Raw genomic sequence first — 129538 nt, 5'->3', positions numbered from 1 at the left:
ATTACGGCTCAGATTGCAAGATGGCTCCGCCGCGCATGCGCGCCCAGCCGGGATTTCTGGGAGTTGTAGTTTCCATCCTCTGCCCACAGCCTAGTAGCGCGTGCGCAGAGGAAGGCGCGCTGCAAAGCGGGCCAAAGAACGGTACAGTCTCCCGCTCCCCTCCAGTCCCAGTTCTCATGGGAGATTCAGCACAAAACCCAGCAGCCAAACAGGATCCTCAGTGCCACACAGAGCCCACCCCCACCCCAGTGCTCCCCCTGCCAAGGCAATGCGCTCTGAAAACAGTGACCCTACTGCTAGGGCCGGCTTTAGGCCGATTCCCCGGAATCGGGCCCCACGCCTTAGGCACCTTTTTAATTTTTTTTACTCAGCCAGCAGCGGTCCGGGTCTTCGGCAGCAGGGGGTCCTTCAGTGCCGCGGACAACCCGGAGCGAGTGAAGGACCCCCCGCCGCCGAAGTGCCGCCGAAGAACCAGACTGCCGCCGGGTATTCGAATCGGGCCCCGCAGTTCCTAAAGCCGGCCCTGCCTGCTGCACCCCCAGCCAATTACCATGTCATGCAGTGCCACCTGCCCTACCTCCCTGCAGCCAGGGCCTCTTACCACCCGCTGTGCCAAGCACCCACAATTCACCTCGTGTCCTCACCCACTGCCAGCCACCAGCTACTGTGTGCCACTTCCCACCTGTCGCCCAGCACCCGGTACATACACATCACCAGCCTCCTGCTACCAGCAGGCCCTGGTACCACTCGACCCACACATCAGTGCCAGCCACACATTCCACCATTGTGCACACCCCCAGCACCAGCCATATTTACCAATGGGCTTCTCATACTACCCAGCATCACATGCAGACAAGAGTTGCCCAACGCTCAATCCTATGTGCTGCTGACCACTATCTACCAACCAAGCCCAACCAGCAGTGGCTCCCTCCTCCCAAGGCTCCAGCCAACGCATCCAACACCCTGCAGCACCTAGATCCACCTGCCATACATAGGCGCCCACTTCCACTGTTCCCGGTGGGTGCTTGACCCCGACCCCACCCCTGACCCCACCCCTGCACTATCCTCGCCCTGCCCCATTCCACCCCTTCCCCCAAGTCCTGCGAGTGCCACATCCCCACTCTTTCCCCCATCCCTTCCTCCTGGAAAGTCCTAAGTGCCACCAAACAGCTGTTTGGTGGCGGGAAGCGCTGGGAGGTAGGCGGAGGAGCGGGGACGCAGCACGCTCGGGAGAGGGAGGACAGGGCAGGGGGAGCTTGGCTGCTGGTGGGTGCAGAGCACCCACTAATTTTTCCCTGTGGATGCTCCAGCCCTAGAGCACCCACGGAGTCGGTGCCTATGCTGTCATGTACTCACCATCTGCTCACACAGCTCCCTGTGCCACTATCCCAAAGCCCTGCATAATACCAGCACCCACTCTACCCAGTACTTCTAGCAGCCAAACAGCTCCTAAGGCTGTGTCTACACTGCCACTTTCAGCACTAAAACTTTAGTCGTTTAGGGGTGTGAAAAAACACCCCCCAAGTGACAAAAGTTTTAGCACTGAAAAGCGCCAGTATAGACAGCACTTTATCGCCGGGAGCTGGGCTCCCATTGCTCGTTCAGGGTGGGGTTTTTTAATCGCTGGGAGAGCACTTCCCCAGCGATAAAGTATGACTACACTGCCCATGTCACGGCCGTGCTGTAACGTAGGCAGTGCAGATATACCCTAAATGTGCTGGTTTGACACTAGTGGAAACAGGAGTGATCCTTTGCAGTGCAAGCTTTCCTCAGACCAACTCCCAACACTGTGCCCCGGTTCCGAACTGGAGAGACCACACCAAGCTAGGCGTGAAAGGAGTTGTTCCAAATGAGCTTACTGCCAACAAGACAGCCAATTAACACCAGTTGTATTATCACTGATTATTTGCATTAAAGAAGCACCTAGAGGTCAGGGCTCCATTGTGCTAGGTGTACAACAAATGTACAACAAAGAGACAGTCCTCATAGACTCATAGACTTTAAGGTCAGAAGGGACCATTATGATCATCTAGTCTGACCTCCTACACAACGCAGGCCACAGAATCTCACCCACCCACTCCTGTAACAAACCCCTAACCTATGCCTGAGTTATTGAAGTCCTCAAATCATGGTTTAAAGACCTCAAGTCCTGCCCCAAGACACTTACAATCTAAGGCCCTGTTTACACTGGCATGTTTCTGTGCAGTAAAGCAGCTTTCTGTGCTGTAACTCCCGAGGTGTACACACTGCCAAGCCACTTAGTGCACAGAAACTGCACCTTTGTAGTGCTTTAAAAAATACCACCCCAACGAGAGGCGTAGAGCTTTCTGCGCCGGGGCTACCGCACCGCGGTGCCAGTGTAGACACCGTGGTCAATTACAGTGCTACAATTAGCCTCTGGGAGTTGTTTCACAATGCCTGTTCTCATCTCTCTGGCCATTGGTTTGAACTCTACTGCCCTGCCCTCAGGTGACCAACCATCATCCCCACTCCATAAATTCCTTTGGAATTTTGAAAGTCCCCTTCTTATTTGCTCGGTGACGCGTGCAGTGGTGTCAGCACATCTTTCCAGGTGGCCATGCCCGTTCCATGCACCAGGCGATCCCCTGCTTATTCATAGATTCATAGATTCATAGATTATAGGACTGGAAGGGACCTCGAGTGGTCATCGAGTCCAGTCCCCTGCCCGCATGGCAGGACCAAATACTGTCTAGACCATCCCTGATAGACATTTATCTAACCTACTCTTAAATATCTCCAGAGACGGAGATTCCACAACCTCCCTAGGCAATTTGTTCCAGTGTTTAACCACCCTGACAGTTAGGAACTTTTTCCTAATGTCCAACCTAGACCTCCCTTGCTGCAGTTTAAACCCATTGTTTCTGGTTCTATCCTTAGAGGCTAAGGTGAACAAGTTCTCTCCCTCCTCCTTATGACACCCTATTAGATACCTGAAAACTGCTATCATGTCCCCTCTCAGTCTTCTCTTTTCCAAACTAAACAAACCCAGTTCTTTCAGCCTTCCTTCATAGGTCATGTTCTCAAGACCTTTAATCATTCTTGTTGCTCTTCTTTGGACCCTTTCCAATTTCTCCACATCTTTTTTAAAATGCGGCGCCCAGAACTGGACACAATACTCCAGCTGAGGCCTAACCAGAGCAGAGTAGAGCGGAAGAAGGACTTCTCGTGTCTTGCTCACAACACACCTGTTAATGCATCCCAGAATCATGTTTGCTTTTTTTGCAACAGCATCACACTGTTGACTCATATTTAGCTTGTGGTCCACTATAACCCCTAGATCCCTTTCTGCCGTACTCCTTCCTAGACAGTCTTTTCCCATTCTGTATGTGTGAAATTGATTTTTCATTCCTAAGTGGAGCACTTTGCATTTGTCTTTGTTAAACTTCATCCTGTTTACCTCAGCCCATTTCTCCAATTTGTCCAGATCATTTTGAATTATGACCCTGTCCTCCAAAGTAGTTGCAATCCCTCCCAGTTAGCTGCTGGACCTCATCAGCATTTGGGGAGAGGAGGCAGTGCTTTCACAGCTGCGCTCCAGCTGTAGGAATTATGATACCTACGGACAGATTTCACGATGCATCACAGAAAGGGGCCATGACCGGGACACATTGCAGCGCAGGGTCAAAGTGAAGGAGCTGCGGAACGCCTACCACAAGGTGTGGGAGGCAAACCGCTGCTCCGGTGCTGCGCCCACGAGCTGCCGGTTCTACAAAGAGCTGGATACGATACTCAGAGGCCACTCCACATCCACTGCGAAGAGCACTGTGGATATTTCGGTGGCTCGTGTGTCAGTTGAGAGTGGACTGAGCCAGGAGGAAGAAATCTTAGAATCATAGAATCATAGAATATCAGAGTTGGAAGGGACCTCAAGAGGTCATCTAGTCCAACCCCCTGCTCAAAGCAGGACCAATTCCCAGCTAAATCATCCCAGCCAGGGCTTTGTCAAGCCGGGCCTTAAAAACCTCCAAGGAAGGAGACTCCACCACCTCCCTAGGTAACGCATTCCAGTGTTTCACCACCCTCCTAGTGAAATAGTTTTTCCTGATATCCAACCTGGACCTCCCCCACTGCAACTTGAGACCATTGCTCCTTGTTCTGTCATCTGCCACCACTGAGAACAGCCGAGCTCCATCCTCTTTGGAACCCCCCTTCAGGTAGTTGAAGGCTGCTATCAAATCCCCCCTCATTCTTCTCTTCTGGAGACTAAACAATCCCAGTTCTCTCAGCCTCTCCTCATAAGTCATGTGCTCCAGACCCCTAATCATTTTTGTTGCCCTCCGCTGGACTCTTTCCAATTTTTCCACATCCTTCTTGTAGTGTGGGGCCCAAAACTGGACACAGTATTCCAGATGAGGCCTCACCAATGTCGAATAAAGGGGAACGATCACGTTCCTCGATCTGCTGGCAATGCCCCTACTTATACAGCCCAAAATGCCGTTAGCCTTCTTGGCAACAAGAGCACACTGTTGACTCATATCCAGCTTCTCGTCCACTGTGACCCCTAGGTCCTTTTCAGCAGAACTGCTACCTAGCCATTCGGTCCCTAGTCTGTAGCAGTGCATGGGATTCTTCCGTCCTAAGTGCAGGACTCTGCACTTGTCCTTGTTGAACCTCATCAGGTTTTTTTCTGCCCAATCCTCTAATTTGTCTAGGTCCCTCTGTATCCGATCCCTACCCTCTAGTGTATCTACCACGCCTCCTAGTTTAGTGTCATCTGCAAACTTGCTGAGAGTGCAGTCCACACCATCCTCCAGATCATTAATAAAGATATTAAACAAAACCGGCCCCAGGACCGACCCTTGGGGCACTCCACTTGAAACCGGCTGCCAACTAGACATGGAGCCATTGATCACTACCCGTTGAGCCCGACGATCTAGCCAGCTTTCTATCCACCTTACAGTCCATTCATCCAGCCCATACTTCTTTAACTTGGTGGCAAGAATACTGTGGGAGACAGTATCAAAAGCTTTGCTAAAGTCAAGAAATAACACATCCACTGCTTTCCCCTCATCCACAGAGCCAGTTATCTCATCATAGAAGGCAATTAGGTTAGTCAGGCACGACTTCCCCTTCGTGAATCCATGCTGACTGTTCCTGATCACTTTCCTCTCCTCTAAATGTTTCATAATTGATTCCTTGAGGACCTGCTCCATGAATCTTGGATGAGGATGTGGACAGGGAGGCGAACCCAGAGGCAGAGGATGACTTGGAGGTCAGAGAGGCATGCAGCCAGGAGCTCTTTTCTACCCCGGAAGAGGCTAGCCAGTCACAGCTGTTGGATCTTGGCGAAGCGCAAACAAGAGAGGAGGCCCCTGGTAAGTGGATTTGATTTTGGGAATCGCTGAAGCAAGTTGTTGGGGGAAGGAGGGTTGCAGAAACCAGGCTTGTCTCCCACCGCATGCCTCGTCTGAGCGGTGGAACAGGCTGTTGATTGACTCCCTCACTTCATGGGAATCTCCCTCAGAGGATTGCCCAGGAAACTCTCATAGAGATACTGAGCAATCCACTGCCACAGGTTCTTCGGCAGAGCTGCTTTGTTTCTTGCCCCATTAACGGTAACTTTCCCGCACCACTGTGCCGTCACGGGGGGGGAGGGAAAGGATCATTGCTGCACACAGGCAAGCTGCACAGGGGCCAAGGCAGAAGCCACAGTCTTGGAGAAGACCCTCCCTTGATTCCCTGCTGAACCTCAGCAGCGAGATATCTTCCATAATGATCACATCCTGTGGAAAGTGTGGGGATAGGAATGATTATCAGGCCCCCCCTACAGTGCTGGCTCTCCCCAAGAGCCACATGCCCAGTGTACAGCAGGATCCGGGAAGACTGATTTACCCTGCCCCTGCGGCTACTCACCACTTTGGGGGTCTTGTGGATCATATGTGCTTGCCTGGGGTCAGCCAGTTAGTGACAGGTATGTGAGTATTGTCTGTGTTTTAAATCACTGAATCAGTGTTCTCTGTGTTGCAAACAATACTGTTTCTGTAATATGTTGCATTTAAACTTCACAGAGATGACCTTGGGAGCCCAGCCTCCCTCTTTGGTACCAATGGCTGAATGGCTGCGCAGAATTAGAGAGCGGCCAAGAAAACTAAGGAGGACCTTCTGTGTGATGTTATGATGCACTCCGCCGCCAAGAAACAGGAATTGAAGGAGCGGTGGGACAGCGAGAAGAGGGACTGAAAGGAGAATGTGGCACGCCAGAATGAAGCCACGGAGCAGCTCTTAAAGGTTATGGAGCACCAAGCAGACACGCTCCAGGCGATACTAGCTCTTCAAACCGAGTAGTTCCGTGTCCGCCCTCCCCTGCAGCCGCTGTCGCAAAACTCTTTCCTATGTGCCCCCCCTGGACACTGCCAACACACTCTTATCAACCTCCTGGCTCCACTCTATACCCGCAGCATTCCTCTCCTTCCCCGTCACAGTCCAGCACTGTGGACTCCCACTACCCACTGCACTCAACACCCATCTGTCTGCAGTTTGGCTCTGCTGAAGTACAGCACCCGCTGCATTGTACTCCAAAGGACAAGGTTGGATATGATCCCTGCATATACACAAATCTTTAGCCATCCTGGGACCCCTCCTCTTCCTGGGATCTTCCCTTCCCCCACCCCATCACTGATGACGTTTTTTTTGGTTTGCCTCTCTTCTCCAGTTGTTTTTTTAATAAAAGAATTGTGTTGGTTTGAAAGCAATCTTTTTTCTATTAATTGAAAGCAAAAAGCACCCTGCGAAACAACATACAATTATGTTAAATCCACATATTGCATCATCTACACCAATCACCTCCTAGCATTACAAGCACTGCACTCCCGAGCATAGCAACAAATATTAGTGGCTTTCAGCTTCAAATTGCTGCCTCAAGGTATCCCTTATCCTTATGGCCCCATGCTGGGTCCCTCTAATAGCCCTAGTCTCTGGCTGTTCAAACTCAACCTCCAGGCGCTGAGCCTCTGCAGTCCAGCCTGAGTGAAGCTTTCACCTTTTCCTTCACAAATATTATGGAACGTACAGCACGTGGCTATAAGTATAAGAATATTGTCATTGGCCAGGTCCAGCTTCCCATAGAGGCATGCAGGCCATCAGGCTTTTAAACGGCCAAAAGCACATTCAATAGTCATTCTGCACTTGCTCAGCCTGTTGTTGAACTGCTCCTTGCTGCTGTCAAGGTGCCCCGTGTATGGCTTCATAAGCCACGGCATTAAGGGGTAGGCAGTGTCTCCCAGGATCACAATGGGCATTTCGACTTCCCCTACAGTGATCTTCTGATCCTGGACGAAAATCCCTGCTTGCAGCTTCCTGAACAAGCCAGTGCTCTGAAAAATGCGTGTGTCATGCATCTTTCTGGACCAGTCTGCATTAATGTCTGTGAAACGCCCACGGTGATCCACAAGCGCCTGGAGAACCATTGAGAAATACCCCTTGTGATTAATGTACTCAGTGGCTAGGTGGTCTGGTGCCAGAATTGGAATATGCGTGCCATCTATCGCCCCTCCGTAGTTAGGGAAGTCCATTTGTGCAAAGCCATCTACAATGTCACGGACGTTGCCCAGAGTCATGTCTTTCAGAGCAGGATGCGATTAATGGCCCTGCAGACTTCCGTCAACACGAGTCCAACGGTTGAGTTTCCCACTCCGAACTGGTTAGCAATCGATCGGTAGCAGTCTGGAGTAGCCAGCTTCCACAGTACAATCTCCATGCGCTTCTCCAACGGCAGGGCAGCTCTCATTTTCCATTCCTTGCATTGCAGGACTGGGGCGAGTTCATCACACAGTCCCATGAATGTGGCTTTCCTCATCTGAAAGTTCTGCAGCCACTGGTCATCATCCCAGACGTGCCTCACAATGTGATCCCACCACTCAGTGCTTGTTTCCTGAGACCACAAGCAATCTCGTGTCATAGCTACTACGCATGGTGAGATTAATGTCACACTCCTCTTGCCTTTGTAGTTTAAGGAATAACTCCACTGCCACTTGTGACGTGTTGGTCAGAGCAAGCAGCATACTGGTCAACAGTTCGGGATCCATTCCTGCAGCCCGAAGAGGCAGGGCGCGCAGTACACAAACTGTTGAAAGATGGCGCCAAATGTGGACGGAAGCACAGGGATTGCTGGGATGCAAGGCAATGCATCACAGAGCATTGGGACAGGATATAGGATGCCCTGAGACCCCCCTCTGCCTTCCCACAACTCTTAGCAGCAGAAGAGAAAGAGGTGCTCTGTGGGATAGCTGCCCAGAATGCACCGCTCCGAATACCGCCGCAAGTGTGAACATGCTATTGCGCAGGCAGCTGACAGTGTGAACACACAACAGCGGTTTCCCTTCAACGCTCTCTGAGCAGCGCTAAAACTCCCGGCGCTGTCACTCTGCCAGTGTAGACATGCCCTAAGTGTAAGACAACAAGCAGATGGATACAGCAGACAAAGGGGAGAGTGCGACCCAGGGATCTCTTGATGCCAAGTGGCAATGGGCACAGGGGATGCACTGGATTCTACAGGGATCCCTAGGTCAGACATATACACAATAATTCACTAAGAGGTCTCTCTCTCTCTCCCCCCAAGAGCTCACTGGTCATCATAATCATTGCAAAATGTGTGTATGGATAATGTTTAAGGATTTAGATAACCGTACTGAAAATTGTTCTTAAAATCTGGGAGGTGAGGCAGGTCATGAGAAGGTGACAAAACTCAGACATGTTTGTTACAGGCAGGAAGTGACAGATGCTTATCTCTGTTTCTGGTCAGGTGTGTATTGGGGGCCTCCTGATGAATGCCTGTTCACCTACTGAACCAAATGCCAATCAAGAGATTGTGAAATCTTCATGAAAGGAAACTTTGGCCTTGCTACACTCGGGACTTCACAGCGCGCGAGTGTAGTCGCGCCGCCAGCGCTGCAAGAGAGCTCTCACAGCGCTGTATGTACCCCACCTCTCCGAGGGGAATAGCTTGCAGCGCTGCTTACACTGGCGCTTTACAGCGCTGTACTCGCGCTCAGGGGGGTGTTTTTTCACACCCCTGAGCGCAGCAAGTTGCAGCGCTGTACATGCCAGTGTAGCCAAGGCCTTATTGGAAGAGAATGGATTGTGGGGGTGTGACGTTATTGATATAATCTGGGACCATATAGATCATTGTTGCAACCAAGGTCCTGTAGTGGCACGCAAATCTTGTACAAAGGGGGTCAAATGGGGTGTCTAAGACAAGGTTATGGTTTACTGATTATGATTATGCTGTCTATATGTGTGTATCAATTTTGTAGTTGAAGTTATGCATATTGGCTCTATACTGTCTGTATTTCAAACTTATGCTATGCTTCTGGGTAACATCCCAGACAAACTGGTGTTAGCTCTGCCTAGCCTGCTTGATGGCCCATTAAGGACCATCAGCTATACAATGAACCCATTGAGAGAAGGCAAATATGCCTTAAGTATCAGGGGGTAGCCCTGTTAGTCTGTATCTACAAAAACAACAAGGAGTCTGGTGGCACCTTAAAGACTAACAGATTTATTTGGGCATAAGCTTTCGTGAGTATAAACCTCACTTCTTCGGATGCATAGAGTGAAAGCTACAGATGCAGGCATTATATACAGACACATGGAGAGCAGGGAGTTACTTCACAAGTGGTGAACCAGTGTTGACAAGGCCAATTCAATCAGGGTGGATGTAGTCCACTCCCAATAATAGATGAGGAGGTGTCAATTCCAGGAGAGGAAAAGCTGCTTCTGTAGTGAGCCAGCCACTCCCAATCCCTATTCAAGCCCAGATTAATGGTGTTGAATTTGCAAATGAATTTTAGTTCTGCTGTTTCTCTATGAAGTCTGTTTCTGAAGTTTTTTTGTTCAATGACAGTGACTTTTAAATCTGTGATAGAATGACCAGGGAGATTGAAGTGTTCACTTACTGGCTTGTGTATGTTACCATTCCTGATGTCCGATTTGTGTCCATTTATTCTTTTGCGGAGGGACTGTCCGGTTTGGCCAATGTACATGGCAGAGGGGCATTGCTGGCACATGATGGCATATATGACATTAGTGGATGTGCAGGTGAATGAGCCCCTGATGGTGTGGCTGATGTGGTTGGGTCCTCTGATGCTGTTGCCAGAGTAGATATGGGGACAGAGTAGGCAACGAGGTTTGCTACAGGGATAGGTTCCTGGGTTGGTGTTTCTGTGGTGTGGTGTGTAGTTGCTGGTGAGTATTTGCTTCAGGTTGGGGGGTTGTCTGTAAGCAAGGACTGGCCTGCCTCCCAAGGTCTGTGAGAGTGAGGGATCATTTTCCAGGATAGGTTGTAGGTCGTGGATAATGCGCTGGAGAGGTTTTAGCTGGGGGCTGTATGTGATGGCCAGTGGTGTTCTGTTATTGTCCTTGTTGGGCCTGTCCTGTAGTAGGTGATTTCTGGGTACCCGTCTTGCTCTGTCAATCTGTTTCCTCACTTCCCCAGGTGGGTATTGTAGTTTTACGAATGCTTGATAAAGATCTTGTAGGTGTTTGTCTCTGTCTGAGGGGTTGGAGCAAATTCGGTTGTATCTTAGGGCTTGGCTGTAGACAATGGATCGTATGATGTGTCTTGGATGGAAGCTGGAGGCATGTAGGTACGTATAGCGGTCAGTAGGTTTCCGGTATAGGGTGGTGTTTATGTGACCATCACTTATTTGTACTGTAGTGTCCAGGAAGTGGATCTCTTGTGTGGACTGGTCCAGGCTGAGGTTGATGGTGGGGTGGAAATTGTTGAAGTCCAGGTGGAATTCTTCAAGGGCCTCCTTTCCGTGGGTCCATATGATGAAGATGTCATCAATGTAGCGCAAGTAGAGGAGGGGCACTAGGGGACGAGAGCTGAGGAAGCGTTGTTCTAAGTCAGCCATAAAAATGTTGGCATACTGTGGGGCCATGCGGGTACCCATAGCAGTGCCACTGACTTGAAGGTATAAGTTGTCCCCAAATCTGAAGTGGTTGTGGGTGAGGACAAAGTCACAAAGCTCAGCCACCAGGCTTGCTGTGGCCTCATCAGGGATACTGTTCCTGACAGCTTGTAGTCCATCCTCATGTGGAATATTGGTATAAAGTGCTTCTACATCCATGGTGGCCAGGATGGTGTTTTCAGGAAGAACGTCAATGCACTGTAGTTTCCTCAGGAAGTCGGTGGTGTCTCGAAGATAGCTGGGAGTGCTGGTAGCATAGGGTCTGAGGAGAGTGTCCAAATAGCCAGATAATCCTGCTGTCAGAGTACCAATGCCTGAGATGATGGGGCGTCCAGGGTTTCCGGGTTTATGGATCTTGGGTAGCAGATAGAATACCCCTGGTCGGGGTTCTGGGGGTGTGTCCATGTAGATTTGTTCCCGTACTGTAGCTGGGAGTTTCTTGAGCAGATGGTGTAGTTTCTTTTGGTATTCCTCAGTAGGATCAGAGGATAGTGGCCTGTAGAATGTGGTCTTGGAGAGTTGCCTGGCAGCCTCCTGTTCATAATCTGACCTGTTCATTATGACTACAGCACCTCCTTTGTCAGCCCCTTTGATGATAATGTCAGAGTTGTTTCTGAGGCTGTGGATGGCATTGCGTTCTGTACGGCTGAGGTTATGGGACAAGTGATGTTGTTTGTCCACAATTTCAGCCTGTGCACGTCTGCGGAAACACTCTATGTAGAGGTCCAGTCTGTCATTTCGACCATCAGGAGGAGTCCACGCAGAGTTCCTCTTCTTGTAGTGTTGGTAGGAAGGTTCCTGTGGGTCAGTGCACTGTTCAGTGGTGCGTTGAAAATATTCCTTGAGTCGGAGACGACGAAAGTAGGCTTCCAAATCACCGCAGAACTGTATCATGTTCGTGGGGATGGTGGGACAGAAAGAGAGTCCCCGAGATAGGACAGACTCTTCTGCTGGGCTAAGTGTGTGGTTGGAAAGATTGACAATGTTGTTAGATGAGTTGAGGGTACCATTGTTATAGCCCCCAGTGGCAGGTATTAGTTTAGATAGCTTACAGTCCTTTTTCCTCTGTAGAGAAGTGAAATGTGCATTGTAAATGGCTTGTCTCATTTTTGTAAAGTCCAGCCACGTTGGAGTTTGTGTAGAAGGCTGGTATTGTATGAGAGTCTCCAGTTCTGAGAGCTCATTCTGCTCAAGAAACTCCCAGCTACAGTACGGGAACAAATCTACATGGACACACCCCCAGAACCCCGACCAGGGGTATTCTATCTGCTACCCAAGATCCATAAACCCGGAAACCCTGGACGCCCCATCATCTCAGGCATTGGTACTCTGACAGCAGGATTATCTGGCTATTTGGACACTCTCCTCAGACCCTATGCTACCAGCACTCCCAGCTATCTTCGAGACACCACCGACTTCCTGAGGAAACTACAGTGCATTGACGTTCTTCCTGAAAACACCATCCTGGCCACCATGGATGTAGAAGCACTTTATACCAATATTCCACATGAGGATGGACTACAAGCTGTCAGGAACAGTATCCCTGATGAGGCCACAGCAAGCCTGGTGGCTGAGCTTTGTGACTTTGTCCTCACCCACAACCACTTCAGATTTGGGGACAACTTATACCTTCAAGTCAGTGGCACTGCTATGGGTACCCGCATGGCCCCACAGTATGCCAACATTTTTATGGCTGACTTAGAACAACGCTTCCTCAGCTCTCGTCCCCTAGTGCCCCTCCTCTACTTGCGCTACATTGATGACATCTTCATCATATGGACCCACGGAAAGGAGGCCCTTGAAGAATTCCACCTGGACTTCAACAATTTCCACCCCACCATCAACCTCAGCCTGGACCAGTCCACACAAGAGATCCACTTCCTGGACACTACAGTACAAATAAGTGATGGTCACATAAACACCACCCTATACCGGAAACCTACTGACCACTATACGTACCTACATGCCTCCAGCTTCCATCCAAGACACATCATACGATCCATTGTCTACAGCCAAGCCCTAAGATACAACCGAATTTGCTCCAACCCCTCAGACAGAGACAAACACCTACAAGATCTTTATCAAGCATTCGTAAAACTACAATACCCACCTGGGGAAGTGAGGAAACAGATTGACAGAGCAAGACGGGTACCCAGAAATCACCTACTACAGGACAGGCCCAACAAGGACAATAACAGAACACCACTGGCCATCACATACAGCCCCCAGCTAAAACCTCTCCAGCGCATTATCCACGACCTACAACCTATCCTGGAAAATGATCCCTCACTCTCACAGACCTTGGGAGGCAGGCCAGTCCTTGCTTACAGACAACCCCCCAACCTGAAGCAAATACTCACCAGCAACTACACACCACACCACAGAAACACCAACCCAGGAACCTATCCCTGTAGCAAACCTCGTTGCCTACTCTGTCCCCATGTCTACTCTGGCAACAGCATCAGAGGACCCAACCACATCAGCCACACCATCAGGGGCTCATTCACCTGCACATCCACTAATGTCATATATGCCATCATGTGCCAGCAATGCCCCTCTGCCATGTACATTGGCCAAACCGGACAGTCCCTCCGCAAAAGAATAAATGGACACAAATCGGACATCAGGAATGGTAACATACACAAGCCAGTAAGTGAACACTTCAATCTCCCTGGTCATTCTATCACAGATTTAAAAGTCACTGTCATTGAACAAAAAAAATTCAGAAACAGACTTCATAGAGAAACAGCAGAACTAAAATTCATTTGCAAATTCAACACCATTAATCTGGGCTTGAATAGGGATTGGGAGTGGCTGGCTCACTACAGAAGCAGCTTTTCCTCTCCTGGAATTGACACCTCCTCATCTATTATTGGGAGTGGACTACATCCACCCTGATTGAATTGGCCTTGTCAACACTGGTTCACCACTTGTGAAGTAACTCCCTGCTCTCCATGTGTCTGTATATAATGCCTGCATCTGTAGCTTTCACTCTATGCATCCGAAGAAGTGAGGTTTATACTCACGAAAGCTTATGCCCAAATAAATCTGTTAGTCTTTAAGGTGCCACCAGACTCTTTGTTGTTTTCAAATATGCCTTGAGACTCAGCAAAGTATGCAGGAACTTGCCCATGTGACTCCAGACTTCATTTTGCTGTGATTTTCCACAGTAAGAACAAAGAGGTGTTCTTACACCTGGAAAAGACTATATAAGGCTGATGCCTCATCTCCATCTTGTCTTCAATCCTGCTTCTTACCTCTGGAGGAACTTTGCTACAAACTGAAGCTCTGAACAAAGGACTGAGGACCCATCCCAGCGGGGGATGTATTCCAGAGACTTGATTTGAACCTGCAGTTTATTCCATCACTGCTACAAGCCTGAACCAAGAACTTGGCCATTACTGTATGTAATTGATTCCATTTAACCAATTCTAACTCTCTTCTCTATCTTTTTCCTTTTATGAATAAACCTTTAGATTTTAGATTCTAAAGGATTGGCAACAGCGTGATTTGTGAGTAAGATCTGATTTGTATATTGACCTGGGTCTGGGGCTTGGTCCTTTGGGATCAGGAGAACCTTTTTTCTTTTATTTGGGTATTGGTTTTCATAACCATTTGTCCCCATAACGAGTGGTACTGGTGGTGATACTGGGAAACTGGAGTGTCTAAGGAAATTGCTTGTAAGACTTGCGGTTAGCCGGTGGGGTGAGACCGAAATCCTCTTAGTCTGGCTGGTTTGGTTTGCCTTAGAGGTGGAAAAACCCCAGCCTCGGGCTGTAACTGCCCTGTTTGAGCAATTTGTCCTGAGTTGGCACTCTCAGTTGGGTTCCGCCAGAACCGCATTGTCACAGGGGGTATAGCTGAGGGTCAGAGAGACACCCTGGATCTTTTACATGGGAGGCAAGCTGACAGCATGACATCCTATGAACAGACGATCACAGCCAGCACTAGCTGTAAAATGCAGGAAGCGCTTTGCTCTGTAAGGCATGACAGTAACTAGCTAAGTACATCTAGGTTCAAGAATGCGTTATGATTTTATATATAACCAGAATATTCTAATACTTCTACTTGCTGTCACTTGAATCTCTAGCCTTTGTTAAATAAAACCTGGACCTGTTTTCATTATAATCATATCTAAGTGCTAGGTGTGAAGCAGCATGGTGATCCGAGGTGGGACTGGTAAGCTGGGGTACACGGCTTCTTTGGGAGCAGTGCATCAGTGAATCCTGCGAGGGGCCAGTGGATCAGAGGCTGGACATTCCAGGGAGATGCTCGGGGGTTGGTGTGTGCCCCCTGCTAACCTGGAGAGAGAGAGAGCAGGGCCTGTGTAGGCCTAGAGGGCATTACTTGTGTTGCCGTGGCAGGTGGAGTTGGGGAGCTGGCCTATGGCCTCCTCACGCTAATGGTAGGTGGTAGCCAGGTATCTCAAAGCCCTGGATACTCCTGGGGAAGCATGATAGGGAGCATGCTTGGTCAGCATGTGATACAAAGGTCTCAGCACACTGGCTACCTAACCCCTGTTGGGTTTCTCGGAGGCCATGGCAGAATGGAGTTTGATGGAGGAGTTTGGAGGACGGTAAGTGGGATGCTCCTTCCAAGCAGAAGGGTCACAGAGGAGCCTGTTGAAAATGTTTGAAATGGGCAATGGAGATGGGCCCCACTCCTGGCACAAAGGCTGGGAATTGGTCTCTCAGTTCTGTGTAAGATAGGGGTGTTGCGATGTGGACCCTGGATTTGCACCTCCAGACTCACGCTGAGAAGGCCACTGCAGAGCACACACTGGCCGATGCAGGCAGGGTTTGGGCTGAACAACTTCGTGAAAATTAGAAAAAAAGTTTGATAAAAAACAATTAACGGCAGAGTAACAAATCGGCAACCCCACAAACCCAAGTATGCAGCCATGGAGGAAATGGGAATCCGAATGGGGGCCCAGTGCTTCCAGCCCTTTGTGTACAGAGAGGAGGAGGAGGAGGGGTAATGGACTGCCTCATCTGCTGAAGGAAGAGACAAGCACAGGGTCCCTGATTGGTTGCCCTTCCACAGGAGGTGGGGTAATGGAACGCTCAGGTGGAGAGTCCCCTTGAGGCAGGCACAGATTTCCCCTGGGGACCCATAAACAGGTCAGAGAACTTGTAATCTACGGGAAAGACCCATGGAGTTGGCAGATCAGGGTGCCAGCTGCCAAGGCACGACCTGTGCCCTGGGGCACCAAGCTGCTCCCACACTGTGTGACCCGGCAGGGCAGATGGCACCTCACTGCAGAGCATGGAAGCGGAGCTGCAAAAGGGAGGCTTTTTCATGCAGTGTTTTTAGCAGGCAGAAGCGTTGGCTGACTGGGGGCTGGCAGAGGAGTACAGCCTGCATCCTACTGTAGCTCCCCAGCTCGTGACTGTGCTCCAGGCTCAAAGTTTTCATAGCCCTTTTGTTTGCAAAGAAACACTCCACATGTAAACACAGCGAAGTGGAGCTGCTGAACTGAACCAGGTTTAGCCACGCTGCAGGAGCCCACAGCTCAGGGAGCTGAGCTTTCAGGCCTGTAGATGGTGTCAGATCCTGGGCCAACTGGAACCAAAGCTCTCAATGCAAGAAAGGCCTTGAGGCATGGACCCCTACCTATCTATAGGGTTTTCTACAGCACCCACCACCACCAGCACCAAACACCCACAGGTTCAGCTTAGAAACTGGAAGCACCGGAGGATTAGTGAAGAACAATTTTGCTAATAAGAGATAAGAAGAAACTACATGGTTCAAGCTGAGCCCAGTAGCCCTGGGGCCAGTGGTAGCCAATACAGCGATCCTGGGGAAGCAATTTCCCTGACAAGGACAGGCTGCTGGAGCAACAGGGGGCACCAATGTTCCACCGCAAGAACTACTGTGAAACCCCAGCTGCTAATCACCTCCACCACCCCACCCCACCCTGGAATCACAGTGTGGGGGACCTGCACCAGCCATGTGCAAGAGCCCAGGCCCAAGAGCAGGGATCTGTTGCAATTAGGATCTCTAAAGAATATGTCCCTTTCCTTACAAGCAGCATTTCAGCTGCCATTATTAAAGGGCTGCGCCACCTGGTATTTTGACATTACCAGGAATACCTCAAACCGAAGAACCACAGGTGAGTTAATTCCTAATATCAGAGTCTTGCATTTGTGCATTTGCCAAAAGATTTCTGAGTACCACTGTTAAACCCTTTCCAGGAACACAGGCCAATCAGGATGGAGAATGTGCTGCCCTCCCAGGTGTTCCATATGTCTAAGGTTGTTAAATCTCAGTTCAGCTCCAAGTCTGATATAAAATATAAACACGTCCCTTTCCCCCAGGCACCACCAACAGAAATCGACATCACTGATCAGTAACAGTTCTGTGCATATGCCACATCCACAAACCCAGGTTCATTTTCCCTCTCAATCCTTGCTGCTTTGGTGTCTCTGTATCCTCGAGAGCGCCTGGGCCCTCTTCATTGATGTTGGGGCTCATTCTCTATTGCCCTTCCCACAGTCTCTGTGCCTTAGGATGCAGGCAGTGAAGCTTGTCTAGGCATAACTGCCCAGCATAAGCCTCCAAGAATGTGGCTTTGAGGAGGCAATATATGCAGAGAACTCCACCAGCTGCTGGTTAGTAATCTAGTTTGATCCCTTCATGGCCCTGAAAGCCTTACTGATGCTTGGAGCTAGCTTTTCAGAGGGTATTTTAAGACCTCAGTTTAAAACTGCACATGCAGGCAATAATTAGGAAAGCAAGAAACATTACAGGATTAGACCATAATTCCCTACATATTATGGTCTAATTCTGTAATTTTTCTCTTTTTTCTTTTGCTTTTCATAATTGTAAACAAGCCACAAGGCAGCAAGACAAGTCCAGATGTACCAGAGATTGGAAAATGTAAAGTTATTACAGGCTCATTAGCAGTTCCCTGGCTAGAGTGATTATCAAGGTCTTCTGATTGAAGCTCAGCAGTTTAAAGACTGAATTCTGCCCTTAGTGACACCTGAGCAATGTTAGACTGAGGGTATCTGAAGACTAAAGGCAGACCTGGCCTCAGACAGAATTCCCATCTTTTAGGGAAAGGTACCACTCGCTGCCAAGCAGGGGAATCTAAAGATTTCCTTTGAGGGGGTCAGGAGGCAGCTTCCAAACCAGACTATTATACGCATTTCACTTCAGCACTGGAGAGATGAGGGTTGGTTGGGTGTGACATATTTACCAAATTGTCTTGTTTTTCCTTCACTTGTCAGTTTCAATGGGGTTATTTTTTGGGTGGGTGAGTCATTTGTTGCCTAAATGTAAGGGGACTGTTGCCCCTTACTAACATTCAGTGGGGGTGTTTTGGTTGGCTAGCTCCCAGCACTAAAAGGGGAAGGGTCAATGGGAAATCAGGACCCTGAGATTGACAGTCCCCAGGAACAATGGCGAGAGGCAAATGCTCCAGGTCAGCCTGATTGACAGGGCGGGCAGACTAATCAGCATGACAGGAGGCCAGGGCGGGTCCCATCCTCCGTGTGAGTTGGAATTGCCTGGGTCAGACTGAGTGGGGCTGAGCTAAGGAGAAAGCAGGGGCCCAAGCTGAGCTGGAGAGCAGAACCGGGCCAGATCCAGAGGGGCAGCCAGAGACGCAGCCCAGGGAGAGCAGATCCTGTGCTGGGAGCAGAGCTGCAGCCACAGAGCCAGGTGTGGTGAGCAAGTGGGGCCAGCCAAGGGGGGACCTTGGGCAAAGGGCCCAGCACAGAAAGACACCCCTAGCCAAGGGCCCTTGCAGGCCAGACCGGGAGGGGGACCGTAACCTGACGGGGGGCTGATGCTGGGAAGAAGGGTCCCACCACTCAAAGCCCGGAGGTGTGTGGCCACCACCATTGCAAGTGTCCAACTCGCAGCATACCTGCAGCAGAGCCAGGGCCTGAGAAGGAAATCTGGGACCTACAAGGAACAGACTGTGAAGTGCCCTGATGTCCAGAGACACTGTTTGTGATGTTCCCTACCACAGAGCGGGGTGATGTGTTTTCCTTTAACCTTTACCATTTTTCCTTGTTCTTTTCTTTAAATTAATTGTTAATTAAACAACTTGTATTTGCTTTAAATTGTATGGACTAATCAGTGGGTCAGGGAGGTGCCCAGTGCAGAGAGGGTACCCTGGAGTGGGGACACCCTAGCCCCTGTCCTGGGTGACCACAGCAGGGTTGGGGGTTTAGCCCCCCAGGAATCCTGGGCCCAGCCTTGTTGGGGTTACAAGGACTCTGCCAGACAGGAGAGTGGAAGGGGAGCCCTCAAGGGCAGGGAGGCCTCTGAGTAAAGGGAGTGGGAGCAAGGACTCAGATCCTTCTGCTAGCCCACTTCACCGGGGTAGTGCAGAAGCCAGGAAAGTTCCCCACAATAGCGGGACCATTCCCCCGCTTACATAAATATACCAGACAAGGATTAGCCCTCCTCCCCCAGAAAGCAGGTGTCCTTAGAAACTGTGTCCAGCCTTCCCATCAGGAAGTCTCAGAGTGTTGCTACCCTAGAACTAGCACCAGTTCTGGCTAAGGTGCAGCTATAGGAGAGTCACCGGTGTGGCCTTTGCTACCGCTGGCTCCAGGCAGCAGGAATTACTGCTTGGAGTGTTTGTTCATCAAAATGCAAGGCAGGAACTGCCAGCCCCAGGCTCCATCTAGTTCAGCCCCTGACAGTAGCCAGGAGCAGACGCTTCAGCAGAAGGTGCAGAGAGCACGGGGAGAATTATGGACTCACTCAGCACAGGAGAAGTTCCTAGCTGTGTCAGAAGCTGGTTTCTGTTCCGAAGCAGGAGGGTTTGTATCCTTTGTACAGTGCATTTCAAGAGAGGCCTGGATGCTGAGATGAGCTGCAAGAACCTTCCAGTGGGATGTTGTTTAATCACACTCAGCTCCTGGCCTCAGTGAGATCTTGTGGCAGTGAGTTGTACAGGTTAATTGAGCAGTCTGTAAAACAGTGTGTCCTCAGGTAGGTTTAATTTGCTGCCTTTGTTTCCCTGAATGCCCTTCAGCCTTGTATTGCAAGAGGTATATAGGAGTGCCACTTACCTTCCTTGAGAGCCTGAGTTTCTCTCTTTCCCCTGCACTCATCACTTCCAGCCATACACTCTGCCCCTTCCCAGTATGCACTGCTGCAGAGGCCCACAATTTCCCTTGTGATTCCCAGCATTCCCCCAGCGATGCGGAACGCAGGGAGCTTCACTCCCAAGTTCCCATCACAGGCCCTGAACAAAGGCAGCCGATTGGGTTGACTTCCAGTTGCCATCCCATGACCTCATCCTCCACACACTAATCTGGGAGGGGCTAGTATTAGCTCCGAAGATTTCCCACACCAGTTTTAAAGGACCAGTACACCCCATTGCAATGCCTGACTCCAATCTGAGCCCCTACTCTGGGAGGCAAGGCAAGTCCCTCCTGCAAAATCCTATTGTCCTATTGCACAGGATACAAGGCCTTGGCTAATGTATCTGGAGGCCTATAAAGAATTGGATGAGTGCTAGGCATTAAATCACCACAGAATCCTGCCCCAGGCAAAGCCATTGTAAGAGAGTTAGAAAACAATTCTACCCCACTGCCTGGTCCACACTTACCAGACAAACTGTGCCAGTTCACTTCTGGTGCCACTCCACTGAGGTGACAGAGGGACACCTGGCCCAGTGCCTCCACCCAGGTCAGCAGGAACTGGTTTTAAAGCAGTCTCCTAACGGGGTAAAGCTTGTGGACAGGGAGGGACTGGGAGAAAAGGCCCCCAAATCATGGCTGCTCTCCCCCACTCCCTCCCCACCACACACACAGAGCCTTATGAGTTAAACCCAACCTACTGAGTGATTTGCTAATTGGTGCATGAAGTGTGACCAGGGCCCCCAGTGCCAGATTTCCACTCGCAGAAAATAGATTTGGCTCAGATGGGCTGAGAATAACAATAAAGAACACAGTGCCACTCGGCTCTTATCAACCCAAGATTGCAAAGCCCTTTACAAAGGAGACCAACACCAATACCACCATTTTATCGATGGGGAATCTAAGGTACACGGCAGGGAAATGACTTGCCCTGGGTCACCCAGCAGGCCGGTGACAGAGCTGGGACTAGATCCCAGGAAATGGCCCAGCTACATGTGTAGCAGGGACATGTTGGGAGGCCTCAGACTATCCCCTGCACAGCTCCCATCTCACCTGCACCTCCATTTCTCTGGGCTCCTCCAGACGCTGCAGCAGGTTCTGCTTCTCTGTGGCCAGCAACTCAATGAGCTGCTCTCTGGCACTTAGCTCCTGGATCAGCTCTTCAATGCGTCTGCCAAGGAGAAAATGGCTTAGTTACCTTGGGAAGAAGAGGAGGATCTCTGCTAAAGGGCTCTGTGCTCAGCACAGGACCCAAGGCAGCTTCACATCACCTTTGCAGAACTGATTCTGGGGTCAGCCAAGGCGTGGGTCAGTCCCCAGAGTAAATTAGAGCACGCTCCTGGTTTGCGACTGACAGCTCCTAGCCCAAGGGGCTGTTCCTGGAACAGTCCGGAGGGTAGCGACCTGCTGACCACACACCTTCCCCCACCCATGCCCCTGTGCTGGAGGTGCTGCGAGGAGCCGGGGAGTGCACAATCACTATGTTGTCTGTACAGTACCCAGGGAGTTCCCTTATGTGGCTTAACCCATCCCAGCCCGCCAGTACGACCTGCTCTGCGACCACCTGGCTCAGCCAGACACTGCCCCCCTAGCAGGATCCCTCCAAGGACTCACTGAGCCCTGACTCTGCTGGATGCCAACCCCCACCCCATCCTGCTCACCCAGCCAGTGACTGGTCCTGCTGTCATGCGGCCCAGTGTGGCTCAGCAAGCGCCACTCTGGGGTCTCCGAGACAAAGATCCCTTTTCTGAACCCCCCAGCTGGGCTACCTGCTCTGTGGGCAAGGGGCCACCAGCCAGGAAGCAGCAGAGGCAAGTCACTGGAGTGACCACGGCTACCTACTTGTCCTTCTGGGCCAGTGCAGCACAGTGATCATCATGCAGAACCTGGGCTCCTCTCTTCTCCTCCTCCTTGGTGAGCTCCTTCAGCTTTTTGGTTAGCTCCAAGCAGCGTCCCTTCTCAGCCTCCGCCAGGGCTGCCATCCTCTCCGCCTCGCTCTTTGCTAATCTGGCCTCCTGGGGATGGAATGTGACATGAGCCAGGCTACTCATGCCACCCAGGCAGAGAGCCACAACCCCACTGGCTTGTGAGGGGAAGGAGAAGCAGCAACACCAGTCGGCAGCTGCTGCATCCAGTGAGACCAGACGTGCTCCCTCCTGTAGGCTTCAGGATTTGGGCGGAGGATGAAGGGCTGGGCCTACTGACCTGAGCTGTTGCAAGTGATGACTGAATTGGGGCCACGCTACAGTCGCTAGCAAGTAATGCATCAGTGCTAACATTCGTGGGACCTGCAGCTGACATTTGAGTTCAAGTCCCACCAGGAGCTGCACTACAACCCGTCCTCTTCAAACTCGCTTCAGCCTGTCTCTGCGAGGAAGGGGCTCCCTGCTGAATTGGGACTAAAACCCAACAGCTGCGTGCCCTGGAAATCTCACTTGGAGCAGGCTTACTGGGCATCTACTAGGGCTCCGGGACTCTGTAACTCGCTCCCCACCTCCCCTCTGAAACAGCCTGAATTAGATGACATGCCGCAAATGACACCTCTTAGAGAGGATGCGAGCTCAGGGCTGGGGTACGTATGCTTCCCACAACGATGGAGGGCTTTCTGGAGGTGGCTGTAATGCTGCTGGGATACAACTGTGTTGCTAATGATGTGTTAGGGTGCCCAGAGCTGGGGCTGGGCAGCTTTTTACTGTTATTTCATTCTAAAGAAAGAATGAAGCCCCGCTTACAATGTACCATCCCTATGGGGCCACATGGGGAAGAGCGGGGGATACTGAATGCAGGCTGCTGGTGAGACAAGTGCAAATTCCTCCCTGCAAAACACCGTCAAGTCTTCCCAGGACACTCACTGCCTTAAATCCAAGAAAGGAGAAATATCACAAGAATACAAAAAATGTTTAAAATCCCTCCCCTGTGATTTCAGGTGCCTCTATCCTTTTCACTGCAGCCACGATCCCCTGCCTTCATTTACAAAGCCTCTTCTCTCCAGTTCTTTATTGTAAAACCCAAGGAAATTAAGTGAAAAATAAAAAACCCAATGTGACTGCGATGGGAAGGTTAAATGCAAACAATGCTATAACAGCAACAAGGAAGGTTCTCCTAGGGCCAGCTACGCTCCCACGGTATGGATTACATCCTGGCCAAGATGTTCAAATATAGGGTGGCTCCTAAATCTAGATGTAGGCTCCTAAAGAGGTGGCCTAATTTGCAGAAGTGCCGAGCGCTCAGCAGCTCCCACGGACTTCAGCTGCACCTGTGTAATTATTGTATGAAGGAGGAAACTGCGTATCTTCACTAGAACTGATGGGGGTCATCACAAGTCTGTGTCCATGACCCAGGGGAGTCTCCCAGAGATGCCAATCTCTGCACCTGTCGAAGGAGATGAGAGCAAGGACAACACCAAGCTGGGAGGGTTTGCTATGCTGACGGGCTCTCTCGTACCAGGATGGCAGAGCTGCCCTTCCAATGGAAAGAACAGGAGGTGGGGGTCAAGGGCCATGGAGTCCTGAAATTGGTTCCTAATACCCTGCAGGTAGCCACCCTGCAGGCTTGGCTCCCTCACCCATGTGCTGTGGGTAAAGAGAGAACAAGCTGGAGGGCTCAGAGCTCTGTCTGCTGTAGATACAGAGGGAATAACCAGCGGTTCCCTAGCCCATTGGGGTAGAGGAGAGCAGCTGGGGCCTCAGATTTGTTCCCAGTTTCCGGTGGGCTAAGGGGAGTCCTGAGGGACCCTGAGCTCCATTCCCCATACGCAAAAAAAAGTCACAGGGGCCAAGAGTCCTGTTCCTTGTGTCACATGGGAGCCTTGCCGTGGGGCCCAAAGCTCATCCCACATGGCAGGCCCAGAAGAGCTGAGTCCCCTGGGATTTGGGGAAGAAACTGGGACTCCAGAATGGGCAGAGGGGGGTAGCAAAGAGAGAGAGCCGGGCCCTACTTGGTCTCAAGTAGCTCTGTGCTCCTCTTCCATGGCTGACGCCACACTGCTGGGGCGCGTGCCCCACCCCACTCACCTCCTGCAGGAGCTGGATCTTGTTCTCCAGGAGCTCCGACACGTGCTCCGTCTCCTGCTGCCGCTCCTTGAACCGGCGCCGGAGCTCTGCTTCATTGCGACTGGTCAGGTTCTCTGCAGCTGCCCTGCAAGACATGGCACCTGCATGTCAGAGCAAGGGGCAGCCCTGTACCGCCCGGCGGGGGCTGAGCTGCAAGTCAGGCTGTCCCCCTACAGCCGCCTTGGCTCACTCCACTCTGTCAGTGTCACAAACAGGGCCCAGACCTGGTTCCACCCCCAGTACGGCTCTGGGAGGCCCCACCTGGCACTAGCAGCACAGGGACAGCTAGCGTAGACCAGCATGTACAGCCACACACCCACTGCTGCGCTGAGTTGGGTGAGCATGGGAGGAATAGCAGCGACTGCTCTACTCCATCGCTGCACCAGGGCCACAGCAACAGCTGCAGACTGCAGAGAGCTGACCGTGGCCTGCTGGTCCCCAGCACCCGGAGAGGGACTGCGGGGGGAGGATGGGGCACTAAGCCAGCTCCCAAAGGATTTGGGCCTGATTCCCCACTGCACCAGTTTGATGGCACAGAATCAGGCCCTGTATGCTCACCTCTCCCCAGGTGGGGAGCCAGGGTCCAGATCTGAGCCTGGTCTCCAGCTTCAGGCAGTCATGCATGCTACACAGACATCAGGCGATGTACCAACCCCTCTGACCTGTTCTACTCTGGCCCCCCCAGTGCAGGCAGTTGGAACAAGGAAGGTGTGAGGAAGCAGGAACACTGAGGCCCCAAGCAGAGCGGATGGGCCTCCTGAATATCACACCAGCTAGCCCCTGGCCGGGAAGGGGCGAAGAAGAGGAGCAGGGGAAGGACCCTAGCATTCTGGAAAGGCACCTGTGAACCAGAGGGGACACACTTTCCCCAGTTGTGCTGCTGCCGATCACAGCGGGGAGCCTCCCCTCACTGTGCAATGCTCCTGGCGTCCCAGGTACTGCATGCTGCCAGGCTGTCACTCTATCCCTTTTCCCTGCCGTTTCAGCGAGGTTCCCCCACGGCCCCCACTGCTGCAGCATCCTTCCACCAGGAGCAGCAGTACGGCCTGTGCTCTCCCCTCCCAAGTGCATGGCCCGCTGCAAGCTTACAAGGAAATCCAGTGTAACGGGCAGTCTTTCCATTCTGTGATTGCCCAGCATATAGCACAATGGGGCCGTGGTCCCTGACTACAACTCTGGGATGCTATTAGGTTTCCATTCAGTTGCCTGCCAGGCTGGGATAGAATGGGCGCAAACATTGGATCTATCTCGTTGCCTCCCTTTTCCCATACTCTGCCTAGATCACTTGTCTTTCCGGACTGTTCAGAGCTGTGTCTTCATATGTGCAGCACCTAGCATGACAGGGCCTCGCATCCAGATTGGTGTCTCTGGATTCCACTGTAATGTGAATATTCAATGGGAACAAAATGTTTCCTTCTCTTTACGTGCCTAGATCTGAATTCAGAATTTCTTGTTTTCCCCTGTCATCTCCGTCATCCCCCTCCCCATCCTGCTCGTAGCAACTGGGACATCAGCCATTCTCCCAGGTAACACAGCACTCAGGACATGGCAGGTCACAAAGGGAAAGAGCATATTTTAAACTGGGAAGGTGACTGTCATGTGAGCAGCTCCTCATCCGTGGGTTCTATTCCTGCTTTCGGGACTTCTGTGACACTGACTTTTATTTTTAAATACAAAAGCTTTGCAAAGTAGCAGGGGTGGGGGAGAGAGTCACGTGCTGAAAAGCCCATGGGATTCCATCCTGTTTGCAAACAGACTGTGTTCCTGTCCTATGCGCAGAGTCAGTGATGTGCCCCCAGCCAGCACAGGAATCTCCCTGCCCTCTGGGAAACAGGTGGTGCCCAATTATTTTTAGTTTACAAACAGCTGTGCTTGCTCATGCTGCATCTAGAATGTTAAACAATATCAGCCTCTAAGCCCACATCTCCCTGTCTCCATTGAGACGTACAGCATATGTTCAAACCCTCTCCAGTGCTGACAACTCTTGGGATTTTGGAATGAGAATGGGGAAGGGATCTTCAAGCCCCAGCTCCTGGAGTCAGGTGATTACATGAGACCTCGGCTTTCATGCAGAAAACTAAGTAAGTTGTGTGTCCTCCTGGTTGCAGAGAAAAACACAAAAATGTGTCCTGACTCAACCCTGAAGGCTCAGAAATTAGAAGACAAAGAAACCCAACCCAATATTTGTTGTTGTGAAAATATCATGATTTCTCAGCCAACTGCGTGATTTTTCTGTGCTTGGAGCTGGCACTACTGCCTCACTCTGCCTGTTCTCTAGTCCTTCCTGGCTGGGGATGGGCTGAGAAAGGGCCTGTAGGGATCCTAGGAAACACACCCTTCCAGGGACAAAGGCCCCGCTTCCGCGCTTACACAAGGCAGGGAGATAAGCAGGATGTCTGATGCACTGAAAAGCAAATCTCTGTTAAACAAACCACTTGGAACACAAGCCCACGGAGCTGCTCTTACAGGATCTAAGCCTGGACGCTATTCCTGGGTGCCTAAGGGACCTTTGCCTGCATTATTCAAAGAGCAGTCATGGTGGGAAAACTAGATCTGAATGTAAAAGACTTCTCTGCATGATGCTGTGCAAAGAGCACCTCTAAAAGGGGCATGAGAGCAGCTCTCCTGCAGCCTAGTGCCCCCTGGACAGCTTCCCAGCTCAACAGGCCCCTCCCTGGGATATGTCATCCCCACCCCCACACAACCTTGTTGGTATTTTTAATTCCACATGGATGCCTGCGCTCTTCAGACTGCGCTACTGCCATCAGCGAATCTCCCTCTCTGTACAGCAGAGCAGAGGCTCCTGGAAAGCAAGGCCTCCATCTCAGAGAACAAGATCCAAACTCTCGCCCAGGAAACTGGCTGGGGTGTGAGCAGGGCCCGAGAAGCACCAGCCAGGTCTCCCTGGACAGCCCTTCCAGGCAGCAAGAGCGCGCTGCTCTCACAGCACCACCGTACCCTGCCTGACCCTAGATGGATTGAGCAGGGCTCTCAAACAGCAGCATATCTCCCACTGCGGGAGCTAGAGACATTCCCCCTTTGCTCCTAACAGCTGAGGAAAAGCCCCCAACCCTCCCAGCAACGGGTGGGAAAAGCAAGGAGTGTGCACCCTGGCTTCCCACCAGGCAGCTTCCCTTGGACCTCTTGGCTACCGGTCTTGTCTAGTGGGTGTAGTCCTTTGGCTAGCAGGCATCTGGTCGAACCAGTAAAGGTTACTTAGATCTGGCCCACGTGTGATGAACAAGGGGTTAAGACGAAGAGCAATGGTGAGGGGGAGGGGTCTATGAAGGTGCCCCAGCCCCAGGGATCAGTCCTGTGCAATTTGACACTGGAGACCCAGATGGCACTGAATGGAGTCGTGCAGGGGCAGGGATAATGCAGAGAGGCTAGAAACATGAGCTGACAATCAAAGCACAGATTTGGCTGGCACAAGGCAGCTAATGCACATAGGGGAAATGATCCGAACTGGAGAGAGATACTCGAAGGGAAGAGACCAGGGCTGAGCACAGAGAGCAGGGGAGAGGGCCACAAGGGAGACTGAGGTTGCAATGCAATATGGCTCCAAAAAGCCAGTGCTGGAGACAGCCTGTCCATCAGGACTCTGGCACCACCACACCCAGCAGAGCACACCCACCTCTGGGCCCCTCAGCACCTGACAGAAAAGGACACATTGGGGGAATTTGAGGGGATCAGGGAGCTGGAGGGACTGGCTGAGCAGCCACTCAGGGTATGTCTACACAGTGGCTAGGAGGTGGGATTCCTGGCTCGGGCTAGCCACCCCAGGATGTCTCTCAGGTCTCCGATGGGTTCTGACTCGCAGGGGCTTACCCACTCCCTCACCTCACAGCCACATTGCTTTCCAGGCACTACTTCAAGCAGGGCTGGGGGTGGGAGCATCACACCTCCAGTTGCTATGCAGACCTACCCTACGGGGGTCAATCTCCAGCAGCGAGGGGCTCCTAAGGCTGGGTACAAGGGGCGTTATCTGATGATGATCCGAGTGTTAGAGCCCCATTACCAGCTGGACCAGAGAGGGCACAGTGGGAAACCTCTCTGAACCGGTAGCTGGCTGGCCTAGCTGGCTTGGTCACTGTAACGGCTGAGATCTGCTACTCAGCACCTTCCGCCATCCAGTCAGAGTATTTCCATTTCAGAATAAAGTAATCGCTGCTAATCAGATACTGTGAAAAATCTCCTTGATGTTCCTGCCTGGATGGTGTTTCTACAGTCCTCTTTTCCCCCCTCCCCCACTTCTCTGCTTTGTTCACTGTGCACACTTAGCTCCATCCACCCTCTTTCACGCATCCGTACCACTCCAGCTGCCAATCTGAGTTGCCATTAACTCTCCCCTTGAGTGCCACAGGCCTGGCTCTCACTGTGTAGAGCTTTACGCCCAGGACAATGGAAAGGGCTTTTGACAGCTGGGAGGCAGAGCCAGGTCAGCAGGGCATCAGGGCTGTCCCCCAGGATCCCTTCCCCTGTGCCCTGCTCCCCCAGTGGTGGTGGGCTGGTGGCCCAGTGCGATCCGCAGGGAGCGTGAGGCTCTGTCCCTGCAGGTGGGAGCCATGCTGGAGGGTGCTGTTGCTTCATGCAAAGAACGAGCATTTGGGTTGCACAATGGCTTTATTTATGTTTTCCTATCGCACAGCTGGAACCACAGCAGCCAGAGCCCATAGTACAGTGTGGCCTGCCCTGCCCCAGCACTGCCATACCTCCCAAGACGTAGGGTGACCACTGGGCCCCGCAACCTTACACAGCTCCAGCGGCCACTCTGGGCACAGGACTGGGAAGTGGTCTGGCTGCTGCAGAGAAGGAGGGCAGAGAGCGGGTTGGAGCTGGGTGTGACATTGCACTCCACATGATTTTATGAAAATATGCTAATAAGTGTGAATATAATATAACTGGAATGTGCTTCATGCAAAAAGATCTCTTGTAAGGTATTATTACAAAGCTTATAATCTACTGAGTGTGTTCATCCTATTTGTATTCTTGTATCTGAAACTAGAAATATGAAATATAACTCTGAGGTCCTATTGTAATTATGCAACATGTGGGCCATTAATGGTGGTTTGGAATCTTGATGGCTCCCATTAACCAGGACAATTGACTGTAGATGGCTCTGTTTATTTGCAAGCCTTCCTATGATTCAAGCCAGGAAGAATGAAGGCTTGGGGTCTCGAGCCTTGTGCCAAAGCTATAAAAGCAGATAGAACAGAACAGAAGCTGGCTTTAGTCATGAGAAATCACCTGAGCTGGAACAAGGACTGTACCAGGGGAAAGGATTGGGCCCAGACTAGAAAGGAGTCTGGTCTGTGAAATAAATTTATTGGAACATCTCTGAGGGTGAGACTTACCTGTAATCAGTTTCTTAATGTATTAGGCTTAGACTTGCCTGTTTTTGTTTTATTTTGCTTGGTAACTTACTTTGTTCTGTCTGTTACTTAGAACCACTTAAATTCTACTTTTTATATTTAATAAAATCACTTTTTGCTTATAAATTAACCCAGAGTAAGTAATTAATTCCTGGGGGAGCAAACAGCTGTACCTATTTCTCTATCAGTGTTATAGAGAGCAGACAATTTATGAGTTTACCCTGTATAAGCTTTATACAGAGTAAAATGGATTTATTTGGGGTTTGGATCCCATTGGGAGCTGGGTGTCTGGGTGTTAGAGACAGGAGAACTTCTTAAGCTTTTTTCAGTTAAGTCTACAGCTTTTGGGGGATGTGGTTCAGACCTGGGTCTGTGTTTGCAGCAGGCTAGCGTGTCTGGCTCAACAAGGCAGGGTTCTGAAGTCCCAAGCTGACAGGGAAAACGGGCTCAGAGGTAGTCCCAGCACATAATTCGTCAGTCCCAAGGGGGTCTCTGTGATTGAACCCATTATACTGGGTTTGCTCGGCTCCCCCTCTCAGCATCACGCCCTGAGGATGGGCACCTTTGCAGGGCTACAAGGCCTCACTGGCTGCCTATGGACAGTGTCACTTACCAAGCCTTATCTAGGGTCTGCTGCTTCTCCTGGAGCTCTCGCTTCAGACTCTCCACTTCGACCATCAGCTCGATGTTCTGGGAGGAGGAACAGACAGGCAGTTACCCTCACACCCCCAGTGCCCTGTGGCCCTGCCACTTAACCTCCAACCTTCCCCAGGGCCTACGGACCCCCAGCTCCCATCTCTTCCTGCACATCTGCCAAGCCACTCACTCGGTCCCCCCTGTAAACAGTTCCTGTTAGAGATGCTCCATCACCCCGGTCCTGGACAGCCAGGTCACCCGCAGAGCAAAGGGCCTGGGTTAAGCATCTCCTCTCAGCCCTTTGTCTCCCAGCTCACAGAAACTGGTTGCCTGGAGGGGAGGTTCTCCCCTGCAAGTCTCCTGGCTGCCAGACACAGCCGCTGGGAGCCTGTAACAAATCTCCCACTTTTTTCCCTGGCTGGTCCCACAGAGGCCGCTTTGGGGTTTGTCCAAATCCAGCAAACCAGCAATCCCCAAACGCTGGCTTTCCCAGCACCCCAGCTGGCTCTTCAAGACCGAAACCCCTCTGCAAACATTTATACCAGGCTCCTTGCTACCTCTGCTGAGCAGCTAACCCCACCACCGCATGGACCTGATCCAATACAACTATGCCCACTGACTTCGAGAGGCCTGGGTCAGGCCCCATCTAAGTAAAATAGGGCCCAGTGTCTTCCCATCCCCAGCAGCTGGGCTGTTGTCCCCAGCACAGCTGTCTCCAGAAATGGAAGCTGAAGGAATAAGTTTCGAATTTACTACAAAGCAGCAAAACCTGTGGTCTAAACACCAAGTGAGCAGTTTCTGCTGCGCCTAACTACACTGACTGCACCTGGATCCCCTGCAAGGAGGGTGGCCAGCTGCCGTTGCTCTCCTGCCCAGCCCTGGAAGGAGCTCTGGCCATACCCCCTCTCCTTGCGAATGGGTCAGACCTCTTCGGGGGTTGGATAGGAGACTTGTACAGCAGCTGTAGGCAACTCAGTAGGCAGCACTCTTCCCCTGAGTCAGAGAGTCCTGTAGCATGGCACTAGGGGCTCCGTGCAGCCAGAGGGGCTGGCTTTAACGAGAGACAGCACACAAAACTCTTTCCATTTATGGTCACCAAAGCTCCTGGGGGGGTTGGTTGTTTGGTGAACCTGGCTAGTCTCCATTAGGGACCATTATGTCCTGCTTCCCTAAATCCACCCAGCAATTCTCACTAGATCAGGGGTCCTCAGGACAAATTTTTTGGTGGCCTCAGAGGGCAGCCACCAACTCTTGCTGCTGGCAGCTCTCACACTTTTTCCTAAAATACTTAATTAGCTCTAGGAAAAACAAATAAATATGCACAAGTACATGTTCAAATCATGGTAATTTATTTATTGCTAGCTAGTAAGTCGGCTCTGAAAAGTGATACTTGTATGTTTGTTAATATCACTTTTCACAGCAGACTTACTCAGCCCCAGCAAGTCTGGGGACAAATTAAACCCTGGATGGGAAGTTGGGGTAGGCAGCAGGGGCCAAGGGTGATGGAATTGGGGGGGGGAAACAGGGGGGGGGGGGGCAGAGCCCGAAGCCCCACAGCCAGAGCCTGAAGCTCTGTGGGTGGGGGATGGGGACGGAGCCCGAAGCCACAGGGCCAGAGCCCGGGGCCCGCTGCCATGCAGCCGGAGCCGAAAGCTCTGTGGCCAGAGCCTGCTGCCCTGCCCCCCCAGGGTGAAGCCCAGAGCATGAGCCCCACCACTTCCAGCTTTGTGCCCAACCCCTGCTTGCAGCCCCAGCAGCCAACACCAAGGCAATTCATCCAGGAACAACAAAGAAGGGGAGTAGCCGCTGCTTTCCCCCCACCCCCAATCAGAGCCCTGGAGACTGTGGCCACAAGAAAAGCCCCTGGTGGCCACGTTTGAGAAATGCTGCACTAGACACCCCAGTGCCTCACATTCTAAGATGGAGATTTCGTCTTGGACACCAGGGCTCACTCTAGGTTTTTTGCCGCCCCAAGCAAAAAAAAAAAAAAAAAACCTCCAGGAGCACAACTGCCAAGCAAAAATTGTGCCGCCCCAAGCACGTGGTTAGTTTGCTGGTGCCTAGAGCCGGCCCTGGACACCTCCCTTCCCCATGCCAGTCCCACACAGTCCCAGATGAGCTGGACAGGTTGGTTACAAGAGACAGAAGTGCAGTACAAAAAAAGGCCCCTGCAGTGCACTGGGAGCAGCCTGCCCCATTGGGTGTCTGTGCTGTTTAGTTAATTTCCTCCCGCAGGGGCAGGTCGCTACATTTCCTGGGAGTGAAGCTCCCCTTATTACCTGCAATTCCCGCTGCTCTGTTCTCTCCAGACCCTGCGCAGTCTAGTTCTGCTCTCATAGTGTTCACTAACCCTCCTTGTCCCGCCCTGCTCCCTGCAGTTGCACCCTGGGCCCTGTGCTATTGAGCTGGTGTGGTGTATACAGCAAAATGCTTGACTTTCCCATGCATTCCAGGCATAGCTGGGGGAGAACATGGGGGTGCAGTGCACTAGCTGGCATGGAGCTATGCTACTTGGTCTTGAAATGGGGAGGGAAGAGGGAGTCAGGAGAGGTTTTGATAAGTGTTTCACACGGATGAATGCATGCAACGCAACCATACCCCTCCGGTGACTGGGGAGAGTCCGGAGCAGGGGGCCCAGACTGCGCTGTCAGCCTGATTTTCCATCCATTCGCACCACAAGAAGTTTTTTCAAGGTGCTACGTGACCCAATTGTTTTTGAGCTGCTGGTCTGGGGGAGGGGAGCAGCACAGATGGGGGCAGCTGGGCCTGGGTTTGGCCCACAGGTGGGTGGTGACAGGTCCCGCCCCTCACGGAGCGCATGAGTGAGTATTCATGGTGCCAGCAGAAAACACTCGGCCCATCCCCAAGTTCAGAGTAAGGCAGGTTTGGCTGTAGACTAGCATTTACAGAGGAGATAAGCTGGCTCTGCCCAGGGAGAGGACTGAGCCTAGCACATATTCTATATCACAAAGGGGGATAAACACAGGCCGTAATGACCCACCGCAAACAGGGATGGACACCCAGGGCCGGGGGGGGGAGCTGTTGGGCAATGCAGACCCACTGCAGTGCCCTGCAGGGGTGAGTCCCCGCTGAGCTGAATGCTCTGGGGCAGGTGGGCAGGAAAAGGGCTGAACACAAGCAGATGCCACAGCATGTTATTAAGCCACCAGTCTGCTGCCCAGCCAGGATGCCTACAGCTCTGGAAAAGATACATTTCTCACTCTGCCTCCATGCACAGTACATGGCCATGGCAAGCGTCTGCGACGCACAGCTGTCTAGTTCTCTCTCAGCCACCATAAGCCAAGCTCTGCAGACCCCAGCATCCTTTTGGTGGCTCTTCTCCAAGCCCCTTAGATTTTGCATGTACCTCTCTGGCATTAGAGTGGAACGTACCACTCAGAGTGCACTGCTGCCAGGGTGAGCTGGCCTTTTATGGAGGGGGAGCGGGAGGGAGGAGGGGTGTGGTTCTGGTTTTACTCACCTCCCCAGGTGAAGGGGATGAGAGTACAGGGGTTACATGATGGAGGAGCATGTGGCTGAGACCAGGGCTGCCATGGGAGATAGAAAGACAGCCTGCAGGGGCAGGGGAGACAGCAGATTTAGGAGAGCTACCAAAGAGCAGGGGGAGCTGCTTCAAATGGGCCAGAGAGAGGCCCAGGCTGGCCAAGAAGGCAGAAGCCCTAAGAAAGGGAAACAGGATGGTTTGGGCTCTAGGGTGGACAGCCCAATGGTTTAGGATGCCATTGCAGGCACCACAGCGGGGGGGGGGGGGGTCTCCTGATGCTGCCACCCCGTGAAGTAGGGTAGACACCTCTACCAATGAGGGGCAGGAGGGGCTGACAGGAGTCCAAAGCTCACCCCAGTAGAAGGGCCCCAGGCTGTCATGGAAGAGGGCAGACCCAGGAAGATGGGCTGTTCCTGAAGAGCATGTTTGTGCTAGGACTGGATTCCCTTTGTTCACTCCTAAGGGGTGTGCTCCGCCTTGGCTGGGACACTACAGTGCTGCTAGTTAGAGCTATGCACCTCCCCCTCAGATCTCCACCAGACACCACTGCTTCCAGGAGCGTCAATAGCGATATTAGGAGTCCAGTTTTGTACCAGGCAGCTCTCTGCCACGGTTAGCAGCATCTAGATAGGCCAATGCTGCGCAATAAATGCCTTGGGCATCAGTATTACAGCCTTGGTCTCGTCTAGCCACAGCCAACAGCTATGTGCATTTGAATGTTCAGTGGGAACCTATTACATGAGTTCATTCACTGTTCCCTTATGTGCTCCCCCCCCCGAATCTGTTTGTCACATCCACCAGGGAGCTCTCTGGGGTGGCCCCGTCTCTTCGTACAATGCCAGCACATGAGGAGCCCGGCCCCTAGACACCACTGCCATTCTGCTAAGAAGAGACTGGCTGCCCTCGGTTCCTTTCAGCCGTCTGGTGTCTGACAAAGCAGTGAAACACTCACATCAGCAGAGCATGAGGAAAGTCAGCTCTGGATCTGAGACGCTCTCAGCGGAACATAGTAACACGCAAAGCTGTCTCATGCGCCACTGAAGCCAAAGAGGATTGGGCCCCAGGTGCCCCAAAACAGATCGGGGCAGATGTATTTCACCACATCCCACCATGCTCCAAAGCAGCTGGTGCTGGCCACTGTCAGGCTACGTCTTCACTACCCGCCTGAATCGGTGGGAGAAATTGATCTCTCGGGGATCGAATGAGACGCGACAATCAATCCCCGAATCGACGCTTGTACTCCACCAGTGCAGGTATGAGTAAGCGCCGTCGACGGGGGAGCCACGGAGGTCGATTTGCCGCCGTCCTCACAGCGGGGTAAGTCGGCTCGAATACGTCGAATTCAGCAATGCTATTCGCGTAGCTGAATTTGCATATCTTAAATCGATCCCCCCCCCCCCCGCCATAGTGAAGACGTAGCCTCAGAGAGAGGGCTAGCTGGGCCTCAGGTCTCAGCCAGTCTGGCACCTCCTTGTTATCCAGCTTGGGACAAATGCAGGGCCTGCCACTTAAACCAATGACAGAACCACTCATGCTTGCCATGAGTTACTGGCTTATCTAGGATGCTCATCACCATGGTATCGAGCCACCTCAGGCTTAGTGAGCTAATCTTCCGGAGGCTAGGAAAGGATTATTATTTCCACTCAAAAGATGGGAGGCAGAGAGATTGGTGACTTGCCCACGGTCACAGCCCTGTAGCAAGGCTTGGAATAAATCCCAGACTCTGTCGTAGGGCAGGGCCCTTTCTCAAGATCATCCTCCCTAGGTGTCTTAGCCACACTACTGGCGAGAGAGGGTGAGTCACCAGGGGCCATTGAGTCAAACTTGCCCTGTCTGCAAGCCCAGTACAGTAGCTACATGTAGTTCTGCCTCCAGCTGAAGATTTGGACTAGCCTGTCCTAACTGAACATGTGATGGTCAGGGTCCAGCCACCCAAGGGGAGAACAGAGGGTCCAAACCCCAAAGAATAAGCAATTGAGTCAACTGGCTGTATACAATGTTGTTGTGTATAAAAATGTCAAGGAGATCTCTTCTGAAAGCTTGTCATGTTCTGCACTTGACAGCCCTGGAGATACGTAGACAGCCTGTGGTCATGAAATCATGTATCTGGGTAGAATTCAAACCACGTTCCTAACCTGTGCTGCAATGTTCAGCCCCACCTCTCCATGGGAGGTGGTCAGCCTGGCAGGGAGGGACTGCATCCCCAAACAGATGAGACTAGCTCCAAGCACCAATGTCAAGGCTAAATCCCCACTCTGGCACTTCGAATGCAGAAGGTGGGGGCCCGCAAGGATTCTAAAAATTAATACTGGCCACTCTAGGTTTGTATTAAACTCCCAAGGTTACAGCTTTTCTCTGGTCTTGGATGAGTAGATGCTGCCACCACCCACGTGCAAAACCCTTTTGAGAACCCAGGAAGGCACACTTGGGAATTCCTTCCTGTGGGGTACCCTCAAGCCCTTTCACACACACACCCCTCCCCCTGCCCCCCGGGGAACAGCTGAGAAAGAAAAAACAAAGGAAATCAGCTGTTGCCACCAGCTAACTAAACAACATGCACAAACCTCTTAGGACACAAAAATCCAATCCTGTTCTTAAAAAAAGGTAAATTTTATTTAAGAAAGAAAGAAAGAAAGAAAGAAAGAAAGAAAGAAAGAAAGAAAGAAAGAAAGAAAGAAAATACATCTGGAAACTCAGGCTGATTGCTAGATTTAAAAAAAAAAAAAAAGAAACTACAAGGATTAAGCACCAAGAATAACTTTCTTGGGGTCCAGCTTAAAGGTTACAAGCAAAACAAAAGCACCTGGGGTTAGCACAGAGGAGTCCACAAGCCAATAAGAAATAAAAAGAGAGAAACCAAATCACGTTTTCCTAGATATTTCCTGATCTACTTACATATCTGGGGTTTTAAATTAGTAGTTTCTAGGTATGATACCAACGATTTTTCATACCTGGCCCCAAGCTTCTTACAGCATAGTTGCTGCCCTGTTCCCTCTCTCCCGGAGACAGACAAAAGGGGAGTCTTATTTCGACTTTAAAAAGTTCTAGACTTCCCATTGGCTCTTTTGGCCAGGTGCCCACACACTTCCTTTTCCCTATGCTTAGCAGTGAGACTTTTAACCCTTTACAGGTAAAGCAAGTAGAGAACAGCTACTAAGAGGGATTTTATAGCTAACTGGCTGGATGGATGTCCATAAAAGGGAGCTACCCCCCACCTTCATTTATCACAACTAAGAATTGTACAGTCCAAGAAAAGACAAGTAATGGCCCATTAAAGCTGATGGGAAAACGCTGACAAACCCTGACATTGAAAGTCTTGGAAAGCTAAGACAGGAGGGAATTGCCCCCACCATGAATCACCACACAGTGTGAGAAAGGCTAGGAGGTGGAGGGGGAAAGGGACATGCAAACCTTGTTAAAAGGAAAGGGGTGGAAGTGAAAGGTAACCAGCACTGAGGGCCAGGCTCGAAGGCAGGAGCTGTCTGTGAACAGTGGGTTCCCTGCTTAGGACTCAGGGGCATGCTGGGAAGCTCAGCAAAGGTAACTTGTATTAGAAAAGAGAGTTTTATCTACTGTGAAAGCAGGGCTGGCTCCAGGCACCAGCCCACCAAGCATGTGCTTGGGGCGGCGCCTGGAGGGGGGCGGCGCGGCGGGGCGCTCCGGCCCGAGAGCAGGGCCGCGACTGGGCTCGCCGCCCTCCCCGCAGTGCTCCGGCCACCGGGGAGAGTGGAGCCACAGCGGGCTCCTCGCCCTCCCACTGGCGCTCCGGCCAGTCGGGGAGAGCAGAGAGCCGCGGCGGGCTCGCCGCCCTCCCCCCAGTGCTCTGGCCGCCGGGGGCTCGCTGCCCTCCCCCTGGCACTCTGGCCGCTGGGGAGAGCGGAGAGCCCCGGCCGGGCACTCCGCCCTCCTCCCGGCCGCTCTGGCCGCTGGGGAGAGTGGAGAGCCCCGGCCGGGCTCTCTGTCCTCCTCCCGGCGCTCTGGCTGCTGGGGGCTCTCCGCCCTTGCCCCGGTGCTCTGGCCACAGGGGAGAGCGGAGAGCCCCGGCCGTGCTCTCCGCCCTCTTCCCGGCACTCTGGCCACCGGGAGCTCCCCGCCCTCCCCCCGGCGCTCCGGCCGGTCGGAGATTGCGGACCTGCGGCCGGGCTCGGCGCCCTCCCCTGCTGCACTGGGGGGCGGCAGGTGGCTTTTTTGCCTAGGACGGCAAAAAAGCCAGAGCCGGCCCTGTGTGAAAGGGTAACACCTGAGGTTGCAGCTTCGGTTGTTTTCTGTGGAACCTGTCTGTGTTCTTGTCCCCTGTCTATTTCAGCTCTGAATCCAGGGCTGTTCTATTAAATACCCCTAGTGTTTATTTTTACCCAAGCAAGTCTCTGCTGTGCAAACTGTGTGGTGTGTGCCAAAGTGAGCTGATAACTGGGGGCCAGTTTCACTCCTGCCGGGGTGACGATCCAGAGGAGAAAAGGCCGTGTGTCTGCTAGTTAAGAACTATGGGTGGATGGATTTGGGGGGACTGGGCTCCAGAAGGGCTGTTGGGGGGGAACTAGGCTGCTGGAAAATCAGGTGGTGAGACCCTCCTGACTGGCAGCCAGTTACTGGTATCAGGCTCTGAGCCAGAGCAGCACAGCATTAAGGCACCCAGGGTTACAGGGCAGGCAGGCACAGACCCAACAGCTCTGGGTGCTCCCCAAACTGTCCCAGCATGAACGGGACTCATGCCAGCATTATCAAAGCTGGATGCCTAAATTTAGGCATCTAACTAAGTGGCTGACTTAACAGAGGAGGCCAGCCACCCCCACATTCAGTCAGGTCACTGATATAAGTGTCTAAATTTAGTCACCGCTGTTCAGACCAATGACTTAAGGGCCCACTCTGGGCTGTGAGGCCCCGGTTGTGTCCCAAGGCACCGAGACAGGAAACACAAAAGATCTCCAGGGCAGTGGGAGGGAGACACCAGGCTCTGTCCTCAATCTGCTTCCTGCCTGCTGCCCACCAAGTCCACCCCTGAAGAGCTCTCCAGTGGGGCTGTGAGGGGCGGGAGATGGGGTGACACCCCAACTCCACCTGGGCCTGGGGCGATCACACCCAGGGCCGCTGAGAGCAGGTTCGGGCCCCGGTGAAAAAAATTTTTCGGGCCCCCCAGCAAGGGCGGACCGGCTAAACAGGGCCATTGAGGAGGGGGTGGGGGAAAGCCGGGCCCCGGGCCCCCTTCTGGACCGCTGGGCCCTGGTAATTTGTACCGGCTTCCTCCCCCTCTCGGCGGCCTCACACTCATAGCTTCTCTCTGGCTACAGCTCTCAGGGGCACAATCTCAGCCACACTTGTGCATTTAACAGTTACAATGAAGAAGTGAGGCCTGCTGCCCACAGATTAGAGATCACTGTCACTGATGCCTGGGGCCACATGCGGGGTGACGGGGAAAGGGGTGTAAACTACACCCAGCAGGCCCCTGAGTCTAAATAGGTGTCACATTTTCACCTGCCCCACCTCACCAGTGTAAGGCCCCTAAACACTCATTTGGACTTAAACTCATAAACGTCGTAGGGTGTAACTTACACTCTGCCCCGACACATCACTGCTGGATTTAGCCCACTGGGTGTAAAGCAGCAGCCTGGAGCCTCCGTTAGTGACTCACGTGCCAAGGCACCAGCAGAGAGGAATGTAGCAAGAAAAGCAACTAACAGGAGGGGACAAGAATGTGTGAGCTCACTCAGCGCAGCCTCTCCGTACACTTCCTCCTGGCTCCGTGGAGGGCAAGTGACTGGTTCCCTTGCACACTCAGCACTATGGGGGGGCATATGTAGGGCTAAGGGAGTTTGAGCATGAGGATCTCTAACTCACATCCCCACCTCTCCCAATGGGAGACACTTTTAGAGAGTTCAGTGGTTAACCTTGCCAACAGCATTACAATTTGGATTCCCTCCTACTCTCTACTGCTCTGACTGAGCCACATTATGTTAAAAATAGACGAATGGCCCTACTGAGTCAGAGCAAAGGTCCATCTAGCCGAGTATCCTGTCTTCCAACAGTGGCCAGTGCCAGGTGCCCCAGAGGGAATGAACAGAACAGGCAATCATCAAGTGATCCATCCCCTGTCAAAAAGAAGAACAGGAGTACTTGTGGCACCTTAGAGACTAACAAATTTATTAGAGCATAAGCTTTCGTGGACTACAGCCCACTTCTTCGGATATCCGAAGAAGTGGGCTGTAGTCCACGAAAGCTTATGCTCTAATAAATTTGTTAGTCTCTAAGGTGCCACAAGTACTCCTGTTCTTCTTTTTGCGGATACAGACTAACACGGCTGCTACTCTGAAACCTGTCATCCCCTGTCACTCATTCCCAGCTTCTGGCAAACAGAGGCTAGGGTCACATTCCTGCCCATCCTGGCTAATAGCCATTGATGGACCTATCCTCCATGGATTTATCTAGTTCTTTTTTGAACCCAGTTATGGTCTTGGCCTTCACAACATCCTCTGGCAAGGAGTTCCACAGGTTGACTGTGGGTTGTGTGAAGAAATACTTCCTTTTATTTGTTTTAAACCTGCTGCCTATTAATTTCATTTGGTGACCCCTCGTTCTTGTGTTATGAGAACTAGTAAACAGCAACACTTCCTTATCTACTTTCTCTACTCCAGTCATGATTTTATAGACCTCAATCATATCTCCCCTTAGCTGTCTATTTTCCAAGCTGAAAAGTCGCAGTTTTATTAATCTCTCCTCATACAGAAGCCGTTCCATACCCCTAATCATTTTTGTTGCCCTTTTCTGAACCTTTTCCAATTCCAGTATATCTTTTTTGAGATGGGGCGACCACATCTACACATAGTATTCAAGATGTGGGCGTACCATGGATTTATATAGAGGCAACATGATATTTTCTGCCCTATTATCTATCCCTTTCTTAATTATTCCCAGCATTCTGTTTGCTTTTTTGACTGCCACTGCACATTGAGTGGATATTTTCAGAGAACTATCCACAGTGACTCCAAGATCTCATTCTTGAGCGGTAACAGCTAATTTAGACCCCATCATTTTATATGTATAGTTGCAATTATGTTCAGATCATACACACACACACAAGCTAGATAAAACCATCAAATCCTCTTCCTGGAAAGATGTGATGCAATACGACCTTATTTCTTAGAATTCAGAACAAGAACACACGAGAACCCAAAAACAGAGAGCAACAAAGCAGGCTGCTCCCTACAGCAGAGAGGCACAACTCACCCCACCTTGCTCAAAGCTTACTCCTGGGGGAATTCTGCGCCACTGCGCATGCACAGAATTCATGTTCCCCGCAGATTTCTTTTCTTCCTGCAGAAAAATTACTTTTGACAGGGAAGAAAAGGGATGCCGCAAGAGTGGTCAAGTGCCCCTCCCCAGCAATGCGGTACATTGTTTTAGATGCCCAGAGCAGCTGGCAGACAGGTAAATCACCGCGGGGAAGAAGGGGGGTTGGGGTTGCCCCAGACCTGGCTCCTACCCTGCATCGGGCTCAGCTGGTAGTCCTGGATGGGCTGAGGAGGATGAGGAGGAGCAGCTGGGGCCAGGTCAGACCCACGCACAGAAACCGCCCTCAGGTGCAGGAAGTTCTGCAGGCCATCCCCTCCCCCCTGCCGCTGCTTCCTGCTCCTATCCCTCCTGAGCTGTGGGGGGAGGGGTCACTGTATAGGGAGCTGCTTCCTGATCCGCCCAACCCCCATGCATCTGAACCTGCCCTATATCCAGACTCCCCCCACCGAGACTCTCCCCCACATACCCAGAACCCCTGTACTGAGCCCCAAACACCCGAACCCTTACCCCACCGAGCCTCAACCCCCGCACCCAGACCCTCCTGCTGAGCCCCACCGCCCCCTGCATCCAGACCCCCACCAAGCTCCACCCCCCCATCTGGATCCCCCACCCCTGCACACAGACCACCACCCCTGAGCCCCCCACCCCAATGAGCCCACCCTGCACCTGGACCATCCTAATGAGCCCCCCACACCCAGACCCCCACCTCACTAAGCCCCAGCCAGCTGCATCTGAATCCCCACCCCACCAAGTTCCATTGTCCCAGCATCCAAATCCCTCCGCTGAGTCCTCCACACACAGATGCCCGCTGACAATCCCCATCCCCCCCAGACCTCCCCACTGAGCCCCTACCGCCTTCACCTAGACCCCCCTGCAGAGTCCTTCTGCCCCTGCACCTGGAACCCCCCCCAACAAGCTCCTGTGCATCCAGATCCCCCACATACTAGGAACCCCCACTGAGCCGCCCACAGCCAGATTGCCCCACGCAGAACCCTCTCACTCCACACCTGGATCCTCCCCACACTAAGCCACTCCACACTTGAATCCTGCCAGGCTGAGCATGCCTGTCCCACACCTGGTTCGGGGGCCAGGGCTGGGCATGCATGCAAGACTGTCCTTGCTCACTATCTTGGTGCTCTTAGCACAGAGGGGCAGGGCCCAGGGGTGTATCTGCGGCAGGCCTGACCCTTGCACTGTATCAGAGTTGGATGCTGCCTCACCACTGAGTCCGTGTCCCGGGGGGTGGGGGCTTCAGAGTGATCTCCCACCTCCCTGTGCTCCCCACTGCCATGCTAGAGCCTCCATATTTATGTAATGACAAATACAATATGCAGAATTTTAAAATATTGTGCACAGAATTTTTATTTTTTTGGCGCAGAATTCCCTCAGGAGTAGAAGCTGCACACTAACTGCAGCTAGGCTCAGATCGCATGCTTCCCTGCAAAGCATCCAAACCTGCAAGCAGGACTGGAAACTTGCCCCAACCCCCGTCTGCGCACACACACAAAGCAATAGCTTGTAATTCCAGCACGGTCCCCAACACACCATAAGCAAGTCCTAGGCTGTGGTTACTACAAACCAACTCTCTTGGCACTGGGTCCCTGATGGTTGCTATAGTAGGGACAGGAGCAGTGTGTTCTTCCCTGTCAGAGCCATTGCCTAGTTCTCTACATTAAATGTGAAGTCCAGGAGCAGCAGTTAGCATACCCTGAGCTGCCTGGCTGAGCACCCCAGCAACACTTACTGCCTTGGGAACAGATTGTACAACTCCAGCTGCCTGCCCTCCACAGCAGAGATCAGCTGTTCCCTGCACAAAGCCGGTGTCTCCTACCCAGTCTTGGCCTCCTCCTGGTTTTTGGCCACATAGGCCAATCTTCTACCTGCTGAGTGAGGTCTGCTGGGAGGGGGCCTAGGTGGGCTGACCAGAGCTAGGTAGGAAATGGCTTTCCTGTCCCACAACAGTTTGAGATTTCAAAACCATTCCTGTCCTGTAACAGGACAAACCTGGGATCTTTTGAATTTTTTTCATAAAAAAAATTCAAAACAGCCTAGGTTCAAGTCCCTGTTCCAAATTAGGCAGAACAGGGATTTGAACTTAGGTCTCCCATGTTCATGCTTTAACCCCTGGGCTACTGTCTATTCCAGGGTAGGTGACTATTCTTCTCCCCCCCCCCCCCCCCCCAAAAAAAAAAAACATCTCTCCTGGCCTTGGGAAATCTTTCCCCATGAACGTTTTCTCAAAACCGGTACATTCCTGTGGACAGTTTAGGTTTTGACAAATTGCCATTTTCCAACACGTCATTAATAAATTCCTGACCCACTCTAGCTGAGCTGGGCTAACACCAAACCTATTTAGCGCAGGTTTAGAGCGCTGCTGCTGGAGGTGTCCCATGCAGCGTTAAATGTCCCACATTTGCTACATCACAATAAAGGTCAGAAAATTTAATTGCATGGGAGGCAACTCAAGGGATTTCCTGGCAGGATCCCACCTGAACAAGGGTGCAGCCTGCTTCAGGAGAGTGCTTATCCCGGTGCTTGGGTGTGCAGTGAGGTTCTGCACACTCCAAACATCAGATGAGCTACTGTGCACTGGAGAACTTGGACTCATCTTCCTGCCCTCTGGGCAGAGCAATGCGCTGGCACTCAAAGCCCAGATCACACCGAGTTCTACCAGCTGCCACGCTGCAGGCTGTTGGTAATGCTCCAGCCAGTTAGTTCCACACATCCTCCCAGTAACCAATCTATTTATAACTCCAGCTACCTGGGAACAGAGGCAGCTCCCTCTCCATTGGCTGGCAGCACCTGGCCCATTTTGCCTTCACTGTGCTTTTCACACACTGGAGGCAGAAGAGAGTTGTCAGCACTTTGGTCTCCCACAGTGCAGTGCATATCCGCTCATGTGCAGGGAAGTATGTGCATGCAAAAGAAAAGAAGTGTGCAAGGGTGTGAGAATGATGGCATTGACATGCCTCAGTGCAAGTATGCAAAGACTTACGGCAGTGTTTGTGTGCACAGGGTGTGGCTGCACACACACAGGCAGGAGTGTGTGGATGCATGTGTGTCTGAAAGTACTAATGCATCTGCGCATATTCAAATGCACATGCACAACGGGTAAGCGTGTGAGCAGACGTGTGTGTGTGTGAAATCAGAATAACTACAGCTGGCTGCAGTGCAGAATGCGGTAGCTAAGCGTGAGCCTGTTGGCGTTCTCAATCCCTTTTCCAGTGGCTCACAGCTTTCTCAGCCAAATTGAATTTTGAGTTGAATGTTGCCACACATCCCCCTTCCCCATCTCAGACCCCCTGATCACTGTACCTGGCTTTGAGCTTGTGCTTACAGTGCCCAATCATAACTTCTTTATCTGGGGCAAAGTGGGGGTTGTGGAAGTGACCAACACTGGCCTCCTGAAATGAAAGCGCGTTCTAACCTTCACCATGGAGAAACTAGCATCTTTCCCTAATGCCAGGAAATACCCAATATAACAATATGGCCAAGTTCATGCTGCTGCAGAAACCTTCCTTTCCTACATGTCTTAGCTTCAGGGAGCTTGATTTTTCAACTGTAATAATTAAGCAAGAGTGGGACTTTACCAGGCACGCTTCGTTTTCTTCTTTCCTTCTGCTTTTGTCACTTAAATGTGACGGGGGAGGGGAGGGAGAGATTACAGCAAGGGGATTAGACTAAGTATGAAACAGTGGGCTGGCTTGGTAGGGCTGCACAAGGGTTAACAAGGTGAGGAGCTACCCATACTGTAATGCCCAGGTCTGGGTTATCTTCCCATTCCAGTCAGGGATTTGTCTCTGTGCTGCAAGGGGCCACCAGGGGAGGGGAAGGGAGCCCAGAGTTGGGAAAGTCCCTGTGTCATACTGGGGGATGGGTGTGTACCTGCCTCACACACCCGTGTTGTCCCAGGACCTAGCCAAGGCTGCAGTGAAAGAAGCTGAGGAATGTTTACCCCAGATAAAAGGGGGGGTCACTGCGGGGATGAGAGAAACCATCTGCTGGCTTTTACTGCGCTTCTCCCCATGGCATCGGAGCAGCCGGAGGGAGTCTCACGACTGGCGAGGACTCTATCTCTGATCACCCGACCACTCTGATCCCTGGGGCCAGAGCAGTCAAAAGACTTCTCTTCCCTGCACCAACAGCTCCTGTTACACTGACCCTCCCCTGCTTAATTACACAAACAGCTGCTCCTTATTTTTCTTGTTAGCTAGAGCAGGGAGGGGACATCCTGGGCAAGGAGTATCAGTGACAAAGGTAGGGCTGGCCAGCACAGGGGCCTGGTGCCCAGCACAGAGACACCGACTCTTGCGATATGTGGTGTTCTTAAAGCCCCAGCTCCTGGAGTTGTGGGAATAGGTGAGACTCTCAACTTTCGCTCTTAGAAATAAGTCTCTAGCCCTGGTGCTTGTGGAGAAACACGGGCCCCAAAGAGTCAGCAAATTTTAAAAAAATCCCAATTCCTAATTTTTTTAAAAAATCAGGATTTAGCCACTGGTGGTTTTTTGGGGGGCCTGGCTCATGACTTGGAAACTCTTGGGATGGGCAATACCGGCAGCATGAACTGCATGGGGGGAGCAGTGGAGGATGGCTCAGGATGGGGGGCAGCATGGGCTGGTAATAGACATGGAGCAGAGAATCTGTGGGGTGGGGCTGGGGGCTAAATGGGGACAGACCGTGGTGAGAGGAACAAGGGGACTCTGGATAGAGGTTGGGGAAGGGTGTGTCTGTGGCTGCTTTCCTCCCATCAGGCTCCCACCAGAGACAGCTGTGGATGGAGCTGAGGAGAGGGGCTCTTGGGGGGAGAGAGCAGGCCCTTGGGGGGGGGGTCCTCCACTGGCTCACAGAATCACCCGACTCCCTGAACCCTCAACCATGTGCCCTGTATTTGGTGGCTCCCCCATCACTAGTTTACGGGGATTTCTGCAGAAGCCCAGAAAGGGCCAATGGGGATGTCAATGCTGAGTCCCTGATGTCTCTTATTCTCTCCCCAGTGCCCAAGCCAAGACACAGCCTGACACCACCCTCCTACCCCCCCAGCGCACACACACACCATATCCTGGCACTGATCTGAGGGACTGGCAGAATAAACCCCTCAACCAGCGCCACCCCCACCCCTCTGCTTAGCACCAGAAGCCCCCCAGGATGCAGGTGCTGAATCCCCCTAAACTACACCCCCAGCCTCTGATCCCCTTAAAGACACTGCCCCTGCACTCGTACGCCTGTAAGTGACACACTGCCCCAACAGGTGACTGAACCCCTCTGACCGATTCACCCGAGCCCAGCCCAAAATCTGTTTACCGGAGAAGTCCTCTCTCCACCTCCACTGGGTCCCAGTCCCTCGGAGACACCAATCCACCCACTGGGCCTGGATCCTGTTAACCGAGAACCCTGTGACTCCTCCCTTCCCCCATAGCACACTGCTGACACACCCTTGCCCCAGCTCCTACGATGCCTCCCCGCCACCCTCACCCCAAATCCCTTCCAGTGAGACCCCATTCCACTCACAATGCTCTGGAGCCTCAGTCCCTCCCTGGCACTCCTGGCCAGCACCCAGATCCTGCTTACCACCCCCAACCAGGCCTGCCCCCGGGCACCCAAGCCCCCGGGAAGCCCAAACACCGGCCCCAGCCCCTGAGGGGCCAAAGACGCCGCGGCTGCACCATCCATCCCAGCCTGCTGCACTCACCCGCTTGTAGACGTCCTCCCGGCTGGCCTCATGCTTCTGCTGCATGCGCTCCTCCAGGAAATAGATGCGCAGCTTGAGGCTGAAGTTCTCCTTCTTCAGGTCATTGAGATGCTGGGACAGAGTACGGTAGCCGTTAGACATGGTGGGTGACCCATGGAGGGGGGCATCTCTGCACCCCCCCTCACTCAGGGGACATTGCCAAAGGAAGGGAGTGAGCCAAGCCCACGGGAAGCTGCCTCAGCCCACGGCGGCCTACGGAGACATGGTGGGGAGGCTGGAGCGCTCCCAGTCGGAGCCTCCCCACAGCTCAGCAGCTCCCACTGGGTGCAGGAGTGCAGCTCGCTTTCCTTTTTTACATCCAGGAGATATCTGTGGAATCCCTGGCAGGGGAACATCCTGCATGGACAGACACAAGTGGTGTAATCCGATCCAGACAGCGGCCCTAGCGACTCCACGTCCACCTCCCAGCCAACTGCAAGCCATTAATGGGAGCCTGGGGCCTGGCCAGCAGAGACCCACACGGGAGGGGAGAGGGCAGCTAGGAAACGTGATGAGGACGCAGCAGGGAAGGGAGAAGGGAGAGGATTCCCCACCGATCCCTCAACATCCCAGTGTCCAGCAGCTGAATCTCCCAAGGGTCTTCCCCCTCCCAGAGCCTGGCCTCAGCCGATCCCATGGGAGACACAGATAAAGGCCCAGAACAGGTTCTAATTGGGGTCCTGCTGACCTCTCTTGTGCAAGGTGCATAATGCAAGGAAGAGACTGGAGAGGAAAGAGAAAGAGCCATTTACCCCGACTGCAGGACCCAGGCCAGTGAGAGGCAGGATGACAGCCACCCAGAGGGCCCCACAATGTGTGGCAAGCGATAGGCCTGGCCAAGAGAGAGCTCTGGGAGCTGCTGGATAGCAGCAAGGCTAATTCCCACTTGATGAGAGCCCCTAGGGAACTGCCGCGCTGTGTGTGTGCAGACACAGATCTCACAGCGCAGCACTGAAAGGGCACCAAGGGCTCCCACAGAGCTGCAGCCAAGCTAGGCAAAACCGCTGCCCAGAGGTGTCCCTAAACACCGAGCCTGTGTGTCTGTCTGTTATTTTCCAGGAAGGAAGGCAAAAAGAAAAGGCCTTTCTCCAGTGTGGAAATATTGAAACATCCTACTCCTTAGCACCCCCCACCCACCTGCCCCGTAGCTGAAAGGCAGAAGATCAAGGCTCCTATTTTGAGCCTCCAGTGAGGAATGCAGGAGTTTAAAGTTCAAAGCTTTGATATTACAGTCTGTAATTCTTAATTGGCCCCTAAACACTGATATGAAGTAACTATGCGTAGTCACACTGCAGCGAAAACCCCTGTGCAGGGCTGCAGAGAAGTGTAAGGGCACACTGGGGCTCCGCACAGAATCAGAATACGCTCCCTGACACGGCTGCGCTTTGCCCCTCCCTCTGCCGGAGACATCACTGTGCACATACAATGGTATTTCATTCAGAGAAGAGCGAAAGTTGGCCCAAGCTTTCTGCAGAGGGCAGATGATTTGGGGGTTATTTCTCCAATGCAGGTGGCAAAGAGAGTGATCTGTTTTATTTCTGCCTTGGGGTCAAATTGAGCATTTCCCCTAAACACAACTGTAGAGTGATAGCACCCTAAGAAAGACACAGCTGATGCAATCCATCTCGTGTGTTAACAGCAGCCTTCCTATGACTGTTTTCACACACACGCAGTGATGCCAACTTTTGTTATTGTACCATGAGTCTCACAGTATTTGGGAAAAAGAACAGGAGTACTTGTGGCACCTTAGAGACTAACAAATTTATTTGAGCATAAGCTTTCGTGGGCTACAGCGCACTTCATCAGATGCATGGAGTGGAAAGTACAGTGGGAAGATATATATATGTACACAGAGAACGTGAAACAATGGGTGTTACCATATACCAGGAGTCGGCAACCTTTCAGAAGTGGTGTGCCGAGTCTTCATTTATTCACTCTGATTTAAGGTTTCGCGTGCCAGTAATACATTTTAATGTTTTTTAGAAGGTCTCTCTCTATAAGTCTATATATTATATAACTAAACTATTGTTGTATTGTAAAATAAACAAGGTTTTCAAAATGTTTAAGAAGCTTCATTTAAAATTAAATTAAAATGTTGATCTTATGCCGCCGGCCTGCTCAGCCCGCTGCTGGTCTGGGGTTCTGTTCACCTAGGCTGGCAGTGGGCTGAGCAGGGCCTGCGGCCGGAACCCCGGCTGGCAAGGGGCCAGCAGCCAGAACCCCAGGTTGGCAGTGGGCTGTGCAGGGCTGGTGGCCGGGACCTCACAGCCCACTGCCGCTCAGGGGTTCCATCTGCCGGCTCCTGCCAGCCGGGATGCCAGCTGCCGGACCCGCTCATCCCGCTGCCGGTCTGGGGTCCCAGCCCTGCCCACATACAGTGGGTACCCACCTTCTCCCTGGTTCTGGCCCATTCTCTTCCTCTCTCTGCACTGAGCTGAGGGTGGGAGTGCACTGAGCACAGGGCTAGGGGTGAAGGGTCTGGCCAGGAGCTAGAATGAGGGAAGGGTCTCAGGGTTGGGGCAGGAGATTTGGGTGTGGGGCACTTACCTGGGCAGCTCCCATTTGGTGTGAGGGGTGCAGGTGGGAATGTGGGGGAGGGTGTGCAGGAGCTCCCGTTTGGTGCTCAGGGTAGGGGTGGGGATGTGGGGTGTGCATGGGGTATGGGGGCGCTGGGGATGTGGGGGGTGCATGAGTCAGGGCAGAGGGCTGGGGGCATGTGAGGGGGTGCAGGTGTCAGGGCGGGGGTGGGTGGGTATGTGTGGGGGTGCCAGAGTCAGGGCTGGGGTTGTGGGGGGGGGTGGAGTCAAGCAGAGGGCTGGGTATGTGTGAGGGGGGTACAGGGATCAGGGAAGGGGCCTGGGGTGTGTGCGGAGCACAGGGCTCAGGGCATAGGCCTGGGGGACGTGCAAGGCTGTGGGACACAGGGCAGAGGGTTGGGTGGGGGGGGTCAGGGCAGAGGGCTGGGTGTGCGTGGGGGGTCAGGGCAGAGGGCAGAGGCCTGGGTGTGTGTGTGGGGGGGGTCAGGGCTCAGGGCAGAGGCCTGGGGTGTGTGAGGGGGGGTCAGGGCAGGGGGCTGGGTGTGGGAGGGGGCTCAGGGCAGAGGTCAGAGGGCTGGGTGTGTATGTGGGGGGGCTCAGGGCAGAGGGCTGGGTGTGTGTGGGGGGGGTCAGGGCTCAGGACAGAGGGCTGGGTGTGTGTGTGTGGGGGGTCAGGGCAGAGGGCTTCCTGCGGCCCCCAGCTGGTTCACCCACTCGGGGCCCCGCGGCGCACCGAACAAGCGCAACTAGCACCCCCCGGCAAGAGAGTCCCCTCTGGCTGTGTCTGGAGGAGCCGCTCCGGGCGGCGCATGACCCCGTGGTATGCGAGCTCCTCGTCCCAGGGCTCTCTGGCCACCACCGATTCCCGCTCACCCGCACCTGCTGTGTGCTCAGCGCCGCCGGGCCGCGGGGCTCTCCACTCCTCCCAGCAAGTACCGATCCATGGCTGTGGCTGGGCGCCTCCTCCCGGGGACCAGCTATACCACGGCAGCCTAGGTGAGTGGACTCCTCACTGGGTGTGGGGATGCGGGAGCCCACGGGCAGGCCGCTGAGGTGGCTCCTCTCTGGGGCAGCGCGGGCTCTGCCCCTCACTGGCTGCGTGTCCTCGAGACTCGGGCAGGCAGCAGCGTGCCATTAAAAATCGGCTCGCGTGCCATCTTTGGCACGCGTGCCATAGGTTGCCGACCCCTGTCATACACACTATAAGGAGAGTGATCAGTTAAGGTGAGCTATTATCAGCAGGAGAGAAAAAGAACTTTTTGTAGTGGTAATGAAAATGGCCTATTTCCAGCAATTGACAAGGAGATGTGAGGAACTGTGGGAGGCGGGAGGGGGGAAATAAGCATGGGGAAATAGTTTTACTTTGTGTAATGGCCCATCCACTCCCAGTCTTTATTCAAGCCTAATTTAATGGTGTCCAATTTGCAAATTAATTCCAATTCAGCAGTCTCTCGTTGGAGTCTGTTTTTGAAGTTTTTTTGTTGTAATATTGCGACTTTTAGGTCTGTAATCGAGTGGCCAGGGAGACTGAAGCGTTCTCCAACTGGTTTTTGAATGTTATAATTCTTGACGTCTGATTTGTGTCCGTTTGTTCTTTTGCGAAGAGACTGTCCGGTTTGGCCAATGTACATGGCAGAGGGACATTGCTGGCACATGATGGCATATATCACATTGGTAGATGTGCAGGTGAACAAGCCCCTGATGGTGTGGCTGATGTGATTAGGTCCTATGATGGTATCCCCTGAATAGATATGTGGACAGAGTTGGCAATGGGCTTTGTTGCAAGGATAGGTTCCTGGGTTAGTGTTTTTGTTGTGTGGTGTGTGGTTGCTGGTGAGTATTTGCTTCAGGTTTGAGGGCTGTCTGTAAGCAAGGACAGGTCTGTCTCCCAAGATCTGTGAGAGTGATGAATCGTCCTTCAGGATAGGTTGTAGATTCTTGATGATGCGCTGGAGAGGTTTTAGTTAGGGGCTGAAGGTGATGGCTAGTGGCGTTCTGTTACTTTCTTTGTTGGGCCTGTCCTGTAGTAGGTGACTTCTAGGTACTCTTCTGGCTCTGTCAATCTGTTTTTTCACTTCAGCAGGTGGGTATTGTAGTTGTAAGAACGCTTGATAGAGATCTTGTATGTGTTTGTCTCTGTCTGAGGGGTTGGAGCAAATGCGATTGTATCGTAGAGTGGATACAGACTAACATGGCTGCTTCTCTGAAACCTGACAATATTTGGGGTTTCCCTTCAAGCCCCAGCTCCCAGAGCCCAAGTGACTTAGTGAGACTCTCAGCTGTCTCTTTTTTTTGTATATATATAAGTTTCCAGTGCTCCTTGTTGCAGAGAAAACATGAGCTGAGTACTACCCAAAGGCACAGAAGACAGAAGGCAAATAAAGAGAACTCCATTTTCTTTTTAATTTCATACATTTTTAAAAACAGTCTCAGTCCAGGAGTGGGGACAGACTCCATTTTTCAGCAGTTGGGGTTGGCACTAATATGACATGTGCCTGCTCCACTATCTCCAAGTTATTCACGCACTGGAACCTGGCTTTTCTTTCACCAAGAAGTGCTCTGTGCCCATGTTTGCTCAAATCTAACTCCATTCCAGGAGGAAAGAGACCAGCTTCCTAAACCAGATTCCCATCCCCAGGTCTGGAAAGCCTGTGGCTGGGGACTCTGCTTTGCATAACATAAGAATGGCCATATTAGGTCAAACCAAAGGTCCATCCAGCCCAGTATCCTGTCTGCCAACAGTGGCCAATGCCAGGTGCCCCAGAGGGAGTGAACCTAACAGGTAATGATCAAGTGATCTCTCTCCTGCCATCCATCTCCACCCTCTGACAAACAGAGGCTAGGGACACCATTCCTTACCCATCCTGGCTAATAGCCATTAATGGACATAACCTCCATAAATTTATCTAGTTCTCTTTTAAACCCTGTTATAGTCCTAGCCTTCACAACCTCCTCAGGTAAGGAGTTCCACAGGTTGACTGTGCACTGTGTGAAGAACTTCCTTTTATTTGTTTTAAACCTGATGCCCATTAATTTCATTTGGTGGCCCCTAGTTCTTATATTATGAGAACAAGTAAATAACTTTTCTTTATTCCTTTCTCCACACCACTCATGATTTTATATACCTCTATCATATCCCCCCTTAGTCTCCCCTTTCCAAGCTGAAAAGTCCTAGCCTCTTTAATCTCTCCTCATATGGGACCTGTTCCAAACCCCTAATCATTTTAGTTGCCCTTCTCTGAACCTTTTCTAATGCCAGTATATCTTTTTTGAGATGAGGAGACCACACCTGTATGCAGTATTCAAGATGTGGGTGTATCATGGATTTATATAAGGGCAATAAGATATTCTCCGTCTTATTCTCTATCCCTTTTTTAATGATTCCTAACATCCCGTTTACTTTTTTGACTGCCGCTGCACACTGTATGGACGTCTTCAGAGAACTATCCACGATGACTCCAAGATCTTTTTCCTGATTAGTTGTAGCTAAATTAGCCCCCATCATATTGTATGTGTAGTTTGGGCTATTTTTCCAATGTGCATTACTTTACATTTATCCACATTAAATTTCATTTGCCATTTTGTTGCCCAATCACTTAGTTTTGAGAGATCTTTTTGAAGTTCTTCACAGTCTGCTTTGGTCTTAACTATCTTGATCAGTTTAGTATCATCTGCAAACTTTGCCACCTCACTTTTTACCCCTTTCTCCAGATCATTTATGAATAAGTTGAATAGGATTGGTCCTAGAACTGACCCTTGGGGAACACCACTAGTTACCCTTCTCCATTCTGAAAGTTTACCATTTATTCCTAGCCTTTATTCCTTGTCTTTTAACCAGTTCTCAATCCATGAAAGGATCTTCCCTCTTATCCCATGACAACTTAATTTACGTAAGAGCCTTTGGTGAGGGACCTTGTCAAAGGCTTTCTGGAAATCTAAGTACGCTATGTCCACTGGATCCCCCTTGTCCACATGTTTGTTGACCCCTTCAAAGAACTATAGATTAGTAAGACACAATTTCCCTTTACAGAAACCATGTTGACTTTTGCCCAACAATTTATGTTCTTCTATGTGTCTGACAATTTTATTCTTTACTATTGTTTCAACTCATTTGCCCGGTACTGACATTAGAGTTACCGGTCTGTAATTGCCAGGATCACCTCTAGGGCCCTTTTTAAATATTGGCGTTACATTAGCTTACATTAGTTTGCCTTCTCTCACCGAATGAAAATAACATGCACGGAGCCAAGTCATCCTGCTGGTGCACCACTCTGTGCCATAGCTAGAAACTGTAGTGCACACGGCTAGATTGTTGACTGGTCCGCCCCTCCCCTCCCCAGTCTAGTCCAGCATTGCACTGAATAAAAGTAATCTGGATTAGTTAACCCTATATTCCAGCAAATGGAACTAGGGGGTAACGGAGTTGGTAAGGCAGCTCTGCATTAGATCTAACCTATTTTCATGTGCTCCCTCAGCCCTTGGAGCCTCAGGCCTGGCAGGGCCCGAGTGAGGGTACTGCCCCCCCCCCCATCACCACCTGCAATCAAAGAAAATCCAAGGCAAAGATCAACAAGTAGCAAAACTCTTTAGAGTGTAAACCCCGCACACTGAAGCCCTGGTCTCTTTGAACACACATTTATAATGATACCAAAGACAGAGTAATTTAAATGACACTAGAGACATTAACTGTGTGCGGTGGTGATTGGGCCCTGTCACTCGGCTGCAACACACCCAACATCCACACACATGCTTCAACCACTTGCCAATGGTGCTGAGTAATAGTCCAGAAAATATGGACTGTGGGGGCTAAAGACAGACTCCCAGTAGTTCATGCCTCAATCACATCATGTTGGGGGGCCTTACTCGTGAGTTTTGATCACGAGGGGTTGGTAATACTGCTCTCAGTAAGCAAACAGGCTAATCGCTCCCTCTCAAGTCCCCCAACCCCCGGTGTAGCTAACTGCCCCCTCAAATCTGTGAGAAGAATCCAGGTAACCATCCAGGGTAAATAAGCCTGCAATATTCCACAGGCTTGGCCCTACCTCCCTGGAACCATCCCTGCCTCTCCTGGGCTAGGGTCCTTGGCAGTGCAATAGCAAGCAGGGGTACGACTGCCTGCGAAAGCCACCTGTGGTGCATTGCTTTGCTCAGACCCGATGATGTGGCCAGCTCTTGCCTGCACCCCGCAAGCCTGCATTCCTGGTCTCCTTGCAATGCCCACTGCGGGGAGCCACAGCGTCTGCCCTTATGCCTTCGCTCCAGCCATGAGATCGTGCTTATGCCACAGGGCCTGCTCTGCACAGGGGGCTGGCAGACACAGAGACTTAGGGTACATCTTCACTACCTGCCGTATCGGCGGGTAGCAATCGATTTATCCGGGATCGATATATCGCGTCTCGTTAAGACACGATATATCAATCCCCGAACGCGCTCACCATTGACTCTGGAACTCCACCAGAGTGAGCGGCAGTAGTGCAGTCGATGGGGGAGCCGCGGCCATTGATCCCGCACCGTCTGGACCCCAGGTAATTCGATCCAAGATACTTCGACTTCAGCTCCGCTATTCGCATAGCTGAAGTTGCGTATCTTGGATCGATCCTCCCCTAGTGTAGACCAGCCCTCATGGCACAGCAGGCCGAGGTGGGAATCCTCTCCACACCAGCCTGCCGCGCAGTAACGCCCCCTGTTGATCTATGGCTGTGTCGAACACTGGGCAGCTGCCCTCAGGCTGCATTACTTTTATGTCACGCGCCGGCAGTTAAACCCCTGGGTGAGTCCTGAGCCCAGCCCTTAGGGGTGGGATTCGATAGATCCATCCATCAAAGCCCTTTGCTTTCCCTGGCTCCAGCACAGGCGCCCCATGAAGGAGACACAACAAATTCTACAGCTTTGAGCCCATGCACGGGAGTCTCCCCCAGCCAAAGCAGAGGGGGAGGCAGGGAGTGGAGGGACCAGGGTCACCTCTGCTATAACAGGAGGGGAGAAAAGGCAGAAGTGAGGGAGCAGAGGCTGCTCTGGGGTGGGAGAGCGAGGAGCATAGCCGCCAGGGGCAGGGGAGTCAGGAGAGAGGGAGGGCACCAGAAAGAGACACCAACAGCAGAAACCCACTTGTCATGCCAGCCCAGGTACGTCTGTCTGTCTGGGTTCTCATATGGTGCCCATCCCACCTGATGTTAAAGGATGTAACCGTGTTTGGGTGTGCCTGGAGCCGGGGGAGGGCGGTGGTTCCCGGCTCAAGGAGAAGGACCTGAGCTAGCTCTCACTGAGCTGGTGCGCTCAAGACAGACCGTAGCCATTGCAACGAGACCAGCAGGAGGGGCTAGCCGTGCCAAGGGCACGTCTGTCAGAGACCCTAGGCACATACTCAGGGCACCTAGACCCTCCCGCAGAGCCTGCTGCTGCAGCTACACTCTACTTTAGTGCACTGAAGTGTAGATAAACCCTTTATGGTGGGGCAGAGGCCAGTATAGGGCAGAGGACACCACGTCTTGGGAGCAGAAGCTATCTCAATAGATAGTGGACCATTGTGATCACCTAGTCTGACCCCCTGTATAATGCACGCCAGAGAACTGCTTCCAAATAATTCCTAGAGCGGATCTGTTAGAAAAACATCCAGTCTTGATTTTAAAATTGTCAGCGATGGAGAATCCACCACAACCCTTGGTAAGTTGTTCCAATGGTTAATTACACTCACTGTTCAAAATTTACCCCTTATTTCCAGTCTGAATTTAAACTTTCTCTGCTAGACTGAAGAGCCCATTATCAAATATTTGTTCCCCACGTAGGTACTTACAGACTGTGATCAAGTCACCCCTTAACCTTCGCTTTGTTAAGATAAGCAGACTGAGCTCCTGGAGTCTACCACTATAGGGTTTCTAATCCTTTAGTCATTCTCATGGCTCTTCTCTGATCCCTTTCCAGTTTATCCACTTTCTTCCTGAATTGTGGACACCAGAACTGGATACAATATTCTAGCAGCGGTCACAACAGTACCAAATATAGAGGTAAAATAACCTCTCTGTTCTTATTTGAGATTCCCAATTATGCATCCAAGAATCACATTACCTCTTTTGGCCATAACATGGCACTGGGAGCTCATGTTCAGCTGATTATCCAACACTGACCCCAAATCTTTTTCAGAGTCACTGCTTCGCAGGATAGAGTCCCCTATCCTGTAAGTATGACCTACATGCTTTGTTCCCAGATGTACACATTTACTTTTAGCTGTATTAAAATGCACATTGTTTGCACCCAGCTTACCAACTGATCCACATCACCCTGTATCAGTGACCTGTCCTATTCACTGCTTACCACTCCCTCACTTTTTGTGTCATCTGCAAACTTTATCAGTGATGATTTGACGTTTTCTAACAGGTCATTGATAAAAATGTTAAATAGCGTAGGGCCAAGAACCAAGCCCTGCAGGACCCCACTAGAACCAGATCTGCTCAATGATGATTCCTCATTTACAATTAAATTTTGAGACCTATCAATTAGCCAGTGTTTAATGCTTTTAATGAGTGCCATGTTAATTCTATATTGTTCTAGATTTTTTAATCTAAATGTCGTGCAGTACCAAGTCAAATGCCTTATAGAAAGGCTTAGTTTATTACACCAACACTAATACTTTTATCAATCAACCTTGTCATCTCATAAAAAAATCAAGTTAGTTTGACGGGATCTGTTTTCCATGAACCCATGTTGATTGGCATTAATTATATTACCCTCCTTTAATTCTTTATTAAATGTGTTCCATATCAGTTGTTCCATTATCTTTCTCAGAATCAATGTGATACTGACAGGCCTATAATTTACCCTTTTTAAATGCTGGCACTTCATCAGCTTTTTTCCATGCTTCTAGAACTTCACCAGTATTTCACGGCTTATTGAAATCAACAGTAACGGTCCAACAAGCTCCTCAGCCAGCTCTTTTAAAACTCTTGGATGCAAGTTATCTGCTGATTTAAAAATGTCTAACTTTAGTAACAGCTGTATCTCAGGAGGATGTTAAACCAGTGGAATGGAAAGTATGTTACCACCTATGATAGGACTACATCTCACCCCCACCCCCCAAAAAAAGAACAGAAATATTTATTGAACACTTCAGTCTTTTTTGCATTATTGATAATTCTACCATTTCCATCTAGTAATGGACCAATACCATTGTCAGGATTCTTTTTCTTCATAATATGCTTGCAAAACTCCTTATTGTCCTTAACTCTGCTGGCCATAAAGTGTCCCTTTGTTTCCCTTATCAATTTTCTACTATTCCTAGTTTATTATTTATATCTGTCTCTGTCAACTTCCCCTTAGTCTGGGTGGGATTGGAGCATAGAGCAGTTTTGTAGGAGTTCTGAAAGGGATGCTATTTCTGCAAGCTAGAGAGTGTCCTCTGGCCCTCTGTCCAAGAGGAGTATGTCCGTCTCAACTCACTTCTCCCCCAGTAAGGAAATAACCCACTCCTGTAACCCAGTCTCTTCTGATCATCTGGAAACCACAACACTGCTCATTGAACTGGCATAGGCCAAAGGCAAAAAAGGCTACAGACTCTAGAGAAGATCAAAGAGCGCTGAGAGTTGAAGCCTCAGTCCCAACCAGCCCATCAAATCACTCTCTACCCCAAGACTACCTGGCAAGCTTCATGTGCGTCCAGGAGGCACTTCAGTGCAAACACAAGCAGCACAGGGCTGTGAAGATGAGGCTCAGCATGGTTGGGACTCCCCAGAACCACTATTACTGTATATGCTTCCAGCAATGGATGATGCCAGAAAGCAACAGGAGCTCACAGAGATGCAAGGGGAATTACGAGAGAAATAACACAAGGCCCTAAACATATAACCTGAGCCAGCAGACAAAAGAGCAAGGTAGAACATCACATGAACTGTTCTATTTGCATTAGGAATAACAGGCTGGATCTGCAGTCCCCCATGTTATCCAGCCCTCGCACCTGCAAAGTTCCCATTGACATCAGGACAAGTTTGCCCCCAGGATGGGACTTACCTTCTCAAAATCTCGCAGGGTTTGGTTCTGCACTACAGGGCCCATCTCCAGGTCACTGAGGACATGAGTCTGCATTAGAGGGCTCTGCTCAAGGCTTGGCAGAGTCTGAGCCGGCACTGGGTGATGGGCTGTCTCAAAGAGTCCCACCGTAGGTGTCTGCCTCAGGGGGTCCTCATCGGAGATGCCTAGGTTCCCGTGATCTGGGGCATCGCAGAGAACAGCTGGAAAGGGAGCACAGAGGAAACGCAGTTCAAGTGCGTGAAGTGTCTGTTTCATATACATGCTTGGCGAGCAAAACTGGATCATACTTCCAGATAAAAACTGTATCAAGCTGGAGTTAAAGCACCTATCAGTAATTAAAGACTAAATAGTCATCATTTCAGGGCTTTGCTTTACAGGAATGCTGAAATTTTCCCACTTAACAATCATTGGAAACTCAGGAAATTCAGAGTCAAGGTTAAATTACAAAGCGAAGCTATTATATGAAAGTATGGAAATGCACCAGTAAGGCTCCCAAACAACCTTAACTCTTCCCTGGAGCGAGCCACAGCTTTTAAGGTTAGAAGGGACCATTGCGCTCATCCACTCTGACCTCCTCCATCACCCAGACCAGAGAACCTCACCCTGGGATTCCTGTATCAGGAATGCCAGCCTCCAAACCTGCCTTGCTACGTCCTTCACACATCTAGACTTAGAGCTCGATTTCACACCCCATCGTTCACACCTGCAGGTATTTGCAGCATCACATTGGTACAATGTAAACTGGGTTATTTTGGGATCCAAGGATTTTTCCTGTGAGCTTGAAGTTCCTAGATTACGCTCATGGCCATTTTAATTCTGTGAGGTCCGTGTACTGGTACAGTGGTCATGCCATCCCCATCTCCCACTACCCCGTCAGTTTTTCATAAGGGCTTTACAAAGCCAACAGTCTATTGCTGCAAAAACACCTAAAATTTAGAGTAGCCCCTGTCCTGGCACCTCCAATCTTTGTCACACGACTAATCCCTTTATTCTCATAATGCCAAGTGCTATAATATCATGACTGGGGTCTGGGAGTACATTCCTTGTAGATACAGTATTTACCGAGTATAACTGGTGCCTTAGTGAAGAACAGGGAATTACAGCCTGCAGGACTAATCAGGAATTTAGAAAAGTCCAGCTTTTTCTGCACCCAGATTTTGCAAGCTGTACAATTAAGAGTAATTTATTGTTATGCTGGAGGATGTTGGTAGCTGCCAAAAAGCAGGTCTTTATTCTATGGACAGTCACAGACCTCACTGAAGTTGATGGATATGATAACTGTCCTCCATTCTGGATAAATGGAACAAGCATTTAAGCTTCTTTATGGAGAAAGATAGCTGAACTAATAGACACCACCATGCAAAGCACTGGCCACATGGAAGACCTGAGCAAGAACTAACTCAGGGAATATAGGAGGAGTTTCCCTGGGAACTGATGGCAAATGCCAAGGGCTGGGGCAGGGGCGGATTTAGAGTTAGTGGGGCCCTGTGCGCAGCTTCATTTTCACACACACACCCTTGGGACCCAGCCAAGAAAAATAACATTCTCTCTTATCTTCACCCCCCAGCCCCACCCCCCGTTTTTCTTTCTTTTTTTCTTCTTTCTCCTCCTATATTATAAGTAATGGAAAGTAAATGAAAATAAAGTGAGGTACCTTGATTGGGGCGGGGGTTGAGGTGCAGGAGGGGGTGCAGACTCTGGGAGGATGTTTGGGTGTGGGCTCTGGGCAGAGGTGTGGGAGAGGGTGAGGGGTGCGGGCTCTGGAAGGAAGTTTGGGTGTGGGGTGCAGGCTCCGGGCTGGGGCCGGGGGTTGGGGTGTGGGAAGTGGGCAGGGGGGCAGTGCTTACCTTGGGCAGCACAGCTCCCAAAACGACCAGTACACACACCCCTTCAGCAGTGGCTCCTAGGCAGGGGGTGCCAAGGGGTCTCCATGTGCTGCTGCCCGCAGGCACTTGGGGCGGGGGCAGTGCACAGAGACACCCATCCCCAACCCCCAGGGGCCGCAGGGACATGCCAACCGCTTCCGGGAGCAAAGCAGCGTGGAGGGAGGGAGGCAGAGCAGGCAGGGAGACACCTTAGCCCTGCTGTGCTGCTGCTGGCACGTGTCTGTGCGCCCCTTGGGGGGCAGCAGGTCTCCATGCGCTGCCCGGGGGGGGGGGTCAGCGCGTGGAGCCCCCCCCCCCGAGGGGAACGCAGAGATGTGCCAGCAGCCGACCGCTTCCAGGAGTGGCGTGAGACCACCAGTCATGGCATGCAGGCAGCCTGCCTGCCAGCGCCCTGCTGCGCCACCAGCCAGGACTCGGGGGCAGGTTGTCAGATATTTGTCCTGCATTTTGGGGGCCCCCTATCATTGGGAGCCCCATGCCACCGCACAGTCTGTTTCATGGTAAGTCTTCTCCTGAGCTACGGCATTAATTGAATGGCAGAGGTGGGTGTGAGAAGCAGAAAGAAGCCAGAAAAGCCAGGAGAAAGTCAGAGAAACAGGGGTCGTGTGGCTCTGAAAGAAGCCAAAAGAGCTTCTTTGGCACAAAGTGCTGGCTGGCAGCAGACTTAGTATTGTCAGCCAGCAACTCCCTGCTGTTGGTTGTTCCTACCATACATTCTTTGTAAATAAACAGGATTGCACCAAAGAAACATTTGATTTGTATCATCAATTTCATCAAATTGACGTGCGGTCGGGACACTGGACAAACAAGGAAATGCGCCGGAGCCTGGAGCCCGGAAGTGCTCGCACGCGCCCCCCCCCCCCTCCTCCCCCGATTGGCTCCCTCCCCGAATCCCCGCCTCTTCCCCGGGCTCACCATTCCTCCCCTGGCCAGTCGCGTCTGGGCTGCTGCCCAGGTGGTGCTATCCCGCGGCGGCCCCGGGGCGGAGGCATCGGCAGCCCAGCCCCATTCGTTCCCCTGCGGGACCCGAGCGGGACGGGGGGGCTGGGGCCTGCTGCCCCCACTCCGGGGCCGCCGCGGGATAGCACCAGCTGGGCAGCAGCCCAGATGCGACTGGCCAGGGGCTGGGCACAGCGTGCGCGCTGCTGGGTCCCCACAGCAGGCCCCGGCTCGGGGGGTTCGGGAGCGCCAGAGCCGCAGCCGCCAAGCGCCATGGCCGCTTCCTCCCCCCGCGGCAGTGGGAGCTGCAGCAGCGGCTGCTCCCGAGTCCCGCTGCCCGGGGGGGAGAACAGCCGCCGCCTGGCACCGCGGGCCGCCCCCCTCCTCTCCCTACCACCGAACTGAGTCCTGCCTGCTCGGGGCCAGGCCGGACTCTTACTCACCCCGGCCCCGCGCTTCCCCTGAGTCTCCCGGGCCTCCCTCCAGCGCTTGCGGAGGAAGGTTTTTTTTTTTTTGCCCCCCCCCCACCTTCACGTCACCCTCCCCCCCGCGTCCCGATATTTGACTTGGGTGATCTGGTCACCCTAAATGGGGTGTCTACGACAAGGTTATGATTTACTGGTTATGATTATGCTGTCTATATGTGTGTATCAATTTTGTAGTTGAAGTTATGAATATTGGCTCTATACTGTCTGTATTTCAAACTTATGCTATGCTGCTGGGTGACATCCCAGACAAACTGGTGTTAGCTCTGCCTAGCCTGCTTGATGGCCCATTAAGGACCATCAGCTATACAATGGACCCATTGAGAGAAGGCAAATATGCCTTAGGACTCAGCAAAGTATGCAGGAACTTGCCAATGTGACTCCAGACTCCATTTTGCTGTGATTTTCCACAGTAAGAACAAAGGTGTTCTTACACCTGGAAAAGACTATATAAGGCTGATGCCTCATCTCCATCTTGTCTTCAATCCTGCTTCATACCTCTGGAGGAACTTTGCTACAAGCTGAAGCATTGAACAAAGGACTGAGGACCCATCCCAGCGGGGGATGTATTCCAGAGACTTGATTTGAACCTGTAGTTTATTCTATCGCTGCTGCAAGCCTGAACCAAGAACTTTGCCATTACTGTATGTAATTGATTCCATTTAACCAATTCTAACTGTCATCTCTATCTTTTTCCTTTTATGAATAAACCTTTAGATTTTAGATTCTAAAGGATTGGCAACAGAGTGATTTGTGGGTAAGATCTGATTTGTATATTGACCTGGGTCTGGGGCTTGGTCCTTTGGGATCAGGAGAACCTTTTTCTTTTACTTGGGTATTGGTTTTCATAACCATTTGTCCCCATAACGAGTGGCACTGGTGGTAATACTGGGAAACTGGAGTGTCTAAGGAGATTGCTTGTGAGACTTGCGGTTAGCCAGTGGGGTGAGACTGAAGTCCTCTTAGTCTGGCTGGTTTGGTTTGCCTTAGAGGTGGAAAAAACCCCAGCCTTGGGCTGTAACTGCCCTGTTTGAGCAATTTGTCCTGAGTTGGCACTCTCAGTTGGGTTCCGCCAGAACCGCATTGTCACACAAGGTCCTTCACCAAAGCCTCTTAAACAAAGTAAGCAATCATGGAATAAGAGGTAAGGTCCATTCATGGATCAATAACTGGTCAAAAGATAGGAAGCAAAGGGTAGAAATAAATGGAGAGAGGTAAATAGTTGGGTCCCCCAAGGATCTGTACTGAGACCAGTGCTGTTCAACATACTCATAAGTGATTTGGAAAAGGGGGTGAGCAGTGAGGTGGCAAAATTGCAGACGATACAAAATTATTCAGAATAGTTAAGTTCAAACCTGACTGCAAAGAGTTATTAAGGGATCTCACAAAACTGGGTGACAAAATAGCAGATGCAATTCAATGTTGAAAAGTGCAAAGTAATGCACTTTGGAAAAAATAATCCCAATTACACATACAAAATGATTGGGTCTAAGTTAGCTGTTACCACTCAAGAAAAAGATCTTGGAGTTATTGTGAAAAATTATCAGAAAACATCCACTCAATGTGCAGTGGCAGTCAAAAAAGTGAACAGAATGTTGGAAATCATTAAGAAAGGGATAGATAATAAAACAAAAAGTTCATAATGCCAAAACTAAAATCCCTGGTACGCCCACATCTTGCATACTGCCTGCAGTTCTGGTCGCCCCATCTCAAAAAAGATATATTAGAACTGGAAAAGGCACAGAGAAGGGCAATAAATTTGATTAGGTGTATGGAAAGCTTCCATCTAAGAAGAGATTAAAAAGACTGGAACTGTTCATCTTAGAAAAAAGAGATGCTTAAGGGGGAAATACGATAGAGATCTATAAAAATCACAAATATTATGGAGAAAATGAATAGGGAAGTGCTATTTAGCACGTCACACAACACAGGAACTAGGGGTCACCTGATGAAATTAATAGTCAGCAAATTAAAAACATACATAAGGAAGTATTTCTTCACAGAACACACAGTTAACCTGTGGAACTTGTCATGGATGCTGTGAAGGCCAAAAATATAACTTGTTCAAAAAAGAACTGGATAAGTTCATGGAGCATGGGTCCATCAATGGCTATTAGCCAAGATGGTCAGGGACACGACCCCATGCGCTGGGTGTCCCTAAACCTCTGACTGCCAGAAGCTGGGATTGGACAATGGGATGGATCACTCCATAAATTGCCCTGTTCCGTTAATTCCCTCAGAAGCATCTGGCACCTGTCGTTATCGGAAGGCAGGATACTGGGCTAGTTGGACCATTGGTCAGACCCGGTATGGCCATTCTGATGTGATTACATTACACCATTCTTTTAGGGTTTTTTATCCTGAGCTTACTGACAGGAACCCTCAGCCTTACCCAAAGCGTCAAGTGTTTTGTCTGAAGTCATCCTTATGTCCTTGGCAGTTTGAATTGTCTGACATGTACCGGAAACAGGTCAGCTTGGGGAGCCCCTGAGCTCTGCCGTCCAATGGGACCAGCTGAGCCAGGCTGTTCTGCAAGTCACTAGTACCAGAGAGCCAGGAAGCACGGACACCAATGAAGCGTCAGGGGTTGGCATGGTGCTCAGCCAGTTTCTTATTACCCGTCCCTGCTTCCTCAGGCACCATACCTTGACTCCGGCCCCTGCCCCTGCAGCATTCCTGAAGCCCACAGGCCCTGCTGCAGGCCTCAATGGGCCAGCAGGAACCATACGCACAACACAGACAGTACCAGGGTCCCTGGCAGCTCCTGGGGACTTTCAGGAGTCCACAGGGAAGGAAATCTGGGCCTGGGTCTGGAATCAAGTTCTGGACCAGGGAGCTGGGAAGCAGGGAAAATGGTTGTGAGACTGGTCTAGAAGTGCACTCGTTCCCAAGCCAAAGAAAGAGAACATGGGCAAGAACTCTACCGGAGCACCTCACACTCGGATGTATTTCCCTGGGGGGCAGGGTGAAAATCCCCATTGTGCCAATGGGAACCGAGGCACAGAGACACTAAATGACTTGGCCAAGTCACTCAGGAAGGTTTTGGTGGAGCAGGGTAGATCCAGGTCTCTCAAGCCCCCTGCTAGCACCCTAAACCACTGAGCCACCCTTGCTCTCCCGTCTCATAAGGGTTATAATGGAAGATTGGTCGCTATGCATGATCACGTGACAACACATTAAGAGGAAAAGAGAGGGTAATGGAAGCATGAGTAGTGTGCTGGGGTCTATAAATAACTAGCTATCCCAGACCAACTGAATTGCTTTGCTGAGGGAATTACAAAGTTAGTGGATCAAGGCTACAGAGTACTCGAAAGAATAACATGAATTAGCTGCAATACATATGCTGTCAGATGGGGTTGCAGCTGGCCGAACGACCACAGAGGAAGGGTCATTATAACTGGCCATGAATTGCGCTGGAGAGAGGTGACCAGTGGGGTACACTAGAGTTTGCTGCTAGACCTCCAGTGCTAACTGGGATGGGGGACACACAACAAGCTCCTGACATTTACAAGGATCCCAAGAGTGGGAGGAGCAAAGAACACAGATCTGAAGCGCCCACACGGACAGCAGGGCCATGCCCGACCTGGGAGCAGGCCAGCTCTTCAATACAGGACAGTGCTCTTTACCTGTCATGTGACTGACTCTGGGCACCATCTCCTTCCCGTCACCATCGAAGTAATCCCTGCAGAGAAGGACACATGGGGCAATGTCAGTAGATAGCACTGCACACCAGGGCTGGGTTCCCAAGGCAGAAAGCTTCCCTTCTTTTACTGACAGAGACCTCAATACTGACCCGTGGCACTGTCCCATATCCACCTGCCACAGATCCAGAGAGATCCTGACAGAAAACCCCAGCATCACCATTCAGAGCATCCCCAACACCATCCTCCCCACGTATCTCAATACGGGGAGTTCCAAGCACGCAATGCATTCCCCATCCCACAGCACTATTAGAGCAGTTCTGTGCCCACAACTCACTCTAGAGTTGCTCATGTCACGTTCAAATAGTCCAACTAGAAACACTCCCCCGCTATTTATTTCTGACTTTGGTTTAGTGTCTCACCGACACTGGGAGCTCTGGCTGGGTTCACTGACAACAGACTTATCAGCCACCTTCTCTAGGCCTGTCCCCATGTGGGGCCTGGGGAAGCTCCAGCATGTGGCATAAATAGGATGGCTCCCCGAGGAGGGAAGCCTGACATCTCCTACGGGTTTAGGTGCTGTGACAGAAATGGAGTGATACACAATGTTGTGGACACAGTAGGAGCTGCAATGTACAAATCTCAGAATATTTATATTTGGATACTGGATCACCTGACCTGGGGTTCTAAGACTTTCTGTGCATCTATTGATTGAAGGAAATAAACGCAGTGGGAAAAGCAACACAAGGGCTTTCGAGATAAGGATACCCCTAGCAGGGCCGGCTCTAGGATTTTTGCCGCCCCAAGCAAAAACAATTTTGACCCCCCCCCTCCCGTTTTTTTCTTACCCCACCCCCTGGCCCCGCCTCAACTCCGCCCCTTCCCCAAATCCCCAGCCCTGCCTCCTCCCCCCAGGCTCTCAAGCCTAGGAGGGAGGGAGGGAGAGGGAGAAGCTGCGCGTGCCCCGCGGCCACTCAGGGTCTCCTGCTCCCTCCCAGGCTCTCAAACCTGGGTGGGAGGGGGAGATCCCGAGCAGCCGCGGCGCACGAATGGCAGCAGCGGAGGTGAGTTAGGGCGGCTGGGGCACATTTTCAGGGGCGGCATGGCCCGCGCCAGAATGCCGCCCCTAAAAATGTGCCGCCCCAAGCACCAGCTTGTTTTGCTGGTGCCTAGAGCCGGCCCTGACCCCTAGGTACATGCTAGAATTGGCCAAGCTGTTTGCTTCCAAGATCCCTTTTCTTGATGTAAACCCTGTTTCGCAATGCTGGGACCTGTCAGCCCACAGGGCTTCAAACAGTTTAGAAGTGCCCTGATCCCTGCAGAGAGGAGGCATTGTCAGCAGCTGTCTAGGGGTTCAAGCTGGCACAGAGGGTTACGTCTCCACACCAGTCAGAGGGGTGACTGCAGCCTAGGCACACTTGTGCTAGCTTTGCTAAAAATGGCAGTGAAAATGTGGCAGCCTGGATCCCAGCGGAGGCTGCACAAGCCTCCCTGGAACTCCGGGTACATACTCACGTTGCCCCATGTGATGGTGGGCTGGACCCCCCATCTTCATTGCTGCTTTTAGCCATGCTAGCTAGATTCCAGCTAGTGCGGGTGTGCCTACCTGAGCTGGAGTCACCCTGCTCTGGCTGCAGTGTGGACGTACCCAGGCCCCATGGAATGGTGCTTTCCCAGTCCAGGAATGGCAAGCATCAGGGGAAAACACCCATTGCATTGAGTCTGCTCCATTATTTTAAGATCTGTTCTCTCTCAAAAAATGTTTTTTCTAAACAAATGCTAATTAAAGGAAGCTGTTTGGTCACTAATTCTCACTGTCATGCCCTGGAGGGACAGAATTGCAGGGCCTGGGCATACACCAGACCCGCTGAGGTACTCACAGCCGGCTGAACCAGCTCCTGCTCTGAGAATGGCAGGATCGCCTGACCCCATCCTGAGAGGTGACGGCCAGAGCCCCCGCGGGGTGCTCTTTCAGAGACACCAGGAGGGCTCAGAGGTGCAGTCCACCTGATAACCGGGACAGGCACTACAGTTAAGGTAAAAGCTGAACAGACCTGCAGTTGAGGCTGTCATGCAGAAGAAAGAAATTCAGGCCCTGATCCCACACTGAGTACTGTGTGGGCAGACCCCTGAGCCCATGCAGAGTTCACTGCAAAATGCAGGCCTTGGCACATGGGGCTGGGTCACACATTATAGACTGGCTGCAATTCACGGAGACTCCTCCTCCATGAGCTGGCTGAACGCCCAACACTGCCGAATTCGGAGCCTGCCTAGCCCTGTGCACTGCAAGAACCATCTATCTTCAGTTGCTTATAACTTTGCTAAACCATAACCTTGGGGGATGAAATGTACCATGTTTCGGCTGCGCTGCAGCTTTCCATTTATTGCGGATACATCTGATTTTGCAGTGGCTCTGCTGGTTTTGAGAAGTGAGATACAGGAGTAGGCGAGAAGCAGCACTGTCAGTGTTTACAAAGGTTATCTGCAACCTTTCCTCAGCCACCTCTTGCAGCTCAGGGATTTGGAGCAGGAAGCTAGAAACCTGGCAGGGGTAGGAGAAGAGGTCTGGGATCAGAGCCACCCGAGCCCTTTGCTGCTCCAGGAAAGTCTGTCCAGACCTGGCCAAATTACAAGCCACAGAAAAGTGTGTTGTGTGTGTGGTCCCTAATCCCAGGGGGGGCCCTGTTTGGTGCCAGACGATAAGTGTAAGGACATTGCAGGTTGATGGCAGGGTCGGGATGGAAATGGAGGTGCCCTTGGGTCAGAGTCACTCTAGACCCATTAGCAGCTCAGATTCCCTCCACTCAGATTTGAGTGGGTCTGTCTGAGCTGCTGGCAAAGAGAAGAGAAATCCAAGCCCCCCTTGGGAGGGGAGGGAGGAGGGCACGGAGGGCTCCTGAGGAGAAACAGCTGCTATCCATGGGACTCAGCCTTCTTCTTTTTCTGCACCACTGCATTAACCCCTTCTGGCAGCACGCCCCATGGCAGATCTGCATGGTGAGCTCTGCTCCTTCCTCATTTGGGGGGCTCAGATGCTATGCGAGCATTAAAACAGAGCATGGTGCTGGCCCAACCCCACAGCAGGATGCGTATGTCCAAGGCAGTAGAGCCCAGTGGAGATCTATGTGTCCCAGTGAGCGGAGCCAATGCACCTGGCAGTGTGAGGCTGGGCTTGTGGCCCGGCTTTGGTACAGAACCAAATACTGCACCAGAAAAACCTTTCTGCAGGAGGAATCCTCCAAGGAAAACATGGCAGGCTCCAGGCGGAGCTACCAGTGACCTGATGTCCCAGGACAGAGAGAGACACGGGATTCACAAACTTCCTGCCTGTCTGCGTATTCCTTTAACAAGCCCTGTGCCCCCGGGGCTTGGTGGGGTCACTGAGTGGGCAGTGGAAGGCGATGGGGTCTATTATGGCTGGAAGGGCAGCAGCTCCTGCTGGTGCTCAGGTTTCCTGCCTCGGACAGGCCAGACACTCCACCAATCAGTGGTGAGTTACGGGATGGGAAGAATGAATACACTTGGGGGATGGATTACTTGGGGGCAGTGAGGATTGGATAGTTGGGGACACAGGGGAACCCCCCATCCCCAATGTACGGGGGGGGGACACACACAGAGCTGCTACCTCCTCCATGGAAAGAGCTGGGGAGATCCCCCAGCCATGCCCTACTCCCCAATGGAGAGAGAGGTCTATAGATGCTGGGGAAGTGGGGCTGCTGTTCCCCCCTGGAGACTGCAGGGTGCAGGATAGATAAATCTCAAGCCACTGGCCTCCCCGCAAGAACAGGGCACATCCCTTCATGCAGCCTCTCTCTGCATCTCCACTGCAGAAAGATAGGCTGCTATCCAGAGCAATATCTGAGACCCAGCACTAGAAACAGCAGCAACCTGCATGGAACTGGGAGGGCAGAGCCCGAGTTGCAGGAGGGAAGGGTTAGGAGGAAGCAGTCCACAGTCCGCATGCACATGATTGGCCAGCCGGCTGCAGTTGCAGCACCTCTGTAAATAGGTCTCTTGATAAAGTGCCAGTTTCATTTCAGAAACAAGGAGTTCTTTCACGCTATTGCCCAGTTGGCAGGATGTCAAAGAGTGCCCGTGCCTGCATACAGCCTGTGACAGACCCAGACCAGTGGGGTACAGGAGTCTGGTAGAGGGCAAATATACTGGTCACTGGATGAGTAGTTTTCTGTTCCCTGAGTGACCAGAGCAGGGGCTGCACTAGAGTAATCAGGAACCTGCTAGAACCAGTTAAGGCAGGCAGGCTAATTAGGACACTTGGAGCCAATTAAGAAGAAGTTGCTAGAATCAATTAAGGCAGGCTAATCAGGGCACCTGGGTTTTAAAAAGGAGCTCACTTCAGTTTGTGGTGCGAGTGTGAGGAGCTGGGAGCAAGAGGTGCAAGGAGTTGAGAGTGAGAGGGTGTGCTGCTGGAGGACTGAGGAGCACAAGCGTTATCAGACACCAGGAGGAAGGTCCTGTGGAGAGAATAAGGAAGGTGTTTGGAGGAGGCCATGGGGAAGTAGCCCAGGGAGTTGTAGCTGTCATGCAGCTGTTACAGGAGGCACTATAGATAGCTGCAGTCCACAGGGCCCTGGGCTGGAACCCGGAGTAGAGGGCGGGCCCGGGTTCCCCCCCAAACCTCCCAATTGACCTGGACTGTGGGTTCTTCCAGAGGGGAAGGTCTCTGGGCTGTTCCCCAACCCACATGGTGAATCTCTGAGGCAAGAAAATCCACCAATAAGCGCAGGACCCACCAAGATAGAGGAGGAACTTTGTCACAAGCCACAGACACACCCCACTCCTGGCTCATCCCTACCTTCAACTGCTTTAACTTTGCAACCCTCACAGTCTCCTAACACAGCGTCACCACATCTCTTAGGGTATGTCTACACTACGGGATTATTCCGATTTTACAGAAACCGGTTTTTGGCAACAGATTGTATAAAGTCAAATGTATGCGGCCACACTAAGCACATTAATTCGGCGGTGTGCGTCCATGTACCGGGGCTAGGGTGACCAGACGTCCCGATTTTATCGGGACCGTCCCGATATTTCCTTGTTTGTCCCGCGTCCCGTCACTGCCGCGGGGGGAGGAAGCGGCCATGGCGCTTGGCGGCTGCGGCTGCGGCGCCTCCGAACCCCCCGAGCCGGGGCCTGCTGCGGGGACCCAGCAGCGCGCACGCTGGGCCCAGCCCCTGGCCAGTCGCGTCTGGGCTCTGCCCAGCTGGTGCAATCCCGCGGAGGCATCGGCAGCCCAGCCCCGTTTGTTCCCCTGCGGGACCCGAGCGGGACGGGGGGGCTGGGGCCTGCTGCCCCCACTCCGGAGCCGCCGCGGGATAGCACCAGCTGGGCAGCAGCCCAGACGTGACTGGCCAGGGACTGGGCCCAGCGTGCGCACTGCTGGGTCCCCACAACAGGCCCCGGCTCGGGGAGTTCGGGGGCGCCAGAGTCGCAGCCGCTGAGCGCCATGGCCGCTTCCTCCCCCGTGGCAGTGGGAGCTACAGCAGCGGCTGCTCCCGGGTCCCGCTGCCCGGGGGGAGAACAGCCGCCGCCTGGCCCCGCGGGCCGCCCCCCTCCTCTCCCTACCACCCAACTGAGTCCTGCCTGCTCGGGGCCAGGCCGGACTCTCTCTCACCCCGGCCCCGCGCTCCCCCTGCGTCTCCCGGGCCTCCCTCCAGCGCTTGCGGAGGAAGGGTTTTTTTTTTTTTTTTTTTTTGCCCCCCCCCGCCACGCCCCCCCCACGTCACCCCCCCCCCCCCGCGTCCCGATATTTGTCTTTGGTGATCTAGTCACCCTAACCGGGGCTAGTGTCGATTTCCGGAGCGTTGCACTGTGGGTAGCTATCCCATAGCTATCCCATAGTTCCTGCAGTCTTCTCCGCCCATTGGAATTCTGGATTGAGATCCCAATGCCTGATGGGGCCAAAAACATTGTCGCGGGTGGTTCTAGGTACATCCTCTCCCTCCCTCCGGGAAAGCAACGGCAGACAACTGTTTCGCGCCTTTTTCCTGGGTGAACAGTGCAGACACCATACGGCAGCATGGAGCCCGCTCAGCTCAAGACAGCAGTCATGAACATTATAAACACCTCGCGTGTTATCGTGCAGTTTATGCTGAACCAGAACCTGCAAAACCAGGTGACGAGAAGTAGGCTACGGCAGCGCAGTGACGAGAGTGATGAGGACATGGACATGGAATTCTATCACACCGCGGGCCCTGGCGCTTTGGAGATCATGCTGTTAATGGGGCAGGTTCATGCCGTGGAATGCCGCTTCTGGGCCCAGGAAACAAGCACAGACTGGTGGGACCGCCAGGGCCAGCTCTAGGATTTTTGCCGCCCCAAGCAAAAACAATTTTGGCCGCCCCCCCCTGTTTTTTCTTACCCCACCCCCCGGCCCCGCCTCAACTCCGCCCCTTCCCCAAATCCCCAGCCCTGCCTCCTCCCCCCAGGCCTCCACAATCTCTGTGAGAGTAAGGGGGAGACCTTTATGGCGGGATGGGAGGCTGAGGCAAATCGCCTGGCCACTGATTATGTGCAGCCAGACACCAGGGCGATTAGAAGAGCACACCAGGAAGTGTTGCACATCAGAGAAGTTTTGAAAACCAGTTTCATGACTGGCCAGACTACTGTGGGAACGTTCTGTTTGTTTCTCCTTGATGAAAACCCACCGCCTTGATTGACTCATTCTCTGTACGCAACCCACCCTCCCCCTTCGATCCTAGCTTGCTTTCAAAGGAAATAAAGTCACTATAGTTTAAAAATCATGCATTCTTTATTAATTGATTATAAAAAGAGGAAGAGAACTGACAAGGTAGCCTGGGTGGGGTTTGGGAGGAGGCTAGGAGGGAAGGAAAAGGCCACTAAAAAGGTTCAAAGTAATGACAGCCTTTTGGTTGGGCTTCCACTGGGGTGGATTGGGAGGGTGCACGGAGCCTCCCCCCTTCGCGCCCCCCGCATTCTTACACGTCTGGGTGAGGAGGCTATGGAACATAGTGAGGGGGGAGGGAGGTTATACAGCGGCTGCAGCGGCACTCTGTGGTCCTGCTGCCGTTCCTGAAGCTCCACCAGACGCCGTGTTACCCGGGGTTCTTTCAAACCAAAGCTCTTGGTAATTTTACTCTGTGCGAGGAGGTGTCAGGAAATAAATCAGGGGAGACACGGCCGTCCGACCTATAGATGGCTGGCACAAACAGGACAACACAAGAATGCTTTCATTTAAAGCTAAACTTTACTAGTCTCAAGCACTTACACACGTCCGCAACAAGATTAGTAAAACACCCCCAACCCTTGATAATTACCAAAGCTGAGTGTGGATTTCAAGAGGCACAGTCGCAGCCCATCTGCCGGTGGAGAACACAAGATGCAGCCAGAGGGACAGGCCAGTCCCAAAGAGTCCCACCTCCAAAGGAGTCCTACCTATCTCAAGCTTTTTCCCCTTAATACAGTGACATGTCCCTTAAAGAAAACTTGTCCAGTAAGCAGTTTCAAGCAAGAGACTCCTTCTGATTATTGATGAACCAGGTGTGGGTTTTCCAGAGTCTGCAGCTCTGAGACCCCAATAGATATTCCTGCTCTTTTAAAATGCATGTATCAGCAACTTCAACACAATTCTTATCAGGAAGGATGCGGGGTCAAGCTGCCCCTTCCATGGCACCCCAAAACCCCCTTCCCTCCTGCCTTGGTCAAGCTGAGTTTGCTGACTGGCCAATTTACAGCTTGCTGACTAGGTTGCTTTTTAACAATAACCCAAAGTGGTTTTAGGCACTTTACTGGTTTGCCAAAGTCTCCCCGTACAGCCGGAGCATGTCCGTTTGATCCCGCAGCAGCCCCAGCGTTGCAGCCTGCCACTTCTCATCTCGAGCATCCCTCATGGCCTCACATTCACTGGCATCTTTCCTGTACTTTGATACCGTGTCCTTCCACTCATTCAGATGAGCTCTTTCATTGCGGGTGGATTCCATGATTTCCGAGAACATTTCATCTCGCGTCCTCTTTTTTTGACGCCTTATCTGAGATAGCCTTTGGGACGGAGGAGGGAGGCTTGAAAAATTTGCAGCTGTGGGAGGGAGGGAAAAAAGGGAGAGAAGTATTTAAAAAGATACATTTTACAGAACAATGCTTATACTCTTTCACGGTGAACAACACTATTCACATTACATAGCACATGTGATTTTGGTACAAGGTCACATTTTGCATCTTTTAATATTGAGTGCCTGCGGCTTTGGTGTTAGAGAGCACAGACGCAGGTCTGGGCAACAGAATTTGGCTTGCATGCGGCCATGGTAAGCCACTGTCTTTCGGCTTCTGCAGCTTTTCTACAAGCAGCGCCCTCCTTTCCCACATACCAAGCAAAGCCCGTTGGGTGCTGCGGTTTTCCTGTTAACGTGCAACAGCAGAAACCAAACTAACCCCCCCCAATCCAATTCTCTGGGATGATCGCTTTATCCCTCCCCCCACAGCGTGGCTGGTATCAGGGAAGATTCCCTCCCTCTCCCTCCCCCCCCCCACTTGACTAACTGCAGGGAAGGATTTCTTTTCAGCCACAGGCAAACAGCCCAGTAGGAACGGTCACCTCTGTCCCCTTAATTAAATTTCCGTATTTCAACCAGGTTACCATGAACGATATCACTCTCCTGAGGATAACACAGCGAGATAAAGAACGGATGTTGCTTGAATGCCAGCAAACACCGGGACCATACGCTGCCAGGCTTTGTCAGGCAATGATACCAGATTACTTGCTACTAGCATGGCGTGGTCAAGTGTCCTACCATGGAGGACGGAATAAGGCTGCACTGCCAGAAACCTTATGGAAAGGCTTTTGGAGTACCTCCAGGAGAGCTTCATGGACATGTCCCTGGAGGATTTCCGCTCCATCCCCAGACACGTTAACAGACTTTTCCAGTAGCTGTACTGGCCACGAATGTATCGTGGCCAAGTCCTCAGGGCAAATTAATCATTAAAAAACGCTTGCTTTTAAACCATGTTTTATATTTACAAAGGTACACTCACCGGAGGTCCCTTCCATGGCCTCATTGTCTGGGGGTTGGGAGGGTGCTTCAGTCAGGCTGAGAAAAAGATCCTGGCTGTTGGGGAGAACGGAGTGCTGTGTGCTCTCCGCAAGCTCGTCATCCTCCTCCACCTCCTCCTCTTCCCCATTCGCAGAATCCTCAGGCATGGCTGAGATTACCCCCGCCTCGGAATCCACAGTCAGAGGTGGGGTAGTGGTGGCAGCCCCCACTAGAATTGCATGCAGTTCAACATAGAAGCGGCATGTCTGCGGCTCTGACCCGGAGCAACCGTTTGCCTCCTTTGTTTTTTGATAGGCTTGTCTGAGCTCCTTAACTTTCACGCAGCACTGTAGTGAGTCCCTATTGTGGCCTCTCTCCATCATGCCCTTGGAGATTTTTTTCAAATGTTTTGGCATTTTGTCTTTTGGAACGTAGTTCTGCTAGCACTGAATCCTCTCCCCATATAGCGATCAGATCCAGTACCTCCCGTACGGTCCACGCTGGTGCTCTTTTTCGATTCTCGGACTGCATGGTTAGCTGTGCTGATGAGCTCTGCATGGTCACCTGTGTTCTGCACGCTGGGCAAACAGGAAATGTAATTCAAAAGTTTGCAGGGCTTTTCCTGTCTACCTGGCCAGTGCATCCGAGTTCAGATTGCTGTCCATAATGGTGCACTGTGGGATAGCTCCCGGAGGCCAATACTGTCGAATTGCGGCTACACTAACCCTAATCCGAAATGGCAATACTGATTTCAGCACTACTCCCCTCATCGAGGAGGAGTACAGATATCAATATTAAGAACCCTTTATATCCAAGTAAAGGGCTTCGTTGTGTGGACGGGTGCAGGGTTAATTTGGTTTAAAGCTGCTAAATTCAAGATAAACTCCTAGTGTAGACCAGGCCTTAGGCTAGGTAGGTTTTGGAGAGAAGAAAGGAGATTCCAGGATATGGATTCATTGGCCCAGCCACCCCCAGAGCGCCCTTCCCTACACAGGCTCTCCCATCGGGTCACCATCCATGCCTATGCAAAACCAACAAGGGACATGGCTCTGACCTGGTAGTGTCTTAACTTCCCTTTGCACAGTGTAAGGGTATGTCTACACTACGAAATTAGTTCGAATTTATAGAAGCCGGTTTTATAGAAATCGGTTGTATACAGCCGATTGTGTGTGTCCCCACATAAAATGCTCTAAGTGCTCTAGTCGGCGGACCGCGTCCACAGTACTGAGGCTAGCGTCGACTTCCGGAGCATTGCACTATGGGTAGCTATCCCACAGCTATCCCACAGTTCCCGCAGTCTCCGCCCCCCATTGGAATTCTGGGTTGAGATCCCAATGCCCGGATGATGCAAAACAGTGTCGCGGGAGGTTCTGGGTACATGTCGTCAGGTCCCTCCCCCTCCGTCACAGCAACGGCAGACAATAGATTCGCACCTTTTTACCTGGGTTACCTGTGCAGACAACATACCACGGCAAGCATGGAGCCCGCTCAGCTCAGCTGAGCTCACCGTCACCATATGTCCTCTGGGTGCCAGCAGACGTGGGACTGCATTGCTACACAGCAGCAGCTGCTAACTGCCTTTTGGCAGTAGACGGTGCAGTAGACTGGTAGCCTTCATCGGCGATCTGGGTGCTGGCAGCTGTGGGGCTGCATTGCACCAGCCCCTTGCCTTTTGGCAGTAGACTGGTAACTGTCCTATTACAAGTTGGATCATCGCACATTAGCAGAATCTTCCCTGAGCAGCAGATTGTGCAATAGGCCTGAAGGCCATCGTAATACACTAACTGCCAAGCGCCCAGTATTTGCTGCCAAGCACCCACAAAGATGCCGAGGGCTATCAGTCACGCTGCACCGTCGTCTTAAGATGTAAAAAATAGATTTGCTCTGTTATCATTTGCTTCCCCTCTCTCCATCAAATCAACGGCCTGCTAAGCCCAGGGTTTTCAGTTTAATCTTTGGGGGGACCATTCTGTGTGACAGTTCTTTGTGTTTCTCCCTGATGCACAGCCACCGTTCTTGATTTTAATTCCCTGTACCTGTACGCCATGTCGTCACTCGGCCCGCCCTCCCTCCTTCCCCTAGTCCGTCAGATACTAGTTTTGCGCCTTTTTTCAGACCAGGCGCCATAGCTAGCACTGGGATCATGGAGCTAGCGTCGACTTCCGGAGCATTGCACACAGTTCCCGCAGTCTCCGCCCCCCATTGGAATTCTGGGTTGAGATCCCAATGCCCGGATGATGCAAAACAGTGTCGCGGGAGGTTCTGGGTACATGTCGTCAGGCCCCTCCCCCTCCGTCACAGCAACGGCAGACAATAGATTCGCGCCTTTTTACCTGGGTTACCTGTGCAGACCACATACCACGGCAAGCATGGAGCCCGCTCAGCTCAGCTGAGCTCACCGTCACCATATGTCCTCTGGGTGCCGGCAGACGTGGGACTGCATTGCTACACAGCAGCAGCTGCTAACTGCCTTTTGGCGGTAGACGGTATAGCATGACTAATAGCCGTGGGGCTGGCAGCCGTAGGGCTGCATTGCACCAGCCCCTTGCCCTTTGGTAGAAGATGGTATATTACGACTGGTATCTGTCGTTGTCGTACTGCAGTGGCTGTCAATCATGGGCACCTGGGCAGACATGCTACTGTCTCGATGATGATGGCTATCAGTCGTAGTATACTATTTTCTGCCAATTGCCCAGTATTGTCTGCTAAGCACCCAGAAGAGGGTGATCTGGGTGCTGGCAGATGTGGGGCTGGCAGACGTGGGGCTGCATTGCTACACAGCAGCAGCCCCTTGCCTTTTGGTAGAAGATGGTATATTACGATTGGTATCCGTCGTCGTCGTACTGCAGTGGCTGTCAATCATGGGCACCTGGGCAGACATGCTACTGTCTCGATGATGATGGCTATCAGTCGTAGTATACTATTTTCTGCCAATTGCCCAGTATTGTCTGCTAAGCACCCAGAAGAGGGCGATCTGGGTGCTGGCAGACGTGGGGCTGGCAGACGTGGGGCTGCATTGCTACACAGCAGCAGCCCCTTGCCTTTTGGTAGAAGATGGTATATTACGATTGGTATCCGTCGTCATCGTACTGCAGAGGCTATCAGTCATGCTGCACCGTCGGCTGCCAGCTTAAGATGTAAAAAATAGATTTGTTCTGTATTCATTTGCTTCCCCTTCCTCCGTGAAATCAACGGCCTGCTAAGCCCAGGGTTTTCAGTTTAATCTTTGGGGGGACCATTCTGTGTGACAGTTGTTTGTGTTTCTCCCTGATGCACAGCCACCTTTCTTGATTTTAATTCCCTGTACCTGTACGCCATGTCGTCACTCGGCCCTCCCTCCTTCTCCTGGTCCATCAGATACTAGTTTCGCGCCTTTTTTCTGACCAGGTGCCATAGCTAGCACTGGGATCATGGAGCCCGCTCAGATCACCGCGGCAATTATGAGCACTATGAACACCACGCGCATTGTCCTGGAGTATATGCAGAGCCAGGACATGCCAAGGCGAAACCCGGACCAGCCGAGGAGGCGATTGCAGCGCGGCGAAGAGAGTGATGAGGAAATTGACATGGACATAGACCTCTCACAAGGCACAGGCCCCAGCAATGTGGAAATCATGGTGTCACTGGGGCAGGTTCATGCCGTGGAACGCCGATTCTGGGCCCGGGAAACAAGCACAGACTGGTGGGACCGCATCGTGCTGCAGGTGTGGGACGATTCCCAGTGGCTGCGAAACTTTCGCATGCGTAAGGGCGCTTTCATGGAACTTTGTGACTTGCTTTCCCCTGCCCTGAAACGCCAGGATACCAAGATGAGAGCAGCCCTCACAGTTGAGAAGCGAGTGGCGATAGCCCTGTGGAAGCTTGCAACGCCAGACAGCTACCGGTCAGTCGGGAATCAATTTGGAGTGGGCAAATCTACGGTGGGGGCTGCTGTGATCCAAGTTGCCAGGGCAATGAAAGACCTGGTGATATCAAGGGTAGTGACTCTGGGCAACGTGCAGGCAATAGTGGATGGTTTTGCTGAAATGGGATTCCCAAACTGTGGTGGGGCCATAGACGGAACCCATATCCCTATCTTGGCACCGGAGCACCAAGCCACCGACTACATAAACCGCAAGGGGTACTTTTCAATGCTGCTGCAAGCCCTGGTGGATCACAAGGGACGTTTCACCAACATCAACGTGGGATGGCCGGGAAAGGTACATGATGCTCGCGTCTTCAGGAACTCTGGTCTGTTTCGAAAGCTGGAGGAAGGGACTTTCTTCCCGGACCAGAAAGTAACCGTTGGGGATGTTGAAATGCCTATCGTGATCCTTGGGGACCCAGCCTACCCCTTAATGCCATGGCTCATGAAGCCGTACACAGGCAGCCTGGACAGTAGTCAGGACCTGTTCAACTACAGGCTGAGCAAGTGCCGAATGGTGGTGGAATGTGCATTTGGACGTTTAAAAGCGTGCTGGCGCAGCTTACTGACTCGCTCAGACCTCAGCGAAAAGAATATCCCCATTGTTATTGCTGCTTGCTGTGCGCTCCACAATATCTGTGAGAGTAAGGGGGAGACATTTATGGCGGGGTGGGAGGTTGAGGCAACTCGCCTGGCCGCTGATTACGCGCAGCCAGACACCAGGGCGGTTAGAGGAGCACAGCAGGGCGCGGTGCGCATCAGAGAAGCTTTGAAAACGAGTTTTGTGACTGGCCAGGCTACTGTGTGAAACTTTTGTTTGTTTCTCCTTGATGAACCCTCCAACCCCCCCCCCCGACCCGGTTCACTCTACTTCCCTGTAAACCAACCACCCCACCCCACCCTTCCCTCCCCAATTCGAGCACCGCTTGCAGAGGCAATAAAGTCATTGTTTTTTCACATTCATGCATTCTTTATTAGTTCCTCACAGAAGTAGGGGGATAATTGCCAAGGTAGCCTGGGATGGGTGGGGGAGGAGGGATGGAAAAGGACACACTGCATTTTAAAACTTTAACTCTTATTGAAGGCCAGCCTTCTGATGCTTGGGCGATCATCTGGGGTGGAGTGACTGGGTGGCCGGAGGCCCCCCCACCGTGTTCTTGGGCGTCTGGGTGAGGAGGCTATGGAATTTGGGGAGGAGGGCTGTTGGTTAAACAGGGGCTGTAGCGGCGGTCTCTGCTCCTGCTGCCTTTCCTGCAGCTCAACCATACGCTCGAGCATATCAGTTTGATGCTCCAGCAGACGGAGCATTGACTCTTGCCGTCTGTCTGCAAGCTGACGCCACCTATCATCTTCAGCCCGCCACTTGCTCTTTTCATCCCGCCATTCAGCCCACCACCTCTCCTCTCGTTCATATTGTGCTTTTCTCATGTCGGACATTGACTGCCTCCACGCATTCTGCTGTGCTCTATCAGCGTGGGAGGATATCTGCAGCTCCGTGAACATATCGTCCCACGTCCTACGTTTTCTCTTTCTAATGTTCACTAGCCTCTGCGAAGGAGAAACATTTGCAGCTGGTGGAGGAGAAGGGAGAGGTGGTTAAAAAAGACACATTTTAGAGAACAATGGGTACACTCTTTCATTACAAGGTCGCATTTTTCCTCTGCCTGCCGGTTTGGTATGAGAGATCACTCACGCAGTGCCCCAGGCAACATATTTCGGCTTGCAGGCAGTCATGGTAGGCCACAGTCTTTTGGCTTTTTTAACCTTCTTAACATGCGGGAAAGGTTTCAAACAGCAGCTCATTTCCCATATCAAGGATGAATTGGGTTGGCCATTTAAAATGGGTTTTCAATGTAAAAGGAGGGACTGCGGTTTCCCGGTTAACATGCAGCACAAACCCAAGTAAACCACCCCCACACACACACACGATTCTCTGGGATGATCACTTCACCCCTCCCCCCACCGCGTGGTTAACAGCGGGGAACATTTCTGTTCAGAAGAGCAGGAACGGGCACCTCTGAATGTCCCCTTAATAAAATCACCCCATTTCAACCAGGTGACCGTGAATGATATCACTCTCCTGAGGATAACAAAGAGAGATAAGGAATGGATATTGTCTGCATGACAGCAAACACCGGGACCATACGCTGCCATGCTTTGTTATGCAATGATTCCAGACTACGTGCTACTGGCCTGGAGTACATGAAGGAGAGCTTTCTGGAGATGTCCCTGGAGGATTTCCGCTCCATCCCCATACACGTTAACAGACTTTTCCAGTAGATGTACTGGCCACGATTGCCAGGGCAAATTAATCATTAAACACGCTTGCTTTTAAACCATGTGTAATGTTTACAAATATTTACAAAGGTACACTCACCAGAGGTCTCCTGTGTGCCCTGAGGGTCTTGGGTGAGTTCGGGGGTTACTGGTTCCAGGTCCAGGGTCACAAACATATCCTGGCTGTTGGGGAAACCGGTTTCTCCTCTTCCTTGCTGCTGTGAGCTACCTACAGTACCTCCATCCTCATCTTCCTCGTTCCCCGAACCGTCTTCCCTGTGTGTTTCTCCATTGACGGAGTCATAGCACACGGTTGGGGTAGTGGTGGCTGCACCCCCTAGAATGGCATGCAGCTCCGCGTAGAAGCGGCAAGTTTGCGGCTCTGCCCCGGACCTTCCGTTTGCTTCTCTGGCTTTGTGGTAAGCTTGCCGTAGCTCCTTAATTTTCACGCGGCACTGCTGTGTGTCCCTGTTATGGCCTTGGTCCTTCATGGCGTTGGAGACCTTTTCTAATACTTTGCCATTTCTTTTACTGCTACGGAGTTCAGCTATCACTGCTTCATCTCCCCATATGGCGAGCAGATCCCGTACCTCCCGTTCGGTCCATGCTGGAGCTCTTTTGCGATCCTGGGACTCCATCACGGTTACCTGTGCTGATGAGCTCTGCGTGGTCACCTGTGCTCTCCACACTGAGCAAACAGGAAATGAAATTCAAACGTTCGCGGGTCTTTTCCTGTCTACCTGGTCAGTGCATCTGAGTTGAGAGTGCTGTCCAGAGCAGTCACAATGAAGCACTGTGGGATAGCTCCCGGAGGCCAATAACGTCGAATTCCGTCCACACTACCCCAATTCCGACCCGCAAAGGCCGATTTTATCGCTAATCCCCTCGTCGAAGGTGGTGTAAAGAAACCGGTTTAAAGGACCCTTTAAGTCGAAAGAAAGGGCTTCGTCGTGTGGACGTGTCCAGGCTTAATTCGATTTAACGCTGCTAAAGTCGACCTAAACCCGTAGTGTAGACCAGGCCTAAGTGACTCTGCAAGATGCAGGCCAATGGGGCCCAATAGGAGCTGCCCTGTGTACCTCCGGAAGTCACAGGAAAGCTCTTCTCCCGCAGAAGTTAGGAGCTATGAGGCAGGAGCTCACACAGGACACTGCTTCACCTGTCAGACACACACATACGCAGTGTGACCTTCCCCAGCTCATGTACAATTCATGAGCTGAGGAAGAAAGCTCCATGCCAGAGGTATTGCACGTGCACAACTCTTATAAATCCCACAATGGGGGTATACACAGGAAATCAATGTAATCGATTATTTACAAATTCACACACACACACCCCACAACAGAGAGACAGGAATGGTCATCACTTTACACAGCACTAGACAAGTACATGAGCCCCCAAAAGGAGAAACAGCATTACAATTTACTAAGCTAAAGCACATTAGTAGGTGAATAAAAGAGCAAAACTTTTTGCCTGGCAGCTGCAGAAGGAAGAAATTCAAAATGAAACGAGGATGAAATTCACCCTCATGTCCAAGCAGCTGATCCATCAACCTCCACTCAAGCCAAGGCGGACGCAGGGGGCCCCTGCATTGTGGTTAACTGTCTTTCATTCACCGCACACAAAGAGAAGTTAGCATGTTTTATGTTTTTATCTTTCAGGAAGGTTTCCATGACTTCACTGCTTAGCATCCAGAAACTTAACACGCAAGAACCAAAAACAGAGAGAGACAAAGCAGGCTGCTCCCTAAGGCAGAGTGGCACAACTCACTGACTTTGCTCTTTGCAGACTGCCTGCTGAAGGCCCAGATCACATGCTTTTCTACAGAGCCCCTTAGCCTGCAAGCAGGCTTGGGAAACACCTTACTCTTAAAGTGATAGCTAGTCATTTTAACCCCATTCTCAATACACCACAAACTGCACCCTTAATGAACACTGGTCACTAAGGTGACCAGACAGCAAGTGTGAAAACTCGGGACAGGGATAAGGGGTAATAGGAGCCTATATAAGAAGAAGACCCCAAAATCGGGACTGTTCCTATAAAATCTGGACATCTGGTCACCCTACATTAGACAAATCAAAAAATTAATACCACATCCCCCCACACGGTTTGAAATGTTTTATCACACTCTCCTAACTGTAACACAAGAACCTATACAGACGTAGAGAGTATACTTAGCTGAGACCAGTTATCTTCCACTGTAAGGGAGGATAACTGGAACTAGGCAATATGCCAACGTTTGCATGTTTCCAAAGCAATATTCCTCTTCACTTGGGGAAGGTCCTGGGGAGCTAACCCAAACGTTAGGAGCCTCCATCCTAGATCACTCCTGCATTCACCAAAGCATCAAGCTATGTCATTAAAACACCAAAAAGAAATGAAGCACACAAGCAAAGGGACTACAAGAGTTACGCTGTGATAGCAATATTCCATTTTTGGTACTTTTTATTCCTATTAGCCCTGCAGAGCCAATGCAGCTAAGACCGAAGGTCTGTCTTTGTTGCAAAAAAAGGTGCAACATGTAGAGCTGGGGAGAGCTCAATTGCTGTGAAATCCTACTGGAGACAAGGCACCGGTAGTTCTTAACTCAGTGTAGCCAGCTGAGCTCAGCCTAACTCCTCCATGTGGCATTTATCTCAACTAGCTATGTCAAAGGATTTTAAATGGAGTTAGGTTTTTTGCTGCAGAGAAGACACAGGGTACATCAACACTGCAAGTTCAGGGTCCTATTTCCAGCTCAAGGAGCCATACTCAGCTAGCCCTCATCGAGCTAGTGTGCTAAAGATACAGAGCAGCCACTGCAGCGCAAGCAGTGGGAGCGGGTAGTCATCCTGAGGATGTACCTAGTGTCTCCGATGGGCACACACTTGCCATCCCACCGCTTGTGCTCCACAGCTACAGTCTATTTTTAGCACCCAATCTCCGGGGGAACTAGCGTGATTCTGTCTCCTCGCTGGGCATCGCCCACCCAACTCCCAGGGTAGATACAGTGTATATCCATAGGTGCCAACTCCATGGGTGCTCTGAGGCTCAAGCACCCACTGAAAAAAATAGGGGGTGCTCAGCACCCGCAGAGACGGATTACATGCATCTGACGAAGTGGGTATTCACCCACGAAAGCTTATGCTCCAATACGTCTGTTAGTCTAAGGTGCCCCAAGACTCTTTGTCGCTTTTTACAGATCCAGACTAACATGGCTACCCCTCTGATAAGAGACGGATTAATCTTTTGTGGGCCCCGCCCTCCATGCTCTGCCCCAAGGCCCTGCCCCCACTCATCCTCTTTCCCCTGAGGCCCCGCCCACCATCCCTGCTTGGCCTCTCCCCCCAAGGCCACGCCCACCCTCTGTGGGAGAGGCGGTGGAGAGCAGCGAGCACCCACCAGCAAAAACAAAAGTCAGTGTCTGTGGACATATCCATAGCCTGGGCAGGCTGGATTGCAGCTCGCCTACCGCCCCAGCCAAACTGTTCACCACGTCTTCGTCAGACAAACCCACTGATGGCACTGGGGCTCCGCAGGGAACTGATGGCCTCATTCGAAGACAGCAGGGTTGCACAGATGTCCCCGAGGGGCTGGTGTGGCCCTGCCAAGCTACACTTCACCTGGGACTTTGCTGAAGGAAGGAAGGAAGGATCCCATTCAGCTCACAGCCTTTGCTACACAGGCCTTCTGGTCAAACATTTCCCACCATTGCTGCCTTGGGCTCAATTCCCTCCAATGGTCGCAACACGAGAGCTCCAGCGGTGACAAGGCAACAGAGGCTGGAGGGTGGAGACCTGCTCTGAGCAGGGTCAGACAAGGTAGGGAGAGATTCCTGACCGGGGCAGGGGAGAATTCCCCCAGTGCAGGAGCAGCACATGGCGCGGGAGCCAGGAGGGCAGAGGCTAGTTAGCACAACTGATTTGGCTAGAGTGTCTCCACCCATCTTCCACTCTAGGTGCAATACAGAGCGTTGGACATACAGAGGATGCAGCTGAGAAACACACAAAAAACAGCTTCCTCCCGCTCCATCCCCAGTGCCCCAGCAATGCAAGCCTCCAGCCCAACTCCTCCCCCATTCTCCATCCCATGCAAATGCTAGCAGACGAGGGGGCTGGGACAAGCATGGTCTCAAGGTTACAATCGAGGCTCCAACCAGGCCAGGTGGGAAGCCCATTTCACAGCCACCCACCCCTCCCCAAGAACACCCTGCACCAGGGGATTAAATGGATGATCCTTAGCTTACTGGCAGTGCAACTGTCTATGGCACTCAAACTGAGACACAACCAGACCCAAACATGACATGCCTGGTATCATTGCCTCACATTGCCGTCACTCCTGCAAATCCACCTTCTTAAAAGCCCTCTCCCCCGCAGCCACCTTCATGCCTGCTCCCATGCTCCCACTTCTCCTGGGAGCACATAACAGATCAGTGCCAACCTTGGACACTACATCAGTGCAATGCTACAGCTCTCACTGAAACAGAGAGTAATGCTTTCCTGGGAACTTTCCCATGCCCACCTTGTCTGCCTTGGAAAGGTCCCAAAATAGCTATGCCGGAATAAGAGTAAACCCAGGGTTTACAATGAAATAACGATTCCAGTCAATGCTCAAGTGTATGCCAGCGCTTAGAAACTGATCCACAAACTTTATACAAGGACGGCTACACCCACTGAAACAGCAGCCAAGGCTCTAAAATGGAACCTGCCAGATGTCCGCCAGCCCAGCACTTCCCAAAGCATCTAGGTGTTCCTTCGGTCATCCATCCACCAGCTGAGCAGCGCCCCCTTCCACCTACTGATCCCGATCAGCCCAGGTAGCCAGAGAGATCTGGCAGCCTCACAGCTTGAAGTATGGCTTCAGGACACCAAGCACCACCTTATCTGACTTGTCTATGGATTGGCCTGGGGGTGAAATGCTGCGTATGGAGAGAGGAGCTTTGCTGGTGACACGAATGGTTCTAACTGGCCTGCAGGGCTAGCCCTCTGTCCAGTGCACATGGACTGGAGCTAAGGTGCGTGTGAGCTGCCACGGGGAGTGTGTGCCCAGCCTTCCCGCAGCCAGCAATGGGGCTCCATCCCACATGGCATGCTGCAGGGGGACAGCACAGCCCGGGATGGCAGAATGAGGCAGAGAGAGATCAATCACTGGAAGGGTCCCGAGAGCCACTCTGAGAGGCAGCCTGCATGGGGTTTGCACAGGAAAGTCACATTTACAACCCGTCTGTGCTAAGTCAGCTTAGGAGGCGAGAAGGAGAAACCAGGCCCAGCACTTACCTTTTCCTTGTTGTAGCCCATTCCATCTTGCGGCCCCTCTGCTTGCTCCTGGGGACAGCACCTCACTGACGCTCAGAAGCTGCGTAAGGAGAAGGGCCCAGGTGTTTCTAGCTAAAAGCACAGCGTCTCCCTGCAGAGAAGCCAGTCTCCTTCCTGCCTTGTTTGGCGCAGAGAGTCTCTATCCAAATCACAGAGCACAGGCTGTCCCAACGCAGCTCACCTTGGAGCAGCAGGCCGGGAGAGCAGCTAAACACAGAGGACTCACACAGACTCTCAGATGACTGGCTGGCACGGGTTTCTCAGCACAAGCTGAGCTGTCAGCCTTGCCAGAGGTGGAGCCCGGGACAGTCATCAAACAACCACACTAGCATGCTGTGTGCTGTACACAGCCACCCCCCCAACTAGCGCAGAGCAACAAGGATTCCATTGAAGGGGAGCAGGACCCATTATGCAGGCTCCTGGGGTGGAAAGCACAGCCTCCAGCCCCGCAAGTGCAGAGCTGCGAATGCTGCCATGCTGACGAGTGAGAGAGCCAGCCTGCTTTCTACACACATCAGATGCCCAGAAAGGAAAATCCTGGGTCTCCCATTGGGTCCCTGCTTGATCTGCCACCCTCCCAGCCTTTGTTCCCCCCTTGCTGTGCAGGATCCTGTCTGAAGATGCCGTGCACCTGTGACATGCGCACACTAGGTTCCGTGGGTAAATGGACAGCATTACCCGAAGAAGCCCAGCTGATTATTACACCTGTGTCACAGCTCCATGGAAACAGTCTCCAGTGGGAGGTAACGTCTCAACAGCACGGTGTCTCGAAGGGGGCTGCCTCCCTCTCCCCCCCCCACCCATGCTGCACATTCCAGCACTCTGGGCAGGCAATTTTTGGTCTGGTCTCAGCCTGTGGTCTGGACAGAAACTGGGCCTGCAGCAGAGTCTGGAATTATCCGAAGAACGGCCACAAATCCTGCTGCCCACAGAGGAGGGACAGTGCAAACGCACTCCAAACAGTGGAGACGCAGAGAGCAAGACAGCCAGACGTCAGCTTTGTTACACAGCTGCTTTCTCTGCACCCCCAGCCTCCGTGCTGGTGCATCGCTGGCTGCAAACAACAGAGGCGTCTGTCTGATGCCATCACCCCTGAACGAATGCACCTCACACTCCAAGTCAGCTGGACTGATTAGCAGGCTGTGGCAGCTGCACGTTCCCAAGTCCAACTCCACAAGCGGTACACACGGGAGAGATGCAGGCCTAGGCCTGCACACTCGGGTTTCCAGAGTTCGGCACCTCAGCATCAGGGGCCCGTAGGCAGAGATGCAGGCAGCTGCAATTCCTCCGGCTCAGACGGGAGCTGTGGGTCCCAGCACCTCGGAGATCAGGCTGCTTCTGTTCTGGTGCCTAAATGAAGGGCAAAGGGCCTAGGCTTAGCCCCCACGTTTAAAAGGTCTGGGGGAAGTGACTTGTCCTAGGTCACTATCAGGGGGCAGAGGAGCCCTCCCCAAGTTCCTGGCCTCCAGCCCCAAGAGCACTGAGCTGTCTCCAGGGGGCAGGGACAGGCCACACAGCACTGTGCCCCTGCACTAGTGATCCCACCAGCCTGTCACAGGGTGCAAACCCCGAGGGCCTGGACTTGGGTCACCTAAGCATAGGAAGCCACTGGGCTGACTGAGCCCAAATAGAGGCCTGGGGAGCAGGCACCTGGCCCAGGAGAGTTACACTCACCTGGAGCATCATGGCCAGAGACAGGGCCGGCTCTAGGCACCAGCGAAGGAAGCAGGTGCTTGGGGCGGCCAATGGAAAGGGGCGGCACGTCCGGGTCTTTGGCAACAATTCGGCAGCGGGTCCCTCAGTCCCTCTCTTCCTCTGAGAGCTGCCGCCGAAGTGCCACTGAAGAGGAAGAGAGGGAACGAAGGACCAGCCGCTGAATTGCCGCCGAAGAATGAAGCGGCATGGTTGAGCTCCCACCGAAGTGCCGCCGATCGGCTTTAGCTTGTTTTTTTTTTTCCCCGCTTCGCTGCTTGGGGCGGCAAAAAAGCTGGAGTCGGCCCTGTCCAGAGAGGAACTAACCTCCCTTCCCCCAGCACAGCTGGGCCTGAGGAGGTGGCAAGAGAGGCTAAACGCCAACAAGGAGCCAAGCAGAGAGGCATGACAACGCTGCTGAAGGGAGGCTGAGTGGCCTGGAGGCTGAGTGGCCGGGCTGGGGGAGCCCAGCCAGCAGCTGTGAGGGGCAGACACGGGTCCAGGCAGGAGGTGGGAATGCAGGACAGCCTGGCAATGGAAGCAGTGGGAGGGGTGGATGAGTCACTGCTGCAGGGAACCGTTCCATTCTGTGACAGGCCAAGGGCGGGGCCCAGGCTCCGAGGGGCAGCTCCAGACCTGGGTCACAGCAGGCAGCTGGGCAGCAGCTCAGGGAATCAGGGAAAATCAACAGGAGGGGCAGGACTTGAGGGAGGAAGCCCAGCTGCTGCAGCAGGAGAAGTCTGGTCCCCCAGACTCCTCTGGGAGAACCAGGGAAGGAGTCAGGTCAGTGGCAGGGTAGCAGTGGCCTCTGCCATCAGCAGCTACAGGGGGACCCCAGGGCCGGTGCAACCTATTAGGCAACCTAGGTGGTCGCCTAGGGCACTAGCATTTGGGAGGCGGTATTTTCTTCGGCGGCGATCGCAACGGCTGGATCTTCAGCCGCCCCGGTCATCGTCGGCATTTAAGCAGAGGGAGCTGGGACAGGGGGGCACGGGGAGGGCCACCTGCAGCAAGTAAGGGGAGGGGGGCGGCACGCAGGAGAACTCCCCGCCCCAGCTCGCCTCCGCTCCGACTCCTCCCCTGAGCATGCCACCCCGCTCTGCTTCTCTCCCTCCCAGGCTTGCGGTGCCAAACAGGTGATTGGCGCTGCAAGCCTGGGAGGTGGGAGAAGTGGAGCAGCGACGGCGTGCTGGGAGAGGAGGCGGAGCAGAGGTGAGCTGGGGTAGGGAGCTGCCGCACAGCTCCCCAGGCGGAGGGGGAGCTGCCATGGGGGGGGGCGCCTCAGGGTGGGGTGGGGAGCTGCTGCATGGCTCCCCGGGTGGGGGGGGAGGAGCTACCATGGGGGAGGCGCTTCAGGGCGAGGGGTGGGGAGCTGCCCCAGGGCTTGGGGAGGGGGTGGAGCAGAGGTGAGCTGGGGTGGGGAACTGGCGCATGGCTCCCCGGGCCAGGGGGGGTGGGGAGCTGCTGCGGGGGAGGCGCCTCAGGGCAGAGGGGGGGTGTGGAGAGCTGCCACAGGGCTTGGGGAGGGGGCGGAGCAGAGGTGAACTGGGGTGGGGAACTGCCGCACGGCTCCCTGGGGCAGGAAGGGTGGGGAGCTGCCGCGGGGGGGGGGTGCCTCAGGGCGGAGGCGGGAGTGGGGAGCTGCCTCGGGGGGGCGCCTCAGGGTGGGGGGGTGGGGAGCTGCCGCAGGGCTCGGGGAGGGCGCAAGGTGGAAGTTTCGCCTAGGGCGCGAAACATCCTTGCACCGGCCCTGGGAGACCCCTGGGGGAAGCAGAAGAAGGAGTCGAGCAGCTACTGAGGGACCGAGTTTCAATCAAAATCCCAGTGCAGCTGGTCTGAGTTTTTCACAGGGCAGCAGCGGGGGCCAGAGGAAGAGTTGGGTTCATGTCCTCAAGGTGGGAAGAGATGAGAGGAGTTGGTTGTGGAGTCAGCACAGCTTGGAAGAACCCATCTAGCAGGCCAGTGTAGCCAGAGTCCCGTCTGGACAAGCCAGACATCATCAGATATGGCTGCCAGACAAGCTACTGAGCTGCACCTGTCCAGGATACCAGACAACCCTACTAGCCCCATAAGCCGAAAGATTTCTGCCCTCAGAGAGAAGCCCATGCTGTCTGTATAGGGGCAGCACAGTGCCAGCCTGTAGGGAAAGCTCAGCCTTATACCCACCATTGAACGTCTACTCAATAACCGGACTGGCATGTGTGTGACTCTGGTTCAGAGCCAGTTATAACTGTCAGAAAAATCATAGAAGTGTAGGACTGGAAGGGACCTGGAGAGGTCATCTAGCCCAGTCCCTTGCACTCAAGGCAGGACTAAGTATTAGCACATTCTAGACCATTTCTGACAGGTGTTTGTCTTAAAATTCTCCAATGATGGAGATTCCACAACCTCCCTAGGTAATTTATTCCAGTGCTTAACCACCCTGACAGCTAGGAAGTTTTTCTCCCTCCTCCTTATAACAACCTTTTGTGTACTTGAAAACTGTTATTATGTCCCCGCTCAGTCTTCTCTTTTCCAGACTAAACAAACCCATTTTTTTTTCAATCTTCCCTCACTGGTCATGTTTTCTAGACCTTTAATAATTTTTGTTGCTCTTCTCTGGACTTTCTCCAATTTGTCCACATCTTTCCCGAAATGTGGCACCCAGAACTGGACACAATACTCCAGCTGAGGCCTAATAAGCATGGAGTAGAGCAAAAGAATTACTTCTCATGTCTTGCTTACAACGCTCCCACTAATACATTCCAGAATGATGTTTGCTTTTTTTGCAAAAGTGTTACACTGTTGACTCATATTTAGCTTGTGATTCACTATGACTCCTAGATCCCTTTCCACAGTACTCCTTCCTAGGCAGTCATTTCCCATTTTGTATGTGTGCAACTGATTGTTCCTTCCTGAGTGAAGTACTTTGCATTTGTCCTTATTGAAATTCATCCTATTTACATCAGTCCATTTCTCCAGTTTGTCCTGATCATTTTGAATTTTAACTCTATCATCCAAGGTACTTGCAAGCCCTCCCAGCTTTATAAGTAGGGTCCAACCAAATTCATGATCCATTTTGGTATCTTTCATGGTCATAGCATTTTAAAAATCTTGAATTTCATGGCTTCAGATATTTAAATCTTAAATTTCATGGTGTTGTCACAAAGCATGAATATGTTTAAACATATAAACATGTGAAGCCCTTCAGTCAGCGTTTCTCAATCTGGGTTGTCCCGACCCAAAAGGGGGTAGCAAGGCTATTGGGTGGGGGTGGGGAAGCGGTATTGCCATCCTTACTTCTGCACTGCCTTCAGAGCTGGGTAGCCGGAGAGCAGCGGATGCTGGCCAGGCATCCAGCTCTGAAGGCAGCGCCACTGCTGGCAGAAGTAAGGGTGGCAATACTTCGACCCCCCTACAATAGCCAGATTTCATCAGGGAGACCAGATTTCACAATGCATTTTTCCCAGCTATGAATTTGGTAGGGCCCTATTTGTAAGTGTCCTCTCTATGCCATTATCTAAATCATTTATGAAGATATTGAACAGAACCACACCCAGGAATGATCCCTGTGGGACCCCACTCATTATGCCATTCCAGCTTGACTGTAAATTCCTGATAACTACTCTTTGGGAATGGTTTTCAGACCTGCTATGCACCCACCTCATAGTAGCTCCATCTAGGCTGTATTCCCTAGTTTGTTTATGAGAAGGTTATGCAAGAGTTGTCATGGGATAAGAGGAAAGATCCTTTCATGGATTGAGAACTGGTTAAAAGACAGGGAACAAAGGGTAGGAATAAATGGTAAATTTTCAGAATGGAGAGGGGTAACTAGTGGTGTGCCCCAAGCAGGGCCGGCTCCAGGCACCAGCCCACCAAGCTTGTGCTTGGGGCGGCACCTGGAGGGGGGCGGCACGGCACTCAGGCCCCCGGGGAGAGCGGGGCCACGGCCGGGCTCGCCGCCCTCCCCCCCAGCGCCCTCCCCCCAGCCGCCGGGAGGAGAGCGGAGCCCCGGCTGGGGCTCACCGCCCTCCTCCCAGGGCTCTGGCTGCCCTCCCCCCCGGCGCTCTCCCCCCGGCCGCCGAGGCTCACCGCCCTCCTCCCAGGGCTCCCGCCGCCCTCCCCCCGGCCGCCGGGGGCGGGGGGGCGGGCGGCCAGCAGCTTTTTTGCCTGGGGCGGCAAAAAAGCCAGAGCTGGCCCTGGCCCCAAGGGTCAGTCCTAGGACCAATCCTATTCAACTTATTCATAAATGATCTGTAGAAAGGGGTAAAAAGTAAGGTGGCAAAGTTTGCAGATGATACTAAACTGATCAAGATAGTTAAGACCAAAGCAGACTGTGAAGAACTTCAAAAAGATCTCACAAAACTAAGTGATTGGGCAACAAAATGGCAAATGAAATTGAATGTGGATAAATGTAAAGTAATGCACATTTGGGAAAAATAACCCCAACTATACATATAATATGATGGGGGATAATTTAGCTACAACAAATCAGGAAAAAGATCTTGGAGTCATCGTGGATAGTTCTCTGAAGACGTCCATGCAGTGTGCAGCGGCAGTCAAAAAAGCAAACAGGATGTTAGGAATCATTAAAAAGGAGATAGAGAATAAGACGGAAAATATCTTTTGCCCTTATATAAATCCATGATACGCACCCATCTTGAATACTGCATACAGATGTGGTCTCCTCATCTCAAAAAAGATATACTGGCATTAGAAAAGGTTCAGAGAAGGGCAACTAAAATGATTAGGGGATTGGAACAGGTCCCATATGAGGAGAGATTAAAGAGGCTAGGACTTTTCAGCTTGGAAAAGAGGACACTAAGGGGGGATTTGATAGAGGTATATAAAATCATAAGTGATATGGAGAAAGGAATAAGGAAAAGTTATTTACTTGTTCCCATAATATAAGAACTAGGTGCCACCAAATGAAATTAATGGGCATCAGGTTTAAAACACAGTCAACCTGTGGAACTCCTTGACTTAGGAGGTTGGGAAGGCTAGGACTATAACAGGGTTTAAAAGAGAACCTCCATGAATTTATCCAGTTAAGTCCATTAATAGTGTGACAAAGTTCCTCCTCTACCTTGGTGGGTCCTGCGCTTATTGGCAGATTTGCTCGCTTCACAGATTCACCCTGTGGGTCAGGAAACAGTCCAGAGACCTTCCCCTCTGGTAGAAGCTATAGTCCAGGTCAATTCCTCCTGTGTTTGATCAGAAGTTGGGAGGTATGGGGGGAACCCAGGCCCGCCCTCTACTCCGGGTTCCAGCCCAGGGCCCTGTGGACTGCAGCTGTTTAGAGTGCCTCCTGGTACAGTTGCATGACATCTACAACTCCCTGGGCTACTTCCCCATGGCCTCCTCCCAACTGGTCTGGGTCTATCACAATAGCTATTAGCCAGGATGGGTAAGGAATGGTGTCCCTAGCCTCTGTTTGTCAGAGGGTGGTGATGGACAGCAGGAGAGAGATCACTTGATCATTATCTGTTAGGTTCAGTCCCTCTGGGACACCTGGCATTGGCCACTGTCAGTAGACAGGATACTGGGCTGGATGGACCTTTGGTCTTACCCAGTACGGTCATTCTTATGTTCTTATGAGACAGTATTAAAAGTCAAGATATACCATATCTACAACTTCCCCCCCATCCCCATCCACAAGGCTTGTTACCATGTCAAAGAAAGCTATTAGGTTGGTTTGACATGATTTGTTCTTGATAAATCCATGCTGACTGTTATTTATCTTATTATCTTCTAGGTGTTTGCAAATTGATTGCTTGATTAGTTGCTCCATTATCTTTCCGGGTACTGCAGTTAAGCTGACTGGTCTGTAATTCCTTGGGTTGTCCTTATTTCCTTTTTTATATATGGCCACTATATTTGCCCTCTCCCAGTCCTCTGGAATCTCTCCCATTTTCCGTGATTTTTCAAAGATAATCACTAATGGCTCAGATATCTCCTCAATCAGTTCCTTGAGTATTCTAGGATGCATTTCATCAGGCCCTGCTGACTTGAAAACATCTAATTTATCTAAGTAATTTTTAACATGTTCTTTCCCTATTTTAGCCTCAGATCTTATCTAATTTTCACTGGCGTTCACTATGTTAATCACTTCTAACCTTTTTGGTGAAAACTGAAACAAAAAAAAAGTCATTTAGCACTTCTGCCATTTCCACATTTTCAGTTATTGTCTTCACCCCTCATTGAATAATGTGCCTACCCTGATCTTTGTCTTCCTCTTGCTTCTGATGTATTTGTAGACTTACTCTTTATGTCTCTAGCTAATTTAATCTCATGTTGTGTTTAGGCTTTCTAATTTTGTTCCTACATGATTGTGTTGTTTGTTTATATTCATCCTTTAAAATTTGATCTAGTTTCCACTTTTTATAAAAGAATCTCTTGAGTTCCAGATCACTGGAGATCTCCTAGTTAAGCCAGGTGGTCTCTTGCCATACTTCCTATCTTTCCTACGCAGTGGGCTAGTTTGGTCTTGTTCCCTTAACAAAGTCTCTTTGAAGAACTGCTAACTCTCTTGAGCTCTTTTTCCCCTTTGACTTGCTTCCCATGCAGGGACGGCTCTAGGTTTTTTGCTGCCCCAAGCAAAAAAAATTTTGGCTGCCCCCCTTCGGGCTCTCTCTCTCTCCCCTTCCCCCCCCCCCTCACCAACTGCACCCTCCTGCTGCCCCAGCCCTGGGTCACTGGTAACTCACTCCCAGGGTGGATCATTCAGCAGGAATTTTGGATGTGCACAGAACACAGACAGGATAGGTTCCCATATTGTTACAGAACTGCAGTAAAGTGGAACAATTTTCAGCTTGTGTGATTGAAGGATATCTGGATGCATTTTATAAGACTGTCCTACATAAATCAGGAAAAGTTGAGGTGCCTTTATTATTCTTTTGTTCCATTCTTTGTTTCTATCGGGAACTTGCCAATGCAATATCACTGTCTTCCTTTTAAAACAAACAAACAAAAAGGCAATGGCTGTTGAAAATAGCAATTCCAGTCCTAATAACCACTGGGAAGCATTTCTTGCTCAATTTTATCCTACTTTTTCTACAGCAAGTTACAGTGGACCAGTATATTTGATTTGGGAGAAATGAAGTAACAGCTGCCCAAATTGAGCTTGAGCACTCCTGAATTTTGAGGGTGTTCAAATCTGGAAGGCAGATGCTAGATTCCCTTTCTGAATATTAGCTAAATCTGGAAAAGAAAAGTCAATTTCTGCTTCCATGGCTCAGAAGTATAAATCCTCCTATGTGCCTGGTACTGTATCTACAGCTGCCCAGGTCCTAGTAGAGCCTCCCCTCCCTTACTTTTCATTTTAAATTCTAGTGGGATCTCCCTTGCTAGGCTTCAGATAGAGAGGTGCACTGTCCATTTAGTCCACCTAATTCTTTTTTTGGGGGAGAGCCCAGGGCTGGGGCAGCAGAAGGTGTGGGGGGTGGGCGAAGAGAGCCCAGGGCTGGGGCGTCAGGAGGTGTAGGTGGGGGCCAGAGCTGGGGTGGCAGGTAGTGCGGGGGGGGGGGAAGAAGAGCCCAGGGCTGGGGCAGTAGGGGGGCGGGGGGGCAAAGAGAGCCCAGGGCTGGGGCGGCAGGAGGTGCAGGTGGGGGCCAGAACTGGGGTGGCAGGGAGTGCGGGGGGGGGGGGGGGGAGAAGAGTCCAGGGCTGGGGCAGTAGGCGGGCGGAGCGGGGCGGGGAAGAGCCCAGGGCTGGGGCAGCAGGAGGTGCAGATAGGGGGAGAGCCCAGGGCTGGGGTGGCAGGGGGGGGGCAGAGCTAGGGCGGCAGGGAGTGCGGGGGGGAAAGCCCAGGGTTAGGGCGGCAGGAGGTGCAGGTTGGGGGGAGAGTCCAGGGCTGGGGCTGCGGGTGAGGGCCAGAGCTGGGGCAGCGGGGGAGAGTCCAGGGCTGGGGTGGGGGGGCAGCAAAAAAACTAGAGCTGGCTCTGTTCCTACCATTCACAGCAAGCTGCAGCATGAGGTTTCCATTCCACACTCCTTCCCCCTCCCTTTCCTGTTAATTGCGGCCGAGGGAATGCTGGGAAATGTAGTTCTTTCCCTGCTCCAGGGCTGGCTCTATATGCAGGGAGCTAACCAAGGAACTACAGCTCCCAGGGCCCCCTGTTGGTTCTCAGCTCCCAGGCTGGATTCTTGCACCCCTGCAAATTTGCCGCCACAAGCAACTGCTTGCTTTGCTGGTGCCTAGAGCCGGCCCTGTTCCCATGGGATCTTACCTACCAACTCCCTGAGTTTGCTAAAGTCTGCCTTCTTGAAATCCATTAACTTTATTGTGCTGTTTTCCCTACTACCATTCCTTAGAATCAAGAACTCAATCATTTCATGATCACTTTCACCCAAGGGGCCTTCCACTTCCAAATTCTCAGCCAGTTCCTCCCTGTTTATCAAAATCAAATCTAGAACAGCCTCTCCCCTAGTTGCTTCCTACATCTTCTGAACTAAAAAATTAATTCCAACACATTCCAAGAACTTGTTGGATAATCTGTGCCTTGCTATATTATTTTCCCCAAGAGATGGCTGGATAGCTGAAGACCCCCATCTCCACCAAGTCCAGTGCTTTGGATGATTTTTAGTTGTTTAAAAAGAGTCTGATCCATCTTCTCTTCCTGGTTAGGTGATCTGTAGTAGACACCCGACCATGACATCACCCTTGTTTTTTACCCCTTTTATCCTTACCCAGAGACTTTCAGAGACTGTCCTAGCAGCCTGCCCTAAGAAAGGCACCTGCATTGTAAGACCATGGGTACTGGTACAAGGGCTTGCCTAGTTATCATGCCAGCTGTGGCAGGAGCCATGTACCCAGAGGGGCTTCCCAGAGGGGTGTGTACACCACAGCACTGAGAGCAGCTTATGCCACGAGGCCAGGGTGTCACCGTCACCGAGCCTGTAAGGAACACTGGCACTCACCATTGTCCTGCTCCCATTGCCTTCCATGCCAAAGGATCGAGCCACATGCACAGCTACGGGAGCAGAGAAAGAGAAGGCTGGCTGTGAGAGGCAGGGCCGGCTCCAGGCACCAGCTGACCAAGCATGTGCTTGGGGCAGCACCTTCTAAGGGGCGGCCAATCTTGGGGTGGTGGGGCAGCGCTCCAGTTTTTTTGTTTTTTTGTTTTGTTTATTCGGTGGGGCGGTGCTCAGGTTTTGGGTTTTTTTTGGTTCGGCGGGGTGGCGTTCAGGGTTGTTTTTTGTTTCAGTGAGGCGGCGCTGGGGGGGGGGGGTTGTTACGGCGGGGCAGCGCTCTTTTTTTTTTTTTTTTTTTGCTTGGGCCGGCAAAAAAGTTAGAGCCAGCCCTGGTGAGAGGGACCCCACCTGCCTGCACTCCTCCAAGCAAGGAGACCAACCACCGCAGAGATCAGTTCTCAAGGGCAGAACAAGGAAACCTTGCCAGTCCCAGCCTGAGCTCACTCACCCTTCACACACGCCAGGAGAGCATGTAATTGGGTAGGCAACAGGAGCGGTACAGAAAGAACACCGGGCTCGCGGCACCAACTCCAGCTATTGGCCCAGCTTATCTGGTATCCTGCCTGCAATGCTGTACATGGGTGCTGGGGGAGGGGACTCCCACTCTGACCCCCGCAAGGGGCAGCTGATGCATCGAGCTGTACATAGGAAACAGTCCACCACAGAGCGAGGACCTAGTGCCAGCACTCTCCCTGCTTCCCAGCCAGGGAGAGTGATCTGCCAATGGCCTCAGAGCTGCAGCGGCTGCTTCAGCCTTTCTAGGTGCGGGTAACAGCCAGTGACATGGAACTGGGTGCATGTCAGAGATCAAATCCACTAGCAAACCATAGAGCAATGCAACAGGACGGGTATTCTACACAGCCAGGCTTTGAGGAGCTCACCCCACCACCCCCAGAGATAGAGCTCTCCTCTCTAGGCTCAGCTCCGTCATGTGTCAACAGCAGAGTCACAGAAAGAAGCCTATGCTGCTAACACTGAGTGAGGTACTCTGCTTGTTTCCCTGATACCAGTGACGTTTCAACACGTTGATTTTAAACATCCGTGAATCTCTTGAATCTATTTTCTTCAGTCTGGGCTTGACTCTGCTGTCACGGAGACAGTCACAAAACACACAAAGCCCGAAGGAAATGGGCTCAGAAGTTTTGAAGCCAGAAGTGGTTGAAGTTGACATGCCAGTTGTCATGCTGGCCGTGAATGCACTGCAGACTTCTTTGTAGGTATGCACCTACTGACAGTGAAAAATGTACACCTCATGCTCAGTAAGTAACGTTCAGACTGTAACCAGGCCAGCTATCTCCCGTGCGCCTCCTCGTGGCCCTGGGTCATGCTACAGTTTCCCCTCTTGGACTGTTCAAATATACTTCAACTGAGGCTTTTTCTTGGTCAAAAAATACCCCTCCTTGGGGACTGGGCTTATGAAACTCAAAACACCAAAACCAAGTCCACGCATAGATCCACACAACTTAAGATTTCTCTTCCTCTTCCCAGGACTTTCTGTTTGGGGCTTCTGCAGCCTCCGCTCTGCTTGGTCAGGGTCTCTCCCAGCCGCTGTGCCTAGAGAGCTTTCCTCCCTCTCCACAGGCTCTGCCACAGCTGCCAGGAGCTTTTTCCCCTTCAGTGCAACTTCCAGCTGCTTTTACATTGGAATCCCTGATTCCCCCCCACCTAGGGCTCATCCTCCCCTGGAGAGGCCACCCTGTTACACAGACCTTCAGCTAATGTTTTTTAAACCAAGCTAGTCTTCAACAAAGTGTCACTTCAGCTGTTTTCAGCGCGCCCCTCCCTAAAGTGTGGCTAGACTATTTTGAAACAGAGAAATGTTTTATTCTCCCCCTCATTCAACTCAAAAACAGCTGACGAGGAATTTTGCTCAAACTGTCCAGGAAAAAAAAAAAAAAAAAGAAGCACTTCTGGTGAGAAATTGAGCATGACAATTTTCAGCCCAAAAGGTAAATGTCTCCAAAAACAAAGTGTGTAACGGCAGGAAGAATCGAACAGAGCGAAAACTGTTCTGCAGCCTTAACTATAGCAAAGGTCACTGAGCACTCTCTGAAATCAGAACCATCCCTTTGCCACCTCCTGACTTTGGGTGCAGCGGTTGCTCATTCTCCCTCTTACATTACCGTAGTCCCTTGCGAGGTTATAGCTAGACAAGCAAGTATGGGAGCTGTGCTGGGGGGACAGAGACAATCAGCTAGGTCATGGGGAGCTGCAGTGTTCTCCCCTGCAACATGTTGAGAGGCCAGGCGCAATCTGCTGCCTTTTAGAGGACAAAGGCATTTCAAAATACTAATGATACACAAATCAAAAGACAGGATCTGATGCTCTGGGCTAGCGTAACTTGCCAGTGGCACACTACGTCCTGTTAAACCCAACAGCAAGCTTTGCACACCACATCACAGACCTTCAGATGCCTTCATGCTTTCCTCAATATACCCGCACACATTCAACTAACCAACACACAGGGATGCTGGAGCTGATGCCCATGGCCCATTCACAAGCAGAGAGGTCTGAGGAACTTGAAGACGCACTCTCACCGGGAACTTAAAGCCCAAACAGAATGATGTTACCAATATTGCTTCCTTGGCAAAACCTACAGCATCTGACCCAAAGCCCATCCAGAGGGTGAGGGAGGGACTCAACAGCACAGACAGCACTGACAAGGAGGGAGGCAGGAGGAGGGTCCCTGTGAGGGCAGTGGGCCACTGGGATCAGGAAGATGCAGCTGGCAGTTCCTGGAGTGTAGGTGGAGTCCTGGGAGCTGGGTGAGGTGGAGCAGGGCTCTGAGGCGGTGCAGCAATGAGGGAGGGAGGCAGGGTGCTGTGAACCACATGCTGCCCTAGCTGGGCGAGAGGAGAATCAACCAGTGGGTCCCAGCAGCAAAGGGACTGCTTCTCTGGCTGCACACCATGCATCAATGAACTCGCTCCTGAGCTCTGGGGGCCAGCTGTGGGGAGGTCTGAGAGGGGTCAGGGTGGCACTATGCTGGGGCACTTGGTGACAGCCCAGCAGTCCCCTCCTGCCCAGCCGCATGGCTCAATCTGGCCCGTGCCACTGAGACCAAGCCCCATCCCCACGCCGGTGGAGTGACATGGTGATCCCCCAGTGTGGGCTAGCACCGAGAGGGGAGCAGAAAGGTTGTGCTGGAGCCAGCATGGCGCCAGCCCTGCCAAGGACAGAGTGGGGATCCAAGGAGAAAAGGGTCAGCAGCTGCGGCACGAACTAGCCCCCTGCAGAGCAGAAGGCCTCAGGGGTGGAAAAAGGGACTTTGCCCTTATCCCAGCCTGCAGGGCAGCAGCAGAGGGCCCAGTTTGTGCAGCCCCAGCACAGAGCACGTCCCTGACAGTAAGAGCTGACAGAGGGACTCCAGCCTTCCAGCACAGCTGCCTAGGAAAGGGCAGAGGTGCTGGCTGGCTCTGCCTGCAGGGACTGTCCCAGGAGGAGCTACAGCAGCATGGGATTCCCACAACATCTCCACCCCCCAGATCACACCCCCACTGGAAGCCAACAGTCCTGCTGCAGCTTCCTCCAGCACATCAGCACTCTCCCGTCTGCTGCAACGCCCGTCTGTCCCGGTCACCCCTGGCCCCAATTGCCACTCACCAACCCCTCCGCTGGTTCCCTCTGGCCCTCCTTAAACTATGGCCCATCACAGCCCCATCCTCATCTCTGGACCCTGTGCCTCACTGTCCTGCTCCCCCACCAGTGATACCAGCCTCTTGGTCGCCATCCCACCTTGGGCAACCCTTCCTGCTCCTAGCTGGTGTGGGGCAGCCTTCCTGCCCCTGCTGACCCCCCCCCAGCTCCTGGGGGGCAGTGCCCCCACCCCCATTAATAGGGAAAGTAGGGGGAAGCAGACACCTGCAATCTAGACATCATCCTGACAGTGCACCCCCATATTGTCCCTCTGCCCCCATCCAGAACCCCCTACCCCCATCACACTGACTGCCTCCCAATCCGGATCACCCTGCCCCCATCATACTGACTGCCCCCCAATCTGGATCACCCTGCCCCCCATTACACTGGCTGCCCCCCAATCCGGATCACCTGCCAACATCACACTGACAGCCCCCCAATCCGGATCACCCTGCCTCCATCACAGTGACTGCACCCCAATCCAGATTACTCTGCCCCCCATCACACTGACTGCTCCCCAATCCGGATCACCGTCCCTGCCCAGCCCCTTCCCCGAGCCCATCGCTCACCTTCGGCCCGGAGTCCACATCTCCGCTGGATCCAGCCCAGGCGCTTCCCGGGAGCAGCAGCAGCAGCAGCCGGAGCCATGCGAAGCAGGAGCCCGGGCTGTGCCGGCCCCAACTGGGCTCCTCATGGGCTGCTCCGGGAGCCGGGCTCTGCTTGTGCGTCGGCGGGGAAGGCGGCTCCGCAGCCAGCGACCTCGGCTTGGCCCAGCATCCCCCCGGCCCGGCCCAGCATCCGCCCGGCATCCTCCAGGCGGCATCCCCTCCCCCAGCATCTCTCATCCCTTCCCCGCCCCCCCAGCATCTCTCATCCCTTCCCCCGCCCCGGCCCAACATCCCCTCCCCTCGCCCCCCAGCACCCCTCCTACTCTCCAGCATCCCTCCGCCCCCTCTTCCCACTTCCCCCGACTCCCGTATCCCCCCCCGGCCCAGCATCCCCCCCGTTCGCCCCCCCAGCATCCCTCCTAATCCCCAACATCCCCCTCGCACACCCCTCCAGCATCCCACATCCCCCCGCCGGGCCAGCATCCCCCCCTCCCCTCATCCCCCCAGCATCCCTCCTACTCTCCAGCATCCCACATACCCCACCCCAGCATCCCCCCACTCCCGCCCCCAGCACCTCTCCCCCTTCTCCTCCCCTGCAGCAACCCTCTGCCCCCTCCTCCTGCCTCCCCCAGCATCCCTCCTACTACCCAGCATCCCGCATCCCCCACCCCAGTCCAGCATCCCCCCGCTCCTCCCCCAGCACCTCAGCATCCCTCCCCTCTCTCCTCACCCCAGCAACCTCTGCCCCCTCCCCCTTCTCCTCCCCCCCAGCATCCCTCCTCCCACCACCCCCGCCCCGCATCCCCCCTCCCATGGTCCCCAGCATCTTCTCCAACCCCTCTCTCTGCCCCAGTCCAGCATCTCCCCTTCCTTCCCCCCCAGCATCCCCTCCTCCCCCCAGCATCCCACTTTCCCCACCCCTCTCCTCTGCACCCAGGCATCCCGCATCCCCGCTTCCCCTGGCCTCCCCAGAATCCTGCATCCCCCTGGCATCACCCACCCCTCCCCTGCCCAGCAGCCTGCACACATGCCCCTTCCCCCCTAGGCATCCTACATTCCCCCACTCCCTTCCCCCACCCTGTCCCAGCATCCTCCCACCCCATTTCCCTCCCCCATCATCCTATCCCTATTGGCTTCCCCTACCATCCCCCTCAGCATCCCCCACCGCATCCTCATTTCTCTTACCATCCCCACTCAGCATCCCACTCTACCAGTCCCCCAGAACATCCTGCCCCCACAGCATCCCCCTTCCTGATATGTCTTGCTCCCCTTGCCGCATCCCACCACTTCCGTCCCTTGCCCAGCATACCCCCCCACACACCATCCTCCACCCCCATCCCACTGGGCTCTCACTTCCCAGGCACACTGGACCATGCATGGCTCCTGCACTGCAGCATGCAGAGGACACCATTCTCCTGGTCTTATGGCTTGGAAGGGATGAAAAGGGACAGCTCAGGGATGCACCCGGCTTTCTGGCACCAGATGCCCTAGGGGCGTGGGAAGCTGCCCAGGCTCCTGCAGGGTCTGCACTGTGATGAGTCCCAGGCAGCCCAGCCAAGGGCAGTGCTGAGTCTGCAGGAGCCACAGTGTTGCCAGTGACCCAGACATCCTTGCCAGCTCCTGGCTATAAAGCGGGGGTCCTTGCTCAGGGATGCTGAGGATGCCCTGGATGGGGAGGCCTCATCCTCTCACATCACTTTCCCCTGGACAAGATGCTCCCAGAAGGCTGTGCAACAGGAAGGGCAGAGGTTTGCGGACTCACCATCCCCATCCTCTCCCGTGAAACCTAGGGAAGCCAAATTCTGTGATCTTCACGCTTTTTCACCCCTGGCCAGAAAGGGGAGAGGATCAGCAGCAGTGCGAACTAGGGTGACATCCAGAGTGGCCTGCTATTCCCCCAGCCCGCAGAGGGTGGTGTGGAGTCAGGGCCTTTGCTCACAGGCCATCCCAGAGGAGACCTCTCCCCCTCCCCCAGCAGCAGGACAAGCAGCAGTGATGGCATTCCCACCCTGCATGTTAGTGATCTCTCTCTCTCTCCTTCTCTCTGATATTTCCGGGGCCTCTGGGCTCTACCATCTACTGGATTGAAATCCAAGCCCCCAGCCTCCAAAGCCTGGCAAAGCAGACAGTTAAACAACATTTTCAGATGTGGTCTCTGGTTTTGGAGTGCCCAGTGCAAGATCCCCGAGAGCCGCTTTCCAGCAGTGCTGACCGCCCCTCTTCTCTCCCGCACAGAATCACACACACCAGAGGCCTCCGTTGCGAGCATTGGCCTTCCAGCCAAATTGCACGGAGGTGACTGAGGGTCTGGCCGCGCTCCCTGCCGTCCAGCCAAGGGCTGCCCTGGGGGAGAGTGCCGCCGTGTGGAGAGAGCACCCTTCCCTTCGCTATGAGAGGGGAGGCTAGCTGAAGCACAAGGGATGCGATTGTGTTTTGTTAGCGCTGGGCAGGGCCGGCTCCAGGCACCAGCCGACCAAGCACTTGCTTGGGGCAGCACCTTGGGCCGGGGCGGCGCTCAGGTTTTTATTAATTTATTTATTGGGCGGGGGCTGGCGCGGCGCGGCGCTGGGAGGGCAGGGGCTGGCGCGGCACAGCATTGGGGGGGCAGGGGCTGGCGCGGCCCGGCGCTGGTGGGGCGGAGGCTGGCGCTCGGAGGAGGGGCGGGGGTTGGCACGACGCTGGGGGGGCGGGGGCTGGTGCTCGGAGGAGGGGCGGGGGCTGGCGTGGCGCGGCGCGGCGCTGGGGGGGCGGGGGCTGGCGCTCGGAGGAGGGGCGGGGGTTGGCGCGGCGCAGCGTTGGGGGGCGGGGGCTGGCGCTCGGAGGAGTGGTGGGGGCTGGCGCGGCCCGGCGCTGGGGGGGCGGAGGCTGGCCCTCGGAGGAGAGGCGGGGGTTGGCGCGGCGCGGCGTTGGGGGGCGGAGGCTGGCACTCGGAGGAGGGGTGGGGGCTGGCGCGGCCCGGCGCTGGGGGGGCGGAGGCTGGCGCTCGGAGGAGGGGCGGGGGTTGGCACGGCGCTGGGGGGGCGGGGGCTGGTGCTCAGAGGAGGGGCGGGGGCTGGCGTGGCGCGGTGCTGGGGGGGCGGGGGCTGGCGCTCGGAGGAGGGGCGGGGGTTGGCACGGCGCGACGTTGGGGGGCTGGGGCTGGCGCTCGGAGGAGGGGGGGGCTGGTGCGGTGCGGCACTGGGGGGGCGGGGGCTGGCGCTCGGAGGAGGGGCGGGGGTTGACGTGGCGCGGCGTTGGGGGGCGGGGGCTGGCGCTCGGAGGAGGGGCTGGTGTGGTGCAGCGCGGCGCTGGGGGGCGGGGGCTGGTGCTCGGAGGAGGGGCGGGGGTTGGCGCGGCGTTGGGGGGGCGGGGTCTGGCGCTCGGAGGAGGGGTGGGGGCTGGTGCGATGTGGCATTGGGGGGGCTGGCGCTCAGAGGAGGGGCGGGGGCTGGTGCGGCGTGGCGCGGGGGGGGGCGGGGGCTGGCACTCAGAGGAGGGGCGGGAGTTGGCGTGGTGCTCGGAGGGGGCGTGGCTTCGGGCGGCGTGGCGTTCTGGGGGGCGGGGATTCAGGCGTCATGGTGCTGGGGGGGCGGGGATTTCGGCGGCACTGGGGGGCGGGGACGGCGGCATGGCGTGGTGCTCGCGGGAGGGGGCAGCACTCTTCTTTTTTGCGTGGGGCGGCAAAAAAGTTAGAGCCGGCCCTGCCTACGGCTAGATTGCAGTACGTCTGACATCCCTGGCCAGAGAGAGTTATCCAGATAACCCAGGGGCCAGGAAAACCCAGCTCCACCCACCCACAGAGCTGCACCCCCCCCTTTCTGCCTTTTCCCTTCCACACAACACGGATGCTGCTGGGGAGGGAACAGGACCGAGTAGCGCTCGTGTCCCACAAAGTGAGGGAAGCACTCCCACCGGCGCTCCCTGCACAGGGGAATGAAGAGTGAGGAAGAAGGTGCCCGCTCTATAATGTGCCCCACTATTGAGGGCACCTGCCCTCAGCTCAGCCCCTCCATCTCCCTTCTGAGTTCTTCAGTGCCACTGCCCACATAGCGATGGCAAGAAGGGACCCATGTCCCTCTGCTACCTGCCAGAAGGTGGTGCCCAGTCAGCAGACACAGACCTGGCCTCAGTGACCTATGCATGTGTACCTGAGCTCCGGGCACCCATTATGGCAACTCAGCTGCCCTAGGAATGAAGCCACATGCCCCCAGCCCATCTGCCTAGCTACACAGAGGTCCCCCCAGTGCTGCACTGCTCTCTCTTAGGGTGACCAGATAGCAAGTGTGAAAAATCAGGACAGGGGGGTGGGGAGTAATAGAAGCCCATATAAAAAAAAGCCCCAAATAACGGGACTGTCCTTATAAAATCAGGACATCTGGTCACCCTACTCTCCCTGCATGAGCATGACCTCCCACAAATACAACCTTCCACCAGAACGATGCCACTAATGGCCAGTGGGAGAGGCTGGCACATGCGGGACACAGAGCAGTCATGGGAGCTGGCCATGGACTGTGTAAGTCAGGGCCACAAGAGAGAAGAGACCACAGGCCGCAATGCATACAGAACTAAATGCAACAGTCAGCTCTGAGACTTAGCTCTCCACACACTGCACCACAAATACACATACACACAAGCCCATGAAACGAGTCTAGCTATTTCTGCTAGAAGGCAGAGAAAGAGATTGCTATTGTTATTTCTGGTTTACAAGGCTTGAGCGGTGTCCAGTACTATGGGGGCCGGGGGGTGTCGTGGCAGACAGATAGAGGGATAGACAGACATTTAATCCACAAGCACTAGACAGTGAATGCAGTCAGGGGTCTGGGCAGCTATACAGGGCCAAAGCAGGAATTGCCCAGGAGGTACCTGTAACAATAATGTGGTTTTACTGCTGTAACCGTTAAACCAGTTATTTACCCCGCTAACTCCCACCCATGGGACTGCCAGTCTCAAAGTCCTGCATTAAACACATTCCCCTGTGGACTGAGCAGCAGAATCAACAAGAGCAGGTTAATATTAACCACTGCAGCCAGCTCCTGCAGGAGAGTCCAAGGAGCTGTGTAGTTAGGCTGGGGTATTTGTTCATAGGTCGGGCAAGAGGGAACTGCTAGCTTGAGAAGCACGGCCCAGTGGTTAGGGCATGAGCCTGGGACATTGGAGTGCTGGGTTCAAGTCTCTACTCTGCCATATACTCTCCGGGTGACCTTGGACAAGTCAATTAGCCTGTCTGTGCCTCAGTTTACCCATTGTACAATGGGGCTAATACCACTGCCCTGCCTCACAGAGGGGTTGTGTTGAGGATAAATATAGATACCATTCAGATACTACGGTGATGCAGGCCAGATAAATACCTAAGACAGAGCAGTGGTCTCAGGTTCAATCCTGCAGACAGACTCCCCTGTCCCTGGGCTGTGATGTGAAGGCACATCCTGGTGCTCAGGATGAGATGCCCTAGCCCGGGGAGCTGTAACCCGCGTTAACCTGGTCTGTGCCCCCCTCTAGTGGCTAGACAACATAGAGCAGTGAAGTCACTACAGCCTCAGTGCTACCAGACCCTCTCCTGCAGCAACAGCAGCTTCTATTTGGAGACCGACAGCTGCTGGCATTCCAGCAAGGGAGGGGAGCAGAGCCCCTCTTGTCCCATCAATCAGGCCAGAGGGTAGCACCCGAACCCTGTGTGGATCGCCAGGGCCATTTGCACAGAGGCTCCCTGGAGTCCCCCCTTGCCACTGCTGCGCCCTGTGAAAGGGGCATTCATTTCCCCATCCTGGGGCTGGTGACAGGGCAACTTGCATCCTGTCCCCGTCACCCCACCCCTAGCTCACAGCCCTGCAGGGCACCCTCTGCAGAAGGGGAGACGGTAGGGAGATGCACAGCCCGCAGGGCTATTACTTGTGGGATGGGGAGAGTGGTGCCATGGAGGTAGGTGACAAGTAGCGGGGAGGATCCCATGTGGAAGGCCCCTTCCCCTGAAGGAGGCAAGAGTCACACCCTCTATGCGCTGCCCAACCTTTGTACAGCTGGGCTGGCTCACCTCACTGGTGCACCAGCGTGAATTCAGTGCAAGGCTGTCTCCTGCTGCAGGTTTGCTCTGAATTCACAAGCTTGGAGCACTGCAAATAGCACTGAACCCAGCAGGAAGCATAGAACCGCACAGCCCCTGCTTTTTCACTACAGACCCTTGTGCCACTCACTGAGCACTGTCCTGCCTGCACCCTGGATGAGGCAGGCACCTGTGGAAACAATGGCATGAGAACCTCCAACTGGGCACTGGATCCTAATGCCCATAAGGAAGGGGCAGAGTGAAGGCTGCAAGTGCCCCTTAACTGCAGCATTTCCCGGCTTGGCAGGCTTCCCCCACCCCCCAAACCTGGATGCTCCTAACAGAGTCTTTTTTAAACATACTTTGCTTGCTTTTGCTTAAAAAACATTGACAGAGACAGGAACGACATGTGCCATGACCTGCACTGGAGCAAAATTCACCCAATACAGAAAGGCAACACCACACAAGGCGTGTGCACCTCCGGCATCCTGCTTCAGCCCAAAGGACACCCACGGCTTTCAACAGGAGTTGGATCAGGTCTATAGTCCTTAGTGAGGACTGTGCCCAGGCAAGGATTCAGATGCAGTTTCACTTTTTGCAGGAGTCCTGTTGAAAAGTGGCTGGTTAGAATTGTTTTTACCATTATGAAAGTAGATTCCCCTCCCTTGCCACCCCCAACACTCTCCCTTAAGTCAAAAGTGGTCAAACTCTAAAAACCAGTCCCCAGGGGCAGAGCCCTAGCATGAGAAATTGCACCTCGAACAGTGAATTTTTTGGAAAGCACAAATGTGAGGAAACAGGCATTTATTACTGGAACTGCTCTGCAGTTCTAACTGTGGCTGGCATGGTCTTTTTATACCTAGTCACCTCCAGTGGTTGATTCAAACTCCTGGAGCCTTTCTTCACTGAGTGACTGAACTTTGGAGTCAACAGACAAGGGCCAAACTCTCCTTTCAGTTACTCCTGATTTCTACCATCAGGAGAGCACAATTTCCACATCTCCCCCCGCACCCCTGCCGGCCACCCCTCAGCCAACAGATTGGAGCAGAAACTGTGGTGATTTCAGGCAAATCTGGGATGGGTCTCCTCAGCAAGATATCTGCATTTTGGCTTTAAAGTTAAACCTTCCCTGGATAAAGGGGTACATCCTTGTTGTGTCTTCAGCGTTCCCAGGGAAAGGGCTAGGACAGAAGACACTTAAAAGCAGCAATGTTAGGAGTTAAAATGCGCATGCAGGGTGATAAGGAAAAATAACACATTGGTCACACTTGATAACCAATGTCTAAATGGGGCTTTCACATAAAGCATTGGTGGATGGTTTTAATAAATGATTTAATCACTGCTTATGGACCTTTAAGGAGCCCAGAAGGTCACTAGGCTGCTTCAAACCTCCTGTGTCAGGGTTTAGGCAGATCTCTAACTACTGTGGGGGCAGATTATCCCATCTAACCCCTTCCACTGATGTGCACAGCACCAGCTGTAACATACACTGCTCGTGTCTGGGGCAGGCTTAGCACCTCTACTAGGAATCAATTATTAATCCTTTATAAACAATCTATAATTGGATCCTGTACATAAAGCAGGACCTAAGGTTCGGTGACCTCGTTTGGAATCTGTACACTGTAGGGCCTCAGAAGTCCAGCCAAGGCTCAGAGTTCCCCTGGGCTAGGCACCATACAGACTCTCCCTGCCCCCTGGAGCTCACCACGTGCTTATTGGACAGGGCCCTACAGGTAGCTGAAGCAGATGAGTGGGGTGGGGGTAGGACAAGGGACCTTCCACAGAATGGGGATTAGCATGAGTCACTTTCACAACAAACATGTCAATGACAAAGTGGCTGGCACTGCCGAGTGAGCCACTCCGGGAGCTTTGCCACACCAAGAAACAGCCACCCAGCCAGGCCAGCAGAGAGGGAGCTGCGCTCCTGACTTGTCCAGGTGACACGCCCCTTCCCCGAGCACTGCGCTCGCCCCCCAGCTCGCCATTCCTCTCTCAGTCCCCATTCAGCCCCCTCGCTAGAGCCCAGCATCAGCCAGCTTGCAGCAATAACACCAAGGACCACGGCAGAGTCTGAGAGTCCTCTCTGCACATGCCAGGTACAAACTCACCAGGAGTCTGAGTTCCTGGCCTCAGGGGTCACCTGCTGTGTGCTAGCTGTGGGATCACTCGGGCACGGACCTGTATGCAGAACATGTCTGGAGTTCTGCAGGCCAGGGTGTGCATCTGAGCTGTGCCCATTGCAGCAAGGGAAAGGCTCCTTTGCACCCTCCTCTCCTGTGGCTGGAGGGCAGGGGGAATTTGACAGACAGAGCAGGAGCAGTTTCAGTCATGCAAGGCCCAGCCCAGCTGCTTCCCAGAGCTTCTGGTCTGGCCCACATGGATCTCCTGCCCCAGTGGAGCAGCACAGTGGGCAGTCAGGGCCTTAGGTCCCTTCATCTGACAGCACAGTTGCGGGGCCAGGCCACCGGGTGTATGACTGAGGGGACCTAGAGTCCAGAGAGTCCTCCCCTAGGGGGAGATGTGCTGCCAGATGGAACCCGTTGAAAAGGGTTGTTCAAGACAGAGTCCTTGACCTGGTTTCTTGTTCAGTTCCAGCTGTCCTGGACTTTCTCCCATCTCTGACATCAGCGCAGCTAGCCCTGACAATGGCAAAGATTTCCTTAGCAGATCACTCTGCCTGCATGTCTCTGGGGCAGGGACCGTGCAGTTTGCCCAACCCCTGGGGAAACCATCTTTTAGCAGGTCTTACAAACTTGAACCCTCCCATCCAGTGATCTAGGGACTGGAACTCAGAGTTAGCCGGACCCATGGCAGGGCCATTGGGAGCCAATAGTATCAATCTGCACCACCTAGTGCAAAAGAGCTAATTCCTGGTGCCCGTTGCCCTGGCATGGCAGGTTTTGGGGTTAGAGGCCCTGCTTTCCACATAGATCAGGTGAGGCTTGGGCCTCAACACCCTTCCCCCATTTCTGACCGTTGCCAGACACAAGTAGTTTAGTTTGGTTTCCCCCTCCCTCAGGAGCAGCTTCCTCCCCCACGTAGGATCAGCCCAGGGGTCCAGCCTCCTCTAGCTGAGGGTAGCAAGCCCCAGCTGCTTCTGAGGTCAGGGAGGGAATAACCTGCCCAAAGAGTCAGTTTCCTCCTGACCCCTATCACCAGGGCCAGCTCCAGCTCCAGGGTTTTGGCCGCCCCAAGCAGCCCCCCCCCCCCCAAAAGCCGCAATTGCGATCTGCGGCGGCAATTTGGCGGAAGGTCCTTCGCTCCCAGCGAAAGTGAGGGACCGTCCGCCAAATTGCCGCCCCTCTCCGGAGTGGCCGCCCCAAGCACCTGCTTGCCAAGCTGGTGCCTGGAGCCAGCCCTGCCTATCGCCTAGTGGTTGGTTTATAGCCTGCATGGGATGGTCTATGGCCCTGAAGGTTTTGTCCCCTGGTCAGCGTAGCTGTGGATGTTCTCATTAGCCGTATAAAAGTCTAAATCTATTTTGAATATTCCTAAGCACTTGGTCTCAATAAGATCTAGTGGCAATGAGTTCCACCGACAATGCTTGGTGTAAAATGTATTTCCTTGTATCAGTTGCCTTTCAATTTCTTTGACTTTCCCCTTGTTCCTGGATTGTGAGAGTGGGTGATCAGGAACATGTCATTTACCTTCTCTGAGTTGCTCAGCACACCTCTAGCATGGCCCCCTCATCCATCTCCTCTGGAAACTGCACAGGGCTAGCCTTTTCACTCTCCACAGGGAAGTCATTCCAAGCTTCTGACCATTTTGCCAGCTGCCTATGAAGCCCTCTATTTCTGCTCTCTTCTTTTGGATAACAGGAGTGGGGTACTGTACTTGTGTTCAGGAGAGCACGTCCCATTGGTTTATATAATGGCATTGTTCTAGTCTCAGTATTATTTCTTCATCCCATTCATTCTGCGTTCAGCTTGTTCTCCCTCCCAGCTGGGACACAGTCTAGCCCCAAATTGTACCACTGCACCATATCCAAGTGTAAGCAGAGTCAGGATGAGCTCTACCCTGACATCTGGTGGTGAATTATGGCAAGTGTGGAAAAGAACTCCAGGGGCTGATCTTGTTTGCATAGGCACACCCACTCGCCTGGCATGAAACAACAGCAACTCAAAGTGGTTACTTTGGCTGGTGTGGGATCCCCAGTTTTCTCTGTTATTGGGGCAGGAAGAATAAAGTTTTGTTACCCTGATTCTGTGAATCAAGGCCAGTGGAACTGTTGTATGACAGAAGGACTGAGTGAGTCCTTCACCATTACCTAAGTAGCACTCCCTTGACAAGGGGCATGGGTTACAAAACCCAGTCAATTGAGAGAGGATGGGTATTGCTTCTCGGCTCTCTGAGCTGTGGTCCAAGTGTTAGTAGTCTCTTGGTCTATCCAAGGCCGTGATCAAGTGTCTTGATGTTTTTGGTCTTTTGGCCTCGGGATGAAAACCTTGCCTTTGCTTCTGGGACCTCGAAGTGAAAAAATTCTCTAAGTTATATCTGATGATATGAGCTGCTTCTGAGAGTTTGAAGCATTAATTGCACTATCTTCTTTCCCTCCACTGTTGAATATCAGAGGTAATTTTGATTCTATTAGAAGTCAGGTTATAGGCTGCTGAGCTGAATTCACTTTGGGCCAATGGTGCACTAGCACTGTGGCTCCCCTACTATGAGTTGAAATTGCTAAGAGCTGAAATCACAAAGGAGGTAAAGTTATTAAGAGCTGAGATCACTGAGTGCTGTGTTAACTAGTGGGGGAGCCTGAAGCTATATTGCTAAGCAGCTGGCAGAGCAATTTGTGGGGAAGACTGGAGGAGCAGAGAGCGGTGGGGAGCCTTGTTGGAGCGGCCCAAGGAACGGCGAGTGGACCTGTTTGTGGGGATGGCTGGAGTGGCTCAGGAAGTGGACTGGCTCGTGGTGAAGGCTGTGGTGGAACCCTGGCCTCGGATCATGTAAGGTGCCCCTTAACACCCTGTGTGCCCCGCCCCCTTTTACTCTGGGGCTGCACTGACCAGGGACAGAGACTTTGGGGTCTGTTGGACTTTTGGGACTTTGTGTGGTTTCTGGACCCAAGAGACTTTGGGGGTGTTGGACTTTGGGGACTCTGGGTGATTTTTGGGTTGCTGGATTCAAGAACCAAAGGGAAAGGATACAGCCCAATTTGCTGGGGTGGGTTTTTTTTTTTTTTTGTTCATGGTTTGTGTTAAGAATCCTGTTTGTGGTGTTTTTCTAATTTAATGCTGATGTCGTTTACCTCATGTTATTAAACATTTTCTGTTACACTCAGACTCCATGCTTGCGAGAGGGGAAGTATTGCCTCTTAGAGGCGCCCAGGGGGTGGTATGTAATTGTCCCAGGTCACTGGGTGGGGGCTCGAGCCGGTTTTGCATTGCGTTAATGAAACGGAACCCCTAGATACAGAACCCGGCCCTTGTTGCTGCCAACTTAGATGGGCAGAAGGGTTACACAAGAGAAGGCTGCGGAGGGACCTGATAAGAGTCTTCAGACATGTTATAAAAGACAGTGATCAGCTGCTTTCCATGCCCACTGAAGGGAGGACAAGAAGTGATGGGCTTAATCTGCAACTAGGGAGATTCAGGCTAGATATCAGGAAAAACCTCCTGACTTTAAGGATGTGTCATGGGGTGCTCTACTCACCACTGGTCTGGCGCCTCCTCCTGGTCACTCTGGAGATTTGCTCTTGAGGCAGACGCCCCTGTCTGTGGTTTGCACATCGTCACTCTGACTTGGGTCTGCGGCTCCTCTCACTCCAGAACCCTCAGCATCCGCTTCGTGATTTAGCCCTCTCACTAGGTCAGTCAGCATTCCCCCTTCTGGGTTTCAGTCCATCAGCAGTCCTAGGCAGTCAGCCCATTCACTGCCCCAGTGCCACTCCCTCAGTGGCTGGCCTGCCCCCTCCAGGTTCTGGTCCTGGGACCCTCAGCTCAGCAGTTCTGGGCTCTACCCTCTCTGCTCCTTCCCTGGACTGCTTCCTACCACACTGGTTCCCCTTCTCTCTGGGTGTACCAGCTCCAAGAACCCTCCTCCCACGGAGGGACTGCCCTTTCTCGGCAGCCCACTACCTGGCTTTACACGCCCTGCCTGTCCCTGCACACCTGAGCCTGTTCTTTAAGTAGCTGCCTCCAGTCAAAAGCTCCCCTGTTTACAGCCTAATTAGCTGCTGGGCCCATCTGGCCCAATTCCATTCTTGCAGGGTGTGACAATGCGGTTCTGGCGGAACCCAACTGAGAGTGCCAACTCAGGACAAATTGCTAAAACAGGGCAGTTACAGCCCAAGGCTGGGGTTTTTCCACCTTTAAGGCAAACCAAACCAGCCAGACTAGGAGGACTTCGGTCTCATCCCACTGGCTAACCGCAAGTCTCACAAGCAATCTCCTTAGACACTCCAGTTTCCCAGTATTACCACCAGTGCCACACGTTATGGGGACAAATGGTTATGAAAACCAATACCCCAGTAAAAGAAAAAAGTTCTCCTGATCCCAAAGGACCAAGCCCCAGACTCAGGTCAATATACAAGTCAGATCTTACCCACAAATCACGCTGTTGCCAATCCTTTAGAATCTAAAATCTAAAGGTTTATTCATAAAAGGAAAAAGATAGAGATGAGAGTTAGAATTGGTTAAATGGAATCAATTACATACAGTAATGGCAAAGTTCTTGGTTCAGGCTTGCAGCAGCGATGGAATAAACTGCAGGTTCAAATCAAGTCTCTTGAATACATCCCCAGCTGGGATGGGTCATTCAGTCCTTTGTTCAGAGCTTCAGTTTGTAGCAAAGTTCCTCCAGAGGTATGAAGCAGGATTGAAGACCAGATGGAGATGAGGCATCAGCCTTATATAGTCTTTTCCAGGTGTAAGAACACCTCTTTGTTCTTACTGTGGAAAATTACAGCAAAATGGAGTCTGGAGTCACATGGGCCAGTCCCTGCATACTTTGCTGAGTTACAAGGCGTACCTGCCTTCTCTCAATGGGTCCATTGTATAGCTGATGGTCCTTAATGGGCCATCAAGCAGGCTAGGCAGAGCTAATCTCAGCTTGTCTGGGATGTCACCCAGAAGCATAGCATAAGTTTGCCATACAGACAGTATAGAGCCAATATTCATAACTTCAACTACAAAACTGATACACACATATAGACAGCATAATCATAACCAGTAAACCATAACCTTGTCCTAGACACCCCATTTGACCCCCTTTACACAAGATTTGGGTGCCACTACAGGACCTTGGTTGCAACAATGATCTACACGGTCCCAGTTTATGTCAATAACGTCACAGAGGGCCAGTGTGGGGATCTCACCCCACCACAGGATGGTTAAGCTCTGGACTAGGCTCCCAAAGGAGATTGTGGAATCCCCATCATGGGAGGTTTTTAAGAACAAACAGCTGCCAGAGATGGTCTACGACTAGGTTTTCTCGGCCCTGCCTCAGCGCAGAGGGCTGGACTTGATGACCTCTCGAGGTCCCTTCCAGCCGGACATTTCTATGATACAGCCAGCTAATCCCAGGTCCAATCCTGCTTCTGTTGGTGTCAGAAGAGAAACCCCCATTGAGTTCTCAGGGAGCAGGGGCAGGCCCCATGTATTTAGATACTGGGAGTGGCTGCTACATTGACAATCTGACAGGGGGACCTGTTTGGCCTCTGCCATCATGGCCCAAGTGTATAAACTACCAGGCATTGCTCAACAACACATGTAGCTCACCAGCCCCACTCCATAGTCGGGTGAAGAATGCCACTGCAGGAGTCTTTATCCAAAGCTGACCTAACAGCCAGGGAGACTCAACAATTACCCCCCGCTGTGGAAGCAAGTCAGTCTGCACCCAGGGATTACCCCCTTAGGACTATCCCTGCCGTGGTCCTGCCTTTACATACTTTCTAGCAGGCACTAAAGGCTAGCTCACACCAGGCTTGCAGGTAGTTGCACAGCATGGGAAGGGAGAGGGGCGCAGGGCAAGTACAGCAGTAGGAACTCACAGGGGCTTTGGTCAGCAACGCATGGACTGGGCCGATTCTGCAATTGGAGTTGTAAAAGACACATTTTCTGGGAAGGGAAGGCGGAGCTGAAAGGGTAGCAAGACATTTACTGGGCTTGCCCTGGGAAGCTGTCTCTTCCAGTGTGCAGCACCCCTGCTCAGTGGGCAGGTTAGTTCCCGGGGATCAGTGGACGATGGCTGGCCCGTTCTACCCTGCCCTTTGCTCGGCAGCTCTGCTCCTCGCAGCATTCCAGGGCAGCGCTGTTACACCAGTGTCTGAGACAGGCCAGCATTTCTAAACTCAACAGTCCAAAGTCCAGCTCGTCAGTCCATGTACAGACACCTGGCTTAGTGGCCTAACTCCCATGGGGCTGCCAGTGACAGCAGCAGAAAGTGTAGCACTCAGCATTTCTGGAATCCCATCCACATGGTCAGGTGCCCAAATACCCATGAGCTGAGCTTTAGGCGCCTGCATCTGGCAATGCTGGCCTTGTTTTGCCTTCCTGTCAGCCCTGCAGCCCTATACAGTTCGGGGAGAGCAAACAGGACCCTTCACAGGGCCTGTATCAGTGACAGAATTGTTAACTCAGGCCACCTACGTGACCCCATTGTCGTCAAATCCTGCCCCCAGTTACACAGCTACACCCCCACTGGAGGCAAGGGGTTGCCCCTGAGTACCTAGCAGCAGCATGCGAACTTAGATTGCAAATTCTTTGCACAGATGCACAAGCTGCTGATTGGCAAGAAAACAGAGGATGGGAACTGGGCCACAGTTTGCTTTAAATAAATGGTGACAACAGCAGTATAGGAACCCCTCGCCCCCCTCACCTGTGACCAGGAAATGGGGCAGCAGAGTTGCCAACCCCAAACTTTCAATAAATCGTGAGCCAGGCTCAAAAGAATCATGAGATTGGCTTAGAAAATCATGAGATTTGAAAGTAAAGCCATTTGGAGTTCTTTCTATATTGGCCCTTTGACGTTTGAGCCTCTGGCATCACATTTTCAAGCTTCTCTCTGCAACCAGCAGGGCCAACAACTTTTTTGAAACACCAAAGCCAAGATTCACTCGCGTGGCTGTGGGCTTTAAGACAAACACCAATTATCGTGTGAAACTTGAAATCAGATTCACAAGTCGGTAACACAGAGCATCCCATCTAAATATGTTTCAATTAATATACATTAAAAAAAGACACACAGTGACGGTTTTACAATTTGTATCCAGATCTGATTGTTAGAAGTTGTATGGGGTATAAAAGCCACATTGCAGCCATTCAGCAGGCAGATTTGAGCTCATTTTAAAAGCCATCAATAACCTACAGATGTTTCCCCTGCCCCACTCCCAAAGTGTCACTTCCCAGTGAACAAGCCACAGGCTCTGATCCTGCAAATGCCTTGTGCATGTGAGTAACTTTACACATGTCAGCAATCCCACTAGAACAGGACTGGGCCCACTGACTTCAAATGGGATCCACTCAGTGCTTGCAGGATCAGGGCCTGGAGATCCGGATCTGCTCCCACTGAAGTCAGTGGGGCCCAGACCCTCCTGGGAATTACACACTTCAATGCTTTTGAGGATCTGAGCCTGGGTGTTTTAACACTGGTTTCCACTGGAGCAGGACTGGACCCGACATGTAAATATACCATGTAACTGGCTGCAGTCCGGTTAAAGAAAGAAATTTGAATCCTAATGAATAATGTTCTTGTCTGTCTGTTCAAAGGTTCCAAGCCCAGAAGGGACCATTGTGATCAACTAAACTAAGCTCCTGTGTAACAGTCTGTTGAAAACCCTCTTTCTTCCTGGCCAGCCCCGCATGGGCCATAGGGAGGCTCACGACCTGTAGATATCAAAGGGGGCTTTATTTGTTCCAGAGTGGTTGCTGGGTGTGACTAGCAGGTCATGTGAACTTCTAACTGGGGAGGTTGGACCGTGCATGCCCTCCCAATTGGAAGCTCATGATCAGAGATATCAGAACTGGCCTTGATTTTACAAATGGGTCAGTGGTGGTCAATGGTGGGAGGGACAAATCATGTGGATTCTTATCTGGAAGACAGTGTTGTCGTTGTTTTTTTGTGCAACTCACCTGTCCCAGACAAGAGTTTCCTTTGCAATGGCAGAGATGATGGACAAATAGCCTTTACTGGGGATTCCTTCTTGACATTCCTACTTCTCACAGCTTTTGACCTTGTCACAAGCGCCAGGAGCCAAGAACGATGACTCTTCCATGGCATGGAGGAGAAAATGGAGCTTTGGACAATCTGCTCTGGCCCTTCCGTTTTTACGACAAGAGGCAGAGAAGGCTGTCCAGCCACAAAATAGAAATTCTTAACAGTGTGCTTTGCCTCATATTACGGCAAAAATGATTGGGAGGAACACTGGTTCCTAATCCAGAGGGACCCTGATCTCAGTTACACCCACGTACCGCTGGAGGGACACTGGTGACCTCAGTGGAGTGACTCCAGATTTACCCCAGAGTCACTGAGGACAGAATCTGGCCCTGGTTGCCAACTGTCAGATGCTTTCCCATCTCCTGAGTGGTTTTCCAACTCACTTTGCAAGAATGGGCAAGCGATGGGTGTGCTGCACTTGGAAGGGGGAGGAGTTGGCTAGTGTGAAGCTACACACCCACCCCAATGAGCTTTGCGTAAGCCCAAATCCTGCCAGGACCTGAACCCTGGCAGCCTCCAGGGACTAGTTTTCAGCCGGGGGAACCAAGTCCCAGAAGCCTTCAGTAAGACTGAGAGTAATAACACTCCTACCATAGTGCTGATCTCACAGCCCTTCCATGAGAGGCTCTCTCTCCAGACATAGGATGTGTAGGCCCCTGCATAGGAGGGAGACCTTATTAACCCCACTTTGCAGACAGACCAACTGAGGCCAGGGGGAGCTGAGCTGCTGGCCAGGTCCCCCTTCCTCCCCTAGCCTGCAGGGGAGGCTGTCGCTGTCCCCACAGGGCAGACCATCTCCAGGGGAAGGGCCCCTCCTGCGCCATGCCCCTCCCCATTTAAGGAGTCAGAGTCTGGGCTCTGTTATGCAGGGAAGCCCCAGCCCAGGTGCAGGGCAGGCAGCGGGCTCCTGAGCGCTCTTACAGGTCCCCTAACGCCTGCTCCCCAGCCCGGGCCGGGATGATGTGACCGCTGCTTGCAGGGCAGCGCTGTCCCGCTCTGTGCTCCGGGAGCGCAGCCCCGCCTGCTGAGCTGGGGGAGGCAGGGGCGGGGGTACTGCGGAGCGGGGAGGGGCTAGCCGGGATTAGGGAGATCTGCTGAGTTGAACACGCAGCCCCCGAATTGCTAAACGTGCAGCCTCCAGTGTCTGGCTGGTCGCAGCTCTCCGCAGCCGCTGCGCTCGCCATGGCCTTCGCCACCCTGAGCAAGGTGCTGCTCAGCGACAACCTGGACCCCTGCTGCAAGCAGCTGCTGCAGGCCGGCGGCATCCAGGCGCTGGACAAGCCCAACCTGAGCCGGGAGCAGCTGCTGGCGGAGATCCAGGTGCGGGGAGCAGGGATGGGGGCTGCTGGGGAGCTGCCTTGCTCGGTGGGGTGCAGGCTGGGTAGAGGGCGCGGGCTGTTCCCGGGTGCCAGCCGGCACAGCACCCCCCCCCCCCGAGTCCTGGCTGGCTCAGGCTCCGTGCAGCGCTCCCCGCCCCGCGCCTGATGCAACAGTCGCGGGTGTTTGCGCGGCGCGGGGACTCGAGGCCTGGGCCGGGGGGTGCCGCGGGCAGGAGCGGGGGCGATCGTCCAGCCAAGGGCTGCACGGACGGGGTCGGGTCCAGCTTCTGCTGGGGAGCTCTGCCCCCCACCTGCACTGCCCCAGCCAGAGTCCCCCAGAGCCAGTGGGCCCTCCAGCTCCCGTGCCTATGGTGGGTGCTAGGCATGCTCAGCTGGCATGGGTGGGGAGAGGGGCTCCAGGAGAGAGGCAGGGCCCCACCTCGGAGCAGAGCAGAGGCTTTGGTGTGACTAGGGGCAGGAAGAACAGGGGCTCCTACAGTCAGGACAGCCAAGGCTTCCCCCTGTTGGGATGGGTGGGTCTCTTCCCCTGGGGCAGCAAAGCCCCGGGGGGGAGGGCAGAGTCAGACTGGAACCATTGCTGGAACTTCACCTAGGGACGGGGTAGAGTCTCTGTCACTTTGCACCCGCCTTGGGGCGTCTCTGTCTAAACCCTAGGTTCTGGGCTGGAACCTTGGGGGCGGCTCCCACGACTGCTATACTGGGGTCAGACTGGCTAGGGGCTCTTCTGGCCTTAAGACTCACACCAAGGGGTGGGGGGAGCAGTGTTTATGGAAGCTGGGGAAGGGCTCTGGCCTCCTCATCCCATCCGCTCCGGCACTCACCCCTTCAGGACTGCGATGGGCTCATTGTCCGTTCAGCGACCAAAGTGACCGCAGACGTCATCCAGGCCGCTGAGAAGCTGCAGGTGATCGGGCGGGCGGGCACCGGCGTCGACAATGTGGACGTGGAGGCAGCTACGAGGAAGGGCATCCTGGTGATGAAGTAAGAGCAGTCTGATTCCAGGACAGAGCTGCCTCTTCCCACACAATGGCTGTGGTGGCCCTGGCAGCATGTGTCCAGTTTCTGCAGGGTCAGAGCACAGGGTCTGAGGTCAGCACTTGTATGCATGGGTATGGGGGGGAAGCATCTGAGCAGATCCAGGGTGCACACCTGCAGATGTGTGGGCAAGTGGTACCCCTCCTGCCACTCCATTACTTAGAAAAGGCTCCAGGGAATAGACAGGAGTTGAAATGGGCACGGTTCCATTCCCATTCTCTCTGAGCTGTTCTAGTGGGATTCTTACAGTGCGGGGGCTCGTGGGGGGCACAGGGCTCTGGGTCAGGTCCTAGAGGTTTAGCAGCGCATCTGGAGCTGATGGCGCTCCTGGATGTTCCACCTAGAGCAGCATAACATTTTTTTGTACTTAGGTTTCTGTTGAAAAATGCAGTTTTGGGTCAAATTCAGGAAATCAATTCAGGCAGAAATTGAGTGAAACTTTGAAAACGTTTCACTTTGACTTTTGCAATGAAGCCTTTTGACTTTCTGTTTTGAAACAACTTCTGAAATCCAGCTGAACTTGGTTAAAAAGCAAAAGTTAAAAAAACCCTTGAAAATTAAATGACGAATTCATTTTTGAGTCAAACGAAATGTTTTGTTCTTTTGTGTTTTTCATGTTGGCCACCAAACCGACAGATTTGCTAAGGCTCCAGGCCCCCTCCCCCCCCCCCGCTTGCTCTGATGGGCCACTTGGGGATGGGGGCAGTGTCCCCCAGGGCAGATCCCCTGATGTGAACAGGTTGTGCAGGCCCCCAAGAACCGATCCCAGCTGCAGAGTGTATGCAATGTGGCACGGGAACAGAATGAGATGCAGTTGGGGAAACACAGCTACCATGCGGGTGGTGGGGGTTAGAATCGACCCAACCCAGCTGTTCAGCAGGAGGGAGAAAGTGGGGGACAGCACGGCTGGAAGAGACTGGTGACAGCAGCTAGATGTTGCAGGCTGACGTGACAGCAGCAGACGGAGCCAGCGAAGCGTTGAGTTCTGTGCCCGGAGGCCCCTGCCATGGAGTGACAGTATAGCCAGTGCAGCCAGTTCAGAACCATCATGGCTAGGAATGTTGGCAAGTCACACGCAGGCTGAGTGTCCGCAAGCAGCTTCGCTGGTGGCCAGAGGCCATGCTCCCATGGGGAGGGGAGCCCGGCTTTCCAAAGCCCTGGGAAAGTGACTGCAAGGAGCACTCCCAGGCCTGCCCCATGGGGCCCATCAGGGCTCCCCTGTCCCCGATGTCTGTGCTAACCGCAATGTGCTCTGCTCTGCCCTCAGCACGCCCACCGGGAACAGCCTGAGCGCAGCAGAGCTTACCTGCGGGATGATCCTGAGCCTGGCCAGGTGAGCACGTCTGCCCCCCCGCCACCCCCGGGGAGGGCGTTTGGGCAACCAGCACCCCCAGCCCCATCACTGCTTGGGGATCTCAGGAATAGCCCACAGCCCAAGTCCCCCACACAGTGCACTGTGCTCTGCCACATGCTGCACCAGCTCATCTGCACTCTGCCCCACCTACCCAGCATGTGCCTCCTCCCCATATCCCCATCTCCCCTGCCCTCAGCATCCAGCTCCCACCCCACCACTGCCCCAGAGCCCTGGACGTCCAGCTGACCTGCCCCAGGCACAAAGCCAGGGCACCATCTCCCCGTCTCCACTGATACATAAGCCCTGTCTCCCCATCACCCCTGCCACCACAGAGCTTCTGAACCCACTGCCCCCAGCACAGGGCCTCGGGTACCTGACCCCCACCCACTCCCTGGCACTGCCAGCCACCCTGCACAGAGCACCAAACATCCAGCAGCCACTGGCTCCCCATCCCCAGCCATGTGGCTCTGAGTGCCTCACCCAGCAGGGAGCCATGAGACCTTGCCTGTGCCCCACTGGCACTGCCCCTCCCCACCACTGACAGGCAGCTTTGAGTCCCTCTGCATTGCCCACTTTGGTCACACTGTCACGCAGCCACCATCACCTGCTCCTCATCACTGCACCCACCCAACCCCATTGCTGCACCTGTCCTTACCCCCACCCCATGAACCCTCAGGGCACTCACCCCCCATCGCTGCCATTGCCCCTACCCCTCCCGCACAGAGTCCCCAGGGCACCCCCTAGTCCCTACCATTGATCCAGCCCCTACCTAGAGCCCTGGTACCTGGCTGTCCCCTGCTTACCATCACTGCCACTGGCCCGACTCCAAGCTGCCCAGCCATGTGCCCAGTTCCTTCCGCGGCCCGCGACTCCCACAGACCAGCTGGGGCTGGGTGGGAGGGAACAAAGCTGTAGCCCTGCAGAGCACGGACACTGGGGCATGTCAATGCTCACAAAGCACTCCCCTGCCCCCAGGGCTCATACGCTCTGCAGGGCACTGACCCCACAGTGGGGTGGGGATGGCTCTGGGTGGCTCAGCCAGGGGCTGTAGGCTCTGCCGACCGCAAGGCTGTTGGTGTTTCAGGCAAATCCCCCAAGCAGCCGCCTCGATGAAGGAGGGAAAGTGGGACCGCAAGAAGGTAAGAGTCCGGTGCCGTCTCCGTGGCAGTGCTTGGGGGGCGGGAGGGGGGTTTGGAGCCAATAGTCTCAGCCCTGTCTGTGTTCTGCTCTAGTTCATGGGAATGGAACTTCACGGGAAAACCCTGGGCATCCTGGGCCTTGGCCGCATCGGCAGAGAAGTGGCCATCAGGATGCAGGCCTTCGGGATGAAGGTAAGGGAGGGAGCAGGGAAGGGAAGGGAAAGGGTTAAACTGCCCAGGAGCTCGGTTGGGTTGGTGAGGCGCAGGGCAGGTCATGCCTGGGGGGAGGGGAGCGAGGGTTAACGTGCCCCATGCTTCTCCCCCAGTACACACACGGAGTGGGGAGGAGGGGATTAATTCTCCCTCCAGCCACGGGAATGGAGGAGAAAGGGTTAATCTGCTTCTCCATGCAGCTGCAGCCCTTGGGGGTTCTAAGGAGGGGGCTGCCCTGTCTGTACCTGCCCGGAGCCTCTCTGGGGACATGGGCGTCTCTTGTGCCTTAGACTGGTGTGACTACGGAGCCGTGCCCAGGCAGGAAAGGCAATGGGGGGAAACTCCCCTTAACTCTGCCCCTCGCACTCCTACCTCACAGCGCAGCCAAGGGGGCATGAGCCGCTGGGAAGACAGAGACTTACCCTGTTAGCCAGCAATGTACGATGGGAAGGCCGGGAGCACGGTGTTGACACTGTGGGGAAAGCTCCCTGTGCCTGGGTGCCGTGCGGATTCCCTGGCGAGAGCGAAGGGTCTTCGAGGGCGCTGCTTCGGGCAGCAAAAGCAGCCTCCAGCAAGGATGCAGCCATGGCCCAAGCAGAACTAGAGCCCAGCCAGCCAGGACAGGGCTCTGGGTCTGCTTAGTAAGGAGTGCCAAGTCATGGCGGCCCCTTGCCCCCTGTGCATCAGTAGCTCTTCCCCCTCCCGCCCCCAGGGGGCCCTGCCGTGGCCCCTCCCCCAGCCCTTTTGCCCACTGGGCTTTTTCCCTGCTGCACCTTGGGAAGGACATGGACAGTCCTCATGATGGGCCCCCTACTGCCCAAGGTCCCCTCCCCTAGGGCTTGGGGGGCCTGTCACCCAAAGCTGAGGAGGCCAGCTCGGGTTGTGTGAGTGGCTATGGCTGTGCTTAGACCATAGGGTACGATCCCATCATCACACCCGAGGACTCGGCTGCCTTCGGAGTGCAGCAGCTGCCCTTGGAACAGATCTGGCCCCTGTGCGACTTCATCACGGTGCACACGCCGCTCCTGCCCTCCACCACAGGTAGGGGAGCAGGGCCCAGAGCAGCCACACCAGCCCCTGTCTCTCCCCTCTGGAGGCTGTGGGATTAACAGGGCCGGGGGCTGGAGGTGAAAACAGGGCTAGGGGGAGAGTCAGATACAGCCCCATGCGGGACAAGCTGGGGGGCCCATAGCAGGAGATCTGGATAACAGTGGTCGGGGGCTGGCGTGCTGGCAGAGCCGAGCCGGGGGGCAGCAGTCAGGGGGATGGTGTATTGGCAGAGCCATGATGGGGGGGCAAGGCTGGAATGGCAGGGGCAGCAGTCAGGAGGGTGGCATGTTGGCAGAGCCATGTCAGCCCAGTGCACAAGCTCCTATCCTCCTTCTGCCAATAGCGAAGCCCAGCCAGGGTGAAGGGGGGTCCTGTCATGCTGACTGCGGGCTCACAGCTAGGCCCTCCAAAGAGAATGCCCCAGCAGTGAGGGGAGACAGAGGCAGGGGGATGCTGAGACAGGGGATGGGATCGCAGCAGAGAGGACTCTAAGGGACACTCCCCTAGAGCCCTCCCTCTGGTCTGGACTAGGGTGTGTGTGTCTCTTCCACACACACACCCCCCAGGGCTCAGGCCAGTAGGTGTGTGCGCTGCTGCCAGCCGGGACCAGCTGCACACAGTTAATTGGGATTCCCGGTGGGGGAGGGTCCAGGGTAGCCCACGCTGGGAGGGGGGCCAGGCTGGCTAGCTCCTTGGCAGGCTCTACCCCCCCGGCTATCTCTCTCCAGGGTTACTGAATGACAGCACCTTTGCCAAGTGCCGGTGGGGTGTGCAGGTGGTGAACTGTGCCCGAGGGGGCATTGTGGATGAGGGGGCGCTGCTCCGGGCACTGCAGTCTGGCCAGTGTGGGGGGGCCGGCCTCGACGTCTTCACTGAGGTAAGTAAATGGAGCCCCAGGCGAAGGCGGGACCCAGAGCATGTTCCCCCCTGGAACTGCCACAGCAGATGGGGGGGCCCTGGCCCCAAGCCAAGGCCTGCTGCCTTGGGAAGAGAGTGGGCACAGAAACAGAGGGCCCATCCCAGCTGCGGGACCTCGGGCCTTGCCTGGGAGGCACAGAGGAGCCTGCTCCTTGTTCTCCCCAAGTTGCTGCCCAGGGTGGGTCACTTCTGGTCCATGTGCTGCTCTTGTAGCTCCTTGAGGGTAGTGGGTGCAGGGCCCTGGCTCGTTCACTGGCCATGGACTCCACTCTGCCAGGGCTCGGGGCCCTGTGCCAGCTGCTGGGTTTGATATCAGGGTTTAGCTGCTTGGAGAACATTACGTCCCAGCCCAGAGTGAGCAGCCACCCTCGCTGTCGTAGCCCTGAGCCCGAGGCCCGTAGGCCTGAGCTGACTCTGCTTCCCCCTACCCAGCTGTGACGCTCACTTCCCTGCCCCCTGGCAGTCATTCCCCACCACACAGAGCCAGCCCCTCGCTCCACCCCCTCCACCCCCCACTCATCTGCACCCAGCTCGGGGGAGGAGCTGGTTCCCAGCCTTGCCAGGCCCTCAGAAATGACCCGTTGGAAACTCTGTAACATTCCCAAACCAGCCTTAATTCTGCCCTCCACGTGGGATTGAAGACTCCCCCACCCCGTGCAGGCCAATGGCACAGGACACCCCCCCTCGTGCCAGGTGCTGTGCCCCTGCTGTGCGCCAGCTGCACCCTTCCCACCTGCATCAGCCGTTGGGACTGAAACACCGCCCCGGCTGCTCATCCAGCCTGCAGGCCGGGAGCTCCACCATGCTTGGCTGCAATGCCCCTTCAGGCAGGGCCACTCACCCGGAGGGCGGCTCGGGCTAACAGGACAGGCTGTGTCTGCAGGAGCCACCCCGGGACCGCACCCTGGTGAACCATCCCAATGTGATCAGCTGCCCTCACCTGGGCGCCAGCACCCGGGAAGCACAGAGTCGCTGTGGCAAAGAAATCGCCCTTCAGTTTGTGGACCTGGCCCAGGGGAAGGCGCTGGCTGGCGTGGTGAGTGAGGGGGCACGGGGAGGGACGCAGGCTGTGAGCAAGGATGGGCGCTGCCCCAGCAGAGCTCCCAGCGAGCAGACAGCCCAGCCAACTGAACATCTCATGCTGCCTCAGGTTCTGCCTCTGCTCCAGGACTCAGTGTGTGGGGCCTAGTTGCTAGAGCACTGGACTGGGACTCAGGAGACCTGGGTTCAATTTCTGGCTCTGGCTGACCTTGGGCAAGTCACAGCCCTGCTGTGTGTCTCACTTTCCCCATCTGTACAATGGGGGTAATGCTATTGCCCTCCTCTGTAAAGTGCTGGCAGATCTCTGGATATAAAGTCCTTTACAGGAGCAAGCGAGAGCCCATCAGCCCACTATGTATTCAGCCCCCTTTCCTCTTCCTTCCTCTGCCCCCAGGTAAATGGCCAGGCTCTCAGCAGCGCCTTGGAACCTCAGACCAAGCCCTGGATCGCCCTGGCTAAAGCCCTCGGTGTGCTGCTGCAGACACTGGCCAGCCCAGTGAAGGGAAGCGTGCAGGTCTCCACACTGGGTGAGCTCGCAGGGCTGGGCGGCAGAGAACCCAGCTCCTCGCACGGGGTGGGGCTCAGCTGGTGCTCTCCAGGAGCTGGGCAGGCAGAATGCTGGCCCTGTGTCTCTGCTCCTGTGCTGACACAGCAGTGCTGCAGAGAGGGGGTGCTGTGCAGTGCCAGGGCTGCCCTGGGGGAGGCAGGACAGAGCATGTGGCAATTGAAGGTATGTCTACACTGCATTGTGGTCCTGGGCTTGGCGTTTCCAAGCCCATGCTTGAGTGTCCACCCTGCACTGTAAACTGCATTTACAATTGCTGGAGCCAGGTCTCACCTGGCCATACTGCACTATACAGACCTCCTGGCTTGACCTGCGTCCGCACTTCAAAATGTCGGTTTTACAATGCAGCGTAGACATCCCCTAAGGGCCCAGACCAGGGACAAACCAGCAATATTCTGGCTGCTCACCCCCACCCCCTCCGTATCCCCTTTGAGGGGGAAGAGGAGAGCTGGCTGGAAACTTTCATCAACTCGTTTGATGGGAAAAATGCCATTTTTGTCTAAATTAAACATTTAAAAAAAATCACTTTCAAGAAGTTCTCACACGGGGAAAGTTTTTCATTTTGTAACATTTCCAAATTTTGTTTGCTAACTTCAAACCTCTTTGAATGTTATTGGATGGGGTTTTTGATTGTTATATTTGTACATCATGCACTACTGCTATGGCCCCATTGTGAAATGATGTACAAACGTAACAATAAAAAACCCCATCCAATAAAACTGGAAGAGGTTCGGAAGTCATGTCATGAAACAGTGCACAAACAAAACACTTCACATTCCCCAAACACTCTTCCCAAACCTGTTTGAAATTCACATTTCACGGGAAATGTTGAAACCATTTGTTTGTTTTCAGTCAGATTTAAATAAATACATTTAGAAATGTCAAAACTTCCCGCAAAATGGAAATTGCGAGTGGCCACCAGCTCTAGGGAGGAGCAGAGTGGGGCTTGGTGGGGGGTGGCTGGGCCTGCCCTGACTTCATACAGTGTGGTGGGGGAACTGCAGCAGGAAAGGGGAAGCGGGGTTGGGGAATAGTCTCCAGGGGAAATGGCAGACACCCACTTGCTCTGGAGTTATAAAACCAGGTTGGCCAAAGCTCTGAAGCAGAGGCTTCCAAGCTGGGAGGCAGTGGGAGCGGGTGGACCCAGGGTGCTGGCTGCTCATTTACATTCATTACTCTGCTCCTGTCACTTCTCCAGGGGAGCAGCTGCTGGAGCTGATGGGAGGCATAGGTGCCAACTTTCCCTGGCGCCGGTGGGTGCTCACACCCTCTCCCCGCCGGCACCGGCCCTGCCCCAACTCCACCCTTCCCCAACCCTGCCCCTCCCATTCCAACCCCTTCCCCAAAGTCCCTGCCCCAACTCTGCCCCTCCCTGCCCTATTGGACCCCTTCCCCAAATCCCTGTCCAGGCCCCTCCTCTTCCCCAAAAGCACTGCATTCCTCCCTTCCCCCCCCCCCCATCTGCGCGAAACAGCTGTTCCGTGCTGCAAGCACTGGGAGCTAGGGAGAAAAAGTGGGCACGCAGCGTGCTCAGGGGAGGAGGTGAAGGTGAGCTGGGCGGGGAGCTACTGGTGGGTGCAGAGCACCCACCAATTTTTCTCCATGGGTGCTCCAGCCCCAGAGCACTCACAGAGTCGGCGCCTATGATGGGAGGTGATGGTGACGGGCAGGGTTGGGCTATGCGAGTGGGAGGGGAACGGCAGAGTCCTTGTATTAAAATGTGGCCTCTGGCAGGAAGCGGTGGGAGGAGCCTGGCACGGGGTGGAGACCTACAGCGGCTGGGGCTCTGCTAGCGTGTCTCTGTGTAACCCTCATGGCTCCATGCGCCCCCAGGAGCGCCTTTGCAGAAGGCTGGGAGTTACCTGAGCCCTGCCGTGGCTACCGGGCTGCTAGAAGGAGCAGCACAAAAGGATGTGAACCTGGTGAACGGGCTGCTGCTGGCCCAGGAGGCTGGGCTGAAGGTACGCGGCTCACTTGGGACCCCAGTCACACACCCAGGAGTCAGTGCACATGGAGTCCCCTCCCTGGGTCACTTCACTGGGCCCGCCTGGCATGGGGCAAACTCTCCACTGGCCCGTCTGCCAGCACCAGAGCCCAGCTCTGTTTCATCACATCCCCCAGCAGACACTCCCTGTCCCTGCACTAGCAGGGCACCCCCCCTACCCCTTACACGTAGGCAGGGATACCTGGCATCTCCTGGATGGTCTCCCCCGTAGGACCCCTAGAGGGGGCCCTGACAAGCCCCCGCCCATGGCTAGCACCAGCTGGGTCTTCTCTGGCATGCAGCCCCCGCAGAGGGTGAGAGGGGAAGGATGGCCCAGTAGTTAGGGCTCCAGAGACCCAGGTTCAATTCCCTGCACTGCCACAGACTCCCTAGGAGACCATGGGCAAGTCACTTTGCCTCCCTGTGTGTCGATTCACAGCTGTACCTCCCCAAGGGGGGTGGGGGGGGATAGAAGTACCATTGCTATGGCATGGGGCTGCTGAGCTGTCATCTCCCCTTCAGGTCACGGCCACTCACAGCAACGCAGTGCCAGAGCTGTACAACGGTGACAGCCTCCTGCAGGTCACCCTACAGGGGACCCCCTCCAGGCTAATGGGCTCAGTCCAAGGCAGCACCCCTATCCTGCAGGAGCTCAACGGAGCCAACTTCAAGCAGCCAGTTCCTCTCACCGGCCACCTGCTGCTGTACAGAGCCAAAGCTGCCAACGCCAGCACACTGCCCGCAGTGATCGGTAAGGAAAGAGCCCCCCCAGCCTGCCCGTACCACCTCCAGTCCACGAGTTACAGTTAGGCCCTGAATGTCCCACCTCACCAAGAGGAGGGCTGAGGTCCCACTCTGGCTGCTGCTAGCATTGTGCAGGGCTGAGTTAAGAGGCTGCAGGGCTCCAGGCAGCAGTTGGAGTTACCAGGGGGAGCGGTGTGCCCCAGTAGGGAGTCCTGGCTCAGACAAAGCCTCAGTCCTGAGAAGTGGAAAGGTAGGGGGCTGCAGGTCTGTGATCCGCCTGCACCAGTGATGGGCTCCCGGTCTCTTGGACCCCACAGTGCACTCCTCATCCAGGGCACTCGGTTGACAAGATACAGGGGAAAGGGTGCAGTGGGGAGATTGCAGGGGAGTTCCCGGCAGTTGTTTGGGAATTGGGGGGAGGAGCGTGGGGGGAACTGAGGGTCAGGGGTTGTGAGAAGATATCCTACGGATGTAACGAGGCCACATGCCTCTGGCAGGCAACGGTTGCAGCATGGGGTGGGGGAGTGATGGGGAAGGCAGGGGCCGGGTGTTGCTTTGCCATTAAATATCCCCTGCCCCTGAAACGGGTTTGACAGACGATGGGCCTGGTGGCCCAGAGGACCTGTCTGCACCAGCCTGGGCTGCTTGGCCATGCTGGCTACAGGGCGGGCTGAGTTTTCCATTGATTGTGAGGGAAGGCCCAAGGGCTGCCAGACTCATAGCCACAAGAGACTGCTGTTCTCAGCCTTGTCCTGTCCCCGCAGGGATGTTCAGTGGGGTGTTAAGTCGAGGCAGGGCAGAGCCAAGGGCTGTGTTGCAGCTGGGTGTCCTCACCCCAGAAGGCACACAGCGTGAGCGCTCTGTGCTGTTCCCATCTGCAGGGCTGCTGGGGAAGGCTCGGGTACAGCTCCAGTCCTACCACAGCTCCTGTGCTGTGGCTGGAGAACAGTGGAGCATCTTGGGAATCTCTTCAGCAGTCGGTGCCCTCGGTGAAATGGAGCAGCATGTGACAGAGGTCTTCCAGCTGACGCTCTAGTCCTTTACAGCGAGCTCGCAGCCGCTTCCCAGGAGAGCTGTTCTCCCACCAAAGCCAGGCCAGGTTCAAGACCAGCATGCAACCTCTCCCCTGGCAGCACTGCCAGCCAGCAGGCTCAGCAAGAGCTGGGCACAGCGTTGGTTGTCATTAGGAAATCCAAGCACAGTCAATACAGCATTTGGGAGGAGAGCATGTGCATGTGTCTTGTGTTCGGTGTCCCGCAGCAGCCCAGGCTGGGGTGGGGGGGAAGAGGGCACAGGGTATGCTTGGGATGAAGCAGGAGTTTACCCACAGTGGGAAGAAGGTCTTTGCTCACTCCTGTTCCCCTGGCAAGATCACTGTTGCGCTGGCACCACTGCATGCCCACAGCGCAGGCCAGCACCTTACAGCCCTGCCATGGTAGCACAGACTCCAACCCCTCTCCAGCTGCTCAGATACACCCAAAGGAGA

General features: G+C 53.3%; 2 protein-coding genes and 1 long non-coding RNA gene across 5 annotated transcripts; 1 reads left to right on the top strand and 2 right to left on the bottom strand.

Moving 5' to 3' along the window:
- Positions 1 to 21873: 21873 nt before the first annotated feature.
- On the bottom strand, positions 21874 to 100646 carry LOC128841628 (myomegalin-like). Of its 2 annotated transcripts, XM_054036857.1 has the most exons (6): positions 100457 to 100646; positions 58153 to 58373; positions 46577 to 46687; positions 30073 to 30149; positions 24049 to 24172; positions 21874 to 22050 (listed from the first exon to the last, which is right to left on the bottom strand). In XM_054036857.1, exons 1-6 carry the CDS (start codon positions 100533 to 100535, stop codon positions 21874 to 21876), a joined length of 789 nt encoding a protein of 262 aa, XP_053892832.1. In that variant the 5' UTR covers positions 100536 to 100646. The 2 variants fall into 2 exon arrangements, with proteins under 2 accessions (XP_053892832.1, XP_053892834.1); XM_054036859.1 differs by lacking the exons at positions 21874 to 22050; positions 24049 to 24172; positions 30073 to 30149; positions 46577 to 46687; positions 58153 to 58373 and adding exons at positions 72367 to 73180; positions 74134 to 74710 and having other exon boundaries at positions 100457 to 100539.
- Positions 100647 to 113082: 12436 nt separating this feature from the next.
- Positions 113083 to 117436, bottom strand: LOC128841509 (uncharacterized). The gene is made up of 2 exons (XR_008445865.1): positions 117261 to 117436; positions 113083 to 113404 (listed from the first exon to the last, which is right to left on the bottom strand). It is a non-coding gene; the product is annotated as an uncharacterized LOC128841509 (long non-coding RNA).
- Positions 117437 to 117746: 310 nt separating this feature from the next.
- PHGDH (phosphoglycerate dehydrogenase) lies at positions 117747 to 129275 on the top strand. Of its 2 annotated transcripts, none has more exons than XM_054036556.1 (12): positions 117747 to 117989; positions 118839 to 118990; positions 120312 to 120377; positions 121483 to 121537; positions 121631 to 121729; positions 122659 to 122791; positions 123529 to 123677; positions 124602 to 124754; positions 125154 to 125286; positions 127158 to 127285; positions 127831 to 128059; positions 129027 to 129275. In XM_054036556.1, the coding sequence occupies exons 1-12, from the start codon at positions 117852 to 117854 to the stop codon at positions 129086 to 129088; spliced, it is 1497 nt and encodes a 498-aa protein (XP_053892531.1). In that variant the 5' UTR covers positions 117747 to 117851; the 3' UTR covers positions 129089 to 129275. The 2 variants fall into 2 exon arrangements, with proteins under 2 accessions (XP_053892531.1, XP_053892530.1); XM_054036555.1 differs by having other exon boundaries at positions 117749 to 117989; positions 128934 to 129275.
- Positions 129276 to 129538: the final 263 nt, after the last annotated feature.

Source organism: Malaclemys terrapin, chromosome 8 (assembly GCF_027887155.1).
Source record: "Malaclemys terrapin pileata isolate rMalTer1 chromosome 8, rMalTer1.hap1, whole genome shotgun sequence".
NCBI lineage: Eukaryota > Metazoa > Chordata > Testudines > Emydidae > Malaclemys > Malaclemys terrapin.
The sequence above is the reverse complement of the archived record's forward strand: the minus strand, read 5'-3'. Positions and strand labels throughout refer to the sequence as shown.

What these genes read in the sequence shown, in the direction of transcription:
- LOC128841628 (XM_054036857.1), bottom strand. Translation starts at nt 100,535, where the DNA reads ATGGCTCCGGCTGCTGCTGCTGCTGCTCCCGGGAAGCGCCTGGGCTGG. An exon ending in CCCTGCGAGATTTTGAGAAG is followed by an intron (nt 46,688 to 58,152) that starts GTAAGTCCCATC and finishes ACTCTGTCCCAG; the next exon opens with CATCTCAATGACCTGAAGAA. An exon ending in AGATCCAGCTCCTGCAGGAG is followed by an intron (nt 22,051 to 24,048) that starts GTGAGTGGGGTG and finishes TTCCATCCCCAG; the next exon opens with GAGGCCAGATTAGCAAAGAG.
- PHGDH (XM_054036555.1), top strand. Translation starts at nt 117,852, where the DNA reads ATGGCCTTCGCCACCCTGAGCAAGGTGCTGCTCAGCGACAACCTGGAC. An exon ending in GAAAGTGGGACCGCAAGAAG is followed by an intron (nt 121,538 to 121,630) that starts GTAAGAGTCCGG and finishes GTTCTGCTCTAG; the next exon opens with TTCATGGGAATGGAACTTCA. An exon ending in GCCTCGACGTCTTCACTGAG is followed by an intron (nt 123,678 to 124,601) that starts GTAAGTAAATGG and finishes CTGTGTCTGCAG; the next exon opens with GAGCCACCCCGGGACCGCAC.